The sequence below is a fragment of the Cynocephalus volans genome, chromosome 5 (assembly GCF_027409185.1).
Source record: "Cynocephalus volans isolate mCynVol1 chromosome 5, mCynVol1.pri, whole genome shotgun sequence".
In the NCBI taxonomy this organism is placed as follows: domain Eukaryota; kingdom Metazoa; phylum Chordata; class Mammalia; order Dermoptera; family Cynocephalidae; genus Cynocephalus; species Cynocephalus volans.
Genome location: NC_084464.1, coordinates 124,051,474 through 124,195,652, shown reverse-complemented (window position 1 = coordinate 124,195,652; position 144,179 = coordinate 124,051,474). Strand labels below are relative to the sequence as shown.

At 35.9% G+C, this 144,179-nt stretch overlaps 1 protein-coding gene and 1 pseudogene across 1 annotated transcript; both read right to left on the bottom strand.

Moving 5' to 3' along the window:
• Positions 1 to 40,961: 40,961 nt before the first annotated feature.
• On the bottom strand, positions 40,962 to 118,267 carry CLVS2 (clavesin 2). Its single transcript, XM_063098422.1, has 5 exons — positions 117,879 to 118,267; positions 103,806 to 103,980; positions 56,544 to 56,654; positions 49,956 to 50,176; positions 40,962 to 41,049 (listed from the first exon to the last, which is right to left on the bottom strand). The coding sequence occupies exons 1-5, from the start codon at positions 118,265 to 118,267 to the stop codon at positions 40,962 to 40,964; spliced, it is 984 nt and encodes a 327-aa protein (XP_062954492.1).
• On the bottom strand, positions 62,313 to 62,618 carry LOC134377676 (alpha-ketoglutarate dehydrogenase component 4-like; annotated as a pseudogene).
• Positions 118,268 to 144,179: the final 25,912 nt, after the last annotated feature.

Below are 144,179 nucleotides of genomic sequence, written 5' to 3'. Positions count from 1 at the left end.
TCTGTACCTTGGCTGTTTCACTTAGGATAATTTTCTCCAGGCTCATCCATGTTGTTGCAAATGGTAGGGAATGAAAGTTCAAAATATTTTAAATGCATTATATTTTAGCACAATATTTGCTGAAGTGTGGTATGACATATACTATGGTTTCATAGGAGAACATTTCTTAGTTTACATATTTTAGGTATTTTAATTCTTTCTCTAGCTCTCTCTCACTATGTATATATACACATGCATATATATATATATATACGCATAGATATATGTGTATATATATATACATATGTGTATACATATATATGTGTGTGTGTGTGTGTATATATATATATGAGTGAAAGCCATTATTTATACACACAAGTATATATCCAAGTATATGGCTAATAATTTTATACAAATCACTTAGGTCTTAATTTTTAGGAGAAGAGTATATAAAGAAATTGGGTCAATTTAAAATCAAATATGCAAAAATCGGTAGCATTTTAACACTCCAAAGATGAACTAGCAGAAAAATCAAGAAAGTAAGCCCGTTTACAATAGTCACCAAGAAAATAAAATACCATGGAGTAAATTTAACCAAGGAGGTGAAAGGTCTCTACAATGAGCACTACAAATCCTGCTGAAAGAAATTAAAGAGAACACCAAAAGATGGAAAGACATTCCTTGTTCATGGATTGGAAGAATCAACATAGTGAAAATGTCCATAATACCCAAAGCCATCTACAAATTCAGTGAGATCCCCATGAAAATACCAATGACATTCTTCACAGAAACAGAAAAAACAATCTTAACATTCATATGGAACAATAAAAGACCTGGAATAGCCAAAACAATTCTGAGCAAAAAAAATAAATAAATAAAAAATAAAGCCAGAGGCATTATATTCCCTAACTTCAAATTATATTACAAAGCTATAGCACCCAAAACAGCATGGTACTAACATAAAAACAGACACTTGGACCAATGGAACAGAATAGGGAACCCAGAAATCAACCCGCATATTTATAGCCAACTGATCTTCAACAAGGGCACCAAAAACATGCAATGGGAAAAGGAGAGCCTTTTCAAAAAATGGTGCTGGGAAAACCAGACATCTGTATGTTGAATGAAACTTGATCTGTACCTCTCACCATATACCAAAGTCAAATCAAAATGGATTAAAGACTTAAATATAAGATCCAAAACTTTAAAACTCCTTGAAGAAAACAGAGGAAACATTACAGGATGTAGGGCTGAGCAAAGACTTTATGAATGAAACCTTCAAATCACAGACAACAAAAGAAAAGATAAACAAATGGGATTATATTAAACTGAAAAGCTTCTGCACAGCAAAGAAAATCATCAACAGAGTGAAAAGACAAACTACAGAATAGGAGAAAATATTTTCAAAATACTCACCCAACAAGGGATTAATATCCAGAACATACAAAGAACTCAAACAACTTTACAGTAAATTAAAAAAAAAAAAAATTCCAATTAAAAAATGGCAAAGAAGCTCAATAGACAATTCTCTATTCTCAAAGGAGGACATACAAATGGTCAGCAGGTATATAAAAAAATGTGCAGTATTACTAATCATCAGGGAAATGCAAATCAAAATCACTTTGAGATATCATCTCAATCCAGTTAGACTTGCTATTATCAAAAAGATAGAGAATAACAAACACTGGTGATAATGGGGAGAAAAGGAAACCCTTTTGCACCATTGGTAGGACTGTAGATTAGTACGACCATTATGGAGAACAGTATAGAGTTTCCTTAAACAACTACGAATAGAACTACCGTATGATCCAGCAATCCCCCTACTGGGTATATATCCAGAGGAGTGGAAATCATCGTGTTGAAGGGATACCTGCAGTCCCATGTTTATTGCAGATCTATTTACAATAGCCAGGCTATGGAACCACATAATGCCTATCGATGGATGACTGGATAAGGAAAATGTGGTACGGATACATAATAGAATACTACTCAGCCATAAAAAAAAAAAAAAAAAAAAAAAAAAATTCTTCCATTTGCAGCAACATGGATGAGTCTGGAGAAAATTATAAGTGAAACAATCCAAATGCAGCAAGAGAAATGCCACATGTCCTCACTCGTAAGTGGGAGCTGAATTAATAAATAAACAAGAAAAAAAGAGAGACAGAGAGAAAAACAACAATCACAAAAATACATTGAACTTTTTGAAGAGAACAGAACTTTGGTTACTAGAAGTGGGGAGTGGGAGGGGAAGGGAAGAGGGATGGGGATTAATGAGAAATTAATGAAAAATTGGTTAAAGGACCCAAATAATGAATAAGCTAACTATCCTGATTTGACCATCACATATTGTACACCACTATTGACAGTCAACTTTGTACTCCACAAATATGTAAATTCAATTATGCCACAATAAAAAAAATAAATTTAAAGAAATCAAACCAAAGAAAAAATATTAAGTAAATAATGGTACAGATTGTATTTAATGAATTCAAGAAAAATGTTTACTATCTCGGGTACTTTAATGTAGAAAAAATTATAGCAAGGTTCTTGGCAATATAGTTCCTTACCAGAGAAACATCTTTTATGAAAGCGTGATGAATATGAGAGTCAAAAGGCTTGAAAAGATTGGCTTTAACTCCATACAGAAGGAAGGACAGGTCCTGCCCTCCATCTCTTTTATGTAAACCCAGGAGTCGTGCCTTCTTGGATGTATGACGATCTTCTCTCTAAAACTGTAGTTGAAGGCTGAAGAATTATAGTGTGTTAATAACAAACCATTTTTTCAGAGCCAGCCCTAAGCAAAACTGTGAAATAGATCAAGTTATCTCTGCCACTTTTCCCTTCTTTTCTAATAATTCTACTCTCTACATAAGGCACATTTCTTTCTAGTCCCAGTAGGATATGTACGCTCTCTTAACTGTCACTAATTGAGAAAGCAAGATAATACCCCTTAAAATGTCAACTGTTCAATAGTAACATCTGCCAGGAGTATTGTAAAGATTCTTGCTAACAAAAAGAATCTTTAATTCTTAAAGGAAAACATTTTTCACAGTGCAAGTTGGTCTTATCAGTGCTTATATACATTGCTTATTGACAAAACCTAGTCTAATACTATCATTTTTCCTACATTTGGCTTACTTTCCAACCTGAGCAGACAAAACACACACACACACACACACACACACACACACACACACACACACACACACACACACACGTATAAGTTTCTATGAAAGAAAATAGAATAATGGGCCCATGTCTACAGAAAAGATGTCCTATAGAACAAGCTGCCATTTGCTCTACAAGCCCTGGAGACATCTCTGCACTGTTTCTGAAATAATGCAGTGCAGGAGATTTGTCTTCCTGGGACTGTTCTGGCAGTCATAGGAAGAGAAAACTCTCAGGAGGTTTTCTTTCCTTGGTGTCTTGGGGGGATATAGTGATAGTTCAATTTGGGGTATAAAAGTTATCATCTTCATCTCTAATCTATAAAATTTTCCATAAAAGCTTCTTCTCTCAGTCTTTCCCTTTATGCTCATATCACCACACAATCTTACTTGTTCTCAGGAGAAAACAAACAAAAACCTTTTGATTTAGTACAACTACTTGATTCTCTAGCCAACACTACTCTCTGCTTTCACTGCTGCCTTCTTCAAAGATGGCATTCTTAGTCATTACAGCCAGTCTCAAATTACCATCCTGAAAACATCTTCCACTGACACTCCACTAAATTGTTGAAATAATTTTTTTAATCAAGAGTTTCCTGAGGGGAAAAAAATAAAATGAGGGTTATCAGTAGGGTCACCTGAAGTGAAACACCATCGGAGCAAGGGAAACTAGAAACAGCCCACCCAAAAAACAAAAAGCCCAGAATGTAATCGCTTCTACCTAAGATTGGATTAATGTGAGCTTCTACCCTAACTTTCCACTAGAATTAAAAGAAAATCATCTTTGATCATCCAGAGAATCTGTTTTATTTACATACAATAACTGATAATAAATAAGGTATTATCAGAAAAACCAAGTTAAGAAAAAGAGGAGGAAAAACCTAGGCAATAGAATAAGGACCTCAAGTGATACAAATTTGGAGTTATCACACACAAATTTTAAAATAAATGTGATTAATATATTCAAGTAACTAGATGATAAAATAGAAAATTTTATCAGAAACCTAGAAACTATAAGGATGCAATAAAATTCTAAAACAAAAAAAGTACAACAACATAAATTAAGAATTCAGTAGATGTTTAACAGCTTATTAGTCATGATTTACTAAATTGGAAAACAAGACAGTAGAAAATAGTCAAATGAAAACAATGAAAATGTATAGAAAAGAGCCTAAGTCACATGAGATTTGATGAAAATGTCTAAGATACATGCCAGTGAGTTTCAGGAAGGCAGAGAGAATGGGCAGATAAACCACTTAAAGAGATAATGACCTAACATTTTCTAAAACTGATGGTATTTTTTTGTAAAAAAAAAAAAAAAAGTAAAACTGTCTAAAAGCAAAGGCAAAGAAAAAAAGATCTTTAAAGTAGCCTTAGGATTACTGAACTATAGTCAAGGCAGACAATAAAAATGGCAACCGACCTCTCAATGAACAACGAAATTCAGAAAATAATGGAATCATTAGAGTGCTAAGAGACAATAAAGACAAATCTAAAATTCTACTCACACATACACACGCACACACTCAGTTCAGTGAGTTTGATATTTGTTTTGAGGGGGAAGTTGATAGAGTTGTGAGCGCCCAACAGTTTTTCCACTTTAATTTTGGGGTGGGTAGGGAGAGCATTACTTGAAGCCAAAAAAACAGGAAGAGGGGAACAATGAAGAACTAATTTTTTGGCAACAAAGTGTGTATATTGATTGATATATATATATATATATATATATATATATATATATATATATATATATATATGTCAATTCTTTATTTTAAAGAATTAGCTTAAACAATCGTAGAATCTGGAAAGTCCAAAGCCTTCAAGGTAGGGCAGCAGCCAAGAGACTCAGGGAAGAATTGCAGTTTTAGTCTGAAGACTGAAGTCTGCTGTCAGAATTCTCTTTTTTCCCTGGGAGGTCAGTCTTTTTTCTATTGAAGGCTTCAACTGTTTGAATGAGGTGTCCCATACTATGGAGGCAATCTGCTTTCCTCAGTGTCTACTGATTTAGATATTAATCTCATCTAAAAAAATACCTTCACACAAACATTTAGAATAATGTTTGACCACCTATCTGGGTACCATAGCTTTGTCACGTTGACACATAAAATTAATCTTCTTGGGGACCAAAGCCAGAATGTCTTGGTTTGAGGAGAATTGGGGAAGTAGAACAGGAAGTTTTAACCGTTCCTTTAGAGAGTTTGGCTGTGACAGGAAGAGGAAAGCACACAGGAACCAGAGGGTTATAAGGCAATTGTGTGTAGGGGTGGTGTGTTGTTTGGAATAGGAGAGACTATGCATTTCTATATTTGGAGGGAGTGGCAAGGGGGTTATTCAATAAAGAGAAAGATTGATGATGCAGGAACGAGGGCATGTGTATTGGGACCAGACCTCTAAGGCAGGGATGAGACCCTGAGACTGAGGACTGATCCATTTTGCACAGAAAATCAGCACAATTCTTCATAGCTGAGATATATAGTTTTAATTTTTTAAACATACACACAATATATTTAAGCAGTGATGCAATATGTTAACTTTGTTAGCTATGTAAGAAATTCAATGATATTTTGATACAAAGAAGAATAAACCAGCATATTATTATTATTTTAATGCACGTAGGTAGAGTCTTCTATCAGAATTACATTAGAAAGGTCAGGAAGGCTTCCTGCAGAAAACATTTTAAGTTGTTCTTAAAAACCCATAGATGTTATCCCAGCAGGGAGAGGAGAATGTGAGATATGGGAAAAATAAAATATAAGCAGTTCATAGGATAATGATAACTTTTGAGTCCAGGGAGAAGTTTTGTTTAGCTATGTTAAAAGAAAAACAAATTCCATCAAAATAACAAAGCAAATTTAAATTTTTATAAACAAAACAAGAACTTATATTTTATATGTCTTTATTTTTGAATAAACTTTATTATTTACTTTAGGATAGATAAAATCACATATATTGTAACACTTACTTTAATCATAAATTTATAAGCATTTAGATGGAATTTTGTTTGATAATCACTTGTTGAGCTTTTATTATAGATCTAGGAAAGATGGTATTCAAAAGATATTTTATAAAGTGAACCTTAAGGAACTTATAATACCAATGAAAATGCAAGCTTACACACATTATCTATTGACTATATTAAATCCAAATATGTATTGGTTTTATAAAAGTAATAAAAATTTTAAAAATTACCTTCCTTAAGAATTTGCCCTCTAAGAGGAGATATAAGACAAATCTGTGAATAATTTTAACACTTGGAATACAAGAACATAAAGGAGATACTAACAGAGCTCTATGGTATTTCAGGGGGGAGAAATTGCTTCTCAGGGAAGATAGGGAGGGTTTTATAAGGAAGAATGCCATTTCAAAATTATTCTTGATGGCCTATTTCCAGTGCAGTACTCCCAAGGGGTTAATACTAAATTGTCATGACCTTGAGAAAAATAAAAAGCAGGTATTTATTTGATTCTTTTTTGCAGCTAATTTTTTTTTGCTTACTTCTACACTTAAAATTTCACTTTCAAAAAATACACCAGATAGCACTATAACAATTTTAAAGACTGTAAAGATAATGTCCTATGAGGTGATTTATAAAATAATTTCAAAAGTTTTGTAATAACACAAATTAAGCAACTGTGAAGGTGATTTACCCTTGTAGGTTATAACTGCTTCTGCAGATAGCAGGAGAGATCATCTATGATGATATTAATACATTCAGAGAAGGAAGGAGTTTACTAAATGCATCCTGTTAATTTTGTTACATGGTTCAGCTTCTTTGACTGTATTTCTCCCTTAAGAATAGTTTGTTGAAATGATTCCCTACAGCTATGAAAAATTTAGATTACAAAATCTTATAATGCACTTGCTTGTAATTACAAAGTTAAAGTTTTGACACTCTTGAACCTTTAGAATATACATCACGTATAATGATCTATTTCAGTCCTACTCTTGAATTCATTTTGTGTATTCTTTTCTAAAGGTCAGCAGTGTAATACTAATTGTATTAAATTCCTTTAAGCACATTATCATCTCATTCTGATGTACAACAAAATAAAATAACTTTTATTGTAGACACAATAGAAGCCTAAAAAAGTGAAATAAGGACAATAGCATTGGGTATTTCTAAAATGTTGGAATGATCTTTTTGAAGAAATGCTTCTTGTGGTTCTTTTTATATTTGCACATATGGATTTATTCCATCATTTTAACTAAAGCATTTATTATTTTAAAAGAGGACATAGGTTTTTTTATTTTATACCTCTAGTTTATGACCCTTTAATAATGAATTATAAGCTATCTATAAGTGTCTGCTCATAAATAATGTTTGTATCTATTCCTGGAAAAAGCACAATACTAAAATCCAGAACTTAATTCATCCACCAGGTACAAGAGGAATTTCCCTTCCTGTTACTGTGGGATAAAGCACTTAGGAACACATTTGGGTTTCATTTCCTTTTTAAATATTCATTGTTCATAGAGTGGCTTCTTTTCCATACTTCTTGTTAGGGATGTGGAGAATGGGCTCTGCACATATCATCATCCTGTCTTCATTCTCTGGTGCCTTCACACCTTCCCTGTTTCCTGCTCTTCTTGCCAATGACCCGGGAAATATGCTTGTCCAATTCTCTTCCCTTAACCAAAACTATCAGCCTTTGAGAGACATACAGATTTTATATGCAGTCATGCACTGCATAATGACGTTTTGATCAGCAATGGACCACATATACGACAGTGGTCCCATAAGATTATAATGTCTAATATGACTTCTGTATGTACACTAAAATACATAAGCTTTCAAGTCCATCTACCACTGTCAAACATAGAAATTATACAAAAGTAAATGAATTGAGTATTTAATGTCAAAACTCATCATTCACTTCCATGAGCCATGCCTAAGAAAAGGAAAACATCCTACAATAAGCAGCCACTGTGCTAAGCAATTTAATTTATTATTCAAGTTAGTCCTCACAATCAAACTAGTAGTTATAAATAACCCCATTTTGTAAATGATGAAAGTAAGGCTCAGAAATGTTAAGCAATTTGTCAAAGATCAAGTTGCCTAGCTGGCAAATCAAAATTTTAGCCCTAGTCTACATTACTGAGAGAGTTCACAAAGTTGCCGTTAATTAATCCATTAAACAAATATGTATTGATCATCTATTATGCATCATGCTCTGTGCTAAGCGCTGAAATACATGAATGAGTAAGACAGATATGATCCAGGCCCTCATGGACTTATAAGCTAGAGAGGTAAAAAATATATTTTTAAAAAAATAATAGCATAAATAATCACTTACATCAAAATTTTCAAAGTAATAGCACAAGGGAAAATCCTGCCTGTAAATATATTTATTTGATCTTCACAGTATTGGCCTGGAGAGTGTTTTTATTTAAATTAATTAGCAGCATTTATAAATCAGAAGATTTCATACTCAGACAGTGTCTCAGTCAGTTTGAACTACTGTAACAGAATACCATATACTGGTTGGCTTACACAACAGAAATTTATTTCTCACTGTTCTGGAGGCTAGCAACTCCAAGGTCAAGGTGCCATCAGATCTAGAGTCTGGTGAAGGCCTGCTTTCTGCTTTGCAGATGGCTGTCTTAGGGTTGTATCCTCATATGGCAGAAAGAGAGTGAGAGAGAGCCCACTGAAGTCACTTTTATAAGGGCACTGATCCCATTCATGAGGGCTCCACCCTCATGACCTAATTATCTCCCACAGACCCCACATCTAAATACAATCACATTGGGGATTCAGGCTTCAACATATGAATTTTGGGAAGACGCAAACATTCAGTCCATAGCACACACACACATACACACCCCTACAAAAATCTGAATTCCTGGCTCATCTAAAGTAAATCAGATATGACTAGCTGGGCCAGAATTCCTACAAGGCAATAATTGGGTAGAGCTGAGGAGAGTTCGGTTCTTTAGATAGCCTAAAGGCCCTCTAACTCACCACATTCTCTACTGTAACTTTATTCATTAACAAAACCTTTGAGGTATCGTTGACATTTGAGCTTATGATCCCTAATTTGATTACAGTTTTGGTAAATGTTAGAATCAGGTAAGATTTGTTCAAATGAAATTACATATTCAAGTCAGTTAAGCAAAACTCTAAGATGACCTTCAAAGAGTTATTCCCTTGTAAACCCCACTCTTTAGTTTGGGTGGAACCTGTGAATATGATAAGATGTTATTACCTTAATTAGATTATATTATATGGCAATGATGAAGGTATTTTGCAGATGTAATTAAAGTTATTAATCAGTTGACTTTAAATTACTCAAAAGGGAGTTTTTCTGGGTAGGCCTAGAACTTTTAAAAAGGTCAGCACTTTTAAAAAGGGTCTAGAGTTTAGATACTCAAAGCAGCTTTTGAGGAAGCAATGTGCCATTCTGTGGAGAGGCCATGCCATGTGGAAGGGAAAGATGGGTGACTTCTAGAAGCCGAGGGTTGCAATGCTACGCCCACAAGGAGCTGAATTTTCCCAAAGACCAGTGAGCTTGGAAGTGGACCCAAACCGTAAATGACATCATATCCCAGGCTTACACCTTATTTGCAACCTTCAGAGAACCTGTAGTGGATTGAATTATGTCCCCCCAAAACTCATGGAAGCTTGAATCGTGCCCACCAAGTTTTATGTGACAGAAACTTGGCCCCCACTGTGACTGTTAAGAGAGTGGGATATCTTGTTATGGTAATTGAAAGGTGGAGCCTTGAAGAGGTGATTGGATTGTAGGACCACACCTAATGAATGGATTAAAAATGGTGGTCAGGGTATGGTTCTGAGGGCTTTAAAAGGAGAGGAGAGTCTGTCTTTCTCTCTGCTCTCTCTGCTTTCACCATCTTGCACTGGGTCACTGCCACCCCCACCAGATGGACTTTGGACTTCCTGGCCTCAGAAACTATAAGCAAATAAATTTAATTTTCTTATAAATTATCCAGTTCCAAGAATTTTGTTATAAGTAACAGAAAAGGACTAAAACAAACCTTAAGCAGAGTACTCAGCTAAACTGTGTCCTGACTCCTGACCTTTGCAAACTGTGATGTTTCAAGATACCAAGTGAGTTTGTGGTAATATGTTACATAGCAACAGGAAACCCATGGATATTTTCTAAGCACACAGATGAAGAGAACATTAAGGATGTGAGGGAGAAGTTTATAAAAAGGCACGATGGTGGAGATGTTAGTGGGCTACAGCAAAGATGTGTGCACAATGGGGTTGGGGAACTGCTGGGGCCAGAACAGGCAGGGTCTTAGGACCCATATGTTGTGTCTAATCCCAAAACATTAGAAAGACTCTCTTGGAAGGGTTTTAATTTGGGGATTGGTACACTCAGTCTTGCACTTTAAAAGACTGGTTTAAATACAGGAAACCAAATAAAAAGTTATTGAGGTAGTTCATAAAACTAGGATTAAGGAAGAGGACATAGAAAAATGAATGGATTTGAGAAATATTTAGGAGGCAGAATCAACATGACTTTGTGATTGGATGCAAGGCTGATATAGAAGAGAGGCATAAGAGCTAAAATCCAGGTACTTCAGTCAACCAGTTAAATCCAAATCAATGAGTTTCTGTTTCTGACATAGTGACAATAAACTTGTTCCTGTTCTAATTTGGATAACCTGAAAAGCCTGTTCACTGTTAAAATTTCACTGTTTTGTGTATGTATGGAGTAGACATTGCTTGGAAAGGTTTTGAGTGATGAACAAGGATACAGAGTAACAGTGACATTTATCTTCGGCTCCTTAAGGCACCACTGACACCTAACATTTAAATATTTTCCATTTTTGGAAACAAAATTGAGCCATTGATAGGCTAACGAACTTCTCCCTACAACTGACACCTTTTCCATGCACATGTAAATGTTGTCATGTGTTGCTGACGTACTCTTTACTCTGCTGTTTATTGGTCTTACTCTTCAACTGTCTAACATCTCTACCACGAAGAAAAAAGGAAACTGCTTTCTTCATGCTCTATCTGTATTTACTGTCTTAGAACCATGAGGCCCTGGGTATGGAGTCCCTTATCTTACTTTTCTTTAAGTTCACTTAATTCATTAATTTCTTTTTTAACATTCTGTTTTATTAAATTTAACAAACATTTGGGGACATTCTAATTAAATGACATCAAGAATACAGAAGTAGGACACAGTACTGCCTACCAAAAGCTTGCAGTTTGATGGGAGAAAAAGTCAAGCAACTTCCATACAATGAGAAAAGTGGTATAACCAGGTATATATGGGATAGCATTAGGACACAGATAGGAAGAACTAACCCAGATTCAAAGTAGATTATATCTGACCTGAAAGAATACATAAGAATTATCCAGTGAAAAAGGGGATTAAAGGAAAGAATAAGTAGTGATTGGAATGTAGTGCCAAAGAATGAAGCTTGTCTGGTAAGCAAGACGCAAATTATGAGCGCTGTTGTGTGCTGTGAAAGTTTTGACACCATTATCATCAAGGTTAGAAAAAGTGCCAACTCTGACTCCTTGAGCCTAGATCTGCCAGCCCAAGAGGCAAAGGGCAGAACAATGACCTTCCAACGTTCATTTTAATTCCCAGTGATATAAATTACTATCTTGATTTTCCATTCTTTCATGTTCTGTCTTCTACTTTGATGATACTTCCAGACAAATGCTGTTCTGATTAAAATATAGCCTTATGAAAAGTAGGTTTTATATATGAGGAAAATGCAAAAGAATTTAGTGAAAAAGTTCAATGGATTGAGACAGATTATCTGCATCTGAGTTCAGATACTGTCAGCTTCTGGTTTAAAAGCCTGTGCTTACTTTCCACCTTGCATAGCACAAAAGGCAACACTGGTGCTCCCCACCCCCATCCCACCTACCACCTTCCCTCTTACCCCTCACTGTGCCTTACCAGCTGTAGGGAAAATATAGGAAAATGGTTAGGGCCCCTCAGATGTTCAGAATCTTGCCAAGCATTTGATATAAATATGCACGTGTACCCAGGTGTTCCTCGGTTACTGTATAATGTGATTGTGCATGTGCACCCAGGTGTTCCTGGGTTGTCTGCCTTCCACCCAGGCATCCTGGGTTATCAGACGTAAGTATAAAGGACAAGTGGCTGTGATCCATAGCTCCCCCCCCATCCCTGGGATTTCCCCCAGGGGGTACCACAGGGAGGCCGCTACTGCTGCTGGAGGCTGTTGCTGCAAGCTGTTGCTGCCAGGGTCCCTGGGACCCTCCGGGAGACCACCACCACTGCTGTTGGAGGTTGCTGTAAGCTACTGCTGCTGCTGCTGAGGAGGCTAAGAACTGAGTTCATGTCATCTGCCAATGGCTCCTGGGATTTTTCCCAATTACCTAGCTCGTGGACCTGAGTGTGAGGGGTCTGATGACCCAGCCTGGCATGTGAGGGATCTGTGACCCAGTCTGTACAATGGGCTTGAAGGGTCTGTGAGCCCCCCCCTAGCTCTAACCTGACAATACACCAGCCATCCCCGGTGGTTCACAGTTCCTAAAGTACATCACACACAGGCCCTCTGCTACGACTTTGCCCACGCTCTTCCCTAGGTTTGGAATGTCTTTCTCCACTAGTCTATCTGGAAAATTATTTCTCAGGCTTCAAAAACTAGCACAAACATTACCTCCTACCTGCAGCTTTCTGTAATTCTGTTTTCATTTTCAACTCTACTCTCAGTCAGAAAAAATCGCTCCTTCATCAGTCTTCTGATTGTATTTCCTAATTCTACCACTTTCCATGGTGCATTACTCTCACTTGTGTTTGTGCCTATGTCTTCTTTTCTGGGTTGTAAGATCCTCAAGGGTAAAAACTACTTCTTACTCACATGCCTATCCTGGCAACCAGATGGGGCTCCCCAAATATCAGATGCCCGATACATGCTTGCTGAGCCAAATTGAAACGAAATCTTGTCACAGGAGAAATAGTGAATTGGTTACTCCATGCCCATCAGTTTTATTTATTTAGATACCCTGAAAAGCCACCAATCATGCAATAATTTGTAAGGATCACAATGAAGGCCAAAGGAGTCTAGCTCTATAGTAATCTCTTTATTAGTAAACATGCAAGTTACCTAGATCAGCTTAGTTGTACATATTTAGTATTGTGATTTCATCATATTGGATAATAATATTACTTTTAAAAGAAGGGTACTTATAAGTAAAGAATAAATCTAGAAAGAATAATAATGCAATTATTACTAAAAACTGTTTTTTTATTTAATAATTATCAAGTGCAGACTTACAGTATCTGAGGCAATGGTCTTGATCTCTTTAATTTCTCATGGACCAACTTATTTAGATCATGGCAATAAATTATTCTAAGAAGCAATAGATATCAGAAAAGAATCAATTTTATTATAATGCCATACACAAAAATGTGCTAGAATTATGACAAAATAAAAATAGTTTTCAGTCAAAACTTAGAGTAACATCCTAGATGCCAGAAAAATAAACACTTTCTTAGGTTAGGAGGAATATGTATGTATTCATATATTATTTATATATATTAATATATATTTATATTAATTTATATTAATATATATTTATATTAATTTATATTAATATATATTTAATATAAATATAAAGATAAACATTTTACTAACAAAATTTTCCTTTGTTTCAAGGTTAAGGATCATGAATTCTAAAAATTCATATAGAAAAAGGTAAATCAGAATATCCCTCTGTGAAACTTCTGATAAATATCTATTTGAATAATATAAATGAAAATTGAGCTGAGATTAAATAATGCCCCGGATAAATCTTTAATAAATTTTTATCAAAGTCTGGAGTCTCTCACTCTCTCTATATATATATACACTCAAAAAAAAGTATATGTACACTCAAATATACTTTTACCAAAAATTTGATAAATTTTTAGCAAAGTCTGGAGTCTGTGTGTGTGTGTGTGTGTGTGTGTGTGCATATATATATATATATATATATATATATATATATATATATATATATATATATATGAGCATCCTTACTGGTCAAATATTCTTATTTTTATTTTAAGATGGAAAACCTGAAACAGAAAAGAGTAACTTTCTCAATGTCATTCTCTAGGTGATGCAGCTAGATTTCAAACTCATAAAATGTATGCTCTAGGTTTTACACAAAAATCTCTCCCCAATTTATATTTGGCATATGACAAAAGACCATGTTTGCAGTGTATAAAATTAGTGAGATATTTTATCGCAGTGCTGAGGCTGTGTTTGTTGAAACCTTCCTCGTATGCTGTTGGAGATTCCAGGAGACAATCATCACAGCCAGAGAGGTGGGATTCCTCAGGCTGCCTTAATATTCCAGCTATTTGAAAGTGATGGAGAATTGTAACCAATCTATGGAATCACAGAAATTGCTAAGCCTTGCTTCCAGACTGCAGCTGATTCCCATCTGCTCATAAAATCACCTGCCTCCAAGACACAAGGACCAAGTATGTATGTTTCTTCCTTGTTTGTATTAGTCATTGCCCAGACTCTCTGATCATTTAATCATTTCTTCAACTCTCATCATCACAATGTTCTGAACACATTTTCTCCTCTAATTCAGTTTCTCCTTCTAACCTTTTCCCAATCCTTCCCCAGTGATGACTGATACTCCTCCAAATTATTTTTCTGTTATTCAAATGTTCCTAGAAAACTTGATTTTCCCTTCCCAGGCAAGGTGTGTTTTTGTTTGCTTCTTTGTTTGTTTTCCCTCCCATAACTCCAATGCTTAAGCGCTGGGCTGAGAAGCAGGATTAGTGTCTTCCTGGTTCTCAATAGCTTCATCTAAGCCCTATTCTCTGTCCTGGAAATTTGAGATTTATGTCACCCAGCTTCACTACTCTCCCTTCCTCTACCAATTATCTATCAATGTCCAAGTCCTCCCTGAGGGCTTTAGCAGCTGTTTACAATCTTCATTTTCACCTCAGCAGGTGTTATCATTCCGGGTGAATATAATAGCCACATGGATGAACCATCCAACAATCTTGACTCTGTGTTCCTTGAACTTCACGATGCTCTCCTCTACTTTCCTTAAGCCATCTGCTCTGACAATCACACCATGAATTCCGTCATCTAAAGGAACTGAGCCATGCCCACAGTACCTATTTCAGGTAACCCATTCTGACTATAGTATCTCATTCTTCCAGTCATATTCCAAGTACCTTGCTGTATCCCCTAAAGCAGTTATTCAAATAAATCATTGAGATCATCAGTCTCATTCTACTTGCAATGGTCTAAATAATCGTGTCCCCAAATATTCATACATTGAAATTCTAACCCCCAATGGTATTAGGAGGTGGAACTTTTTGGGAAGTGAATAGTGCCCTTATAAAAGAGGCCCAAGGGAGTTTATTTGCTCCTTCTACCATGAGAGCACATAGCTAGAAGGTACCATGAGGTGCAGGTCCTCACCAGAAACCAAGTCTTCCAGTACCTTGATCTTGGACTTACCAGCCTCCAGAACTGTGAGAAATAAATTTATGGTTTACAAGTTGCCTAGTCTAAGGTATTTTGTTACAGCAGCATGGATAGACTAAGATGCTACTGTTTTTATTATACCTGTAACCCTCTTTTTGTCCTAATGTCTTTCCTCACACAGCTTCAGTTCCGTAGATATTCATTCCTGTCACCATGTAACAGATGTGATTAATTCCCCTGTTCTTTTCACTTTATCACATCCAAATGAGAACATCATGGCCCTAGATAAACCACCTATAACATTTCTCTTAAAATAGCTTTCTCCAATTGTTTTCTTTGGTTCTTCATTTTCACCTCACTCTTCAGTTTACTCCAATCTTGTTGGGTCCGCCGCCGGCTGACCGGAACAGCCCTAGCCTCATTCCTTTCGGTGGGCGAGCGAATGGCCCGGATTCCTCTTTCCCTCCTGTCCCCTTTGGAAGGAGATGGGGGAAGAGGGCCATGAAGAGAGGTGAGCACAGTCGCCGGCCCCAACCAGCCTGGTTAAAGGACACTCAGACGCGGCGGGGGTTCTGTCGAGCAGTTCCATTTATTATCACACAAGCACTTGCTTTTAAAGGCAAATGGGGAAGGGAGGTTTTTTACATAATCCTATCAGCTTAAAGGTCAAGGGCATGCATCCTTTCTCAATGCCTAGCTATTGCAACCATGCAGTGTTCACGAGCACAGAAGCACGTATTTGGCCAATAAGGGCTAAGGCAAGGTTCCCCCAGACACCCCCACCCTACTTCCTCCCGGCGCCATCTTAGGCTGCCACATTAATACGCCCTTGTGGGCCCATAATGGTGCCACTTGTACTGTCACTTAAGGTGGCGTTAGTTTTTAAGGCCCAACACAATCTGGCTCCCTGTCCTACCACTCAAAGTGATCTCTCTTGTAAATGGCCCCAATGGCACCCAAACCGCTAAGTCACAGAAAACCTTGATTGACTTTTCAGCAGGATTCAACAGATTTACTAATGGCTTCCTGTTCATGAAACACCCCTTTTTCTTTTCTTCCTTATCATCACATTCTTGTTTTCCTCCTGTTTCTCTGTCAGTCCCATGTAGTGACCCTTGCCAACTCCTTTTCCTCTACCAGACCTTTACATATCAGAATTTTGCAGGGCTCAGTTCTAGGCCATCTACATATTTGAATTTATCCTCATTCTTTAGATTTTTATATCTCCTCCTATTCCTTTTAAATCATGAATGCAAATCAGACTTATATTTCTATCTCAGTGTCTCTTCTAAGCCTTCAACCCATAGCCACATGCCTAATTGATATACCATTTGGATATTTCACCATTAAATTGTATATGTATTTAAATAACTTATTAATGTTTCACCTTTAATCTGCTTGACACTGTTAGGTAAGGAAAAGAAAATTAGCTTAGGCATTCTCAGTATAATTTCATGTCACAAGTTCTAAAAGTTAAAAACTCCAACAAAATATTTTTAATATTTGTTTCATTTTCCTGACCCACCATCAGCCTCCCTGTAGAGTTATTGAAAGTATTCTACACTTTCTTCTTCTGAACAATATCCTGCTTTTCAACATTTTCAAATGAAATTTACCTCTTTTTAAATGCACATTACCTGTTTTCCCTTTCAAATAGACTTTGCAAGTTTGTTTACCAGGTTCTTTTTCTCCTGTGAATTATAAAGCAATTCTTGAAAGGTGGGGGTAGTGGCAGTGTTGGTGAACTTGGGTTGAACTAGTTGTACTAACATATATAGAGAACCTGTAAAGTAAGCTTGGTGTGTGAATATCTGAAGTGTGGTATTTTCCCTGCATCTACCTGGTGGCTCTGTGCCTAATTTCCTTCTGCATGTAGATCTTGAATAAATGATGTCAGCAATATTTTCAAATTCTGAGTATGTGAACTTTTTTCTTCCCCTGAGGATCTGGGATAAAATGATGACCACATCATTGAGCATTTCCTGCATGGCTGTTAGTGTGAACCCTAAATATGACAGTGGAGCTGTGTTACTATATGAAGTACAAGAAAAATAAAGCTAAAGACCCACTACTCTATAATAAACTGCTAGAATTCCCCCTTGTCTGCATTTCACTGAAGGGAAAAACTGTGCCCCTAGCACCCATCCATCTCCAGCATGGTGGAGGTGTGGGCCCAGGGTTTTCCCTCTATCAGTCTTTCGGCAATGAAGCCCTTCTAGCTGGGAATTGCATCCTGTCTCTCTGACTTTCACTTTGGAAAACAGGTTTAGCAACTCAAAGATGAATCATTGCCACATGGATGCTAAATCGACAATCCAGCCTCTCTCTTCTACCTGAATCTGGATCTCAGCCTACTCCTGTTGAATAGAAAGCCTGGCCTGCTTCCAGACTTCCGAAATGTGATTATGGAGTCCTCTGAGGACAGGTCTGATTGGTGTACCCCGCATCCAAGGCCAACTTCAGCATGGTAAGAGCCCAGCTTCTCTGGTCTGATTGGTGTGCTAGGGAGATGTTAGCCACCCTGAGTCATCAGCTAATGTGAGTTGGAGTACAAGGTGTCCTGAAACGATGCAGGGCACAGCAGAGTCAGTCTTTAGCTTTGTTCTCTTCTAGCTGCTGATAATGCACAAAAGATTTAGATTATAAAACTTCATGCTGACTTTAATAATTCCTTAAAAGAAACTTCTGTCCTTTGTGAAGCAGCATGCTGCAGTGGTTAAAGATTGCTATGGTCTAAATGTATATGTCCCCCCCAAATCATATGTTGAAATTTTTACCCCCAAGGTGTTGTTGCTATTAGAGGTGGTGCCTCTAGGAGGTGGTTAGGTCTTGGGGCAGAGCCATCATAAACAGAATTAGTGCCCTTACAAAAGAGGAAATGGGCCCTCACCAGACACCAGATCTGCTGATGATTTGATCTTGGACTTTCCAGCATCCAGAACCATAAAAAGTACATTTCTATTGTTCGTAGGGTAAACAGTCTATGCTTTTTTGTTATAGCAGCCTGAAGGGACTAAGACAAAGGCCTAGGTTTATGAATCAGAAAGAACTGGATTTGGATCCTGATAGTTACTAGCTATGTGTCCTTGGGCAGATTAATTGATGTCACTAAATGGCATTTTCCTCATCTGAGAATTTTGGCTAATCTTAGTATCTATCCTATAGGGTGGCTTTTAGGATTAAAATGGAATAAAGTATATAAAAGGCAAAGCACAGACCCAGGTGCAAGAAAAGGGCTCAAAACTGGTAAATATTATTATCGGTGCTATATTGCTTGTCTCATTTCCATACTCTCCTATTTCACTGTTCTCATTGATTCTTCTTATTCAGCCATTCCCTTGGCTTGCTAGGGCTTCTATAACAAAATACCACAGCCTGGATGACTTAAACAACAAAAATTTAGTTTCTCACAGATCTTGGGGCCATAAGTCCACAAACAAGGTGTTGGCAGGATTGGTTTCTTCTTCTCTCCTTGACAGCCTTCATCTCACTGTGACTGTTTCTTTGCATGTGCACAGCTGTGGTGTCCCTTCTTCTTGGAAGGACATCAGTCAGATTAGATGAGGGTTTCACCCTTATGACATCATTTAACTTTAATCACCTTTTTAAAGGGCCTATCTCTCACTATAGTCACATTAGAGTTTAGGGATCCAACATATGAATTTTGAGGGAATATAATTCAGTCCATAACCACTGCTTTGCAGACTGTCATTTGATGAGGATCAACCTCTCTGATTCTGTTTAATGGGACATTGAAATAGCTGAACGGTGTTCTGTAGGCAGCTTCCAAGGAGTGTGACATTCTCCTTAGGTAGGGCCTGTGCCTCATAAAAACACGTTATGCATGACCTGGAGACCACAGGCACGTGGGGATCCTTTGGGAAGGCTAATAAAATGGCACTTCTTCACTAAAATTATTTAATTATCAGATCGATATTTACATAGTGAGTGGAGTGAAAAACAAAACTCCAATATTCTTTTTTACAGTGAACTATTTTGAACATACAGAAAAATGTAAAGAATAATAAAATGAATACTCATGTACTCCCCCATGAAACTTGATTTAAACTTAAAAGAAATTAATTCTTTTAAAAGAAATATAATATTACAGATATATTTGAAGCCACTCTAAATCCCTGCTTGATCATACTTTCTTCTCTCCTCCACAGGTAATCATTCTTTTGAGTTAGGTATGATTTTTTATACTTTTGCTTCATATGAATAGTTTTTCTTATTATTAAATTTCACAAAAGTGGCATCAAAATATAGGTATAGCTCCAAAATTTCCTTTTATACATGTAGCACCAGTTATTTCTTTTTAACTCTTTTGTAGCATTCCAGGCTAAAATACATCACAGTGTAACTATTTATTCTTCTCTGGATGTATATTGAGATTGCTTTCAATTTGTTGGCTATTATAAACTATACCACAAGAAGAAATTTTGTGCCTAATCTTATTTTGTTCATGTTCAATAGTTTCTCTGAAGTATTTCCCTAAGAGTGAAAGATTTCCTATTAACAACTTTATTAAATACAGCCAAATTGCTCTCTAAAATGGTGGCACTAAATATAGTCTCCCCGGCAACCTCACCTAACAATAATAAGACTTATTATTACAAAATATTTTCAATTTTCTCAGTCTTTTGGAGTGAAATATCATCATGATGTTATTTTAGCTCACATTTCACATTTTCTTGATCTCTGGTGAGCATCCTTTGTGTACTTTTTGGCAATTCAGATTTTTTTCTCTTAAATCTTTGCCCATTTTCTACCACATTATCTACCTTTTCTTATTGATTTTCAGGAGTTATTTATATATTCCAGATTTAAATCCTTTGTTGGATATATTCATTGCAAATAGGTTTTCTAGTCTCTAACTTACCATAATAATTTCAATACAATCAAATTTATTATCCTTTACAATTATTTGGGAGAAGGAATTAATAAATACTTTCCTGTCCTGGCATCGAGTATTCTTCTATATTTTCTTCTGGAATTTTTAAGTTTTATTTTCACACTCAAGTTCTTACTTCACTGAGTGCAAGCGAAAAATGTGTGTGAACCTACTAAGAATGCTGAATAAATAATTTGGTAGGAATTCTCACTTACTTTATAATCTTTATTTGGTTGTTCTAATATCTGAAATTTTAAGGGAGATGATATCATTTCTATAGTTTATCGTATCTGATGATAATTGTTCATGGTAAATTTGTTCCTCGTGGATGTTAAAACCTTATAATATAAACTTCTCTTCAAGAGGCTCCATATGTGGAAATTCCAGAACCAGGGGTTTAGTATGTCCCTTCAGAATGGTTGTGCTTTTTTTTTTTTTTTTTTTTTTTTGCCTCTGCCAGTCACTCCTGGGTTACTCGTCTTTGAGTCTTCTTTTTTAATGTTATTTCTGATTATGATTTTCTGGACCACTCGTGGTATAAATTAGAACCTCCAATCTACAAGAGAGAGAAGGAAGCCCATGGTTGTGAATTCTCAAAGTACGCTCTTTTTTATCTGTTTACACTAAAACCCAAACTGAGACTTACTAGGTTCTCTATCGGAGTGGGTTTATCTAGGTGAGTAAGTGAACTTTTTCCATTCTACTCTTTTAATGAAAGTATAGCCCTTTGCGGGGCCTAGCTTAGTATAAGATATTTATCATTCACCATGCAGTATAATTCAAGTGCTTTTGTATTTTAATTTTTTATCTTGAATACTTCCCATTGCTTTCTCATCTATGCATTTAAAATGATTTTAAAAATGCCATGCCCAGTCTCGCTGTATGTTGCTTGTATGTGTTGCTATAACTGAATGTCCTGCTTTTTTTGTATATCAAATAGATTCACTTACCGATTTAATTGAGCAAAGTAGGATTTATATTTTTAAAAATCACTAAAAATCCTCTGTTTTATATTTCCTATTTTTTTCTCATCATTTTTAATGTAATTTTTTCTAATCAGAAATCCCTTGGAAGGTATATTAAAGGGTTTAAAATTCAGATTAATTTCCCATAAATGGCACCGCATCATGAATTATTTGTTTCCAGAATCTCAACTAACTGTGACTGGCTGCCAAATTTCTTCTGTCATACAAATTGCAAAAATATCCAAGTGAGATATTGTGCTATCAGAAATGTTCCCCTTTCCCACCACTTAGGAGTGGGAGCAGGGCCAATGTAATTTTTTTTCATTTTATGCCAATAAAGTTTTTAAAGGAAAAAAAAAAAATCTCTGGGCAATTTCCCAGCAATCTACCCCTAATATGACTTTTCTAGCTACAGATAGAATCAATAGATTCAGTCTATCTAATTTCTCACTTCTCATTTCAGAGGGTTCCATGCAGAAATTTTTTTAAAAAACGTATTTTACATATTTGTTCGTCTCTTTCTTTATACTTCTTCAGTCTTTTCAAAATCCTGGTTCCCATTTACTCACCAGAAATTGATAGGAGGCATACGGTTAATCTAATCAACCAAGTAAAGTCTGTTTTAACTGCTACTGTTCCTAGAAATATATTCAACATCTTTTTTACTATGTCATCTTAAAGAATGAGTGATATTGTAGAATCAGACAAACAGAACCACTGTAAGAGACTTTCTAAAACTGAAGGAGATGAGGATAAGGGTTGCCGCGTGCTTTGTCTGTTTCACACAGTAAACCTGTCCTGAAAAGGGAGAACAGAGGCTCTTCCAGTGTTCCCAGGCTCCATGCAATGGAGATCATATGTATCCTGGAAAAAACTCACTTGCTTATGAACAGCAAGTCATTAGAAAACAGTTTTCTCACACTTACCTTCTTTTACAAAGTGCTTTTGCTTAAAAAGTAAATCTTTAAAAAACTTGAACACGTATAATACATGCAAAAAAACATTAGAAGCCATTTCCTGATGATTATTTCCAAGTAGCTTGAATTTAATATATCCTTACAATATGAATCTCTTTTTTGAAAAGTTTCCATCTTAATTTTAAACTCATATTTGTCACTTAGCTTTGCCTTTGACGAATAATGACATTCACACACCAGAATTTTAACAGCACCAGGCACTACATTGCACTAAAAAATCTGCCAACATATGTAGATAGTACTGTTTAATGAGATAGATCTTCTGTGTATTTTAGATCTTGCTTTTACTGACACATTTTGCAAATGTGTCAATGGTGAAAGCCACATTGTGATAACTAAACATAACAGAAGTTTTTTTCATTACTATAAAATGACTTAAAATAAAATCCAATAGAAGTTAAACAACTAATCTAATTTTTTGTATTACATAAAACATATTTTATTTAACATTCCTGATATGCTGCACATTATAACACACATTTCCCTGCAAAATCCCTATTAATTAATTAGAAGACCTTAAAAAGCAGCATATTCTGATTAAATTAATTTTCCCATAATGTCAAGATATTTTTAAGTAGCAGAAAGCTATAATAGAAATAACTCATGGATTAGATTACTAAGTAAATTTTAAAATCTTGCTTCTACCATTTATTATTCTGAACTTATATTCAGAAAATCTTTACTTTCATCAAAGTAAACTATGGGTTAAAAATACCTTCCTTTTATTAAAAAAGTACTTGGCACAAAATATGTTTTCCCTTATTCCATGTTTATTAAAAACATTTAAAAAGTACAATAAACTATGTGTTAAACGATGAATAAAGTAACACAATTCAGAGTTTTTAATGACTTAGTAATTCATCAATAATCATCCATCTCATTGTTTGTACTGCTAACAATAGATAGTGAACGTAATGACCAATATTATTTCAACATTCATTATTATTTTTAGACTTTACCATAATTTTCAATGTTGTTTGATAACACTCATCTGAAACTGAAAAGCCTTGTCTTTCTGGGCTTCTAGTACATGACCATGTTACCATTTTCAAATTCCCCGATCGCCTTTTGTAAGCTGCATTCTTCAGTTGATGGGGCATGAGTTACTTAATGGTAAAAGCAGATAGGTGAATAGACTATAAGGCAGAAGACATTGGCCTGTCTTTTCTTCTGCTTTCACATGAAGTTCTAGGACCTGGGAAAGGCCTACCACACTTGTAAATAAACAAGTAACAGACAAAGAAATTTGGAGCAAAAGAGAAATCAAGTTTATGATCGCCTATTGTAGATGTTCTCCCTTGTATTAGCGACAACACAGTATCATCTTTATATATATATATATAATTTTTAAACTAAATGTAAAAATGTAAAGTTTCTATTATAAAATAATTAATGCACTAATAGTTAACATTTGCTATGTACCAGGCACTATCCTAAGTGGTGTGTATGTGTTTTATCCTCTAATATTTACAACAATCTTAAGAAGTATGAAAGAGAAAAAAACTGGCCTGATGTCTCCAACTGATAAATGACAAAGATAGATGTTATGGGCTGAATTGTGTCCCACTAAAATTCATATGTTGAATCCCTAACCCCAAGTACCTCAAAATGTGACTGTATTTGGACACAGAGACTTTAAAAGGGTAATTAAGTTAAAATGAGGCAGCCCTAAAAAACTAATACAAAGGACTTAACTCAGAGAGGCCAAAGTCCTAACCACCATTCTAGGTGGTTAATTAACATGGTTAATTTTGATGGCCCTAATTTTTAAATAAGTATCAGTTGTTCCAATCTATCTAATTATAAATACCCAATGAGCCTTCTTATCAACACAATTGTAGAGAACAATTTAAGAATCTGAAAATCACCTTAGGATCTGAATAACTTGTGATAGGTTTTGTGTCAGTTCACAGATGACAAATCTTATGAGACCACCATGAATCCTATAAAAGAATCTTGTAACTCTGGACAACTCATTTAAAAGTATAAAGTGATTTTGTTAAGAAACTGCTTTAGAAATAACCTGGGGGTTCTGCACACTAGAAAAATTAGAGACAGAAAACATCCTACCTATTTTGGTTATAACATTGCCTCCTATAACCCCCCCCCAAAAAATCATCTCTGCTATGTGACTGTTGAAAGAGAAGGAATCTGGGGGAGATGACAGACTCCCTGTTGAACTTTTTCTGTGTATCCACACCCTCAGAAAATCCTGCCTAACATTATGGAATAGTGCAAAGACAGCAGGTGAAATACAAGCGATTTTTGCCTAGACCAATATATAAATTACCTGTGAGAGAAAAGTGAATGACTAAGCAATTGTAATTCCAAGAAAACTTATTATTAATTTCAACTAATTTGGAATGTGCACCTACCATATCTACAGCATTAATTCTTAAGTCAGTGGCTATTTAGCTTCCTACATCCATATTTTTTCACTCCTTTAATGTACAATATTGAAACACATTGCATTGAAGCTCAATGTCAAAAGGGCTGGTGAAAAAAAAAAAACATAAAAGGAGTAACAATGTTACCATAATACACATTTCTTAAAAACTAAATTAGACTTATTATTTCAAAGCCTTTATTTTGCTGGAGTTCAAGGTTCTTATAATGGCAATCAATTTGCAAGATTTCTACTATTGATATGTAGATACTATGACAACCCCATGTACAAAACAAGTAGAAATGTTATACTAATAAATAAATAAATAAATAAGGCTAAACTTGAAAGAAAATGATGGAAATCCTCAAACATTAAATATCAGAGGCGTGAGAATCCAAGGAAGTCTATCAAAGACTGATGACACTCATTGACCTGGATTTTGGCTGATCTTGTTTCATCTGAAGTTTCGGCTTGAATAGTTACTGAAGGTACAGGTACAGGATAGTGCCTAGAGCCTTACACATGGTTGGAGCATCTGAAACAGAACAATGAATGAAGTAGGGGTTCTCTAAGGATAAAGCTGTACGCTGGCTACATGCAGGGTTGGGGGGGCAATATTTGATCTCTGTCATTCACTACGTACAGACATTAGTTCCACATAGGTCAAGGATTAAATGTGAGAGGCAAAAGTGTAGAATATTTTGGGAAAAAAAGAAAATCATTTTCTAAAAGAAAATCCACAGCTTTCAAATTGTTTAATATTAGAAAAGAGGACTTAAAATTAAAAATTTAAAACCCAAATTAGGAAGTTATAAAAAATAAGATCTACGCAACTTAGCACAAAGAAAGAAGCAAACAATAAAGACTGTAGTGGAATTAATAAAATAGGAAGCAGAGGTATAAGAGTTTCAACTAAGCTATATAAAGGAGGCTTATGGCAATACTAATAAAAAAGACATTTTAGTAACAAAGGAATAAAAACAGGCAATAAATAGAAATGAAGAGTACGTATTTTAAAAAGTAGAGAATATTATAAAATGCATATGAATAATTTTTAAAACTCTGTGAAAATGGTCAAATTCCTAAAAGAGGAAATACAATAACCAAAACAGACTCAACTAGAAACTGAAAATTGGATTAGTCTTAAAATCATTGAGCATACGGGATTAATGGTTTAAATATTTCCATAGGGAGAATACCATTCCTAGATAATTTAACTGAATTTTGCCATGCATTCAAAGAAGAGATCATTCCAATCTGACATGAACTCTTTCAGATATTCAAATTTACAGGACAGAAAATGTATGACCTTCAATGAAGCAACATGAATGAATCTCAAAAATACACTATTGAGTGAATATAAGAAGTTGTGGAAAAACTCACACAGTATGACAACATTATATAAAATTCAAACATACAAAAGTATTTTTTAGAAATATACATGTAAGTAGTAAACTAGAGGAAATAGAGATAATCAACATAATTTGGGTTAGTTAAATTTAAGCAGAAATCACAGCACATCAGGTAGAGACATGCAGGACGATTGTAAACTATTGGTAATGGTCTGTATCTTGGGCTGTGCAGTGAGTGCATGGGTATTCCTTCTGTTATTCTCTCTATATATATGTATACTACAAACTTCATTAGCAATGTCAAAATGGTGTAAGACAATAAAATATTCTTAACGTTTTTTTCTAAATTTTTAATAGGTAATATATTCACAAAGTTCAGTAATTAAAAAAGAAGTGTAGAAAGGTGAAAAGTGAAAATCCCTTTCCCACACTTGCCCCAATCCACCCAATTTCCAACACCCCCAACAGTCAATGTTATTTGTCCCTTTACATCCTTCTGCATTTCCTTAAGAATATATAAGCAAATATGGATATTTATTTTATTCCCCTCCCCACATTATTACATGAAACATAACATATCCTATATTATATCTGCACCTTGCTTTTTTCTGAACAATATATTAGAGATCTACTTCAGTACATAAAGTGCTTCCTCAGTTTTTTAGATTTCTACAGTATTCTTTTGAATAGCTATATCAATTTAAGCAGATTCTATTAGATTTGTATAATGTCCTTTCTATGGATATGTCATGTATTTTTAACATTTTTGAGTTTCCTCAATTTTTTGTTCTTGCAAACAATTATCCTATGAATATCTTTGCACATATACTTCTCACATGTGCAAATATGTCTGAAGGATGAATTTCCAGAAGTGGAGTGGCTGGGTCAAAGGATACTTTCATTTGTAGTTTTAATAGATATTGCCAAATTATCATCCTTTGAAATTGTATCAATGTACTCTCCTAATAGTAATGTAAGAGAGAGGGGTTTTTTGTTTTGTTTTTTGTTTGTTTTTTTGTTTGTTTGTTTTGCCACAGCTTCCTCGACAGAGTGTGTTATCAAACTACCGCACAGTTTAAATTTCTATTTCTCTCATTTTCTTATTTTTAGAGCTACTATATTTTCTTTTCTGTGAACCATCTGCTCTTATCAGCTGTTTATTTTTCTATTGAGTTTTTCCTTTTCTTACCAATTTCTAAAAGCCTTTCAATATATTAGAGAGCTTAGCATTCTATGTCTGTGATATGAGTTAAAAATTTTTTCCCAGTCTGCCAGTTGACTTTTGACTTGGCTTATAATTTTTTCCATGCCGAAAATTTTTAATTTCATATAATCAGATTTATCCTTTTTCTTAAACTTGGAATTTTAATCATAGGTATAAAGGCTTCTACTTCAAGGTCATAAAGTTATTCTTTCATACTGATACTTTAATGATTTCCTTTTTTTTTAACTTTAACATTTGTAATACATTTGTAATTTATCATAATAAATGGTATTATATATGGAACTATGCTGTTTCTAACTAAAATTAATTTTCTCAGAGAGAAATCATATTTAAAATAGGTTACTCTCAACTTAGAGTAGAATAATATCATAAATACTGTTTTTTAAAAGTGCATTATTTTAAGAGTATGACTGTGTAACATTTATATCTTCAGTATGAACCTAATACAATGTTTTCTCACATTATTTTAAAAACCATAAAAAAGCAGTTAAAAAGTTAGGTATAATGATAGTGGCTAACTCCAAGGCCACCCTTTTCTAGACTCAACAATAACAATGCTGAGGTAATCTCAGGCAACATCTGATGCAGAATTATTTTATTACCTCGTAGTGAGCTGAAATAAATATTTTTGTATGCTTAGATTAAACTAGTCTATTAAGTTCTACAACTTCTCTTCAAATATTTTTTTTAAGATTTGAGAAAATCCAATCTGTTAAAACTCTAATTCATAAAATCCTTACAGTAAATCCTATGAGACAAGCACTTCATAAGTTAGTATAGTAGGGAGAACATTTTTGAATTAACCCATGGGAAGAATTCTCTCCCAAGCAGTACCACAGCTCTTTTACATACTGCATGGTTGCTTTGTAGCCTTACTGATAGCAAAAGTCTCCAACATCCTGGCCTTCTACTTGCCTTAAATCATTGACAAATGTAAAGGGGAAATTCAAAAACTAAGTTCAGTGGCTGTATTGAGCTGCTGCCCCTCCTGCTGTCCAAATGAAGGCTATTTGCAAAGGGGTGTGAAAAGGGCACAGAGAAAACATTTTTCTTGAAGTCAGAGAGCGCTTGCTTCTAAACACAGGATAATTGGCTTCACCGAGTGACAATTATTTGATGTAGACATAGGCCTGATGAAATCTTATCTTCCTGCTGGACTGGGCTCATCCCAAATCCATTGCTAAAATCCTGAAAGGCTGGGATTAGTGGATATGTACAATCTGTTTCTAATGTGAACATTTCCGACTGTTGCCCTCCTTTGCATTAGCAGATGTTTATCTAACATAATACTGATGGAGAATTCTAATCACAAGAAGTGTACAGAGAAAATGAAATGGCTGTACTAATTTACATTCCCACCAACAATGTTTGAGTTCCCTTTTCTCCACATCCTCTCCAGCATTTGTTATTTTCTGTCTTTTTGATAACAACCATTCTAACTGGGATGAGATGATCATGAGGAGTCAGTTAAGAAAAATACATTAAAAAGGGAGAAAAAAAGAGAAACGGAGAGTAGAATAGTGGTCACTAGAGGCAGAGAACGGGCCCGGGGGAGCAGGGAAAGTTTGGTAGACTGGTACAAAGTTACAAAGTTACAGTTAGAGAGGAAGAATAAGTTCTGGTGCCCTAGGGTGACAATAACTAATAACGTTGTACTGTATATTTCAAGATAGCCAGAAAAGAGGATCTTCAATGTTATAACCACAAAGAAATGATAAATGTTTAGGTGACAGATATACTATTTGGATTAGATCATTATACAATATTTGCATGTATTGAAACAACAAACTGTACCCCACAAATATGTTCAATAAAAAAATAAACTTAAAATTAAAAAATGAAATGGGGTCATGTGCAGATAAAACAGAGTTTAATAGAGAAAGGTAAGGAGAGCACTAACATCACTGGACTTGTTAAGACCTTGGTTCTAGGACCAGCATTTCCCTTAACTAGTTGTGTGACTTTTAGCAAGACAGACCTTATAGGTCTCCATTATACACTAACGAGGGATTTGGGTTATTTGATCTAAAGGACCTTCTAGCAGTTGCATCTAGTATTTTCAGAGAAAGAGAGAAAAGAAGTAGCTTTTGGTTGGGGTGAAGAATGATAAGAAAGTTAATTTTTTTATTTACTTAGGTGTTGATAATTACCTGTTACTAATTATCTCCATTAATCAAATATATTAAATAGTTCCCAAATTTCCTCATAATTATTCTAAATTTAAAAATATGTATGCTTAGGTATTTCCAGTTCTTTAAAAATACTGAACTATTTCTATAGTTTGTTTTACTATTTTGTGGGAATTTTTTTTAAAACATTAAATGGCAAAAGAGCAACTGTGGCAAAATAAGGTTTAAAATTCTTTATTCTAAGAAAAATGCTTTCAAATACCTTTCAGTAAATAAGTTGGGTAAAATCACAACTTTTTTAAGAGACTGGCTTAACTCTTCAGTATATAATCAGTGAGGAAAATAAATTTATAAAGAGTTCATTAAAAAACTCAGTTTATAAAAAAGGGAATCTGAAAGGTTGAATAGCTTCCCACTTCCAGAAACAGGACGCTTTGTTATGACCATAATAGATGCCCTGTTTTTTCCTTTGTAAATCTAATGAATCAATTCCTGATGGCCTGAAATATTCTCTTATGAAAATCCATATGTGGATGAAGAATCAATTTTTGTGTTCATTAATTAACATGTCACCCAGCCTGCTCTAACATAGTAACTCTCCTTTAGTAATTTTCTATGTGAACAGAAGTAGAGAAGCTTCATGTTTTTTTAAGTCAGAGATCATTTGCTGGTTTTCTCTTTACTTCATAAGAGAATTTTTTTTTTCTTGTTTTACTTGTGGCTCCTTCTAGATGAGTTACAGTTAATATTCATGGTATTTCTGTATTCTGCCCATACTTTGAGACTTTCCCATTTTGAGCTTCTGAAAGTATTTTATGATATGACCACTTTATAAAAAGCAAAAGTTCTCATGAAATTTCACATACCAGTAAAAATGATCTTTTTAAATGCTACCTGAATTAGCACCACTGAAACCACAATGGTTGGGGCTTCCTTTAACAGTGTTACAAAAGATATACCCAAACCCATCAATGAAAACCATGGGTTTGTGGTTCTGCCTGTGAATAAGGGAAAATAACAGATGAAATGGAAAGCTTAAATTGCACACTCTATCAGAATTTATTTTATCTTTGGCTCTCTTTTTCTTCCTGGTAGAAAATCAATGTTTATTTTTCAGTTACAGTGGATTAAAGCATATAGAATTTACCTTAAGACAGAGAAAATTATGCAGAAGCTGGCACCTCTGAATGCTACTGAAAGCCACTTACTATGAGATGCATTTTCCTGAGCATCTGGTCTGAGCAGAAAGACAGCAACCATAGAACCCTAGTCCCCATCCCAAAAAGGGCATGTAGAAGGGAAGATTATACTAGGGTTTTCCATGAAAAGGAAGGAGTCAGTTTTCAAGAAGATACATAACAAAATCTAGCTCATATTGTTAATATAATTATTACCCCATTTTACAGAGGAGAAAAGTTCCAGAGGTCACACAATTAAATTAGCAAGTTTTTATCACACTTATCTGCTTTCTGTATGTCTTTTCCACTAGGATGTGACTTTCAGAAGATCAGGGGCTTTGTTTTGTTTACTACTGTATCCCTGGTACCTAGAGCAATGCTGGAACATAGTAAGTACTCAATAAAATTTTGTTACTGTAAAAATGAAATAACCTGAAATTATTGTCTGATCCATTCCAGTACTTTAAGGAGATTTTATAACTGACACTGTCTTGTATCTTCATTCTGTCATTCTAGAAGTCAGGAAGTTCTTTCCAGTGATTTAAAGTTCATACCTGGGCCGGCCCGTGGCTCACTCGGGAGAGTGTGGTGCTGATATAGTTCATACCAATTTGATAAAATATATTTGATCAAATCAATGATAAATTCAGAATAACATTACAACACAGCCACATACATTTAAAGTCAGTTTTGGAAGCATTTTATACTTCCAAATACTAACACTAATTTTATATGTCTCCGTATTTTAATGATGGATTTATTCATAGCTATTCAACATGATGTTTTCTGAATTTATAGGAATTTATTTTATGATGGATAAACTGAAAGGGCACATACACACACCCACATTTCTGAATCTTAAATTTCATTTAGTGATATTTTATTTAACAGAGCTTCATTCATCCTCAGAAATCAGCAAAGACATTGAAAAAGTTCCTCTTTAAAAAGAAATGAAACATCATTAATATTATGGTTTTAAGAATATAATAAATAGTGAACTGTTTTATAAAATTTCTAAATCCATTAGAAAGTAACATAATTAATAATATTTACCAAGAAACATATTCTTAGGATTCAATAATAAAAATAATTATGAAAAGGAACAAAATTTAGTAGAAGAAAACATGAACTACAGTGTCTTCCATGTACCATGTATACTTGAACTTGAACTCTTTATTTCTGAAGTGATGCTAAACACATTATTAAAGGTTGGCAAAAAAAAAAAAAAAGATGTCACAGGTGCAAATGGCTTCCCCTGTGCAGACTAAAGGTCAACTAGTAAGAACTACACGAGAAAATGCTGCCTTGTTCTCGAGCAAGAGCCATTAATCACTTCTCTAGAGAAAGTTTTCCAAACGTTCCGTTGACCCTGATTACCATATCCTTGTGTGACTGACAAGAAACATGATCAATATTTATTAACAATTTGCTACATAGTACACAAAGAGAAGCACAAGGCTTACCCATCATAAAACCACTAAAAAACTGGTTGACTTCTGAAAAAACTTTTAAATATCTATCCTTATTCTTCAGATTATAGTTCCTTCATCAACACCACCTGCCAATCCTTTATGTTCAGTGTCTTAATAGAAGGCCTGGCAAGAGGTCACAAGACTGGAAGCTTGAATTATTACCACACGGGGGAAGGCACAACAATGTAGTTGAGGAAAATAACATAAGTGTGGTAAGAATGAAAAGATAAACTTCAAAGGATAAAAATCAGAAACCCATCACACCAAGAACTAATATCTAAGATATCTGGTTACTGAAATTATGTAGAAATCAGTCCAAATAGTAGGAAATACAAATTTGAGAATAGTTAAGGATAACAAATGTGATCATAACATTCTTAAAATGATAGCTGAAATTAAAATAAATAGGAGAAGGGAGAAAGTTGGAAAGCCAGTTAGAAAATATGAGCCTGAGTAATTCCTATCATCTTGTGTCAGAACTATGAATTCTCAAAATAAAAAAAAAAAACCTTAAAGATATCAAATATAAAACCCAGTTGATATAAGTCTTCCGCTAAAGTGGTTTACAGACTAAATGGCTCTAATATATAGATTTCCAGATCATAAAAAAATCTTAGAAACACTAAAATACTTTCTCATCCATTTTAAAATTGTTGCAAAGAAGGAGTGATCAAAATTTCTTTCCCTCCCTCTCTTCTTCTTTCCAATAAAAGTAACTACATAGGCATCTTCTCTTAAACTGGCTTCCAATATTGAAGGAATTGTGGTCTTTTAACTCCCTGCAATTTTTTAATAATTGGAATGCACTAGCATAATCAATGAAGAACAATTCACTATGATTTTAATCTCAAAATGACTTTTCATCTGAGGCATCTTGTGGTCTCACAAAGAGTAACTGTAGGCCACATATATGATAGTTACAGGGTCCAGTGACCTTTGAGTAATTTCCAAAAACAAAGCTGAAACACCGATATATAAAGCAGGCTCTGGGATAGAGATCAGATTTCGGGAGAGGGGAATATAATTTTTGGTTCACGATTCCGTCATCATCAGAGAGGGAAAAAATTCCCCTTTAAAGATAAACAAAAGAGTTTTTTTTTTTAAAGTAAGAAAACAAAGCAAAACAAAAACTCTTCTTAAATGCATACTATTGGCTACTATATAATATAACTTCCTGAAACAAGTTAGATCTTCATGAAATCTTTTTGGATTTGCTACCAAGTTCCAGGCACTGCTCAAGGCATCGGTAATACAACAGTAAACAGACAGACAAAAATCCTTGCCCTTATGGAGTTCATATTTTATTGAGAGAAAATGTAAAACAAAATAAATAACTAAGCTGTAAGATGTATTAGGTGATGAATGCTATGGAGAAGAAATAGAGAAGAGAAGGAGATTATGAAGACTCATAGGGCTCTTTCATTTTAAATAGGGAGAGTCCTCATTCAGAAGGTGACATTTGAGCAAAGACCTGAAGGAGATGAGAAAATAACCCATGTGGATATCTGGGAGAAAGAAGCAAAGGGAACAGAAGTGCAGAAGTCCTGAGGTGGAGGCACACCTGGCAAGTTCCTGGAACAGCAAGGATGACAGTTTGGCAACAGAACGTAAAGGAGAGATTCTTAAGAGAGGGTCTAAGAAAAGTCAAGGTCAGGGGTGAGAAGACTTTAGAAGCAAGAAATTAAAGTATTTAACAACTGCTTTTCCAATGAGCAGGAAAAATTGCCAGCTTAATCAGAAACTATACTATTCTGCTATACTGGTGCCTATTTGACTTCATATACACCATTATGAAGACTTTGGTTTTTACTCTTTCAGATCTGAGTTACATTTTGAGAGACTCCCTCTTGCTAATGTGCTGAAAATGGACTCAAGGAGCTAAGGGCAGATGCAAGGAGACTAGTATTCAGATTATCAAAATATTCCATGTGAAAAAATGTTGAAGACTTGAACCAAGGTAGTGATGATGAAGGTTGGAGAGGTGGTCAGAGTGTGGGTATATTTTGAAGGGGAGCCAACTGTATGAGCTAGTTAATAGGAGGTGGTTTTGAGGGAAACAGAGGAGAGAGAGGATGAATCCAAAGTTTTTAACCCTAGAAACTGGAAGGTTGGAATTGACACAGTGAGACGAAAGGCTAAAAGGAAAGCAGGTTCAGGGTGAAGGTAGAGAAACTCAGCTCTTAAAATGTTAAGTTTGAGATGTCCATTAGACATCCAAGTGAAAATGTTAGATATATAAAATGCAAAGGAAAGGATATTACCAATCTTCTCCATGAATCCCAGATACAAAGAACATTTCATTTTTTTCTAGCACTAAAACCTTACAGTTATATTTTTTTATAATTTTTAAGTAATAACTTATAAATCAGCATGCAAATATTTTAATCATATGCAACTAAATTACATATATATGTATAATATAGCATTTTTTCTCAAAAGGCCACAAAGTGTGTATGGTTTCTATATGACACTTTTATGATACCAATTAGAAAAAAGGAAAGAAGAGAGCATACTTATTTTTATTTTTAGAGGAAGAAGGAATGCTCAGAGGTAGGGGGTTTGGATGATGTTGTTGCTGTGGCAACACACTCCACAACAGAGCCTTGAACTTTATTCCCCACGGCCTTTTTCCATTGGCCAAATATTTAACTTCTGATATCAGAAACCCTCGACAGTTTGAAGTCGTTTTCTGTATTATAATTACAAACATTTTATCTTCGATCCTCCTAAAGTAACACACTTTTTGGTGACAAGAAGTGGAGACCGTATTTCTGGCTTTTTTTGCACTTTCCGGTTGCTCTGGGCTTATTCTCACTCCAGATACTTTTGCAATCACTGCTGGAAACTTGGCTCTTCCTGACATGCCTTTAGGAGGAAGCGGCAATAATGATTCCTGATAACTTCAAAAGCTGTGTGCAGAAATATTACCCGAGTTTGGACCAAAGAAAGTCAATTACATTGCAGAGAGTTCTAGGTCAATGCAATTGAGTCTCTTTTACCTCGTTAGATGACTTTTCATCCGCAGATAAGGTAAATGAAGGAAACTCACAGAAAATACAAATATGTATTTATCGAGTAAGCATTCTTTCTCAAATTAGGCTGAATGTTTTCATTTTACTTAATATTTGGCCTAAAATTATTTCTAACAGGATTTATTTAAATCAATGCTTTTTTGTAATTTAAATTCCTGAATTTAGTCTCTTGTCTAATCCAATCATTTCACGTGGAAATGTGAGAATCTTAGTTATTTTATTTACTGATTGTTCCTTTGCTATATGTAATTTAAGTTAGTTTACTTCATTTGAACTATCCTTTGAAAGTTTGTCTAGAAGTTATAGACTATTGAAAGTGTCATTTTGATGAAATAAATTATGTATTTCCCCTTTAAGCCCCAAACACACAAATATCAGAAAATGTGAAGTAATCTAAACTAAATAGCTAACCACTATTTCTCTCAAAATAAAATTATTGTGGCCAATTTTTAGATTACTTTTCAGAAACTGTCATTTTACAGATGCAGCAGATTTAGTATAACCAAATTCAACATCCACCACATGCAAAATAAATGCTATTTCAAAGCAGAAATGTATATGGATACAAAAATTATATTATACTATTTATAATATTCTATTGAAATAATAACTCCCACATAAGGTCAACTAGTAAACAGTGAGTAATACAAAATAAACAGTTTTTAAATAGTAATAGCTTTTGAGCCAAATGGTAAATAGTGTGCTTAATATTCTTCAGGGACTTGTATAATTTCCTCTTAGACATCTTTTTTTTTTTTTTTTTTTTCTTTTTCTGGACAGCTTTGGAGACAAAAACTATTTGATTCTTAGGTTTTTAAAAAATTTTTTAAACAAATATTAAATCTAAATAACTGGATTAGAAAAAAGAAAATACTTTGAATCTCTGTTACGTGTAAACGAATTACAGCCCATTGCAATTTTTCAAAATAATTGGGGACTGGTTCACTCTTAAAAGTTTTGTTAAAATTTATTTTGACTTTCATCTAGGCCCACCTCATTCACCACAAAAAATAATTTTAACAGAATAAATGAACTAATGTCATTAAGGACAGAAACATTTGCATTGAGACTTAAAACTAACTCAAATACAAAAAATCTTTCAAATTGTAATAATTTCCACTATTTACTATAAAAGTGCATTTACTGGGCTGAGCCTGTGGCACACTCAGGAGAGTGCAGCGCTGGGAGCGCAGCGATGCTCCCGCCGCAGGTTCGGATCCTGTATAGGAATGGCCGGAGCACTCACTGGCTGAGTGCCGGTCACGAAAAAGACAAAAAAAAAAAAAAAAAAAAGTGCATTTATTGTATTTAAGTCCTATAATTATTTGGTCTCTAATTTTTTTTTTTACTTCAACAGTATCATTTGCACTCTTCCCTCCTTGGAAAAAAAAGCCCAAGCTGAGTATTTCAATCCACAAAATTGCTATTTTATATTTTTTTCTACAGTCCAGGGAAATTCATTCCCTATAGTTAGCACATAATAGACTTCATAGCATTATTTTAATGTATTTAATCTCTTGATGTTTATAAAATAAAAACTTGAATTCATGAAAAAAAATTATTTTCTCTAAGCCATTAGTATTGTGATATAATAATGTTACGAAACCAAGCCTCTATATTTTTACGTATTTGCCCCCCCGCCTGTTTCAAATAGTGAATACTGCCAAATAGTTCAAATAGCCTTTGGAAAGCTATTTGTTTTTCAGCTAAAGCAAACAAACAAATCCTTTTCATGACTGAAGATAATTGCATACCCTGGATATTTAGCTAATCTTCTTTTTTTGTTCCAATACATTTGTATATAATCTGCCTATTCTTACATGATGTAATGGCATCACAAATTTAAAACACACTACTCTGTTTTAGGCTATGTATCTATATAGCAGATCTAAAATGAAATATATGCCTATGAGCTTATTGTTGTCAAATTGTAAATACCATATCTAAAAGTTCAAATATCATGCCAGAGCTCTGCTCATTTTATTTTGTGTGTTGAAAATCGTTCTGAAATGTCCTCATGGCTGATGGCAACCTTTCAAATAATTATTAATAAGTGTACAAAAAAAGAAGCAGAGAGACATTATAAACAAGGTAGACCTTTAAATAAAGCAACAGAAGAGTGTACAGACTCTCAGCGGGTTTTCTTAATATAACTTCTTTAAAGGACCACAGACTTGTCCCTAAATGTTAGGTTGTTTGTAGAAGCAAAGGAAGCCTGTCCCTGAACAGTCTGCCACGGCTCTAAAGGTTTCCTTTTGTGAAGAGTCATAAACCCCTTCCCCAAAATCTAAAACAACTCTCCATTTTCTTGATGTAATAGAAGGACTTCCCCCGTAGGAATATTTCAGAAACTTCAAATGTTTAACAATGTGACCTAGTTAACAATATTAAAGAGAACCTAGTTACTTGGCTTACTGATTACGAATGTATGAATTTTTAGTACTGTAAACAAGCATTTTATATGAAAAGTCTTAAGGAATGTCTCTGCCTACACTTATGCAAACTATTATTGAAATAAAGAAATCATACATGCTCACTTCAGAAAATTGATTGCAAAACTCTATTTAATACGTGTATATTGTTTTAGCATAGTGCCAGGTTTGTTATTCACATGTACTAAAGTTGTTGTATTGAACTTACACAATAGAGACTTAATACCATATGAGAGTACTCAAAGCAAGGCCTCAAATATCCTTCTTCAAATGACATCTATGTTTCACCCTTGTAATACAGATGCATGTATTTACCTTTTGGAAGAGAGTACAAGTAATATCTATATGCCAGTATCACTGTTTTATTCTATTTTTTAGAGAGGCACTTCGTCATATTCCTTTGAGTATATTTTCATGATGTCTCTTCCTTTTTAAATAGCAGTCAAAAGTGTGTGCAAATATCACTGACGATATGACAGGAGATGTTATTTATTTTTAAAGCAGCTTTGGAAGCAGCTACCCCAAAACAATGATAAGAAAGAAAAGATATCATAAATAGAAGTTGGAGCAGGCAAGGAGAGAGAAGTAAATAGACTATTGGTCTATTCCAAATCAAATGGGCTAATTCTTGGAAGTACTTGTAAATTTCAACAAACAGGACAACTAAAAAAGCAAAGCATAGCTCTCAAAATGGAGAGGCAAATTCATTAGGGCGAACAGTCTAGTGTGTGTGCGTGTGTGTGTGTGTTTGAGTGGCACTGTACCAGTTTTATTAAAATGAAAGAATGTAGGGGTGCTGATTTACTAGGTTATGCAATAATAACATAGCTATCTGACACAGAAAATCACGAGGGAAAAATTTCCTAAACACTGCTAGTTACCTGGAGCTGAGGGGAAAATTTATAAAGTTCAACAACTATCCCTTGACTAAGCAGCTTCAAAAACATTAATGGAAATGAGTTTATTCACAGACTGAACTAGATACAGAAATTTTGAAAGGCATTACTGTTATAATAAGTGCATTCATTTTTTAGTATTTTACACAATCTAGCCAACTCTCACTGCTCATTTGAAGAAGAGCAGACTAGCAGTAATGCCAATGCAAAGTTTCCAAATGTGGGGTACGGAGATAGTGTGAATGATACTTATAATTAGGTAGGTGTACATATAAAATATGCTTTTCTAGTAATTTTTATATATTACACTAACTTTATGATAGGGGAAAGAAGTCGACTGTGCTGGTTGACACGCGAAGCTAGTAGAATTCTGAAAACTGGCAATAAATGGTGTACAGCAAGAGAAGCTCCTGAGAATGAAAAGCTGACTGCCCTTCTGTACTTACGTTGTTTCTATTTTATTCCAATGGATCATACTGGCTAACACTTGTTTACATAGTTTATAAAGCCCAGGGCAATGTATGTCAGTCAGGTAGGCAAAAATATAAGAACATCAATGGCTAGGGTGTTTATAAAGATATTGAATTCTTACTGAATTATAAAGAATTGTTGTGGCTTTTTGTCCCCAGTTCATCCTAATCTCTGTAATTGTCATGGGTAGAGCACAGTACCTGCCATGATTCTTCTGCTCTAGACCGGAGTTTGGCATTCTTAAGTATCTTCCATTCATGTTAATGTATGTTTTCAAAAACATTAGACAGTCCATTGGTACACTAGAATGTGGTGTACTGATCTTGATTTCAAGATTTTTGACCGTAGATTTATACCTGAAATTTCTGAAGCTTTTGGCTAAGCCACATGCCTTTATTTCTCTTGGTTTTCAAGAGTTCCTGGAGATATTTTTCTTTCCAAAGAATATTTTAGTGGTAAATTCTCAATCTCTAAATTTATCACCCTGAAAAGGTGATAAAAATCTTACTTTTTCCACACTGGAATTTGAATTTTAAAATAAGATTTTTTTAAATTGGCTGTAATTGTAAAATTCTTTAAATAATATATATGAATTCCAAAACTATTATATGTTATCTTAGATGCCCTCAGATGCTTTCTTTATATCTTCTGGATGCAAAGTATTCTTTCAATCTATCCTGAAAAGAGAATGTGTACATATAAGATCACACTAGGATAATTAATTTGAATATGAGAAAAACTATTTTACTCTTTGTCACCTGATACTACCTATATTACATTGAGCCCTGTTGCTTTTTTGAAGAAAAAATATATTTCACCAAAATGGCACATATTCGATTGCATTATAAAATAAATTAGAATTCCCTTAAATAGGTACATTGAAAGTCTATCTCACCATTCCTCATTCTCATTAACTTCTGTGGAGTGGTTTTCCAGAGTTAGCATTTCATGTAATTATCTATAACATCTCTAAGATCACTGAATATGTATAATTTATTTTATAAGCCTGTCACATCAAGGATTTATTAGAGCTCAGTAAAAATATATATGTTGTGTGTATGTGAATATATATATATTTTCAACCAGTGCACAGTAATTATAAATTAGCCCCTTATCTAAGTGGCAAATTTTATGTTCACAATTAGCTGTCAAAACACTACTCACATGTGAGTTATTCTCTTAGCCAAAGAGTTTTGGGGAAAAATATTCTTAAAGTACATTAGACAGAGAGATACAATGGGGTCTTGAATGAAGGGCACCTTGTGAAGACAGCAGTTTGAACAGAATCAACTCTCTTTCAGAAGAATTCCACATCTTAATTGAGAAAACAAATCTTTTCCGAAGACTCCAGGAATTAAACAGCATAGAACAGTTCAAGTATTCAGTTTAGCAGCTCATCTGCCATTCCTTGTCTCCTGAATACAAGGCCGATGATAGTTGCTATGATGCGTTTTCTCTGAAATGAAAACCACTAGACAGGAAATACATTAATCATAATAATTTCCAAGAATCATTTAGTTCCATGTGCCCATTAAAAGTACATTTGACCGCTTACACAGTTTCAGAGAAAAACAATGACACGATCACTATGATAGCTGAAATATGGCTTCATAGGAAACAGGACTACATTTAATTAGCTTTGATCATTTATATGTCTTTTCTGCCTTTTGTTACAGTTCATAACACTGGCATGGACTTTTGAGCCAATCTTTTCCAAATTAAATCACTACCAAAATTTACAAACTTGACATGAAGATTACATTATATTTACAAACAACTTGGCACTTACAGAATAAATTATTGACTTTTTTTTTTTTTAATCCAGCCCAGGGCACCCATGGTTCAGGCAATGGAAAAGCCTGATGCCTTATTATATTATGCTACATTAACGTGAGTAAATTGGTTTTCTGCTCTTAGTAACTCCGTAGTGCTGTCCCTGCTGCTGAAAACCAGTACCTTCCATTTCTAATCCATTGGGGGGTGGAGGTGTGTGTAGAGAAGTTGTTAGTCCAGAGAAAGCAAAGGTTGCATATTTTCTTCCTCATTTTGATCCATGCGTTTCAGTACTGTAGGATCCACTACTGATTGGGATCTGGAAAGCATAAAGCCAATGTCAGTGAGTTATTATGAAATAATCACCTAGAGGACATTCTCTTCTCTGTTTTCTTTGTCATTACTTCTCCCATGGATGTGGATTATCTTCCCCTACATCAAGGAATTTATGAGCTGTGTGGATGTTGCACATTTATGGAGAGAAGAAAACACGATGGTGTTTTGCATCAGAGTGAGAAAACAATCCCCTCTGGCCTCTAAATAGTATAGTGAGCCACAAAGGATGCTAAATAGACAGTAGCCAGCTTAAGTTCTCCTATTCACAACGGAGCAGAATTCTTTTCTTTGAGATACTGAAAATTTCTAATGTAGGATGAATGTTTTCCAATAAAACATCTCCAAATGGAAAAAAAATATTATAGCAAAATGATTGTTATGAGAAATTAAATAGAAACAATAGGATTCTTGGTTCTGTCTTAAAGGAACCTATGAAACAAATTCAACGTGAATGTGCATTTTTCTTTAACCATCATTTCATTTCTAATAATCACATCAACAACAAAAAAAAATCAAAATTTGAATGTGATTTTGTTATGTTTTCCACTAGAATGTTCAAAAAAAATCAACCTTACTCTTGAAAGTGTCATGAAATGGTTAAAGACTTTAAAAAAGTATAAACCCCTCTTGTTTAGGCAGCAACGGCAGCAACGCTTTATGATTAGGAAAGCACATAATCTGAAAATGCCTTAACATGCCTGTGATAGCAGGTGGGCATTATATCTCAACTCATCATTAGGAAACAACATGAAAAGGGTAGGAGGGAAATCAATGAAACATGCTGCTGCTGTGGCAGGAAGCTGCCATCTTAATACCGATGGCATTAAGGAAGCAGCTGCCCTTTTACAATTCTCCTTGGTAATGAATTCCTCCCCTGCTGCGACATTCCAGCCAATTGCCTTTTGCTGTGGCAATATGCCTCTTACAGACCTCATTAACTTTCGAAAAAACTAAAAGAGAAGATACAACTGCACACGCTAGCTAATGAAAAAGAACAGCAACGGAACTAATTATCAAAGAAGAAACAATTATAGGATTAATGAATAAATTGACTCCTTTGTTTAAATAAACTTAAATTTGTTTCTAAAGAGAGAATGAAAATGAAGGTGAGAGCATTAAAAAAAGAGAGAGGTTGTTTCCTAAGACAATTTCACTATTTTATCTCAGTATTAAGTAGGCATTAGATGATTGTCTCAGAAAGGAGACTCATTAAATGTGTGTGAGTGTTTTCAAGAAAGAGAGAAAAAGAGAAAAGAATAAGAAGGATAACAGGCAGGAGGAACACAGATGAAGAGAAGACATTTTTCTATTACTTTTAAATGCAATAATACATAATTGTCTTAGGAAAAAGTACATAAAGATAATACTTTTCAACAAAGTGGACAATTGAACAAAATGCTCAGTAATTAGACCTTTAACGTTGTTTTTAAGTAAGATCCATCTAAGAAAATCGGTTTCCCGAGATGAATCCATGTTACAATATAGAGATTCATTTAATATCCTGCACTAAAACATTAACTTGATAACTGGTGTCCACTAGACTATAAGCTCCACGAGCAAGGACTTTTTCAGTTTCTTTACTCTGAACACAATGTACATCACAGGGTCTGGCACACAGTAACATCTCCATGTCTTAACTTCTATCCAATAAATAATTTCTGTACTGAAAGAACTTTGGTATTAAGTGCTCAAAATGAAGAATAATGGAGAAAGCAATTCTTCACAGAAAATAAATTTTAAAATTCTCATAAAATGAAATCTATATGGTAAGAACACTCAAAATTCTGTTTGAGATGATGAATATACTAGTTACCCTGATTTGATCATTACACAATGTACATGAATGGAAACATCACACTTTACCCTGTATATATGTACAATTGTTTTTGTCAATTAAAAAGAAAATAAACCTTTAAAGAATCTATTTTATAATTTCTTTCAGAAGTGGTTTGTAGTTCTTATTGTAGAGGTCTTTCACCTCAGTTAAACTGATCCCTAGGTAGATAGTAAATGGTAAATGGGCTTACTTTATTTCTCTTTCTGTTAGTTCATTATCTGAGTATATAAATGCAACTGATATGGGGGCATTTATTTTGTATCCTGCAACATTACTGAAGCTATTAACCAGCTCTAGGAGTTTTTTGATACAGTCCTTAGGTTTTTCTGTATATATAGTATTATGTCATTAGCAAATAGAGACATGAAAAAATGGAAAGATATTCCATGCTCCTGGACTGGAAGGATTAACATTGTGAAAATGTCTATACTACCCAAAACAATCTACAGATTCAATGCAATTCCTATCAAAATACCAATGACATTCTTCACCGAAATGGAAAAAAACAATCTTACCTTTCTTATGGAACAGCAAAAGACCCCGAATAGCCAAAGCAAATCTGAGCAAAAAAATAAAGCCAGAGGCATAACACTACCTGACTTCAAATTATACTACAAAGCTATTGTAACCAAAACAGCATGGTACTGGTATAAAAATAGACATTCAGACCAGTGGAGTAGAATTGAGAACCCAGAAATCACCCCTCAGGCTCACAGCCATTTGATATTGAACAAAGGCAACAAAAATCTACACTGGAGAAAAGACTGCCACTTCAACAAGTGGTGCTGGGAAAACTGGACATCCATATGAAGAAGAATGAAACTAGACATGCACCTCTCACCATACACTAAAATCAACTCAAAATGGATTAAAAACTTAAGTATAAGACCTGAAACTGTAAAATTACTAAGGGAAAATATAGGTGAAACACTCCAGCAACTAGATCTGGGCATAGACTTTATGAACAGGAGCCTGAAAGCACAAGCAGGAAAAGAAAAAAATAAACAAATGGGACTATATCAAACTAAAAAGCTTCCACACAGCAAAGGAAAAAATCAACGGAGTGAAACATAAAACTACAGAGTGGGAGAAAATATTTGCTAACTATGCATCTGACAATGGATTAATATCCATAATATACAAGGAACTCAAACAATTATATAGTAAAAAAAAAAAAAAACAATTAAAAAATGAGAAAAGGAGCTAAATAGACATTTTTCAACGGAAGACATACAGATGGCCAGGGAAATGCAAATTAAAACTACATTGAGATATCACCTCCCCTCAGTTAGACTGGGTATAATCAAAAAGATGGTGAATAACAAATGCTGGCGAGGGTGTGGGGAGAAAGGAACACTCCTACACTGTTGGTGGGACTGTAAATTAGTACAATCACTATGGAAAACAGTATGGAGGTTTCTCAAACAACTGCAATTAGATCATCCATATGATCCAGCAATCCCACTTCTGGGTATATACCCAGAGGAATGGAAGTCATCATGTCAAAGAGATACCTGCACTCCCATGTTCACCGCAGCTCTGTTTACAGTAGCCAAGACATGGAACCAAGCTAAATGTCTACCGATGGATGATTGGATAAGGAACCTGTGGTATATATATACCACGGCATACTACTTTGCCATAAAAAAGAATGAAATACTCCTATTTGCAACAACATGGATGATCCTGGAGAAACTTATGTTGAATGAAATAAGCAAAGCACAGAGGGATAAATACCACATATACTCACTCATATGTGGGAGCTAAGAGAGAAAGAAGGAAGGAAAGAAAGACCACAGTAGTGCGTTGGACTTGCAGAGGGAGAGAACATTCTAAGGGCTACAAAGTAGAGTTGGGGGAGGGGGGAGGAGGGAAAGGGAGAGAGGTTGGGGATAATTGGGTGGGGGACACAGGGTACAAATGCAATTTGTGGAAATGGGTATACAGCCAGTATGAATGTGACCCCCACATCATGGGCATGAGGGGTGACAATCAGCTTTGTATCTCATGAATACTCATAACTAATAAAAAAATCTATTTTATAAATGTTAAGGAGTATCCTGATAGTAATAAATAGGTACACACCAAAGTACAGAGGACATACTCAATTTAAGTATTTACATTTTCCATAATATTCTATTAAAACAGATCATACATACACATACACATTTTTTAAAGTCTGTAAATTTAATGACTATTTAAAAATATATTATTAGGGGATATGGCAATTTTAACAAAATATTTTAAATTACAGTATACTGTTCAACCTTGTATTAAGTTCCTAGCTTGCTTTTATCATGCATACAGATATCAGAATTGTTGGATGAAGAATGCTATTTGCATATGTGGAACAATCCCTCAACAACAACAACAAAAAAGCCACACAGAGACAGTCTGTGATTAAGATTTTTTTAGTACTTAGTTGCTCCAAGTGTACCATTATTTTAGTCCAGTTTTTTTTTCACTCATATGAAAGAAGAGAATTCTTTGTGCAGTATCATAACTGTAAATTAATTGACTTACTCCAACTGTAGTAGAAACAGCTGTCTATAATTAACTCATAATACATCTGAGGAGTCTTCACATAGTAGAGACTGTCTTTGCAATGAATAACCTTAATTTCTTTTTTGAAAACCAATCATTTAAATTTAGCTATCCAGCACTTATTTATTCCTTTAGTATCCATCTACAATATTGTGTTATACTGAAGTGAATTCCAATTCCAGTTGCTAGTAAAGGCTATTTAAATTCCCTAAGATTTTGTTCTCTTATTTGTAAAATGGAGAAAACAGCACTCATCATACAGATGGAGTGAGGATCAGATGCGACAAGGCATACATAAACCCCAGCACAAATTTGGACATATGGCAAATGGTAGTGGTTAAGGAAAAGGCTCATGGAATTCTGTTGCCTATGTACAGATATTACCACGGCTACTTTGCAGTGATGCAGCATGTAGGAGTCATAGACCTGCCCTGTGTCTCTGTCTCCTCATCAATAAAATGGGGATAATACTATCGTATTAGTTGCTTTGAGAAACAAATGAGTCAACTTATCCAAGCATTAGAATAAGGTATGGCATGTAATAACAATAAATGCTTTATATTATCCAATAAAATCAGAAGTTCTTATTACCATAATAGTATTAGCATTTTGTCTCATATTGTGTGCCAGGTACTGTTCTAGGTACTGAAGATACAAGGTAAAAAGACACTCCCCAGTTCTAAAATATCCATGGTCTAGAACTTTGTGCCTTTTCACATGACTATGCTCTCCATCTACAAATTTACACAGAAGAACAAAGTTGTCTTTTTACATGTCTAGCAAAATCTATCCAAAGGAAAAATTATCCACAATTCTTTGGTGAAGGAATAGATGTTTTCCTCTCAATCTCAGCACATTATAAAACTGAAAAGGAAAAAGGACCGAAGGGAGGCAAGGTAGAATGTAGGAACTATCTGATCCTGTTCTTGATGGGAAACTACCCTTCCCTGACATACAGAACAAGAGAATCAAGTGAAACATCTTTTTAAATCTCATTGTCAGTGGTTTTCCAAGAGAACCATAAAAGCTTCATATGATACAAAACCTACATCAAACAAAGGATGTCTAAAATTCTAACCGGTTCACATCAGAAGCAAGAAACTAAGAGCTGGGGCCATTGATGTGCTGTAAGCCAAATCTGCAGGCCTAATTAATTGGAGAAGAGAGTCAGAATCCAAAAAAAATCTTCAAAAGGTGGATAAACTAAGCCAAATCTAACAAGATGGTGTCAACCAATTAAAATGTGCTTGGAGGAAAAAGCTGAACACAGAAATAGAGAATTTGGAGGATTTGGATTGGTAAGTAAAGGAACTTTCTAGTTTTAGGGAGCTCAACAAGAGTCAGTGGTGTGCTTTGGCTGCCTAAACAACAGCAACAGTCACAACAGCAGCGACATCCAAAAGAAGCCAATGAGGTCTACAGTGCAAAGCCAGAATTCTGGAACTACATGCAATTAGTGATACTAGGGTCAGATGTCATCTAGTCACTTATGAATACTGCACTTAATGGGGGCCAGTGACAGAAAACAGAGCACTTTTTATTCATTCGGCTGGTATGTAGTGAGCACCCTCTGTGTACCAGGGCCCTCTCTAGGCAAAGGGGATTTAGAGGAGAACAGAACAGACAAAGCCACTATGGTCTCCATGAAGTTTACATTGGGGGAGAGGGGCTATAAAATTAAATAAAACGAGTTATTTCATAGACTAAGTGCTATGAAGAAAATAAAATAAAGGAAGGTGATTGATAGCAAGTGATTAGAATGAGCAGGAAGTAGAGCTGACTAAGACCAGGCGGCTGATAAAGATCAAAAGACTTGTGGAGGTGACCTTTGGTTGGGGCCAGACATTTAAAGATGCGGGAAAAGAGCATTCCAGGCAGTGGGGACAAGTGTAAAGTCCCTTAGATAGGAACAAGCTGGTGAGGCTGAAGGATCAGAAAGAAGGCTATTATGTTTGAAAGGTAAGGGAGAAGGCAGAAGCAGGATAAACCTAGAGGAGAGAGGTAGGCAGAGTCAGATGACGTAGAACCTTGTAAGGCACAATAAGGAGCTGATTATATTCACTGTACATTCAGCAGTCACTTAAAATTAAGAGCAGAGATAGATGTGAAATGATCTGATTTACATTTTTGAAAGATTTTTGGATTGTCACGTGGATAATAACTGTGGAGAGCAAGGTTGTAGAAGGTATGGAGGGAAATGTGCTCACACTATGGGACCCCGTGAGCGAACATGTCACAGGAGGAATGGCAGAAAGAAAAGGGACTTAGTTGGCAAAGGAGAAGACTAGGGGACACTGATAACCACTGTCTCCAAATCCTTATGTAGCTCAGTTCCAGAGTGAGAAGGCTCTTTGTCATGCTATCATGAAAGGGTAGACAGGCTTTGTGTCAACAATATGAAAGAATCTACACCTCAAGGGTCGGAACCCTGATCCACTACACATAGACTATGTAGCATTGAGGACACAATATCTGTTTAACAGGGTTGCTGTGAGGGTTAAATAAATTAATGTACAAAAGGTACCTAGTAAGGGTCTAACTCATGATAACTACATTGTAAGTGATAGACTGTAATGACTATTATTATTAGGATTATTTTATTAGAAGGAAGCTATCTTTTGACAGTAGCTTTTAACCATTTTTGTTTTAGAAAACCACTTGCAAATGTGATAAAATATATGCCTTCTCTGTAGAAAAAGTGCATAAAAACATGTACATTTACACACATACACACAGGATTTTGCATACAACTTTCAGCACCTAACAGAATCTCTTGAGAGCCATGAAGGAGAGCATAGATCTTAAGGAAAGAAATTCTATTCTTTAAAAAAAAAGGGAGTGGAGAAGCCTAACGTTTTAAACATAAGCTTGTTGACTAGTGGAGAAATTACAGCAGGGAAAGTTCCTGGCCTTTCCATTCTCTCAAAGGAACTGTGCAGCAGCCTGGAGAGGTTATCACACACACACACACACTATAACAACAGCAGCAGTGGTGGCAGCATAAAAGAGACCAGCCTTGAGGAACAGGTGTGCCACACTATGAATCAGAACAATGACCACAGGACCATAAGGCTTTCATCAGAAAAGGATGCAGGGCATTGCTTGGCATGATGCATGAGATGTCCTTATGTCCTCCCTGAGCTAGATCAGCAGACACTTGTAGGTGCTGTGGTTCCCATATTTCAGTGGATGGGAAATGAACCAGAGTAGTATTTGTTACCATTATCCATATGAACCCTGGGCTGGTATGGCCTGGGGAAGCCTAAGAACTAGATGTCTTCTTGTTTGCTACAGAATGCAAATCCAAAGCCTGTTATGCATGTGTGCGTGTTTGACAACTCCACCCACTGATTGGAAGAAAACAGGCATAAAAGTACCATGAGAGTCAAAGCCGGGAGTTGGACTCTGACTCAACAATGAGCTTTATAAAGACTAAGACTGTAAGAAAATAAAATGTTTTGCATTAGAAATGGTTAGACTTTTATTTTATTTTTTTATTTTATTTTATTTTATTTATTTATTTATTTTTTTTAAAGATGACCGGTAAGGGGATCTTAACCCTTGACTTGGTGTTGTCAGCACCACGCTCAGCCAGTGAGCAAACCGGCCATCCATATATGGGATCCGAACCCGGGGCCTTGGTGTTATCAGCACCGTACTCTCCCGAGTGAGCCACGGGCCAGCCCAGAAATGGTTAGACTTTTAAACAGAGCCTTGGCAGAGATATTGAAAAGGTTCCACAAGCTTTGAATGTAGTGTTTGAATTGAATTGTGCACGTGTGTGCATCTGTGTGTGTTTGCTTTCTTCAAAGGAAATCTTACACAGAAGACCAATAAATTGCTATGATAGGAGAGCTGTTCTCATCGCAATGAAAATGGGTAATCCCCCCCCCCCCCACACACACACACTTGCCTGGCTTGAGGCAATCCATTAAAACCATTGGTTCCTCAGGGTACAATTTGGAAACCACTAGATTTAGTAATTTCTAAGGGCCCTGATATGTTGTCTGTGAACTTGGAACACTAAACTGAGGTTACCTCGAATGACCTTATCTTTATTTTAATTGAAAAATAATTGCATATATTATGGAGTACAATGCAATGGACAAATATCACATGATCTCACATATATGGAATTTGAAAAAGTTGAAATCATAGAAATTGACATAGAATGGTGGTTACCAGGGGCTGGGAAGGGGAAGGGGAATAGGGAGATATTGGTCAAAGGGTAAAAAGTTTCAGCTAGGAGAAATAAGTTCTGGAGATCTATGACATACCATGGTGACTATAGTTAATAATATATTGTATACTTGAAAACTGCTAAGAAAGTAGATTTTAAATGTTCTTACCACAAAAAATGACTCAAAATTCCTAGACATTCAATCATGGGGGCATAAAAGGCTTTAAAATCCCACCAGAAAAATACATACAGAAAAAATATAAAACTTGGTGTTTGACTCGAGATGCCTGACCTTGCCCAGCCCCGGCCCACTTCCCATCCAGCATACCTCTTCATGGACTTAGGGGAGAGTTCCTTCTCAACTTCCTTCACAGGCATGCTGTAGGAGTCCACATTGTATTCACTGTCATCATCATATTCATGGTCTAGCAGTGTTCTTGCCCATGTTCCCATGTCATACGGGGGTAGCATCCCCCCAAACTCAGAGGGCAGGATCTCGGGATGAATTAGTTGGTGCAGACTGTTCAGGTTGTTACCATGCAAAAATATCTACAAACGCAAAAAGAGGGGTGGGAGGAAAACACAGAGGAAACTAAATACCATCCAAATGCTGGGGAGAGGAGGTGAGGATAGGAAGAATAATATTGAAGCCCCTCATTCACTCTGTGGAACAGGTAGGGCTGGGACTATTATCCTAAAATTTTGTATAAAACTCTGGGGGCTCAGGAACGTTAAGTAATTTCTGGAAGGTCATATTGTCATTGGGTTAAAGAGTTGGAGCTGCAAATTTGGTTTCCTGCTTCATAGTCAAGGGCACGAGCAAAATAAGGTGTGCATGCTGATCTGCACATCATCCTGGGGTTAGCTCTGCAAACCTGATGATATGCATAGTGAATGCTGTTAAAACACACCCTTCTCATAAGTGATTCATCAGTTATAGAGCCTGTCAAGTTATTAAATCCAAAAGCTGTCACCAGTATGGCTTTCTCTTTATCACCAATAAAAAATAAGAATATTGTAGTCACTAAATTACTGCTTTATAATGCAAAGTGGTGATGTAAATAAAAGAAGTAGATTAGCATCATAATAAAAGGCTGAGTGAGGTTTATGTCCCAAAGGACTTATGTTCTGTAATGTTGCCAAAATCTCTCTACTACAGATTTCTATACTAACTGTCTAAATAGAAAAAAAATAATGAATTGAAAATGTAAAACTGTACATAAATATTAATTATTGGGATTATTGTCTACATAGAGTTTATATTTTTTAGATCTGGAGAATTATTCAAGCCACAAAGTAAAGATTTGTTTCTCTGTAAATTGCTACCTCTTTCCTCTTCTTTCAATTTCAAAATTGTAGAGCAGCCTTCTCTGATAAAGCACTTTTGTCGTCTCATGTAAATTCATGTAACATTTATCTAAGGATTATAGTTTATAAGTAACTTAAACATAAGTTCATACTTCAGGTTCGAGATGAACAAGCTAACACATTCATGTTTGCTTTCCATACCTTTAGAATCTGCTGAAGTAAATATATCTAAAAGCAAAGAAAGATTAGTCTACAACATCAAGAAAATTAGAGGGATGGGAGTCACCAATTAACAAGTATTTTCAACAAGTTATGGAAGAGGAAAAGCAGATGACAACTGGTCCCTGACCCAAATAGGCAGAGAAAATGGGTGCCAGTAACACATGCTGTGGGGCCAACAGCGGTGGAAGATGCTGTCTGCCCCATAGCACATTAGGTTAATTGCACACTTTACAACTTCCCACTACTGTTTGAGAGCACAGAAGCCAGGATTCAGGCCCAGGAAAACACACACACACACACACACACACACACACACACACACACACACACACACACACACACACACACACACACACACACACACACATTCCCAGATTCTTCTCATGAGAAATGAAAATAATTTTCCCAGGAAAGTTAAGTTCTGGCAACTTTGAACCTTATTTTATTAGGTATATCACCTTTATTTTATCAGATGTGTTTCTTCATGTAAGAAACCTTCTCCAAATCACGCAAGATTTATGGCAATAAACTCTTAGAGCAGTAAATGTAATCCTAGCACGTGACTTCCTCTCTCTCCTCTAACACTCCGTTACCTCCTCCCTCAGCATCACTTTCAGCTTTGGCCTCACTCCCAATTTCACTGAGAAAATAGGGCAACCAGATGAGAACCACCCACCAGCATCTGTGTCCATGTGCTTTGCCTTCACTGCTAGTACAATGAGAGGATAAACCCTGCAAAGGCCAGCCTCTCCACCTGTGCACTAGAATCATCCTCTTTTCTCAACAATTTTCTCTAGTCTGTCTCGCATCATCAAATTTCCTCTCTCTGCTGGAGCTTTCCCATCAGAGAAAAAACATGCTGACTCCACACCCCCACCCCCACAGGCACCTAAAACCTCTCTTGGCCCTATTTCCACCTCCAGTTGTTAAGCTATTTCTCGCTTTCCCTTTCAAGCAAAACTCACCGAACGTGCTGTCTATATTCATTGTCCAAATACTCTCTTCTTATTTTTCCTAAATCCAGTCCAAACAGGTTTTGTTTCCCATCACCGCATGAAAACAGCTCTTGTCAAGATCTTTTCTCATTCCTCAATTGAGTGTCCAATTCTCTGTCCTTATTTATCTAGAACTCTCAGTAGCATCGGATATAGTAAATGATTTTCTTCGCCTAAACATTTTCTTCTAGTATCTCTTGATTTTCCTCCTACCTTGCTTCTTAACTTATACTTCTTTACAGTCTCTTTTGCTGATCACCCCAACATCTTAACATCAAAGAGCTCCACATCTCAGCTCTTGGATCTATTCTTTTCTTTATGCTCACTCTTTGGTGATTTCACTCAGTTCACTTCATTCATTCAGTGGCTTTAAAATGTTCTCTAAAAATGTATGTATGTCTAGAATCCACACCTCTCTCTTGAATTCCATATTTGTATTTCCACTCTCTACCTGAAATCTCTACTTAAATGTTCAATGGACACCTCAATTTTAACATGTCCAAAATTAAACTCACTATCATCCCCCCTAAATCTGTTCCTCACTATTTCCAACATCAGTTAATTGTATGACTATCCTTCCAGTTTCTCAGACCAAGACCTTCAACTCATCCTTTAACCTTCTCATCATCTAAGTTGTCAGTAAATCCTTTTGGTGATGTCTTCAAAATGTATCCTGAGTTTAATCCCTCTGACAGTTTCCACCCCACAACCCTAATTCAAGCTACTATCATCCTTTAAACTGTATTACTGCACTAGCCTGCTAACTGCTGTCCCTCCTTCCACTCTTCCATCTACACTCTATTCTCAAAAGGGCAACCAGAATGATCATGTCAAATGTAAGTCAGATCATATCATTCTGCTCACAATTCCCCATTGACCTCTTTTACCTTAGAGTAAGCCCTATAAGGCCCAACAGAACTATTTCTTTGAACACATCTCCTACTACTCACTCCCTGCTGAAATACAGGACATTTGCAGTGGAGATTTTTCTTCTGCCTGGAGATTTCTGCCTCCAGATGTCCATATGGCTTGTTGTCCCACTTCCTGCAACTCTTTGGTTTAAAGTCCCTTTGTCAGAAAAGCCTTCTCTGGTAAGCCTATTTAACATGGAAACCCTGCCGAACCTGGAAAGCTCTAGGTACTTTCTCTGCATCATGTTTTTTAGAGCATCTGCCACCTTCTAATATACAGATGGTCACCAACTTACAATGGTTCCACTTAAGGATTTTTCAACTTTACAATGGATTTATCAGGAGGTAACCTCATCATAAGTCGAGGAGCATCTGTGTTACATAATTTACTTAGTTGAGTTATGCATATACTGCTTTGCCAATTCATAAAATATACTGTTGCTTCTCCAAAGCTGAGATTTAGTGAAAAAATATATATTATATGAAGATGCTCTTTTAGAACATTTAGATGTGAATTGCACCTCTCAAATGTGAATTGGGCAATAAAGTTGCATCGCAATTGCCCAATTGTTAAGGTTTTGCTCTTAGATTTTTCTTTGTGTTGACCAGTTATATGTAATTACATCATTTATCAAATTTTACTATTTTTTTCTCTTTATATTTTTTCTCTTCCTCAATTTCATGCAATAAGTCTGGTTTTTGTGGGCTCCTTTTGTCTCTGACTGCTTTACAGTTCTAAGAATTAGCCTGAATAATAGTTTCGTTTTTAAATTTTATTTTCCTACACTGTGCCAGTGAAGAGATTATGCTAGGTGATTTGGAGTGGAAAGGAAGAAGGTGAAATACTTTTGAGAATCAGCAAGGAGTAGAAGAGCCCACCATATGTTCAAAGGAGGAGAAATTTGTGTTAATTACTAGGAAAACCTGCTAACTGATAGCTCTTGGGAAAGTGGCAAGACCGCAACTGTGGACTAATTAAAGAATGCCCTGGGGTAGTGGGTTGAAGTCTTGCCCTTGGGTTCTAGCTTCAGGAAAGATGCCCTTTTTTCACAGACAACTTGGGGATAGACCTTAATTCGAGGTCCCCTTAATTGGCTTGAACAATGAGGATCAAAAGTGGCCATGATACATGGGAAATTTGTGTCTGCATGAAAAATTCCAGACACTGGTGAGATTTTGAGTAGAAGGAGCCCCTGTAATACCTTAAGTTGATATTCTTACCAGCCCAGTGTGCTGGAGACTCACAGTCACTTATTAGTTCTAAAAAAATGAAGAACCAGATGTTTCTCACACCCCTGAGTTTGTAGAAGATTCACAACTGCTTCTTAGGTGTCCTTTCATCAGTTTTTCAGAACATAGATTTTTAGCTTGTGAAGTGTAAGGTGTTTGAGCAAAGTCGTGAGGCTGAGTCACTTCGAAAACCAGTGAGGAAATGTAATAGCTTTACATTGTGCACTGACTATAGAAGTCAAATTTAAAGGTATTTAAACCTATAATTATTTTCTCATAAGAAAATTTCCAAGTCACGTAATTTTAATGAAAATGGTAGAGTTCAGATACCTCCCTTGCATCTAGAATAATGCTAGCAATGCATTCTTCTAAGCATTGACAAAATTGTCAAATTCAATCCCCAAATCCCTAAACCCAGTAATCTTGTTTTCTAGAATTGATCCTCCTCAGTCTTTTCCAACAGAGCAGAATCATGCTAAAATCATGTTGGAAAAAGCCACCCCTGTATTCAAAACCCTTCAAGTGCTGCTCATCTCACTCTAACTGAAAGCCCAAATCCAGGCAGTGCTATACAAAGCCCTATATGATCTGGTGCATCCTAGTCCTCTACTCCCCGCCCCCATAGCTCATTCTGCTCCAGCTTTTCTGGCCTTGCTATTTGTCAAATACACCAGGTGTACATCTACCTAAGGACCTTTGCTATTTCCTCTGCCTGGAACCCTCTTTCCCTTAAATCCACATAACCAGCTCCACTACCTACTAGCTATGATTCAGAGCAAACTGGTTAAACTTCGGTGCCTCATTTTCCCACCTAAAAAGTGAGAAAAATAATAATAGTTACCCTAAAGCATAGTTGTAAGAATTAAATGAATTAACATATGTAAAGTACTGAGAGCAGCATGTGGCATAGAGTGAATACTACATAAGCATGTGCTAGTCTAATTTGTACTACAAGCCCCAGTGGGTTTTTTGGTTCACCTGATCACCCCTCATAAAACAAAGCTTGAATGTGCATTGTGAGGCCTTTCAATACACTTTCTGAATCCTAAAATATGAATTAATTTGATTCTTGGTGGTAAAAACAATTCTTCATATAAATTATAATTATCTCCAAAATTTTTCTTCCTAAACTACTGAAACATATTCAACAAATTTGTATATGGTAAACTCTCTGTTTGCTAATATTTGATATGTACACAAACTAATATCATACTCATAATGAGGCCTCTACAACACAAAAATACCTGAAGTGCCTTCTTGGTCATTGGTAAACATGAAAAATTATCTTCCATATATATTTAGAAATAAATATATTTTACTACAGAACTGATCATTTGAAAATTGGACACCCAGCATGAGAGGGTAAAAATAGCTCTAAATGTGGATCTGGAATATTTGGGTTTGCATATTAGCTCTGCAACTTTGCAGCTGTGTTGATGAGTAAGCAAGTTACTAATCCATCCTAAGATTTACTTTCCTTAGCTGTGAAATAGATTATGCTTACCAAGTTTATTTTTCAGAGCCATGGCAAAAATTAAACGAAATAATGTGCATCAAGATGCATTTTTAAAATCTAAATTTTAATAAAATTATAAATGTTTTCAGTATTTTCCATGTGTCATGCACTGTGCTGAATACTTTACTTAAATGATCTTAATCTCAGAAAAACAATTATTTTGTTCTATACTGATTATCCTCATTATTAGATATACTGAATCTTAGAGAGACTTCAAATAATTTGTATTTTTTAAAAAATTAAAATTTGTACACATTAGTATTTTTCCAAAATGTGTGATTGATCATGATAGTCGTTAAAAAATTGTATTAGATATCACAAAGTTCACTATATTCAGTGCAATACATATTGTGAAATAACACCCATTTATCAGCTTATAAAATAACTTTTGTTTCAACATTATTGAAATTAAGTATACTAACAATAGTTACTAAAAATATAGTAACTTTCACAAAAGACTTGACCTTTAAACTGAGGCTTTAATATATAATGAATGTGCTAAAATGTCCTCCCCTTTTGTGAGAAAGCAGGAGAGCTAGCTTTTAAATGTTTATTTCACAGGTACACTGTTCAGAATTAACCACAAGCTCTCTAAGAATTTTGAAGTCCTTTATGTTGAATATTTATACACAATATAGAAACACATTTTACCACAGCCAATATTATACACGTAGTAGGCATCGTAATTCATTGAAGGAGGGAAGAAAAAGGATTAAAAACAAAGAAACAAATACCCTTTTCCGAGTCTTCTCTTTTAGGAAAGGCCGGATCACGGTGTACAGGGCATGGATATACCATGGCTGATTAACAAAATGAATTCCTCCAAATCGTGCTGGGAAACTATCCTAGAGTAAGGATGGAGAAAAAGAAATACACTGAGAAGAATTAGGTAAAGTCATGTAGTATACAGGTTTGTTATTTCACACATTTAAATGGGATTATCTGTAGTTAGGAAGAAGAAAGAAGGAAAAACCTTACCACGTTAAACATTGTAACCTTCATACTAAAACTGAAACAATGTGTAATAAAGCAAATCCTTCTCAAGAATAGGTTGCTGATAAGAATTTCAACATTTTTAGGAGGGTGCTACTTTAAGTTTGCAAACTAACAGTCATTGCATGTCAAGAAACAAAACTAAAAGTTATTAGAGATTTATCAAATAATGAGCCTATGTTGGACAGAAGTTTCATTTATTTATGTTTAGATTAAAATGTATTTAAAGTGTTTTATTAAATTCAAAACTCATTTTATTCTCCTTATCTTATTATTTTATCAACTTTGTTTTAAACATTCTCCTTTCCTTATTTTAGCTACAAAAAAAAAAAATGCTTAATCAAAATAAAAACCTAGAGTTGTATTGAAAGAAATTTAAGGATGCATTTCACTAGGTCAAATGAAAGTCAAAACCACTGAGCTCAGCTCACAGAAGGAAAATGGAACTATCGTAAAACCAGCCTCCCCTTCAGCAAGAACCAGCCTTATGAAAGGTTTGAATCTGCAGTGGTGCAGAGAAGTGTTTTGCCTACTCATTATTAAACAAGTGCATCCCTAGTCCGCTCCAACGTTTGAAAGGAATCCTTCAGCCAAATGAATTACAATATTTGACACTGCGCTTGAGTGTGCTAAGGATGCCACATAAATGGGTTTGATTCTTATTACTTGTTCAAAGTTACACTCTAAACTGACGACAAAGGTCTGCTTTAGAAACAACGAAACCAGTAGAAGTGTCTCTCAAGAAGCATCATAATAGTTATTCTTCTAGATTCTATTTAGAGCATGAACAGAAACAAAAGAGAAGTAAAGGAAATGAAATAATTATATACATTTTATATAAATAAATGTTTTTTGAACAAGCTTCTGTGGTCAAAAGGATGCATAGCACAGCCCCATTAAAATATTTTGTTTTCATTGGGACACTTTCGAGCATTAGTGAGTTAATTTAGTAGTCTGCATATTGATTTTCAGAACTGATGAACATTATTTTGCAAAGTAATTTTTGTCTCTGAGAATAGCACTCTAAAAAACAGCAGTACTTCAAAATAAATTAATTAGAATTTGCCAAAGGTAAAATGTGTCTCCTTTTATTTCAGTGCCTTTCGTCTTTTATAAATACACAGTTTTCCTTCATCAAGAGGTTATTACAATAACAGAAATGAACCAGATAGAAAACCAGGCATTGTACATTTTTAAGTTACAAAATTTTTATATGTAAAAAGCAGATAAACAGTGTACATATAAACAATAAAGAGAACACTAAGACAAACACGTATATCTCCACACAGCTGGTAACTTTGAAGTCCACTGTATTCATATTCTTTCACCCTCTCCCACATTTTAAAATTTCATATTCCTTTGCTTATATTTTATATTTTATTTTACAAATATTATAAATTTATAAACTTTATTTTTTGTAAATTTTATATTTCATATGTTTTATTTATTATATTTTGTATTTCACTATATATATGTCCTCCTAAAATATACTGTTGTTTCTTAAGTAATTAAGCTTTATAAAAATGTTGTTAAAGTGTATATATTCTTCTGTTGTCATATCATTTTAGAGGTTCATTGTGTATGAGGTTTATACACATGGTGTGTAGCTCTAATTCATTGTCACTGCTGTATAGTACATCATAGTATGGTACACTATAATTAATTTATTTTCTTCTGTCCATGCTTTTTGTTTGTTTTGCCATTACCATTATTGCTGCTCTGAAGACATCATTTTTAGACGCATCTCTTGTGCATGTTCAAGTGTATTGTAGGGTATTTATCTAAAAGTGTTAACGTTGAATCAGAGTGTATCTATTTCAACTGTACAAAATTGTAAGAGCACTTGTACCAATTTATACCACTCCTTCCCCAAGTAATACATGAAAGTTCCAGCTGTTCCATATACCAAAACCGATATTGTCAATCTTTCTAATTTTTGCCAAATTAGTGGGTATAAAACAGATTCTCATGTGACATTAACTGCCAGTTTCTTGATCTTTGCTCATTTTGTTTAATTTTATCAGTAATAACACTGTTTAATAGCATGCACATTTTATACACAGGTATTTTATTTCTAAATCCTGAACAGTTTGAATTTATTGTTTGCTATCTTTACTTTGTTCATGGCATCTTGTATATGGTTAACTCATATTTGGTTAATATTAATTACTGGGAATCCTGAAGGAGCTGGCTCGAGGATGCCTTTCTCTAGCTCCTGTTATGTGCTATCAACCTGGTACAGCTTCAGTTTAATTTCCCATCCTGAGACTTCCCTGACTGCAATGTATTTTCAAATCCTAGACCCATATGAGACAATTATGGCCTCATATTACCAAGAGAGACTATTATCATCAACATCATTGTTAATACTGATATTATTATTACTATTATTACTTTTCCACCTGGATATGGGAGTGACAGAGAGGTTTCCTTAAAGGCTTCCTGGCCAGAAGAGTTTTCCTATCACCACATTTTCCTAAGGGTGTAGCACCTGGAGGAATGTAGGGTTTCACGTCCAGTCCACCACTAGTTCTCAACATGTGCAAGCCTCTTCTGTGCTCATGAGCACCCCACACCCTAGGCAACCATACTCACTAAAGCTCTAAGCTCTTGTGCTTAACAGATTACTTGCCCCCAGAACTTCATAGGCTTCACCTATGTTCCTGTATTTTTCTTGAAGGTTTGTGTGTGTGCTTGGCTTAAGATGACTCGTCTCATGTTCCTGAGAGTTCAGCAATGCACGTGGAAGTATTTTGTTGTGATGGATCCAACATTTTGGTACTTCAAAGCAGGAAGATCTTTAAAACTTTTTAACCTGCTGTATTGCCTGATGTGGATCTACTTAATAAGTTTTAAATATATAATCCTGAATAAGCATTTAATTTCTAGAACAAAACTGAATGAACACCATCTATCAAAGCTATTAAGCCAAAAGTCTGAGCTCAAGTGATTCTTCAACTCTGAGAATCACAGGGAAGCCGTGTTTCCTCTCTCCTGAAAAAAACAGATATGCACACATTTACACACGACTTTCACATGATGGATACATCTTTAGATATACAACAACTTGATCAGTACCAAATCACAGTTGAGGCAAAGTGAAAGAGTAGGGAAATCTGTGACTTTGCAAACAAGTAGATCTAGCTTAAAAGTCTGCCTTGAAGCTACCTCTCAGGCATCAAAGTCCAAAACAAGAAATGAGTGTGATCCTACTCATTTCCAATCATGCCCCCAGTCTTGCAGTATTTACCCATTGCCTCTATGGGGTTTTATATCCTTCTTCCACATGATGCCAGTGTGATCCCACTAAAATCCAAAACCCACTCCCTCCAGCGCAGGTCTCTTCCCTGAATCCCCTTCATGTCTGCTGACACTGTGCTGTCTTACAGCTTGTTGACTTAGCTCTCTCCCATGCACCTACCACGTCCTTCCCTTCTTTACTGTATGATCTATCTTAGTAATCCCTTAAGACTTAGCTCAGGGAACATCATCTCCAAGAAGATCCCTTTTTGATCCCTTCTCTCTCTCTGACCCACTGCTCACCCATAAAAAGCCTGCCCTCTGCCATCACCAGCACAGTGCCTGAGTCCATCACATGCCACATGACCCTGAAATTGTCTCTTTGCCTGCCTCCACTCCTAAATTGTGAGCTCTCTGAGCAGAGAGATTGTGTGTTCTCCATGGTCAATCGGTGCTGGCCTGGAATCCGTTTCCACTCAGGTCATGCCCCACCCTACAGGACAAGGTATGTCCCTACAGGACAAACATGATTCTAAATGGGAGAGTTCTGCCAACACGATGCACTTGAGCAAGATTTAAAAGGCCAAAGGGAGGCAGCAGTCACCTTTTTGCCAAAGCGGTAGCTACTAAGCGGGCTTTTAGCTGAGAGATTGTGTTAGAGTGAGCAGGACTGAAGCCATGCTGGGACCTAAAATCTCCTGGGCTGTAGGAAAATTTCAAAGGACATAGATTTTTGCTTAGCATGCATTTTTCTGAGTTCCCCCTTTTCCCATGGTTATTTGCTATTTTGCAGATGACATTATTTACGTAAATGTGAAGTTGTTTTCCAGTCAGCCTAAAACTACAGACTTGCCATGAGACATATACTGTCCAGACCTGGAGAAACCAAAGAAGACATGAATACAGGTATGCCGATTCCACTCTGAAGCAAATCAAAATCCAGCAGGGCCCTAAGATAATATTAAGGACAAGAACAGAATCCAGAAGGAGACTTAGAGAGAATTTGCACCTGGCCCCTTACCCAATCCCCTCTCCTGTTTTTCATTTTCCACATTCCATCCTCTCAACCCACTCTTTAAAAACCCCTCAGTAAATCTGAGCCTTTGAGATGATTTTAGTCTAGTCATTCTCCTTCAGGTTTAGCAGAGAGATGGGTTAGACTAACATCTCTCCTTAGACCACTGGTATTCTTGAATAAAAGCTAACTTCCATTTTCACCATCAATTTGACTTTTGGGCCATTTGTTTTTGTTTAGGGCAGGCAGCCAGACTCGGGTTCAGTAACAAGATTTTGGTGAGCCTAAGCAGAGAGCTGAATGCCCTGGGGTAACAGATTTTGGCGAGCCAAGCCAGGGTTTTTGCACAGGACAGGCCACGGACTTGGGTTCTGTAACAATTACTTGCAGCAGTCAGTGTCTGGATCTCACCTTCTTCTTTTTAGGTGCCACTTAGGAGGTGAGAGCCCTCTGGGACAGCAGCAACACAGGTGGGCACAGTGGTTTCTTATCTGTTAAATCACATCTGCAGGAGTATGACCTCAAAACCAAGAGTCTAGTAGCAGTCCTCCCTAATGCCCATCGCTCCAGCTCTTCCAATGAGGTTTGAAACACTAGCTGCCTTTATTAGATCCATTTTTCTTTAACTATCCAGAAAGAGTTCTGTTTTATGTACTGACCCCAGAACCAGTCTGTGTCTGGATTCATCTCTGTGCTCCCAGTATTTCAAAAACGTGTGTGTGTGTGTGTGTGTGTGTGTGTGTGTGCGTGTGTGTGTGTGTGTATCACAGCAGAGCTAGAGGAATGTTCATTGAATGGACTAGGCTCTGATAGTTACTGTTTAAGGAAACTATCTTCTCTGAGCCACAATTTCCTTATCTGTAAAATGTGAACAACATTTCATAAAACTGCTAATAGCTGATGATCTCTGTTCATGACTAAGCATACCCCCTAGACACGGGGATACCATATTAACTATCAACCCCACTTTACAAATGTGGAAATGACCAGGGAGGTAATTTTATTTTTTTATTTTTTATTTTTTTAAAAATGTTTACTTTAATAAGTAGAAAGCACATAAACAATTAGGTAAGCTTGTGGAGAAGCTGACCAAGATACATAAATTAGGAGATATAAGTGTCCATCTTAATTTTCTATATTTCATTTTTTTTGGTTTATTAAAGTTGTTTAATATACAATTTCTCATTTGTTATTTTGGATGTCCTTTATCATAAAGTCAATTCTTTTGTTTGATGATAAACAGCAGCCACAGTGATTATTTTGGACCTCTACATTGGATAAATTCAATTTCTTCTTGAGACACAAGTTTCCTTCTGTATTTCTGAGGTAATGATTTTAGTATTTGTGCAGTGTCTGGTGGACCTTGATGCATGAGCAAATCTACTGATTTCCTTCCCTTAGAATGCTGTGAAATTGCAGAATGAGATGGTACCCCTGCTGATCTCAAAGCTTCTGATACATTGGGTTTAGGATTGTCTCTTCTGTCAGGGAACCTTATTAATGGAGTATGTGGCTTGACTACCTACATGACCCCACTGGCAGATGCTATTTTGCTGCCCATCTTGACCTCTGACGAGGTAATTTTATAATGCAGCTTAATGGGCAACTGTTTGGCTCTAAATAGCAGTACATAGTACAAAATAATGATCAAAATAACAACATATAATATGCTGGTCATTGACTCTCCTGGCCACATTGGAGACAATAAAATAAGAGATGCCCCACAGTTAGTGAGAGTGCAACCAAGATGGGATGAGGAAAGGTAACAGAATTTCTACCTCCCCAAGTTTTCACCGATTCACCCGCTACCATTCGTTTTTTAACTTCAGCAGAATCTTCTTGATTCACAGATTGTCTTGCCTGAATGTTTCAGTCAATCAAAAGTTGGCCTGCCAAGGTTCTAGTAGAATTCAGAGTTTCTATGAGCTTCTGTAGAACTTCACACAGAAGTAAATTTCCTTCTTTGGGAGAAGATGGATTTGGAAGTAACTTCAGCATGCAATTGTGAGTTTCTTCAAGAGTATACTGCTATGGGCAACAATTGCAAAATGAGTTGTCAAAGCAAGTTGTCTACTTTCTTCTCATTGGCACTATAAACACTATAAATGGGGAAAATATATTTCTATGTATATATCAGTGAATTGTTCATATATTTCTAGCAAAAATATGTTTGCCTCAAATATTTAGTTATTCAAGAAGAAAAATGAGAGAATCTAAACTATTAGCATATTATTCAAATTTTTAAATTAATTTTGATAAATTATAAAAATTGTGTATTAATACTATTACAAGTAATATTGTTAGATTTGCCAACAAAATATATAGATATAATTTCTGGTACAATCAGGATACAGTTTGCAGGCAGAAATGAAAGCAAAATGCACTTTTCTATGAGAATTAAATTCACAACTTACATCCTGTTTTATAAGGAAGACTGTCTAGGGTTCCTAAACCAATCATTTGTGTTAACAAGTGTCCTCAGTGTAAATATAGGAAGAAATTGTATGTGTAACTCAGCTACTCAGAATTAAATCTATCAGTCTTGTTTAAATGTCATTTTCTTTTCTCTCTTTCTTATACATTTTTGAAACACTTAGCTTCAACTATTAGATGTACCATAGCAAAGGGTATACAGTGATAAATTAGAGCACTCAGCACTTAGAAATTACACCTTTAATTCTATACCTTTACTCATAAAGTTATACTAAAATCCAAAATAGTGCATTATTCCTTTATGATGCTTTTAGTATAAATATAAAACATTTTTAATATAGACATATTGAATACAAAAGAAGTATAATTCTAAAAAGTCACTCATAACCTTACTAGCCAGAAACAAAAGCAATACTCTATACATCATGGTGTATGCTTCTAGTTTTTTTCAGTTAAGTATTACATAAATGACATGAACCTCTATGTAGCCGTCTGGAGTTATGATAGTAGTTATTTATAATGGCTCATAGGTGTACACAATATATAACATAACTCTCTCTGAAAGTATGCCTTGGTATAAAAAATAAGAGTTGTCATTGTAGCAGCTGGTACTTCTGGTTCCTTCAAGAACATCACTATTAGCCTCCTTCGGATGTGTTTAAAGTTCTTAAGTTTGGTCTGTCTTGACATGCTAACTACACCATGTTTTCCTAAACGTGTCTTTGGAGAGTATCTTTTTTAGACCGTATAACGGTATTTGCAAACCTCGTATCATCTTTTAGAATGTTGTATTAGCTAGTTTTCTACATGTCCCACCCATCTTGTAGAAGGTTCAGGTACCTGAAGGAAGTCATGCTTTTTCTAGTTTCAAATCCCTCCTCCCCTGTTCCACCAGGATCTGGAAGTGATAAGAATGGTGCTAGAGTTGTGATCCCACATATTCAGTCTCATCTTTAAGTGAACAGACAGATCCACGAAAGTCACTCACTTGCTTTCACGAGGAAACAAAGATTTTTACCAAAACATTCCCAATAGTGTCTTCTGCCAAACTGAGAAGAGACAGCCAGGAAACTGTTCAAATACTAGCTAATTGGAATGTCTTTTTCTAAGCCTGTCTTATAACTGCTAATGAACCATATTTAAATGAATGCAAATAACAGATTGGAAACAAAGGATCTGACCCTCATGAGGAGATAAGAGTTTAAATTGGGATGGCTCACATGGAGAAGGATGCTTCACCTTCCTTTTCTTAACTTCTAACTCCATTCAAGTCTCATGCTATCCAGGGAGACATATAATAAAGGAGCTTGGTTAGATGCAAAGAATTAGTTAGAAGCAAAATTTTACCAAAAACAAAAATATATAATAATTGCTTGATATGTAGGGAAACAATAATAAATAACATTTTCTACAACCAGTTTGTTTAACACTTAGGAGTTTGTCATTAGAAAAAAGTTGATTGAATGGTTAAAAAAAATGAACAGTCAATTCCTTCAAACAAGTCTAGCTCCAAAGATATATGACATTGTATTTCAAAATAAGCACTTAGCAAGGCTTTCTATTTGATGAACAATCTCTGAAACAAAATATGCGTAAGTCACATATTTAAATTTTCTTGATTTCTCAGAAAACAGTGTCTTACTTTTAACAAGGTTTTAAGAAAGCAGCATGGATTCATCATTATGAATCATCTAAAGTAGTGATTAAAGGAATACATTAATTTACCATTAATATGTGGCTTTATATGTAAAATTCTCTTTAGAATTTTCAAGTTTTGAAATAAGAATACATTTTGAAATAATGGTTTCCTCTCAAATGTTAAAATTCCAAATCCAAATATGCACTAAGATGCAGATAACCTTTTAGGTTAGATTTTTAAATTTGACACTGATGTTCTAGGTTTGCACTTGCATACTTTACAGTATCTGTTTGAAGACCCTTGGCAAAATGTCAGCTATTGTTTAAATTGTCTGTCATGAAAACAAGTGTGTCAACATGTATTTCTCTTAAGGGTTGTCAATGGAATGTGCTCTACCCAAAGGCAAACATATCATTTCTGACATTTCTATTAAAGAAAATAGTCATTTCCCCCATCCTATATGCATAATGTTTGGTTAAAGAAGACTTCATGACACGTGACTCCTAGAAAATCTCTCTTTTGCCCTGTCACTCTCCTTTTACGAAATTCAGTTTCTATTACAGAGATTTACTAGCTTTGCTCTTTTTCAGTTCTGTCTGAGGGTGTCCTCTGACTTGTTGGTTTGCCTTTTTTACATTAATTAGAAATGATGCCCAAGTACAATGTGTTTCCCAATAGTCTCCTCTATAGGTTGCATAAAGAAAAGCTTAGAGGGACATACCCTCTCAATAAGCACTACCAGGAAACCTGCCATAGGTTTTAAAGAATCATGTCCTTAAAATTGTGGGTGGGTATGTGCTGTAGGGAGAGCAGGTCTCACACCAACATTTTGAAGGCAAAGGAATTTGACTACATTGCTTTGATGCTTCTATAATCAGTGCTGTATTTATAGTCTGGAAAAAGAAAGTTTTTCAACTTCCACTCGAGAGGACTAGGAGGAATCTTCTGAGGCCACTCAGAACACAGTGGTGGTCAAGGCTGCTTCAGTTTATGAAGCTATAGGGCCAAACAAAGACACAGAGTTACACTTTCCTTATCCAAGATGGCACACAGTTGTCTTCTGCCCATGTGAAAATAAAAGTTTTGTAATGTTCTTATTGTTGAATCTTAATATAGACTATCATTTCAGAATTTTTAATTTTGTGTTTAAAAATCTAAAACAAAAAAATATTAATATAGTTGGTTTGTTTAAATCTACAACAAATAACCTCATTTCTTCTTTCACCACTAAGTCACCACTTGTAAATAAGGGTTATATATTGTTCTATAAAGAAAAGAAAAAGGGCACCGCACAGGTGAGCCTGCCAGCACCAGCCAGCCAGCTAGCAGAACAACACGGCTCCACACGGTCCCCCCACCCCACCGCCATGGACCCATGCAGGGGGGGAGCTCAAGGCCCCGCCCCACTTCCCCAAACCAGCACCAGACAGCCAGCGGAACTGCATGGCTCCACGTGGCCCCTCATCCTGCCTCAGACCCAGGGGGGAGCAGCAGCCTACAGATCCAACCCACCGAGTTTGGCCCAGCAGAACTCCATGCATTAGGGTCTCATTCTACGACCACAGAGTCTAGAATGGGAACCAAGTTGGTTTAACATAATCACCACCACAACTACTGTCAAGTAAGACCGTTCACCCCCCGCAGTAGCAACGAAGGCCATTCCATAGCCAACTTCAGTGTAATAGAAGAAGCAAACCCCCTAACAAATGACCAAGCATCAGTGAAAAAACACTAGAAGTACAAACAATAAAGAAGAAACGACACCACCGAAAGAATACAGTAATGCCCCAAAGTCAGACTCCATGGAATAGGGAATCCTTGAAATGTCTGAAAAAGAATTTCGAGTAATGATCCTAAGAAAACTTGAAGAAATAAAGGAAGAATCCATTAGAGAACACAATGAAACAAGAAAAAAACATCCAGAATATGAAGGAGTAAATATACAAAAGGATTAATACCATAAAAAAGAGTGTAGTAGAACTTCTAGAAATGAAAGACTCACTCAATGAAATAAAAAAACACAACTGAGATCTTGTGCGGCAGGGTAGAGGAAGCAGAAGAAAGAATATCAGAGCTTGAAGATGATCTTTTTGAAATAACTCAGGCAGACAAAAAATAAAGAAAAAAAGAATTTAAAATAATGAGGAAAACCTAAGAGACATAGCAGGCAATCTCAAGTGCTCTAGCATCTGAATTGTGCTTATTTCTGAAGGGCAGAAGAAGGGAAAAGGTATTGAAAACCTACTCAAGGAAATAGTAACAGAAAACTTCCCAGGTGTAGGGTGAGATACAGACTTTCAAATCCAAGAAGCTCAAAGTCCCCAAACAGATTCAACCCAAAAAGATCCTCCCCAAGACATATTATAATTAAATTTGCAAAGCTCAAAAACAAAGAGAGAATTCTACAATCAGCAAGAGAAAAGCGTCAGGTCACTTATAGGGGAACCCCCATCAAACTAACAACAGACTTCTCAACCAAAACCGGCCAGAAGAAAGTGGAACGATACATTCAAAATACTAAAAGAAAAAAACTGCCAGTCAAGAATTCTTTACCCAGCAAGGCATTTCCTTCAGAAATGAGGGAGAAATAGTATATTTCCCAGACAAACAAATTTGTGGGAATTCACCACCACATGATCAGCCATGCAAGAAATTCTTAAGGGAGTCATTCATCTGGATTCTGAATAATGGTGACCATCAACATGAATACACAAGACAGAGCAAAACCAACAGTTAAAATAAAACAAAATGCAGCAAGAAAGAGAAAGAAGCTAAACCATTCCACCTTAAATCCCCAACTCACATTGGAGAAGAGAAATAAAAGGAGAAATGATGATCAAAAGATATTTAAACCACCTAAGCATGTAGCAATTAAATGACAGGAATTAAACAACACTTCTCAATAACTACTCTAAATGTCAATGGACTAAATTCCCCATTCAAAACACACAGACTAACTGACTGGATTAAAAAGATAGACCCAAATATATGCTGTCTTCAAGAGACCCATCTCACCTGTAAAGAAACTCATAGACTAAAAGTGAAAGGATGGAAAAAGATATATGATGCAAATGGAAACCAAAAACAAGCAGGAGTAGCTATTCTTATATCAGGCAAAATAGACTTTAAACCAAAAAACATTTAAAAAGACAAAGAAGGCCATTATATAATTATAAAGGTAACTATCCAGCTAGAAGACATAACAATCATAAACATGTATGCACCCAATACCGGAGCACCCAGATATATCAAACATTCTTAGACCTAAAGAAGGATATAGGTCCTAATACATTAATAGTGGGTGATCTGAACACCCCTCTCTCAGTATGGGACAGGACTTCCAGGCAACAAATCAACAAAGAGACACAGGATTTAATCTACACCCTAGACCAACTGGACTTGGCAGATATATACAGAACATTTCACCCAACAGCTAAAGAATACACTTTCTTCTCATCAGCTCATGGTACATTTTCCAAGATAGACAAATATTAGGTCACAAATCAGTCTCAGCAAATTTTTAAAAAATTGAAATCATTCCAACAAATTTTTCAGACCATAATGGACTAAAATGACATAAACAATAAGCAAATCAGTGGAAGATATACAAATACATGGAAAATAAATAACAGGCTCCTGAATGACCTATGAGTCTAAGAAGAAATTAACAGGAAATCAAAAAATTTCTAGAAACTAATGAAAATAAAGATACATCATACCAAAACTTGTGGGATACTGCAAAAGCAGTACTAAGAGGAACACTTACTGAAGTAAATGCTTAATCAAAAAATGGAAAGACTCCAAATAAATGACCTAATGCTATGCCTCAAAGAACCTGAAAAACAACAACAATCCAAACCTAAAGGCAGTAGTCAGAAAGAAATGATTAAGATCAGAGCAGAACTAAATGAAATAGAGACCCCCCAAAATAGAAAAGATTAACAAAACTAAAAGCTGTTTTTTCAAGAAGATAAACAAAATAGACACACCATTAGCTAGATTAACAAAAAAAAAAAAAAAAAAAAGAGAGAATACCCAAATAACAAAAATCAGAAATAAAAAGGGAGACATTACAACTGACACCACAGAAATACAAAGATTCATTAGAGACTATTATAAACAACTGTATGACAACAAATTTGAAAATCTGGAAGATATGGATAAGTTTCTAGACACATATAATTTACCACGATTGAACCAAGAAGATATAGAAAACCTGAACCAACCAACAACAAGCAAGGAGATTGAAGCAGTAATTAGCAATCTTCCAACAAAAAAAGCCCAGGTCCAGATGGCTTTTTTTTCTTTTCTTTTCTTTTTTTTTTTTTAGGTCCAGATGGCTTTACAGCTGGATTCTATCAAACTTTTAAAGAGGAGTTAATACCAATTTTCATGAAATTGTTCCAAAAAATTGAAACAGACTCTACTCTCCCAAACTCATTCTATGAGGCCAACATAAATCTGATACCAAAACCAGATAAAGAGACACAACGATAAAAGAAAATTATAGGCCAATACCCTTGATGAACCCAGATGCTAAAATCCTCAACAAAATACTAGCAATCAGAATACAGCAACATATTAAAAAAATTATACACTATGATCAAGTGGGATTCATCTCAGGGATGCAAGGATGGTTCAACATATGAATAAATGTGATACATCACATCAACAAGCTCAAGGAGAAAGACCATATGATTATCTCAATAGATGCTGAAAAGAATTTGACAAAATTCAACATTCCTTCATGATAAAGACTCTCAATAAATTAGGCATAGAAGGAAAATATCCTAACACAATAAAAGCCATTTATGACAAGCCCACCACCAGTATTACTCTGAATGGGGAAAAATTGAAGGCCTTCCCCTTAAGGACAGGAACAAGACAAGGATGTCCACTCTCACCACTTCTATTCAACATAGTGCTGGAGGTCCTAGCTAGAGCAATCAGGCAAGAGAAAGAAATAAAGGGACTCCAGATTGAAGAAGATGAAGTCAAACTTTCCCTATTTGCAGGTGACATGATAATATATATAGAAAAACCTAAAGACTTTATCAAAAAACTTCTAGAGCTGGATAATGACTTCAGTAATGTTGCAGGATACACAATAAGTGCCCAGAAAACAGTAGCATTTATATACTGAGACAATGAATTAACAGACAGAGAAATAAAGAAAGTAAGCCCATTTACAATTGTCACCAAAAAAACACAATACCTAGGGATCAATTTAACCATGGAGGTTAAAGACCTCTACAATGAGAATTTACAAACCACTTCTGAAAGAAATTAAAGAAGACACCAAAAGATGGAAAGATATTCTGTGCTCTTGGATTAGAAGAATTAACATTGTGAAAATGTCTATACTACCCAAAGTGATCTACAGATTCAATGCACTCCCCATCAAAATACCAATGACATTCTTCACAGAGATGAAAAAAGCTATCTTACCTTTCATATGGAAAAAAAGAAGACCCCAAATAGCCAAAGCAATCCTGAGCAAAAAAAAAAAAAAAAAAGCCAGAGGCATACCTCTGCCTGACTTCAAATTATACTACAAAACTATTGTAACCAAAACAGCATGGTACTGGTATAAAAATAGACATTCAGACTAGTGGAGTAGAATAGAGAACCCAGAAATCACTCCTCAGACTTATAGCCATCTGATATTAGACAAAGGCAACAAAAATCTACATTGGGGAAAAGATTGTCTCTTCAACAAGTGGTGCTGGGAAAACTGAATATCCATATGCAGAAGAATGAAACTTGATATGCATCTCTCACCATACACTAAAATCAACTCAAAATGGATTAAAGACCTAGGTATAAGACCTGAAACTGTAAAATTACTAAGGGAAAATATAGGGGAAACACTTCAGCAGTTAGGTCTGGGCACAGGCTTTATGAACATGAGCCCAAAAGCACAAGCAGCAAAAGAAAAAATAAACAAATGGGACTATATCAAACTAAAAAGTTTCTGCACAGCAAAAGAAACAACCAACATAGTGAAAAGACAACATACAGAGTGGGAGAAAATTTTTGCCAACTATGTATCTGACAAGGGACTAATATCCAGAATATACATAGAACTCAAGCAATTATACAGTAAAAAAATAAATGACCCAATTAAAAAATGGGCAAAGCAGCTGAATAGACATTTTTCAAAGGAAGACATACAAATGGCCAACAGATACATGAAAAAATGCTCAACATCACTAGTCATCTGGGAAATGCAAATTAAAACCTAATTGAGATACCACCTCACTCTAGTTAGACTGGCTATGATCAAAAAGAAGCGCAATAACAAATGCTGGCGAGAGTGTAGAGAGAAGGGAACACTACTGCACTGTTGATGGGAATGCAAATTAGTACAACCACTTTGGAAAAAAATTTGGAGGTTTCTTAAACAACTACAGATAGATCTTTCATATGATCCAGCAATCCCTCTTCTGGGTATATATCAAGAGGAATGGAAATCATCATGTCGAAGGGATACCTGCACTCCCATGTTTATTACAGCTCTGTTTACAATAGCCAAGATATGGAACCAATCTAAATGTCCATTAATAGATGATTGGATAAGGAAACTGTGGTATATATACACTATGGAATACTACTCTGCCATAAAAAAGAATGAAATACTCCTATTTGCAACAACATGGACGAACCTGGAGAAACTTAAGTTGAGTGAAACAAGCAAAGCACAGAGGGATAAATATCTCAAGTGCTCACTCATCTGTGGGAGCTAAGAGAGAAAGGAAGGCAGGAAAGAAAGACCACAGTAGTCCCATGATCCAATAGAGGGAGGGAACATTCCTAGGTCTACAAATTGAAGTTAAGGGGAGACAGGGAGGGGGAGGTTGTGGGATAATTGGAAGGGGACAAAGGGTACAAACGCAATTTCTGGTAATGGGTATGTCCCCAATATGAATCTGGCCCCCACATCATGGGCAGGAGGGGGGACAATCAGCTTTGTATCTCATGAATATTCTAAATAAATACATAAATAAAAGAACAGATAGTAAACTTTTATAGGTAAACATGATTGTTAAAGAATAAAGATAGATACAATTTCACATAGCATGGACAAAAATAAAAATTATTACAAATTCTAATTTTTATAAGGATCTGAAAATGAGTTTAGTCATGTACTTTTCAAATTTGGTAGATTATTATTATTCAATCAAATCAATGTAAGAAATAAATAATAATTCTAACTCTTTGTATGTAACAGAAAAAAAAGAACTAGGTGACTTAAAATTACTTTTTTATGAGATAAAAGTAGAAAATACTGGCTTTTGGGGGTTTTTTAAATGTAACCTACTCCAAATAGAGTCATAATATTGAAGTATAGTAGGATTTTATATTTAAAATGTTAATAATTTTATTTGATTTTGAAAGCAGTTGGGATGGCTTTCAGATGTTAATGCAAATATTGGTTTTATTAATAAAAATGTCTACATTAAAAAAATACTTTAAAACTACAAAATATACATGAAAACAATGCTTAGATTATGTAGCAGTTCTAACATATTCTAATCCTTCTTCCATATTATTTTCAAAAGAGATCATCAGAACCTTCCCAGACATAAGAAGTATATTAAGAAGTATCTTTGGATACCAAACTATCCTTAAATCTTACTTGGTCTAAGATGTGGCCAAGCTGAGTTTCACAGTTCTTCGTTTCTTAGATATTCACTAATGACAAAAAATAAAATGTCTCTCTGTTGAAAAAAGAAAAAGAAAAGAAAAAAACACTTTAATCCTTCTTTTTTCCTTCTTTTCCTGCTATGTTTTGAACACATGTACTAAAACAATCTGTAACACTCTTGGCTTCTAGGTTCCAGTGATAAATCCACTTAACTACTAGAAAAATGTGTCTCTGTCAGCAAAAGTACCCCTGTCCTTCCCCTCCAGCCACGTACACATATATAGAGAGAGATTATTATGGAGAGAAAGCTTACTTGAGTACATTATGACCATATGGTAAGGATCTCTAAAATCGTGGGCTAGAACTGATTAGGCTATCTCAAAATCTCAGGTATATCCCAATTCCATACAAACATTATTTTGTTATTGCTTCTGTGTGCCCACAGTTGATCACTTGGTGCTAGCTAACTACTCTTCAAATACACTCAAGAACACAATTACTCTCCAAATACACAAAGGACCCTGGAACACCATGTAGATGCATTTGTATGGATAAATCCTTATACCTGGATAAAGCGCTCAGCTTACATTGGGGACTCGATGGTATCGATTTTGCATATGGAGGAGAAAGTCTGCTCTTTAGGACAGAAAAATACAGACAACTTAAAGTGGAGCATTATATAAAGTATTCTTCTTCAAAAGAGCTTTACCTAGCTAAAACTATTTCCCAAAGTAAAACTAACACTTAGTTTGTAACATCTTTAGTTATCATATACTGAATGGGCAAGAAGATCTTTCGTGAGCAAAACAGATGTGGTATTCTCACCAGCTGCTTTTCCTGTCTGAGAAAGTTGATAACAGATTGAAGCAAATCACAGCCACACAGCCTCAACATGAAGATGGAAAGCTGATTTAAGTCAGTCACTGCTGGCGTGTGCTGATACAATCAGGGAGCAACACAGGATAAAGAACATGACAAGAAGCCATTCTCACACCTTCTCACAATCCATGAAGTACCAACTTCAATTGAGTATAACAGCAGGAGGGAACTCAAAGTAAAAACTCCCACCTCATAAAAATGTGACATGATCACATTCCTAAGTCAGGCTCTTTTATGCTTGCTAGAGCATGGTGCTGACAATACCAAGGTCAAGGATTTAGCTCCCCATACTGGCCAGCCACCAAAATAAAATAAAATAAATGAATAGCAAGGGTAACAAACAATTGTATCATTTCTAATAAAAATAGAATGGGTAGCAATTTTCTATGACCTGTAGTAATGCTTGTAGCTCCAATCAACATGTCAGCTGACAGCAGGAAGGCCTTACTGTTGCTATTCCAGTCAGTATATGAATAATGGATTAAAGGTCTCCCACTTGACTCTTAAACTACTTTAGATAACACACATTCAGAAGTGCTGATGGTCTCATATCCAAAATTGCCAAAGGGGAGTAAATCAGCACAACTTTCGCTAGAGGGACCTAGAAGAACAAATCATGATAGGAATCAGGCAAAAGTCTCTTAAGGGATATTTCAGGACATTCCCACCTACTTCAGGCATGTGCAACTAGCCAAAATCATTTTTAATAATGAAACAATGCTGCAAGGGTTTGCTGAGACAGAAACTGTCATTCTGTTGAGAGAACATAAATTGGTAAAACACTCCTGAAAGAAACTTCAAAACATACTCGTTATATCCCTAATGTTGCTTCTAGACATCAATTATAAGAAAATTATCACTAATTTGGACAAAATTTTATGTGCAAGAATGTCTGTTTCATTTTTGTATTTTATAATTAGGAAAACATTGGAATCAATTTAAAGTTACTTCAACAAAAGAGTGAAAAAATGAATACTATTAAAGAACCATTAAAATAGCATTTTCAAAGAATTCCTATTAACAAAAAAATAATCAAACTAATGTTAGGTTAATAAATCAGGGAAAAAGTTAATTCATTTTAAAAAGGAACATAAAAGAAAAGTCTTGGAAGAATATATCAAAATATTAACCTAATTAATTCTATGTAATAGAAAATAGATGTTTTACTTTTTGTACTTTCTGTATTTCTCAAATATTCTGAAATATGCATGCATGTATGTATACACACTTAAAAATATGTATTCTAGTAAAATATCACATTCTCTTAAAAATTAGCACAAAGACAACAACACATAGCACTCTAAGCATCAATTACATTTCACAAATATTTACCGAAAACTACTCAAGGCTGGGAAATGTAAGGAAAATGTGAATGACACAGTCCCTACCTTGAAGGAGTTTATATTTTGGTAAGAAAAAGAATAAATAATATAAAGCAAGGAAATAAAATTTCCACAAAGTGTTATAAGGTTTAAAGGAGAGAAAGAATGAGAGATTAAAGACAAAAGTTAGAAAGATGAGGAAAGAACTCAAAAAAGGAATAGTAATTGGAATGGATCTTGGGGGTTTCAATGAGAATCAAGTAGAAGAGTGTCCCAGGGAGCAGGAACAGTAGGAACAGTTCAGGAAAGACTGGGCCACCTTTAAGATACAATTGCCAAGACTTTTTGTCTGGAGGTGAGGGTAAATGTGAGAAAGTCTTGGCAGCACGGCTGAGAAGATAGTTTTGAGCCTACCTGAACAGTCCAAATTGTCTTGCAGAAGAGTTTGTGTGCATCTTAGTATTGAGCATTCCTGAAAAGGGCGTGGCATATTGAAGTTGTGCTGTAGGAACATTAATTTAGCAGGGGTGTGTAGCTTTGTATATAGAAACTTGACATATTAATATTTATATTTTGGTGCAACCAATTTAAATGTGAAGACATTCAGTCCCGAGATAAAGAAAAAACAGTAACAACTCGAGGTTTAGTTTGATAATTTTTTAAGGGATCAAGTAACATGTGCAACAGATATCCATATGCCAGGTCCCCCACCCCCACTCCCATCATGGTCACCTGCCACTGGGAAGCAGGGACAAGGCGGTGAGTGTTGGGGATGGATCCTGTCTGGGGTAAAACTTGTGAACTGATGGAAAGAAGAGTGGAATAAGGGTCGCGGATGTCTCTGGTGCACATTTCTCGGAATTAAAAACAATGATTTTCTGTTTTGAACTGTCCAGTTTGTTTTGATGAAGACTTGTACAAGTTTCTACTGCACTTGATTTCAAGTAGGGAGAAAGCAAAGATGGACACATGAGGTCAAAGCTGTTAGCACTATGCAAGAGCCTGAATCTGAGTCACAGCGAAGTGTTAACTCTAAAGGGAAAACGAGGTATACGTGTTAGAAATACGAGGAAAACAGAGGCTATAAAACTTAGCAAATGACTGGATGCAGAGGGGGTGTAGGAGAGGATGGCTGAAAGCAGGCTTCTTTATTTTAATCTGGGATAGTTGAGAGACCACTAATTGTACTAGCAACTGGAATAGGAAAAGGATCAAATTTGAGAAGGAAGTGTGATGTGTTGAATTTCAAGTGTCAGTAGGTCATACATATGAAAATGTCTTCAAGCTGGGATAGCTCAGGCTAGGACAGAGATATAGAAAAGGAGAAACCACAAAAAATGTGAAGATTCATGAATAATGTAAAGGCACTTTAAAATGCTACAGCAATCTGTCTATTTTCAAATAATAATCATACTCACCTCCCTAAGTTCTTGATCGATATAATGGAGCTGGCCCAAGTAAGAATCTGGAAAGAAGAGGTTACTGAAGCCAGAGTGATGATTTTCAATAATTTGCCAGAACAATTTTAGCTCTGCCACCTCCTTCCCGAACTGTGTGGCGTCCATATGGATTGTGAAGCAGTGGATTGTAAAGATAGCTTGAGAGGATCTAAAGATGTTTCGGGCACATGTTCTTCAAAGAAGCTCACACGTACAACAGTAAAATCGAAGATTATGGTGTAGGCAGCCCCCTCTGCCCGACTAATAAGGATCCTCCACTCAGTCTCTAAATGTCTCCTGCAAGGCTGGGGGTAAGGAGGATGATGCCTCAGTTTAGCTAATCTGGGAATATTTACTTTCTTCTTACCTGTGAGTGTTACAGCAAAAAGGAAGCAAAGGTTCGTGTTAGGATCATTACTCTGTTTCCAAAATCCCAGGAACACTTAATGAATGTACCTACGCTTCAAAGATTTTACTGTGCTTTTTTGTGTTTATTAGAAAATCTTATAGAAACATTAATTTTGGTTAATTTAAGAAGATTCTAATTAACCAACAGGAAATTCACATGACCTAAATAGGATTCTTGTGCTTTACCCCCTGTTGACTTTATTGGCAAGTAATAATCACCTGAAATAATTCCCTAGAAGTTTTCTTTCACATTGCTGCAAAATCTTCCTACAAATAAAGCTCCTTAAGGAGTAAAAGCCAACCAGTTGTTGAACCATGATGCATGTCACTGAAGTGGAGACGCAATGATGAGCCCCGACTGTCTGCCCACAGCACTACTGTGCATTCAGGGTCTCCGTTCACTCTTGAATTTTACAATGGAATTAGAGTTCATATCAGTCTTTGGTCTGTCCATTTGCATGAACAAGATATGCAAACATCTCTATTTTTCCAAGCATTCACATGAGGGCAACCACACACATCTGTGGTCTTTCCTTCCATAATCTCAGTCATGGCATGTAAAGGAAAAAAAAATTTTTTCCAGCCCAGTCACATCATTGTTACATAAAATCCTCCAAGAAGCATAGATTTTCTGAATAAGGAAACACTGTTTCCAATGGTTGCTGTGTGTATGGATGTGTTTTTAAGTGATTAAGAGATCTCCCTAGCTTCAACTTCTTCCTCAGATTACACGGGTAGAGGGAAAAGATTACATTTCTTGCCCTTCCACCCACCCTCAATTCCTAATCGAACACACCATTCTGAAATGAGGAACAAAGCTGAGTCCAATTAGCTGTTTTAAATAACATGACAACCTGACTGACACTGGGTCATTTTAAACATGTTAGTGTGTGACATATTTAGGCTATTTTGAGCTGTGTCATTTTTTAAAAACCCACTCTCTACTCTTTAGAATAGATTATGTGGCTCAGCTGTGAGTTACAATTTAGGTGGATTCCAGAGATTTCAACACTCATCCACATAGTTTATCATTGGATCAGGTCTTAATGATATTCCTTTTTTCTACCATACATGTCCCATTCAACATGGGTCATCGTTGTGTTCATGTTTGTGTGCATATGTATGTGTGCATCCAAAGGAAAGCTTCATTTAAGTTTTATGTATTAATTCTGAAAAAAAAATCCCACATTTAAAATGTCATCAAAAAATTCCTTTACATGTAAAAGTTAACTAATAGGTGGATTTTACTTTGAAGAATTTTTCTTTCATCTCTCTAATATTCCCTTCTGCCATGTAGATTTGATCTCAAACAAAACAAAACAGCAACAAAATACCCTACTGCTTTTAATGATGCAAAGTAAAAATTCTTTCTGAATGTAATCCTATGGTGCTCTTTAAAAGAGACAATAAAAGTGGGTTTTTTTCCTCATTCAACAAGTATTTATCATGCCTAATATATATTGGAACAATGCTAGTGGTAATATTTTTATGTTTTTGCCATTCAGAAAGTACCTGCACCTATCTACTATTGATTTTTTTTTTTCATTTTGAAATAATCATATACTCATAGAAAGCTGCAAAAATTGAGCTATGTGGTCTCATGCAACCCTCAGCCAGTTTCCCCAATGGGACACTTTCCTAGAAAGAAACCACCAGAATCAGGAAATTGACACTGGTATAATCCACACAGCCTATTCACATGCCACAAATTCTGCAAGCGTGCAATTTTGTGTGTGTATGTACTCTCATGCAATTTTATCATCTGTGTAGCTTTGTGGAACCATTACCGAATTCAAGATACAGAAATGTTCTAACACCATAGGGCTCCCTCACACTACCCCTCAGAATCACACCCAACCTACCTGACCCCAATTTCTAACCCTTGGTAACCACTGATATGTTCTTCATCTCTATAATTTTGTTTTGAATATTTTATATAAGTAGATGATATAGTATGTAACCTTCTGAGACTGGCTTTTCTTACTTACTATAATGCCCTTGATATCCATCAAAATAGTTGTGTGTATCAATAGTTGTTTTATTTATTTATTTGTTTGTTTGTTTGTTTGTTTAGTAGTATTCTATGTTATGCATGCACCTCAGTTTTAACCATTCACCCATATTAGGACATTTGAGTTGTTTCCAGTTTTTGGCTATTATGAATAAATCTTCTGTGAATATTTCTGCACAGTTTTCATGTGAACATAAGTTTTCATTTCTTTATGACAAATGTCCTAGAGTGCAATTGCTGCATCATATGTTCTCATGTTTAATTTGATAGGAAATGACTGTTTTCCAGGGTGGCTGTACCATTTTACAATTCCACTAGCAATATATGAGAGATCCAGTTTCTCACATCTTTGCTAGCATTTAGTTTCACTATTTTTTTTTAAATTTTAGCCATTCTGAGAGTTATGTAGTGATACCTCATTGTGGTTTTCATTTCATTTTCCTAATGGAAAAGATGTTGAACATTTTTTCATGTGTTTATTTGCCATCTGTATATCCTGCTTGGTAAAATGTCTGTTCATGTGTTTCAAATATCTTCTTAATGGATTCTTTTTATACTCTTGAGTTTTTAAGGTTCTCCTTTACCCTGGATGAAAGTCCTTTCTCAGATATGTGGGTTGCAAATATATTTCCCCAGTTCGTAGCTTGCCTATTCATCCTTTTAACATGGTGTTTCACAGAGCAATTTTTAAAATTTTGAAGAGGTTCAAGTTATCATTTTTTTCTTTTATTCATTGTGCTTTTGACATCAAGTCTAAGAACTCTCTGCCTAGCCCTAAATCACAAAAATTTTCTTCTATTTTTTCCTAAAAGCTATATAGTTTTGTGTTTTACATTTAATTCCGTAATCCATTGAATTAATTTTTGCATAAGGTTTGAGGTTTCAGTTGAGGTTATTTTTTTTTCTTTTGTTTACTTATAAATGTCCAATTACATCCAGCATTATTTATTGAAAAAGCTATACTTCTTCCATGGGATTTCTTTTGCACTTTTATCAAATATCAGTTGGGCATATTTGTGTAGCTCTATTTCTGGGTTCTCTATTTTCTTTCATTGATCTATATGCCTAGACCTCTATCAGTTCCACATTCTAACATTTATGTCTCTAATATTATTGTGACTTTATAGATTTGTCAAAAAATAAGAACAAAGTCTACTTTTAAGCATGTGAATTAAAAATATTTTCCAAATATAATCTTATGTTGTTCTCTGAAAAATAAATAAGTTTATTTTTTACTTTTTAAAAAAAATTTAATTTAATTTTACTTTTCAACATACATTGTACTTGATTTTCATGCCCCTTTACCTGTTCTTCTCAACCCCCTCCCCTCCCCCCCCAACATCGTATCTGTGCACTTGGCTTAAACAATTCAAGGAATTTTTGTGGTTATTCTGTCTTCTTCCCCCCACCCTTTATTTGTTTGTGTGTTTATTTATTTACTAATTTTTAGCTCCCACAAATAAGTGAGAACATGTGATATTTCTCTTTCTGTGCCTGACTTGTTTTGCTTAATATAATTTTCTCTAAGTCCATCCATGTAGTTGCGAATGGTAGTATTTTATTCTTTTTTATAGCAGAGTAGTATTCCATTGTGTAGATGTACCACAGTTTCCTGATCCACTCATCTGATGATGGACATTTGGGCTTGTTCCAGCTCTTGACTATTGTATATAGAGCTTCAATGAACATTGGAGTACACGTATCCCTTTGGCATGATGATTTCCATTCTTCTGGGTATATTCCCAGCAATGGGATCACTGGGTCATATGGTAGATCTATCTGTAATTGTTTGAGGAACCTCTATATCATTTTCCATAAAGGCTGCACCATTTTGCAGCCCCACCAACAGTGGATGAGAGTTCCTTTTTCTCTGCAACCTCTCCAGCACTTATCATTCTCAGTTTTTTGGATGTTAGCCATCCTAACTGGAGTGAGATGGTATCTCAAAGTGGTCTTGATTTGCCTTTCCCAGATGTTGAGTGATATTGAGCACTTTTTCATGTGTCTGTTGGACATTCGTATATCTTCCTTTGAGAAATGTCTGTTCAGTTCCTTTGCCCATTTTTTAAATGGGTTATTTGTTTTTTTGTTGTAAAGTTGTTTGAGTTCCTTGTATATTCTGGATATTAATCATTTGTCAGATGTATATTTTACAAATAACCACTCTGTTGTTTGTTTTTTTTTTACTCTGTTGATTGTTTCTCTTGCTGTGCAGAAGCTTTTTAGTTTGATGTAATCCCATTTGTTTATTTTGTCTTTAGTTGCCTGTGCTTTTTGGGTCCTATTTATGAATTCTGTACCGACTCCTATTTCCTGGAGTGTTTTCCCTATGTTTTCTTTAAGGAGTTTATTGTTTCAGGTTGTACATTTAATTCTTTAATCCCTTTTGAGTTGATTTTGGTATATGGTGAAAGATATGGGTCTAGTTTCATTTTCCTACATATGATTATGCAGTTTTCCTAATACCATTTGCTGAAAAGGCAGTCTCTTCCCCAGTATGTAGACTTACTGCCATTGTCAAAGATCAGATGGCTGTAGAAATATGGGTTAATTTCTGGGTTCTCTATTCTGTTACATTTATCTGTGTGTCTGTTTTGGTTATTATAGCTTTGTAATATAGTTTAAAGTCAGGTACTGTTGTGCCACCAGCCTTATGTATGTATGTATGTATGTATGTATGTATTTATTTATTTATTTAGTTAGTTAGTTAGTTAGTTAGTTCAGGATTGCTTTGGTTATGTGTGATCTATTGTTCTTCCATATAAATGTCTGGATAGCTTTTTCCATCTCAGAGAAAAATGTCATTGGAATTTTGATGGGCATTGCATTGAATTTGTGAATCACTTTGGGTAATATGGACATTTTCACAATGTTAATTCTTCCAATCCAAGGGCATGGGCTATATTTCCATCTTCCTGTGTCCTCTTTAATTTCTCTCAACAGTGGTTTGTATTTTCTTCGTAGAAATTTATCACATCCTTGGTCAGCTTTATTCCTAAACATTTTATTTATTTATTTATTTTTGGGGTAGCTATTATAAATGGCCTAGCTTTCTTGATTTCTTTTTCTGCATGTTCACTGTCGGAGTATAGAAATGCTACTGATTTTTGTGCATTGATTTTGTACCCTGCAACTTTGCTGAAATCATTTATCAACTCTAGGAGTTTTTTTATAGAAGCTTTAGGCTGTTCGATATATAGGATCATATCATCTGCAAAAAGGGACAGCTTGACTTCTCCTTCCCAATCTGGATGCCCTTTATTTTTTTCTCTTCTCTGATTGCTCTGGCTAGTACTTCCAACACTATGTTGAATAGGAGTGGTAAGAATGGGCATCCCTGTCTAATTCCTGTTTTTAAGGGAAAAGCTTTCAGCTTTTCACTGTTCAGGATGATATTGGCGGTGGGCTTATCGTATATGGCTTTAATTATGTTGAGATACTTTCCATCTATGCCTAACTTGTAGAGAGTCTTTATCATGAAAGGATGTTGAATTTTGTCAAATGCTTTTTCAGCATCAATAGAGATGATCATGTGGTTTTTGTTTTTGCTTTTATTAATGTGGTGTATCACATTTATTGATTTGCATATGTCAAACCAACCTTGCATCCCTGGGATGAATCCCACTTGATCATGGTATATAATTTTCCATATGTGTTGCTGTATTCTGTTAGCTAGTATTTTATTGAGGATTTTTGCATCTATATTCATCAAGGATATTGGCCTTTAGTTTTCTATTTCTGATGCTTCTTTGTCTGGTTTTGGTATCAGGGTGATATTTGCCTCATAGAATGAGTTTTGGAGAATGGCCTCTGTTTCAATCTTTTGGAACAGTTTGTAGAGAATTGGTATCAGTTCCTCTTTGAAGATTTGGTAGAACTCTGCAATGAACCCATCTAGTCCTGGGCTTTTCTTTGTTGGGAGTCTTCAGATAACAGCTTCAATCTCTTTTATTGTTATTGATCTGTTCAGATTTTCTAACTGGATCTGGCTTGGATCCTGAAGGGTCTGCTGCTTCTGGACAGCAGAAACTAGTGTGGGCTGGAAGTCCCACCCCACCTGCTTTCACCGGCTGGTCGGGTGTGGGACTCCAAAGCCTCTTAAATTACTCACGGAGACTGATGGCCTGGGCTGAAAGTCCCACCCCACCTACCTTCACCAGCCCTACTGGCTCAGAGCTTGGGAACCCGTGCCTCTCAGGTCACTCACGGAGACGGATGGCCTATGCCAGAAGTCCCGCCTTGCTTGCGTTCGCCAGCTCATCTGGCTCGGGGCTTGGGAACCCAGAGCCTCTCAGGTCGCTCATGGGAACGGGACAGCCTGGGCCGAAAGTTCTGCCCTATCAGCCTTCTCTGGCTTGTCTGGCTTGGGGCTTGGGAACCTGTGCCTCTCAAGTCGTTCACGGAGATGCACGGCCTGCGCCGGAAGTCCTGCCCCAGCCCCACCTGCTTTGTCTGGCCGGCAGGCTCGCGGCATGTGTGCCCCAAAGCTCTAAAGACTCTTAACGAATGGGAAGCAACCTGAGCTGGGGTCCCACAGTGGACACAGCTCCTGTCCGTTCCAGCACAGACCTCGGGTCCTCCATCGCTGCTCCTCAAAAGCTGCAAATTGGTCACTCTGTGGGAGAGAGCAACACCAGGAACAGACAGACTACTCTGCCATCTTGACCCCTCCCAGTAAGTTTTTTTTCTTTTCTTTCTTTTTTTTTTTTTTTTTTTTTTTTTTTTTTTTTGACCGGTAAGGGGATCGCAACCCTCGGCACAGTTTGGCAGCACCACGCTCAGCCAGTGAGCGCACTGGCCATCCCTATATAGGATCCGAACCTGCAGTCTTGGAGCTACCAGCTCCGCACTCTCCCGAGTGAGCCAGGGGGCCGGCCCAGTAAGTTTATTTTTAAGGAAACAATTCCTTCCCCAGAAAAAGCTGACAAATTAGACTGTCATTTTAAATCTTTCAGTTTCCTGAAAAAAGAATATTAGTTTGAAATGTTTCCTTTGAAATAAATGAACAAAAAGATTAATACACCAACGTGAAAAAAATAAGCCATAATCCTGAATCAAAGATACATATCTAAAGATTGAGAAAAATTAGTAATAAAGAAATACAACCTGAGGAAATTGAGGCACAGAAAGTTTAAAGTACTACCTACACAATCCAGTTGTTGTTAGTCAAGGTAAGCACGGATTCTACCACAGTTTCAAATCTGCTCTTATTCCTCTTGGCTATAATTTTTTTATTCATTGGTAAGTGGGACAGAGATCAAAATTGGAATATTATGCCAGAGTAAGTATCATAATATGAATATACTCCACATACTCTCACAGCAATGACACTGCTTCACCCACTCTACAACCAATACCACCTTTATCGTTTTCTTAGTTTAGACCAAAAACAAACATATTTTATCGATGGTATATTAATTTTAAAAATATTTGTTAAAACCCATATTCTGCCATTCCCTTAATGACTATAAGACACCATCCCTACCACTGGTGAATTTTGACATCTGATTGAAATAAAATTTTTATACTGTTTGTTTTATCAGAAAGCCTTTTGGTGGCTTATAATTATACATAAAATTATTTAAAAGTGAGTATTTTCTGATTTAAAATGACACACGTATTTCTCTCCCCTACTCCTGAGACTTGATTAAAAATTATGCGAAAGGAAAGTTTTTAAAGGGAATAAAACCATAAATACTGGGAGAACTGGAGAAAAAAAACATCATCACATAAATTACTTCAAAGCATTTTTAGAATAGGAAAAAAAGACAAAAGTGTACTGGATAAAAAAGAGACTAGAAAGCAGTTAGACAAATTAGAAGAGAAAGTCACTGGGCTAAAAAAAAAGTGTTATTTTTAAAAGAATAATTTCCTAAATAAATATTATGAAAACATAACTTTAAGATATTGGCTGTAAACAATGGGAAAGGTCTTTGTACTTTTTATTATAAACTCTTCAATTTTATATTTGTTGTGAAGAGTTAAATATCTTACTTGATATAAAATCAAGTTAAGTATATAAAAAGGGAAAATAAGACCAAGAGACTCAATAATGAGGCTAATGCAATAAAAAGTGTACTACTAGTAGACTTCAAATATATCCCCGTATATCCCTGGGTGTTTTAGCAGCAGAATTTGAAGTTTTACTTCCTGACAATCTTCTGGAAATAACCACTTAAAAGATCATCACATTCTTTCTCCCTCAGCTTTACTGAGGTATAATTGATAAAAATTATATATATTTGAAGGGTACTACTTAGTGTTTTGATATATGTATACATTGTGGAACAATCACCATAATCAAACTAACTAACATATGCATCACCTCATAGTTACCATTTGTGTGCATGTGTGATGAGAACATGTAAAGCCTACCCTCTTAGCAAATTTCAAGTATAAAATACAGTATTATTAACTATAGTCAACATGCTGTACATTAGATATATGGAACTTATTCATCTTGTGTAAATGAAACTTCGTATCATTTGACGAACATCTCCTTATTTTCCCCTCCTTTAACAGTTATGTAAGCTGGAATTAGAAATGGCATTTGTTTGTGCAAACAGAGGTGGCCTAATAGAGACACCTAACACAACAGAATTCCATCCTTCCTCAGTTCTGTGATGAAATGAATGATAACCTTTCAGACAGGATTAAGATTTTCCTTACAAAATTATTTAGACTTTGCCCTAATGCATAGCAAATACAGTAGCATTTAAGGTCCTAGGATTTACTCCATTTAGTTTGGCTGAGCTAGTTTTGATCTCAGATACTAACATGAAGAAGAATGTACTATCATTTGGATCTGCACAGCCTAGTTCCACTCCAATATTACTTGGACTGGAAAGTCTAGTTTGAAGCTATGAAAAGAGAAAGCAGATCTGGAGAAAATGTTACTGGAGATAGGGGCTGACCTTTATGCTTAGCCAGCAGGGAGTGAGCAATTCCCCAAGTAAGCAATCATATATGAGTCTGAACAACGTATAGTTTTAGGTGACATAAGGCTTGACTTCAAAATGACTCATTCCTGTTTCTCACTGTTCGAACACTGAGAACATTAAAACAAAACATTAGATAAGGTTCTTGAATAACTGGGACTCCACTGAAGATTAAACATTATACCATGAATTCAAGATTCCATCTCTTATCTGTCTCATAATAGCTCCACAGGACCAGAGATGATATGAGATAAGATCAAAGAACAGACACAGAATTGAACAAGAAAAGAACTAAATTTACACACTTTTATTAACAACCCATTTAAAAGTCTATTTCAAAGAAATAAGAAAAAATGATATAAAAGGAGACATTGGAATATTACAAGACAGCACTGTGATAGTTAAACTGTATTTCTCTTTTTGACAGTCGGCATTTGCACAGCTTTTATTCTGTTCTCTCTGTATGACTTGCTAAATGTCCAGTGTGCAGGGGTTAAGAGCATTTCACTAAGTGAGAACAATACATCTTCAGGTCTAACAGCCATTCTCCATGTAGGATAATTCATGAGAGCTAGTCTCACAGTGCTTCTGACAACTGTTTCATCAATCTTTTTTGTAATACACAAGTTCCTTGCTACCTATGAATTCCATCATCAGACAGTTAGAAATACGGTTGATGGCATGCTTAAAGGGAACCAACAGCATGTCACAACTGTTACAATATCTCCCTGTTTAATCCATCCTTTATCACAGGACCATAATGAGTACAAAACTATGCTTTCTACCCCAAGTGAGTCACTGTGCAGTATATGCATGTATTGAAACAACATTCCGTACTCCACAAACATGTACAGATAAATGTTAAAAAACATAAAAAAATTTAATACTCTTGTCCTGTCAAGTCAAAAACTTACCCCTACAGAGAAAATTCAAACTTTTTACAGCAGCATTTATGACCTTCTACTATTTGGTCTCAACTAAATTTTGCAACCTTATTTCCTACTTTACTTCTTCATGAATACTAAGATACAACTTAATTAACTTACTAATACTCAAATGCACCATTTACATAATTATCTCTGCTCCCACCCCCGACTATCCTTTAGCCTATAATGCTTCTAACAGTGTATTTCCTTCTTTCAAAATCCTTACAGGGCCTTCTATGAGTATCTTTCTTCTTTTTCTTAATCCTTTCCCTAAGTAAGATCTAATTGCTCTTTCCTTTCTGCCCCTTTGTTTTGTTGCTTGCACTTTTACAGAGCATTTTGGATTTTAAATTAACATAGCCTTTGGCTACTTAATAATATACTTTTCAAATAGTGGGAGATATTTGCCACACTCACAAAACACATGTGCAGTGATTTTTTTTTTTTTCCTTCAGTGTCTTAGTCAGTTTGGGCAACTATAACAAGAATATAATCAACAGGGTGGCTTAAACAATAAAGATTTATTTTTCACAGATCTGGGGGCTAGGAAGTTCAAAACCAGGGTGCCAGCATGCTTGAGATCTGGGGAGGGCCCTCTTCCTGGTTTCCTCACATGGTGAAGAGAGAGAGAGGAAGCAAGCTCTTTTGTGTGTCTCTTTTTATAATAGCACTAATCCCATCATGAGGACTCCATCCTCATGGCCCAATTACCTCCCAAAGGCTCCATCTCCAAATACCATCATATTGGGGATTAGGGTTTCCACAGGTTAATTTTGAGTGGAAGCAAACATTCAGTTCATAGCACTGCTAATCAACTGACAAAATGTTACAGATTTAGAAGGCAGCAACTAGAATGACACACTATTTAGAAACTATGTCATGAGAGAAAGGGATGGACAATGTATTTGGAGAAAAAAATCATAAAGATGAGAAATATCAGATAGATTTAAGTATTCAAAGGAACGGACCTTCTATGTCTTTGAAAAATTGTTACATACAAGACAGTGCATTAAGTACACTGACATTACTCCTATGTTCCATAGGTGAAAGACTCACAGGCAGATTGTAGCTGAATTTAGCAAAGGGCTTTGTTGCCAAACAAAGATGAAATGAAAAGAGATAAAATGAAAAGAGATAAAAAGGGCTGCTTTGTGCTGTGGTGCATTAGCATGCTCTGAATGTGTACACAAAGAAATTGCTTAAGATTAACGTAGAAGTCATTCTTATACAAGATGGCTTGTGCCATCTTACTTCTAAGTTTCCTTCAGATGCTAAGATTCTAAGATTCTAGACACGTCTGCATGAAGCTTTTCATTACAGAATCTGATGCAGCACATGCTTCTGTGTTGTGTCTCTGCTGAAACTGATTTAGATCTGTATAGCATGGCCAACAGTTCCATACGGAATCACATAAATGACACAAATAGCGTCGCTACTAGATGAGGGTGATCACATGAGGGTGCTCTCTGATATTTTAATTCTCAGTTTTCCATTCATGTGCACTTAGTTATTAGTCTAGAAGTCTACAGGAAAAAGAAATGTCCAATTGTGAATTTCTAGCCCTCACAAATTTTAAGTATACAAATAGTTTATGATTTACCAACATTTGATCAGATTTTAGAAGGAAATGAATGTTTTTATTAAAAAGTCATATAAAACATTATGCCATCAATGTGCTTCTCTGTAAATGCACAGCACATTAATATAAACACAATTTATCATTAGAAGCTGAGCAAATGCAAATATAAACCTTTTCAAGCACATCTTTTCTACAAAAGATTTTAACATGTGTACCAGCTTATTTAATTTTTTTTTAAAGAATCTTTTTAAACAGAATTCCAAATCAGTTCCCAAACTGATTTATTAAATTTAATTGAAGGTAAGCCTGATGAGCTCTGCATACACACACCATGGTGGAGTCCTTATTCCTTGTCTATGCAGAAGAGTACAATGTGAGCAAACGAGGGGTGGGAGAGAGTGTCTGGTTAGAAAAATTATGCTTTAGAAAGACACCTGTGATCACCATGTAGCAGAGGGACTGGACAGGGGCAGGCTGGAGGCAGGGCCTCTGCTTTGTCTTCTGAGATAACCAAGGTCAAACAAAACAAAGATTTAAATGAGGACAGAAAAAGAAAATGTGAGTGGGAAAGGACACAAACAAAAAGTACCTTCCCCTTCCTTTTCCTGCACTAATGTGAACTTTCAGCATCTCTGGGCTGGATTGCTGTAAAAGTCACCAAACTTCCTACTTTTCAAACATCTTTCTTTAAAAGTATTCCACTCACTGAGTATTTGTAGGATAAAAGCATGAACAAAAGAATAATTTCACATTAATTTTTCTATCCATTTTTCATGATTTGTTCTTCTACTTAAAATACTCACTGATTCCACATTCTTTATAAAATACAGTTTAAATTCAAAGTCCATCCTACTATGACCCCAAACTATTGGATGATTTCTTCAGCTTCTCTTGCCTTCCTTAGATCAGGCTTTCACATCAGACTGCCCAGACTCATCACCATATCCATAATGCAATATACACGCCACTTTCCCCTCCACTCCTTAGCTCATGCTGCTTCCCTCGCTGTGCCTCTCCGCATGCCGAAATCACGTCATCCTTGAAGATCTAGCTCAATATTCCACTCTTTTGCAAAGCCTTTCTATCATTTAGTCCACACACCCCTACTCCCTCCTCTGAACTATTTACTAAACAATTTCTGTCTGTAAAATTTATTTTGCCATTTATTGAAGTAATTTTAATAATATAAGGATATAACTGACAGGCAGGAACAACATGTATTCTTCAAAAACATGAGTGTCTTTGTAAGTTGCAATTCATTTCCACTTTTTTGTCTTTAACTTAATTCATCCACTGCTATCTTATTCCAGATTTGCATAAAAATAGTGCTTATTGAGGGCTGTTGGACTGAATTCAACTTCCTTCCTTCCTCCTACCAAAATTGCTTAGTATATGCTGGGTTTAATATTAGCATGATATATGAGATTTTATATCAGTCTCCTGGCTTCATAAAACATGTTTTTTAAAGGATATCTGATCTTTTTCTCCAAGACATATTTACATTTCCACTGACCATGCTTCCCTCGGTCCTGCCGTAAATTTCCTTTGTGGTCCCAAATGTGACCAATCACAGCTATGCATATTAGCACTGCATAATTATCTTAAGACGAGCAGCTGCAGCTGCCTGACTCTATTAATTTACTCATCAAACTATGCTAAAATCATTTTTTAAATAGAACTAACCTTTTAATATGGCACATTGTATTTGTTAAATAGTTTGCTTTATTTCTTAAATAACTTGCTTTATTTTTTACTGTACATTATGACTTTGTAATAAAGTTTTTATCATAAAAATATTACTTTTCAAACTGTAAAGTATGTAAAATGCAGAAAGTAGAGAAAAGAATATTTCATCATAGTCATCCCACTCTTATATGATCATTGCTTCCGTTCCAATGTATTTTATTCTCCTCTTTTTATTGAATATATTAAACATGACAATATTTTACATTCATTTATATCACACATACTCCACTTTACATTATACATAACCATTTCCTATATTATTACAAACTCTTTGCAAACATTACTCCTAACATTGAAAGATCATCCATCACAGAAAGCTGTCTCATCCTACCTATTTCCTTACTGCTTGCCTACTAGGTGGGTCACCATTTTTAGCATTATAATCATTATGATATATTTTATAAATGTATAATAAATATCAAAAATAATGCTATGTGTTTTAAGTTGCATTTCCTGGATAACAGACTGACACCAAGATTTGCTTGCAGAAAGTTCATTAAGTAGTGATCTCAGGAACAAAACTCATAAGGCAGTAAGAGAAGGAACTCTAGGCAGAAGGAGACATCCAACTGTGACACAGTTATGGCAAAGGCCTCAGCTGATCTCCCAGAAGCTCTGAAGTTGGGATGGCTTTTCAGCATTGTCCAGAATGGACAAAAGGGGACACAGCATTCGTACTTCTGCATGGACCCTATCACTTATGTTCACTTATGTTGCCCGGGGGCACAACCTCTGGCAAAGTAGCAAGGGCAATTTCTGGAGAGGGACTTAGCTTAAGCTATCTGCAGCTAGCCCTCCTGGCACCTGGGACAATAACTGCCTTGGTCCGAAATGGTGAGATCTGGGCAGCACAGTGCGTTATCCTTCACAGTTCACCCCTTTTGCCACTCATATCCACCTGCTTCACATAATAAGTCCATCTCACCTACAAATAGCACCTGCAGTTTTCTGGTTGGTTTATTTTCCCTCTGGAAACTTAAAACAGGAAAGTTAGTGGGGCAAACCACAGCTCTCACTGCAGCTACTGGTCTCAAAGCACTTCCTTCTTATAATGGATTTCTTTTCAGCCAGGGGAATGAGCCCAAGATGAGTCTGTGGATCAAGCAGACCCACTGCAAGTGAGATCTCAGCTAGACCTTCACTTCTTCATTTCCTTGTCCCAATATGCCATACTCTTAGGGTGTGGGGAGAACGGCTTAATGATGGTGCTTCAGGTCCCCAGATATCCATGTCAGCTTGGTTCCTGTGTCCAACAGCCCTTGAAATGGCTGGATAACCCCCTTACTCCAGCATACAGTTACCCAAGTAAATGGCTGTGGGTCATTTTCAAAAATAATTTATGAATAATTGTATATTCTTGTTGTTGCAGATATTCTTGTTGTTGCAGGATCCTTCTTCATGGAGATCTTCATTCTTCAGTTCTTGGATTTGGAGTCTGAGAAGAACTGGCGCAGGTTGGTAAACTAGGCATGGTATTTTAACTTTATAGTGGGATAGTTGCCCTCATCCTTTTGATTTCTTTAGGTTGAATATTTTAAGTAATACTTTTATTGTCTTCCCATCTCTCTTTCACAGAGGAACACATAGTTTAATAACGATATCCATAGCTCCCTGAGTACCAGGCCCTTATGGCTGTCACTCCAGCTGTGCCATTCATTACAATAACTGTACCCACCATACTCTTGATGTTTAAATGCCACCACCTGGCCATAATGCTTTTCAAATCCTATCATCCCCATTGCTCAGGAAGTTCTTTCTCCAATATGTTAGCTATTTTTTCCATAATCCTTTTGGTTACTACTTCTCTTGAATCTTCCAAATGCCTGAGATGTTGAACTCCCCAGTGTACGGTCTCTCAAGAGAACTCCATCCTATTGCACATCAGATGAAAGTTTTATAATCATAGTTCTATAATGTGCCTTTAGTCCACCCAGAACCAGTGAGATAATCCTCCTTGCCGGCCATCTGGTGAGTTAGTTAGCTGACCTGAGTGCTGTTCTTGCCAGAGGATCTCATCATGTAATTGAGAACAATGAAGCAAGATATGTATGTTAATCATGTCTGTACAAATTTCTTTATGTGGTTTCGGTAGAAAGTATTTGTGATACTCCCAAGAGTAAAAATCCCAAGTCTTACATTCTAGGCATAAACCAGTGAGTTCCATTTGTGATAAAGAGCCAATACCTATTATAATCATATTTAAACATTGTCCTACAACCTAAAAAACTAGAGACAGGGACTATAAGCTGCTAACTGAGAACTGCCTGCAATTTTTTAAAAAAGGTGCATTACTTGCAGTAAATATGGTGAGGGGGCACTATTTTCTTTCCTTCAAACTTCAGTTAGTGATTTTGGTATGACTTTCCAAGTTTAGCTGACTAAGTACATTACATAACAATCACAATCAGTCTGGGGGGCTAATCTTCTTGTTACACAAGTTTACTTACATTTTCTTCTTCAGCATAGGGCAGGGAAGGAATGCATGGGCAGGACTGATTTAAACATTTTCTGGCTTAGTATCATACCAATAATCTCTTTCATATAAATTATCTTGTTTAATCCTCATAATAATACTAGGTGGAACGTATTAATTCCCTTTTCTTTACATATGATAACAAAGACTGAGATCAGTTAAATGTTCTATCCAAAACTGAAATCTGGATGCAGCAGAAGCAAGACTTAAGCTCGGGAATGCTTGATTCTAAAGTGTGACCTATCCTATCAGTTTTTAGGAGAAAAGACAACTTTGTTTTGACTACATTCTATATAATTTTTCTCCAAACAACTCCTTATTTAAAAATCAAATAATCAAAACATGTTTTTCCCAGCAGCTTGCTTGAGTGACAGAAGAAAATTTCTTCCTTACCTGGCCTCATGATGAAACAAAAATCACTTCTCTCTTCCTATATCCACCTTAAGAATGTTCTGCTTTTGTGTTTGTAAATTAGGTTATAAATAACATTATGGGAAGCTTCCAAGAGGAAAGGAAAGGGAGGGAATAATTCTACCCTCAATGCCAACAGATAAGTTTCCAGTAAACCATTCCACTAACACGCGTCTTGGAGGCAGAAACTTGGCCACTTGACTCAAACACATAAACTGTGAGACTCAGGGATAACAGAGAATGCCCCCACTTCTGCAGCAATCCCAGCCTATTCTAAGAGTTAGAGGGTCCTAGTTTAAAGGCCTTGATGACTAGAGAAAACCAGAACTGCAAAGCAGATAAGGACGACCCAAGAGCTCTCCATGGTGCTGCTCAAGTCAGCCTGAGCCTCCTTTGTTGATCTCTGTGCAGCACTGAAGTCACTTTAACTCTTTGAGCTAAGGTCCTTCCCGGTTACAAATATTTATGAAACTAGAAAAAGAAACCTTCCTGTTATTTGCAGAAGAATGCTTTTACTTCCCTTTCACTGCCTGAATTGCTTCTTTAAGTTTAGCATGTAACAGTAGCCCACTGTGATGCTGATGTTCCGCTCTGTGTTGAGACAGCCCTCAGTAACCACTACATATAGTGTGTTTTCCAGTCCTGCAGAAACCCACCATTGTCCTACATGGGGGAGAATGTGTTCTCCTTTAGCCATCTTAGGAGAAATAATGGACTGACCAGGGACATCTTTCTCAGATCTTCTTTTGAAACCAGGTGACAAAGTTGTCTATCTGCCTGAATCACTACCCAGCCACAAATAAATATGGTTTTCTACACTTTGGGGTCTTAAGTCAGGTCTGCCTATACTTATTTGCCAAGAATTATGGGTAAATTCCTTGGGCTTTTGATATTTGGAAATAAATTAATTCCATATTTCACTTCAGAAAAAAAATTTTTCTAGGGATTTAGATCAAAGAATATCATATCCCCATCATCATCACAATACAGCTATTACCACATAAAAGAGTAATTATTTCTCTCCTAGACCCTTATGCTAAGGTAAAAATGTGGTCATGACCTTCATTTCTAGCGTTTTGTGATTGTAAATAGATAAGGATTGATTTTAAGGCATTAAAAAGCTCCAAGTCAATGTGGCAGACTGAATAAGCACAATTTCCTCAATTCTTTCCACAAATTTAAATAACAGTAAACAGTAAAATGTTAATAAATTTACAACGTCATTAAAAACCAAATGAGGCAGAGTAACATTAATAAATCAAATATTTTGATAAAATTTTGGAAGATGTGATTCTGACTTCCACTTCCAGGAAGATGGGATAGTCATACATTTCCCCATTCCTCACATTGAGTATAACTCAAAATCCTGAATGTTATATATAAAACAAACATAAGAGACTGTGAAAGGTGACAAGAAGACAGACCAACTAGAGACTTTGGTACCCAAATAATAACACAGAGGTAAGTTCTCTGGGTTTGATTTTGCCTCATACATCCCGGACTTAAAGCTAAAAAAACACTGGCAAATAGAAACTCTATGGGCATACCCAGACAAAAGGAGGCCTAACAAAAACTTGCTCTCACTAGCCAAAGGACAAAGAAAGGTACATACTAGTAACATACGAAACATTCAGCCAACAACTGCTCTACTCTAGCCAAATACCACAGGAAAAAAAAATGTGGCTTTATCCTCACTCACACCAGCAAAGGCTGAGAGGGGAGCCCAGAGTTACACCCTCAACAGGCTGTAATGAGGCATACCATGCCCCACCAGTGTAGTGCCAGAGAAGGCTGAGTAGGCATTCAGAACTTTCATCCATGCTGTATCAATGTAACATCATGGTTGGTACTGAACAATAGTTTTGCAGGATGTTACCATTGGGGGAGACATATACAGGATCTCTTTGTATTATTTCTTACAACTTCAGATGAATCTACAATGATTTCAAAATAAAAACAAGAAGCTTAAGAATGATACATATAATAATGAAAGAGAAACATTATGATATACAGAGGATTAAAAACACAAATATGCAATCCATGCTATACAAATACAAAAATAGGAATCAGAGAAAAATTGAGAGAAAAAGATAATAAATGTTTCTTTTTCTAACTGAAGAAGTCATTAAGTGTCTGGTGAACACATAAACATGCATGCTAGTAAGTGCCAAACATCAAGAAAGATCCTAAGATCTTTAACGGAGAAATGGCAGGTACCTACAAAGTAACAAGAATTTGTTGGAAGCCAGGCTTCTTGTCAGAAATAATGATGACTAACAACTATGAAATAATGATTTCAAAGTACTAAGGGAAAATTATTTTGAACTTATGTTTCTATATCTAGCAAAACTATCAAACAAATGTGAAAACAGAATAAACACATTTTAGAGAATGCAAGTACTTTGCAATTTTATCTCTCCTGAACTCTCACAGATAAAAAACAAAGCAAAACAAAATTCTTAAGATTGAGTCTATCAAAACAAACCAAAAAAGAGACAAAAGTTCAAAGACTTGAGGAAATCAAGTCCAAGAAACAGCTAATATAACACAAGATTGAAATTTTTTAATTATATAGGCCTAATAAACAAGAGAAAAAAATCACAACATGAAAGGGCTCCTAGATACCTTCAAGAGGGAAATGGATTTCTTATAGTTCACAGCATGATTGAAAAACTAGATAACGATTATGTATTTTTTAGTTTATTAATTTCTGTACTAATTAAAATTATATTAACTTCTGCATGTTTTCACTATATAGCTAAAGAGTAAGTAAAACTCCAACTACACTTTAAAGCACTTGATAAATATTGGTAATATGTTGGATCCTATATACTCTACATCCTAGAGATTGGCAGGCATTCTATTCTTTGAGGTCATGTAACAAGACTTTGTCATGAAACTCTTTCAGTATTTTAGCAGCTAATAATATTTTCTGGGAGTTTCTCAAATTAGGCCACCTCATTTTTAAAAAGTCTTATTCTCATTTTATAACTAAATTACAAATTCAAAGATTTACTACTTCAATGCAAAGCAACAGCAATACCACTATATCACTAATGTGTCAACTCAACTGGGCCAAACAGTGCCCAGATGATTGGTTAAACATTATTCTGGGTGTCTGTGAGAGTGTTTCTCCCTCTTAATCTACGGAAAACTAGACAAGTACAGAGATAGCAGTCAGTACATAGAATAAATTGTAGGGAAGATGTATTTATTCCATTGTAGCTGAATGTAGGAATTAAAGTTCTTTGAAACACTGTTTAATTATCACCCCTTCCTTTCATAGAACATAAGCAAAACATCCCTTTAAGAGCTGATTGAAGAGTCATCAAAGTTATTTTAGGGAGTCAGCATTGTGAAAGAGAGTACAAGGTGTCCACCCGATTTCTCTTCTTCCTAGGATCAGTCAGATTCCATTTCTCAGCCGCTCTTGTCATAATGAGTGCCCATTAGTTCTAGGGGACAGAATGAAAAAGGCAACAATGTGTACTACTTCCAGGTCTGGCCCATTGAAATCTATCACATGTGATCCTCCATGTTTTTCACCTTATAGGGAAAATAAATGGAATTGAGCCAACCGACCTCGGAAACCACATGGAGAAGATGGCAGGGCAACAAGATGGAAGAAGTATGGGCCACCAAATCAGGAGGAACAGCACCTGATTAAAAACACCTGTGGTAGGTCATATGAGACATGGTTGAGCCAATGTACACATTTTGCTTCATTTGTTACAGCAGCTATCATCACATTAAGTAACTACCTCACACTCACCCACACTGTAAAATCCCAACTGATTGAGGGATTTCAAAATGCAGTTGACTTTAGGCAATAGAAACACATTGTTATTAATTGTGCATCTCGTAGTATCCAGAATAAATCCAAGGTGTTCCTCTTGTGGGTTTATCGTGGCTTCTCCAATTGCAGATGAGAAGAAAACTGAGCCCATTAAAAAACCTTCTCAAAATAGGTATAATAAAGGATAAGGATAGGTATAATAAAGGATAAAGAGTATTTTCATTTCCAGAACAATCTTAAGTGAACAGAACAACAAGAGTGTTATCCGTGGATGAGATCAAAGAATCATTCACCACCAAGATTCTGGCAATATGGTACCAGAATTTTAAAATACAGGAAAAGGAAAATAACACCTTAAATTGAAATTTCAAAAGATTTAAAAGTCCATGAGATACCATTTATGAAGACGAAATGACTAGACATTGGAAAGATAAGCATGTCAATTTTATCAATATTGATAGAAAAACCTGATGTCATTTGGGTCCTAAACTAATTTCTAAAAATAATAAATGGATTCTCATGCTCCCATTTTGTAGCTTTGATTTGAATAAAGCGAAAAAAAATGAGATTCTGCAGGGAGAGAAGGATACATCAAGATGTATTTACACTGTTGCTGAAAAGAATAAGAGAGAACCTGCACTTAGTCATGTTTTTTGTTCCCTAGTTCAGGGCATGGCTAAACACAGCCAATAAAATGAAATGCAGAATAGCTCATATGGTTCCTTCAGTTTTTCATAGATAATTACTTTCTATCCATTCATCATTATCTCAGTGACTCAGACCAAAAAAAAAAAAAATGTTATTTGCTTCTTCCCTTTTTGTTGTTTCAATTATTTGGCTATTTGAAGCAAAATGATAAAAAGTCTCTTTGTCAGTAGTTGAAAGTGCAGAAGTATTAAATTTTACTGAAAATTACTAACACTTTTTTAATTAGTAAATACATGTTAAATAACTCTAGAATATTTGCCTTCATTTTTTGTCGAGGTCGAGACCTACTCCCTACTACTAGACACTTTTAACAGATTCAGCTGATTAACAAAGGAAAAATAGCAATTTTAACACTAGAAAAAATATAGTGATTATATGTACATATATGCACATATATATGTAAAGAATGAATCTAGCCCATTATCAAAGGTTATATGATCCTTAGCCTGCTTGTAGAACTGAATATTATATATATTTTAACATGCCTATTGTCAGCTTTTAAGAAAGACTTATTCTACTTCTGGGGACTAAATCTCTTAGCCAAACCATTCTCGCACCATGAAATAAAGCGACATTAGGTTTTTCGCTCATTTTGTTTTAGGTTAAGTGACAACTGAAAGGAAGCACACTTAGCTCAGACAGTTATGCATGTGATGAGCAAAATGTCACTTTTTATACACACTGCCCTTGTCACTGTTTCTCAATATGGTTCTGCTTGTGCATACAAAATGTGAAAATAAACATTCCCACCTCCAGGCTGTCTGAATGAATACAGTTCATGAGTCTGTGTGTTCATTTTCAAAAATATAGGCACTGTTTCAACCCCCTCCCATCAATGCACCATAATGCTGCCTTAAGTTTAAAAGGGAGCCTGTAAGCAAGAGGTTTCTGCTGTTGTCCAAAGCATTCTAAGCCTGAAAACTATTGGCTTAACAAGAATTGCAAAGAACACTATTGTAGAGCACGGATTCCTTTTGTTTTATTCTAAATTCCTAATTTAGTCAATATCTCACAAATATTCCGTTTTATATTCTCCCTTAACCACCTTACACACACACACACACACACACACACACACACACACACACACACACACACACACACACACACACACAATTTCAAAGCTGCCAAAGGTAAGAGATGGAATTTGGAGGACTGAATAAACTAATGCTAGACTGAAGTTAATGGAGCTCCTCACCTGTTAGCCTTGGACAGTGATGTTCCAAGTCATTAGCATGCCCTCTGTTTTGGGCAAGATTCCCTAGGTAGGACTGGGCTTCCAAACATTCAGAGCCAGAATTTGAAGCAGCAGCACTTTTTGCCTTCCACATGAATGATCAGAGCACTCAGAGTTAGCAGACTGGTGGCTGCTGGTAGCACTGGACCCTTGAGTCAAATGAAAGGGCTGGTAAATTGATTACATTTTCTTTATTCTCTCACAAGTCCTATTTATTAGGGGCTCTTACAATAACTGGCACTATTTTAAGCACTTTGAAATGGCCCTATGTCTGAGTCTTATGTAGCAGTTCAAAGAGCTATTCTATCTCTTGTTACAGCCAAACTCCTTGCCACCAAGCCATGTCTTGGCTACCTTATGTACTTTTCAGCAGATGGAGTTTGGGGATTCCTGTGAAATTGTGAAAGCAAAAGCATGGACATACAGTAGGACAGAGCTAAGGGGGAAAGACAGACAAATATATCCAAACAACACAGGTAGGGTCAGCATAAGTTATTACAAAGTTACAAATTGGAAGATTTTGGCTTCATGAAAGTTTGAGTTTTTTATTACTAAAGAGTTTTAGGGATATTTTACAAGAAAAAAATAGAGAAATAACAACCAAAAATATTAAAAACACATCATTTTAGTATAAATTCAGAGTCTAACCTGTTTCAGGTATTTCCAGACATTTCATGTTTTAATTGACTTCCCAGGCAGATATCTTACAGTCTGTAAGTCACATTCACTTAATCTTGTATTGATTTTCTAAGAAACTTCCTGTTTCTATGACTACCTAATCAATTAACTTCTTGTAAGTAACAAAACAATTTTCTCTTTCTATTTTTTTTCAAATAAAGTCTGAATACTTTCTTTCCAGAAATATATCTGATGCTGCCTCTTTCTTGTCAAGGAACTACATTACGTGGGTAAAAATGGTTGATATCTTTCATATTTTGAAAACATTTGGAGATTCTGCACAGAGAAAGCTTATCGAATTGCCTTGGATCAAAATTATGAATGGCTTATCAATTTGTGGTTGTGTTGATAAAAGTTCTGTTTGGCTGTCAGCAAAGTGGCTTCCCCTTGGTCTCAATTCTCTGTCACAAGAACTGGGCACTGGCGGTCACTAAAGGGGGCAGCTCCCTGGGAAAAAGAAAATGGTTCTGCCACTTGGTGTCAAAAAAAAGTGCAAAGCCACAGGACATCCATTTGTGACTTCTTTAGCTAGAATTGCACTGTCTATCCCAATAAAGAAATTTCATCTCTATTAAAATGTGGAGATTTGGGGACAGGTGGGAAAAGTTACTTTAACCTGAGCCTACCCTTTCCTAGAAACAGGCCTAGAAACAATAGAAACAAGATTCAGGAAAGACATTGGTCTTTGGAGTCAGACAACTTGGATGTAAGCCTTGATGTCAGCTGAGAAAATTTGGTTAAGTATCTTATACTTCCTGAAGTTTTAGTTCCTGTCCAATAAAATGAGAATAATATAATTATCTCAAGGGTAGTTTTGGGGTTCTCTGGATTTAACCTCTCCATTCTTTAATGCAAGTATGTTTTTCTACCCAAAAGGTCTTTCCAAAGTGGAAGAGTGATCAGGACACTTTCCTGTACAAGCCTCCCTATATCTAGAGAGCACACAACAAACTACACAGCATGCAGTCTTTCGTCCCATACAGCTAAACCTCAGTCTGCCTTTCCAGGCTTATCTCAGGTTATCTTCCTGAATTCTTTGCTCATTCTAGCCATTTCGAAACAGATTCATCATGTACTTTCAACCCCCTATAGCTGTGTGTTTGTCCAAAGTACTTTCCCAATGTCCCCCTGCCTGAAATGCCATTCCTGTCTTTGTTCACTCAGAAAAGCTTGCTCAACCCTCAAAGCCAAGGGTATCTCCAGAACTACATTTCCAGCTGTGCCTATAGCTTCTCCCAAAAGAAACAAAGATTAAATTTCACCAGGTGGAACAATATCATTCTTTGTTTGGATTCCAACATGAAAACATATTTTGTTTGGCATCTAATGTGAAAATATCTAGATGCTATTTAACCACAGAGGAGTGATATTTAAAAAATACACAATCTGTGTATCTACAATCTGAACACCAAAAGAAAAATATATTATCCAGATTCCCAAAGCCAATCAAATTTAATTAATCACAGTTTAGGCAGTCATTGAATTGTGAAAAAAGCAGCACACATGCAGAAAAGTTGCCGTGTGAAAACGAGCTAATCCTCATCAATTACTTTAATCATTAATATCAACAGCTAGGTGCAAGATATATTATTTCTAATATAATCACACTTTAAAATTGGTATAAATGAGTAGATTGAGATTCACACAAGTAATTTTCCCAAGTATGTGACAGGTAGCAAGATTGCCATCCAAAATCCAGGTCTGTCTGACTCTTGAGTCCATTCTATTTCCACCCTTCCACATTGTGTCTTAATCGGCTTTGTACTGTGATCATGTATGAACTTATAGTAATACTCCATGAATATTTATATGAGGTATCAGGTATTCTCTTTAGCCAGGTCACTCAAAATACTCTTTTGCTTAAAGAAAAAGGAAGTTAGTGATGTGAATAGACAGGTTATACAGCCAACTCAAGAGGAAGAGAAACAGGGCCTCTTCAAAACACAATTACATCCCTTTCATAATACACATCATTAAAATTAATTTCCTCTCCAGCACTAGACTTTCTGGTAGCTTTTCTTATTTTTGATTCAAATCCCTAGAATATGTTTTATGTTTGCTTAAATAAAAGTAACATAGCAGAATTATGGAATGATACAAGTTATCACTGAGTTATGAAAAATAATCTCATCTCTTAATTTTCCTGACTGGGTTAACTGGAAGAGGTTTATTATTGTTGCAGGGTTGGTGATCTTGGTGATGGTAGCTGTTGTGTTTAGGAACCTAAAATTGTGTACATATCTTTAAATATGTTGTGGTCTTATCTTAATCTTGAAAAAACTGTTTATTCATATTCTGAATGAAACATACAGCAATGCACAATAGTTTCTCACACATAGTAAATGCAAAGTACAGAGACTTGATTTAAAAAGTCATAAAATGTTACTTCGAAATGAGACTAACTCTGAGATCATGCATGTCACAATGGAACATTCTTTACAATCCTATATTCCTATTCAGAATTACCATTGTTTTTAGATACAGATAGGCGCAGACATAAACATAGATATAAATATATAGCATTAAAAAAATCAATTGGAACTAGAGAAAAATTTAAAGGTTTAAAGGTTACAAATATGTCAAATTTATTCTCAGGAAGAGCTCTCTTCTTTTAAGTGGCTTCCCAACTGGCAATCAGGAGGAATCAACTCTGCTTACTCAGTCTGTGTTTTGACAGAAAGGAGAAGGAGACTGAGATATCTATGGGACTAGAGAGATGGCAGTTCCCTATGTGCAGCCAGCACAGGTCCATGCAGGGAAGGGGACCACTTCCCTCTCTGGACACTTAAAGAAGTTCTGATAGTGGCCATGTTTAATGAGGAAATTCCCAAACTTCTCTGAGTTGGCAATCTGTTCTCCTGCAATGACTTATCACATTATTATCAAACAAGTAATTTGCAAAATAGCAAGACACTGAGTCTACCCTTGAGGTGTTTTTAAAAAAAATTTCTTGGGAATAATATGAGTTTTTCAATCCTTCATACACATGAAGGCCTGGCCTACCTCTAGCATGAAGAGAACACACAGGCTTAATAGGGACAACAATTATAAAAGGCTAGGTTACTCTTCTATAAGGAACATAGTTTGTGGTAACCAATTTTTTTTACATGCCAAAGAATAATTTATACATTGCTGGCAACAGGGCAGAATTAGGATTGATTCTACATGATATACACATTTCCTAAATGTATTATCTTGTGCCCTCTTCCAACCCTTATAAACTGTCACTGTGGAGTTAAAAAAAAGGTATTAAGATAAGACAGGAGCAAGGCTGACTCACCAAGAGCAAGTCAGGAAGACTGCAGTGGGAAAAACCTATGCAGTAAAGACATATCAGTGTGTCTTATTCAGTCCAGAGGCAGAAATCAAACTGTGGATTCAATTTGGTTAAGATGTCCTGCCACCTGGAGAAGTGGCCCATTTTTGGAGGGTCAGCAGTCATCAATTTAGGTGCCTATATGTGCAGTCAGAAATTATTGCTGAGCAGAGATCTGAATAATTTTGGCTTACTCAACAAAAAAATGGCTAACATCCTGACCTAATAAATGACAAAAATATAATTTGTTATTTTTAAACGAGTGATATATTCAGTGGCAAAGTTAGAAAAATTAACTAACTTGCAAACTTCTAAAATACATGTTGAAATACAGAGAATAAATACTGAATAATATCACTCAAGAGTTAACTTGGATATATTTTTAAAAGTTTAAAATCAGTTTCATAAACATTACACACAAAGTGGCATGAAGCAAAGTAGAGAGAGAGCAGAAGAAAAATGTCCTAAAAGTTAAAAAGAAATTGACAATAGCAGGTTTATGACACACCACTAAATAATCATTCATTTTCCATTTTAAAATTCCCAATAGTTAAATATCATTCACTGGAAGATGCACAATTCCCATATAAATTCCATATGATAGCCCCTCCCCCCCAAAAAGAACAACAAAAACCTCAATTAAGTCCAAAGAATAATTCAAAACACTGATTTTTATATCTTAGAGACCAAAAAACATTGATTGACTTTAGGTCATGTGAAGATACTGCTGATCATATCCCAAATTCACCAGGTTAAATGAAATAATGAAGCACATGTTTTGTTAATTAAGTAATATACACAGAAAAGGAAAGAGAACCACCCCCCCAAAAAACCCTAAATAGTTAATTATTAAAATCCAAAAAAAAAATGTTGCTTATTCTGGTCATCAAGATAAAAATCTCAGCTCATGACAGATGTTTATGTTTACACATAATGAGCACTTGTGTCACGTATCAGAAACTCTCATCTGTTAAAAGACTGACATACTTCAGCTATTCTTCTGTAAACCTTTGTTCGGTTACTGTTTTAATGTTTGTGCTCAAAAACCATAAAAATTTTTTTGTTTGCTTTTGTTATTCTGGGAGACATTTTGTTATTCTAACTCATTAGGCAAAAGTCAAACAGGAGACACCAAGAAACTGGATAATTTGTATATCCTACCTGAAGACCTTCAATAGCTAATCGCAGCATGCTTGGTGTAAGTTTAGAGGCTTGCTTGAAGGTGAAGTTACTCCAGTCTATGATCAAAACAAACCCATTCACTTGAAGCTCAGGATCTTCGATCATGGCTTCTAAAGAAAGTAAGATGGCACGCAAAATATCCACCAGGGTGTACCTGTCAGCAGAACAGTACTGAATTAAATCTGACAACCTCTTTTGTACAAACGATAGAAAGTTGTGTTAGCACACTAAAAACTCTCTTTAAAATACCTCAGGAATCTTAAGAAAATGATTTTATTTAAAAACCTTTTGTTTAGAAGAGGTTTACTTTACATGCACTCCAGGGACATCATAGAATTTAACAGGTATCTGCACAAACAAATGAGAATGCTTTTGAAAATGCTACAGTTTGTTTCATATTTTATAATCATTTAACTTACCTCCAGGCTTTCCAATGATTTTCTAAAATCTCATTTCAACTACCCCCAAAACTAGGCACATACTTTTAAATAGCTCAAAAATACCCTTTTCATATCTTCCTATTTGAAAAACTTGAGAACAAGATTTGAAGGATAATAAATTTAAAAGATATGGTGCATGATACCTATGGATAAAAGTGTCAACAGACTTTAATTAATTCTATTGAGTTTGTATCATAAAGATAAAAGAAAGGAGGAAATGTGGGAGGAATAGAGAGGAAGATACACATAAACAAAGTCATGGAAATTTACAGCTATTATAACACAAGCCAAAAGTTGAATCTTTTTTTTTTTACTTCCTTCCACCTTAGCACAGTGCCTGGCACATTCTAGAAACCCCATAAGTGCTCTTTCCGTTCCTTTAAAATAGGGCTAGATTAGCGTGCGAAGACACTGGTTATAGATTAATACACTGCCTCAATGAAGGCAATGAAGTAAGAACAAAAATAAGAAGCCAAATTTGAGAGGCATTTCAAATGTAAACTTGTTAAAATTTGATAGTTAATTAGATGTGCGGACTAGGATTGAGGTAAGAATAAAAGAACCTGAGTAAACCGTAAAATCTTTAATCAAAATCAATAATGCAAATAGAGGATACCGTTGGAAATGGCTAGAAATGTGGAGTTTTAAATAGAAACTGTTATATTTGAAAAACAGGCAGTATACTCAGAAAAATATATCAAGTAAACACCTGAAAAAAAAATTGATCCTAAACTCAGGAGAGAGCTCAAAGCTGAAAATTCTGGAATCAAAAGCCTATAGACCCTAAGTTTAAGGAAGGAAAGGAGGTAAAGCAGTCAGAGCAGAGAGAAATATCGGATAACTACACTAAGAAGGCAATCCTTAGAAAATTCCAGCATTTTTAGAGGAATCATATTTACGGAAGACATTAACAATTTCAATTTTCGTATAACCTGCATTTTAAGTTTTTTCTCCAGAAACATTCAGGTGGAGACGTTCAGAAAAAGCTAGAGAAAGGCATCCAGACCTCAGGGAAGAGGTGGGATAGGGACAGGGTGGATCAGGAGTGGAAATCATCACCAGATAGTGGAAGAGGTGGGATCACCAGGAAGAAATATGAGAGAGTGTGCACCTATGAGGACGTAGTTCTACTTTTACTTCCAAATGCATTTGGAGATGAATGGAGAAAGATAGTAGTTCAGAAAACAAAGAAAAATTCACATTAGAACTTCATTGGGGCTTGCTTTCTTGGGGCTTGCTTTCCTCATCTGTAAATTCAGTAGTTTGGAATAGACTCTCCTTTGGGATTCCAGCATTAACCAAATTAAGGACACGGTGTCAGAAAACTTCAAAATGGAATCTCTGCCCTGTCCCTCATTAGCTGTGTGGCCATAGATGTGTCATTGATTTATAATTCTGAGGAACAATTTCCTCATCTGAAAAAAATGAGAGTACCTATAACAATCTCACTATCTCACTGGCAGCAGGAGTTGGGGGTGGAGGGGGGAGGGGTAAGGAGAGTCAAAGAGATGATTCAGGTGAAAGCATTTGCACAGTTCTAGTTATACAGCACATCTTCAGTAAATGTTGGCTGGAATACATACGTAGCATACTTTTTGTTGTAATGGTAACCACAGATGAAGTGTACTAGGCAGGGAATCATCAGAACTGAAGAATGTTTTATTTTAAAAGTTAATGATGATCTTTAAGATAGCCTATTACTATTGTAAAAGGCAAGGATCAAGAGGCCTAGGGATATGGCATCCAAAAATAATCCCTGAATATAGAAGATATTTATAGAGCTCCATTCTTTATTTATTATTGAATCTGTGAAATGATTGTGGCTGGACACCTTTGTCTGTCACTTCATGGCAGGCTTACCTCCATTGTAAACAGAAGGGCCTGACACAGTGTTATGACCTGAAACCTATAAACCTACACAGACTGGAAAGCTGGAGCAGGAAGGCTATATTTCTGTTTTTACTTTCTGAAATTCATAATAGTATCATGGTAAAGAAAATTAATTAGGAAAGTCCAACTTAGAACATTCTCCTCATTAGGAGGTTTATCATTCTTATGTTACCCATAAGAATACCAAATAGCATGAATATCAAAATAGCATTAAATAAAACTTGAATCTGAAATCAATTCCGGGAAAGGTGAAAATAAATCATGGCTCCTGTAAGAGCTAAAACCAAGAGGCAATTTGTTTTAAGTAACAACACATTGAAGTATGGTTTCCCTAAGCTGCGTCAAAACCAAGAGAAAAATGTGTGTACATATCATTATTCCAAAGGAAATAATATAAGGCAAATCCTAGGATTAGCAATGAAGAAAAGCAGGTTTGCAAAGTTTTCAAGAGTAAATCTAACCAATATTTTTAAAATTTCATATCTTGCTACAAGCAGAGAATTATGATCTTTATATAAGTCATACTAATTTATAAGTTTAACAAAAGAAACATGAAAACATCCTCGCTAACTGCATTCAAAGGGCAGGTCAAAACTACTCTTGACTTACTCTGGTCTTCTGTTGTCAAACACGTCAGATTATTATCATTAGCAGCTCAGCAGGTTATTCCTAAGCAGAACATTATTATATGGGATCTTGCCAAAGTCTGTCTGTAAAATATCTTCCAAAGAAATGTAGCGGCTATGAATTTTATCTTTCCAGGACTCCTACCCTCATTCTCCTCTTTTACATTATTTTAAGTGTTATAATTTACAAATTAGAGGTCACTACAATGAAGTATTCCACATGTTCATGTTTGGGATTTGCCCCTAAATTGAAAGAGTACCACCACCGCTATTCTTCCCTGGTGTGTTGGAAGAAAGCCATAAATAATAAACTAGCCCATTATTGCAGCTCTTGACTCCTGATTGTGCTTCCCAAAATAGCATTAAGTAAAACTTGAATTTGTGGAGAGAATGATGCATAACATGTAGTAAGAAGAAATCGTGACACCAATAAGGAACTTTACTATATAGACCATTGCTCTTGAAAGAAATCAAAGCTGCTACAATATGTAAAAAACATGCAGAGAAGACTTTGACATCCATAGCTCCTATTCACCAACTGTGCAATCAGAAGCAAAACATCTAATCTCTTTTGAAATTTTTCAGTTGTAAAATCAGTCTGCTCTGCAGAATAGGATATATGTTCATGAATTAATAATTTGGGTCACTTTTATTTAACGTCAAGCCTTTTTAAAATGTAAAACCTATATCTATAATAAATACAAAATAAAAGTGATTATTATCTTAATTATTTTTCTAATCTCAGCCTGCTGTTGCACCTTTAAGAAGTTACTGAATCTTGCTAAGCCTCCATTTTCTCTTTTAAAAATAATATCTGACTCATAGGGCAGAATGTAAAATACTCATCCCAGTGCCTAGCACACAGCAAGTGCTTAATAAGTGTTAACTTCTATGATTGCTACAATTATATGACTTTTTTCTTTTCTACAATTATATTCTACAATTACATAGTCTACACTTTCTTTTTGTACGTTTCAACCAATTATTTTTTTTTCCTTTTTATTTACTTACTTTTGGCCACAAACAAATTTTAATACATTTAAAAAGACTAAGATCATAGAAAATATGTTCTCTGACCACAATAACAGAAGGAAATTTAGAAAATTCACAAATGTGTGGAAATTAAACAACACTCCTAAATAAACAATGAGTAAAAAGAAAAATCACAGGGAAATTGGAGAGTACTTTGATACAAAAAAATCAAAGCACAGCATATCAAAATTTATAGGATGCAGGGCTCATGCCATGCTTAGAGGAAAATTTATACGTGTAAACACCTGCATTAAAAACAAGAAAAATCTCACATCAGTAATGTAAACTTCTAACTCAAGAAAATAGAAAAAGAAAAGCAAACTAAACCATTTATTCTTAATTTCATAAAGTTGAGGGGATAAAAATGAAATAAAATAATATATGTACAGCTTTTAACAGTACTTGACAGATAATAGAAATAGTAAATCTTTAGTGTAATCAATGCTGTTGAAATACTTTCCTCTATTTGGTTCCATGATGCCACACTGAACTTTTCCTCCTCCCACTTTTTCTGGTCACTCTGTATCTTCCATCTTTGGTTGCACTCCCTCCTCCAATCCTCAAATGCAGAAATAGACTTTGGTCCCCTACTCTTATCATGTAATATCTCACAGAGTTACTGAGTCATGCACTTATCCCTTTGGTCAACACATCCGTGAAGCCCCATATATATCCTCAGAGCCAGTCACTCCTGAGCAACTTCCTCATCTTTCCAGGTGTCATCTGAACATCAGCACCTTAGGGACTTCTTGTTACCTAAAATATTTCATATTAATGTAACATCTTAGTGCCTCCCAAACATACTTCCCCTCTGGGATTGCCGATGTTAATCAATTAATGAAGAATCATCCTTGGATATTTCCCTTTCCTTCTCTCTCTACATTTATTCACCAAGTCCCAACTATTTTTCTTTTCCTTTATCTATTTATACGCCTTTGGCATCTAACTCTTTCTTTCCATGAGAGTCCCAACTTTATTGCCTAATACAATGGCACTTCTGCTCCTTTCTTTTTCCTTCTCTCCCCTCTCTCTCTTCCAGAAATCTTGCCTATCCACTAGTGTGAAATTAATCATCCTAAAACCTGCACACACACTACTCCTCCATGGCTCTTTCAAAACCCCACCACTCCCTTAATAATCATGCTTCTTACCTTGCACTCTCATGCACAAGCTCATTCCAGCCTCCAGATCTTGTCACATCCATTCCCCAAAAAGCCAGTACACTACTATGCCTTACCTTCACTTAAATCTGTTGGGGACACACCTCTTCTTTTTCATTTTACCTGGTCTACACTTCTCTGGGCCCACCTCCAGCTTGTCCTGCTCTGTGAAATTGTCTCTTCCTGCTGCAGACCTCAGTACCCTCTCCCACTCTGAAACTAGTACACTTAACCATCAGTGTTTGTCCTATGGCCCCGGACATATAAGCTTAGTAGGTGCACAGTAATATATGTGACAATCAAATTATTTCCCAAGGGCACAGATCATGCTGCTTTACTTTACCTACAAAGGTCATCAAAGTGGCATTGTTTTTTAATTACACCATTACTTAAGTCTTCCCTTTCATCTCAAAGGGCAATACAAAATACCGTCCTAGGCCAGAAGAGGACAAGAGCCTTGTCATTCGGCATGGCTGAGGGGCAGTACCCTGCCTGCAGCCAGGAGCCCCACAGCTGTTTTTATAATAAAAGTTAATGGTGGGAAGTGGATTCCAAAAATGCTTTCAAAAAATATTTAACAAGCTCAGGGAAGCTTCTTCTTGTGCCTCTGGCCGTGCAGTTTTTTGGTGGCTACCTGGCCTATGCTTCTCCTGTAGGGTTCACGGCTTCTCTACCACAGCTCACAATCAGTGCAAAGATCAACTTAAATCACAAACAAGTCATCTCCTTCGACTTTCCAACCTTTTCGGCATGACAGGGAAAAACTGGCATCTTGGCATCACATTGAGCAGCACAACAGCCAGCAATTTCTCTTTGTCACTAAATCAATCAGCCATTATTAAATTCTTCATTAAGGCTGCCCCTACCCCTCAGTTTTCATTAAGCCACGTTTTCTAATGTCTGAAGCACTCCCATTAGAAAGGTGCTTGGGGGAGAGACAAAGGAGAAGAATTACCTTTATTAATGCCTCAGGGTATCATTATTGCTAAAGCTGATGAACCCATCTTGGTGTTTTATATTACTGAGTGGTAATAATAATAATACCTCTATCTGTGTAATACTTTAAAATTTCCAAAGCAATTTCAAATGCATTATCTTAATCTCAAAACAACTGCAAAGTCTCTGAGCTGGCTTTGCTCCTATTATTTCACAGATGAGGACACAGGGTCTCAGAGAACTCAACCAAAATTACCATGGGAAGAAAGAGGGGAACCTATATTAGAAGCCAAGTCTTTCTGACAACAGTGTTCTTTCCACTCCCTGTGGCGCCTCATACCTAGAACAGAGTGTGATGAATAGCTGTTCTGCTTTTTCATGTCTGGGTAGCAAAACATGCGTCAGAAGACAGGAGATCAGGAAATCAATACTAACGTGGCACCAGGCCAGGCACTCTCCAGCCTGGCCACAGCAGGGGGCTTTGGTGGAGGATAAGCAAGAAGACATTCATAAGAGTCAGGATGGAATGTGGCTAAGTCTACAAACCCTAGAGGAAATATGAACTCTGAAATTTTCATATGTCTGGCTTGTATCACTGAGCACAGATTAGTGGTCTGAGTCTTGCTTTAATTTTACTGCTGCAGAAATGTAGGTGAGTGAGAACAAGAGAATCATTGGAAATGAAACTTTTACAGATAAAAACACCTTTCTTTGAAAAAAGGGTTTAAAATGTTTGCATCTATTGCCACCAAAAGTAAAATAAAATAAAACAGAATTGTGTTGGGAAAGTACAAACACATCAGAGAGGCAGCTGTTTTTTTCAACGCTGAATACTCTATGCAAGCATCTGGTTTGTAAAGTCTTTACCTTTAGAAGACTTAGTGTTCTACCTTAATTTTTTGTTCCTAATTGTCCATATTCTGATATTTAATCAAGACATTTTAAACCATAGATGGAATTTTGTAATTATTAGAGCTTGATTTTTTGATATAATTATATTTAAATGTCTTTCCCTAGATTTAGGTTGGTAACTGTCTACACACACAGACACACACACAAAAGTGACTAATTCAATTACTAGTGTGATCATGGACAAAATACTTAGCTGCTATAAAACACACACTGTAGAAATGTTTTAAAATGAATGAATGAATAAACGAATGAGTGACTGAAAATAGAACAACAAAAGGTTGAATTCAACACTCAGTAGCCTGCAGCTGCCCCTCTGTCCTGATCTTCCAGCACCGGCAACAGTATTCTCATTAAACACTTAAGACTTCTCTGGTAGTTGTTTAGCTTTTCATATTTTTCTTCCCAGAGAGGCTGTATGTCACTCAATGGTACAAAGTATGTGTTATGTGCCTTTATTTGTCCCTAGTTCCTACTAAATTTCTATGTACAATAGAGAAAACATTTCAGGATGTAAGACAGGGCAAAGACTATGAATAAGACCTCAAAAGCACAGCAACAAAAGAAAAAATAAACAAATGGGATTATATCAAACTAAAAAGCTTCTGCACAGCAAAGGAAACAATCAACAGAGTGAATAGGTAACCCACAGAATGGGAGAAAATACTTGCAAACTATACATCCAACAAAGGATTAATATCCAGAATATACAAAGAACTCAAACAACTTCACTGTAAAAAACCAAATAATCCAATTTAAAAATGGGCAAAGGAGATGAATAGACATTTTTCAAAGGAAGATATACAAATGACCAACAGGTACATGAAAAAATGCTCAACATTACTAATCATCAGGGAAATGCAAAGCAAAACCACATTGAGATACCATTTCACCCCCATTAGACTAGCTATTATCAAAAAGACTGAGAATAACAAATGCTGACAAGGATGAGGAGAAAGGGGAACTCTTCTACACTGTTGGTGGGACTGTAAATTAGCACAGCCATTACATAAAACAGTATGGAGATTTCTCAAACAATTACAGATAGAACTACCATACAATCCAGCAATCCCACTTCTGGGTATATACTCAGAGAAATGTAAATCATCATATCGAAGGGATACCTGTACTCCCGTGTTAACTGCAATTCTATTTTTTCAATAGCCGATATATGGAACCAACCTAAATGTCCATCTACAGATGACTGGATAAGGAAAATATGGTATATATACACAATGCAATACTACTCTGCCATAAAAAAGTGAAACTCTGCCATGTGCAGCAACATGGATGAGCTTGGAGAAAATTATGTTAAGTGAAATAAGCAGGCACAGAAAGAGAAATACTGTATGTCCTCATTCATAAGTGGGAGCTAAGAAGAAAGAAAGTAAGAAAGGAAGGGAGGGAGGGAGGAAGCGAGGAAGGAAGGCCGGCTGGCCACAATAAAACATTGAACTTTCAGAAGGAGAGAACAGGCCTACGGTTATTAGAGTTGGGAAACACGGAGGAAGAGGGATGTTAGGGAGTAACTGGTTAAGGAACAAAAAGAGTATTTACAATATGTAATGATGAACATGAATGTTCATTAGATCATCACATAGTGTACACAAACAACGACAGTCAACTCTGTACCCCATAAATATATGTATAATTAAAAATAAAAAATAAATATTTTAGGAAAAATAAATAGATTTTTATGTACATAGCAAATGAAGTGCATTTTTAATTAATCTGAAAGAAATTTTAATTGCTCAGTTTATTTGATGTCCATAAGGATCCCACATAGAGGTGTATCCTTTCCCTCATGGCAATAAACACAGTTTATTGTAATAGTGAAATATATGTACCTGGTTTCAGTGAAGTAAGAGAGCTCAATTTTTTCTCCAGAGTGGAGGACATATATTTATCTCCTAAGGACAACTTGTTAATTTACTCTTAAGTCATGTTTTAAAATATCTTTAAATATTTCTTTTGAGGCATCCTTTCAGGGCACTGTAATAATCCTTTGCTTCTCTTCAACCTTGTTTAAAGTTGCATATTTGAAGCATGAAAATAGCCTGGCTCAGGCCAGACCTAATCAACGTCCTACCGAAGGTTGACACTCCTGGTTTTTGCTGTTATTTCAGGATTATTTTACTAATTACTGCATAATTGCCCCAGTTTTTAGAGTTTGTCCTATTTTTTCAGAGATTTGTCACAATATTCCTCCAACATTTCTCAGGAAAACTTTTTTCTTCTTCCTTATTTTCCATGGCATGTACCAAGAGTATAGCTTGGAATAAGTTGCAGTTTCCAGAGTATTTGATAAAAGAGCCTCCCTATGAGGAAGCAATGTGGAAGCTCTGGGGGGACAGAAATTCCATGGAATCCACACCTGCCACTTCCAGTTTTGCCATAATCAAAATCCACCCATAACACAGCACAGCAATGCCTCCAGGATTTTGAAGGACTCCTGACTGTGCCACCAGGTATGACAATGCAAAACAAAGGCTGAGAAATATTTTAGTACTTTAATTAACTGAGACAAGTATTATTGAAAAATCAGGCCAAAAAATTAAGCTTCTTGTTTTTGTTTTTGATATTACTGTGAATGAGTGTTTCTCCATAATTAGATGGTTAATTGCCCTTGAGTATGTTAATCTATTCTTAGTCATTTTTAATTTATTTTATTTATTTACTTTTTAGTACACTTCCAAAGAAGAATAGAGCTTTGTGGCTGGCATTAAAGCAAGTCTGTATAGTCTATGACTATCAGGATCACAATCTTCTTTCATTATAAACATTGGCCCCATTATTTTAGTAAATGGGAGCATGATGATATTCAAACTGAAGCCACAAATAGCTGACCATTTACATAATATTTTCTTTTTTATGAAAAAGCCACACAGTAGGAACAAACTGATGATAAGTTTTTCGGGCAAATTCCAAGATAAGCTTCTAGAGAATCACAGCAGTGTCTTACCATTCAGTTTTCTCCCCCTTCCAGAGCTTCGATTATGACAAGCCAAAGACCATGCAAGATGGTCACTGTTTTCTGAGTTGCCATTATACTAAGAATCATTTTAGTACAAGCTGTATTTAATTGTATTCTATTGACTATTAACCAGATTCCAAATAAATGGTTGTTTGCTGTACTGCAGTATAGAGAAGTACTTTATAAGTCTTATGAGGTCTAGAGAGGTAACATAGAGTTGCAGGCTAACTGACAATTTACAGGCCAACTCTCAGACTTCATGTCATCATTATGTTTCAGGTGACAACTTTCACTCATCAATATTCCCAATAATTATGTGCTAGTGGATTTCAACTTCTGAGATACCTATTTTCATGTCCTAGGGCATAGTCTGCCATCAACTTTCATTCCAAAATTCCTTTCCTCAAGTAGTGTTATTTCTTCTAGCTTCATGGTACGTTATCCTCGCACCCTGTTGATGACATCAGGTGGACACAAAGAGGGAATCTGCTGAGTCCTGAGCAGGGCACTATCATTTAGGAAGGAAACACAGCTTTGTAATGCCTGGAGGACTACTGCATCCTAGTGATGCAGTGTAACAATCAAATTGTTTCCAATTGTGTGTGTAGAGTTGACTTTTGTTTTCAGAAATTATGTGAGACAATCTGAAAGGAAGGAGATAAAAGTGTATGAATCTTTTCCAAGATACAGCCAGGTCAACAAATGTAACAAATCACCTGAGCTTGTCCTATTCTTTTTTAAAAGAACCGCAGACCACACTGAAAGTCATTCTGACATTACCGTATTTCAAAATTTTTTTTTTTTGAGATTTGTTACAAGGTGGCTGCACTGTCAATATTATGATTTTACCTTAGTCTTTCTGATGACTCCATGTCTCTTACAAAGGCTTTGTAAGTGGTCTAATTCTTTACACTAACCTGAAACTAACCTGCACTATATTGCAGAAGAAAGAGACTTTTTACTTATAGTCACCATCTCACACAAATTTACTATTTCCAGTGACCTGAAGAGCACAGTAAAATGTCCTACAAATTTAATGTAGGATAAAACATATATGAGATAAATTCCTACTGAGAATTATTTTTTAAAAAATGCATAACTCTTAATTCAACTCAAATATTTATTGAGCGTCTACTCTAGATCAGGTGCTATTATAAATATAATAAATAACAGCTTTTATTGTTGTACAGATAAATTCTTTCAGGGCTCTTTAGAAATTTTTTCAAAGTTCATGAAATCTTGTTTTTCCCTTTGTACTTGGAAAGTTGGAAGTAATCTGTCTTCCAGATAAAGAGAAACATTTTCTTCTATCTCATTTCTGGAATTTACCTGTGTAATCATCTACACTTCCCACCCACTGTCTTTTTTTAAAACAAAGCTACTTTTTAAAAAAGTTATTAAAAGCCAGATGATTTGCTTAACAACTTAAGAAATATGTTCAGAATTATGTTCAGATGTGCAGTCTTGAGAGATCCAGGTAGTTTGTGGCTGATAGGATCAGGGCAAGGAAGGTGAGAACACCTGACTCAGAGCAGAGGGATGAGAAGTGAGAAAATTTGGCACATGGCAGGTCCACCTAACAGAGCCATAATAGTAAGGTAAACACATAGGGAAGGTGCCAGAGACTTCTGTAGGAGTCAAGTCAGATAAGCATGGAGGCTTCAAGGTGAAGGAAAGGAATTCAGGCTGAGAAGGGCTAGTAACACCCCCACACTGTCAGAAGGCAGCTGTCCTTAGGATGTTAGGGCAGGGGCAAAGGCATTTCTTACATACATATCCCAATGATAAAGGTTTACAGAGGATTCCAAGATGATAGAATTGTTTATCCAGTATGCCCTGTCATGAGGGGCAGTCAGGGAGAAGAAGAGAATGATTATTTTTTTAATAATATAGAGGGAGAAAACTCAATTAAAATTTAGACAAGCTTTATATCACTCGTATACCTTATTACCTTGATGTATTATAACTTCTTGATTATACCTGTTCATTTCCAACCATAGCAACAGAATTTACAATTACTAGTCTATGGGTCCCGATAGGGTATTTCCATAGGACACAGCTTCTCATTTTTAATTTTTAATGCACAAAACTTTAGTATGTAAGACTTTGTGTAGGTTTAATAAAAATAATTTTATGTACCAATTAATAAATCCCTTCCCATTGTAAATTTCCAGAGAGAGGTTTTGATTACTAGTATTCTGTACTTTACGTGAAAGCATGAGATAGACAACTAAAAAATAGCTTCTTTAGTAAATCCAGAAAAATCACCTTCCCATATAATGTACATGAGAACTTTAAGTGACTTTCACCTTAATTAGACTTATAAATCAATGTGAATATTAGTTCATTTTTAGAAATAAATAAAAATAGCACTGATGTATATAATGTCTCTCTGAATGTAATCTTCCTCCCTAATGATATCTCTAATAAACTTCAAGACATATTAAACATAAAATATCCACAGCTCCCATTACATTATAGCTCAATAAACAAATTTTTTTGTTCTAACTGATACATGGAATATTAGGTTCTTTCTCAAATAAAAATTTTCTGTTTTGATATACACAATCATTGGTTTGTACGATCCTACAATGTACTTCTCAGATTAAAAAAAAAAAAAAAACTTTAAAACAAAATTATGGTCAGTGGATGGAATTTCATAGTCCTTTAAACTTTCCTACCTGCTAAAAAGTGGAGTAAGTAAGATTTCTATAACTAATCGAAGTAAGTAATGAAACCCCTTTCCTTCTCACTGCCTAACTTTCTCCATGAGTTTCTTAGTTTTATTATTCTTCAGACAGTAGTTCGTCTTTATAATTACCTTAAAAAATCAGAGTCGTTCTCAACCTAGAATCACAATGGAAAAGTGACCAGTTAAAGGGGAAAATCTACTTAAAAATATTAATTTACAATATTAAGCTGGGATCTTAAAGTCTAAGATCCCAAGACTCTGAGAAACCTATCCAGGAACCTGTAAGATCCATGAAATCACTCGGTAACTCTAAAAGTCTTTTAGAATTGCTCCAGTGTGATGTTTTAATCTAACCGGATGCATCCAAAGTCACCATTCACAGAACTAAAAACACACCAGGGTTTTAACAACCAGCTTCTTATGATTCATAGCTCTGGTAGCATTTTTAAGTCCCATGAAATACATTTAACTATGAACTTAATTGAAACTACTCTATACAAGAGACTTTTATAATTTCTTATATCTTTCGGTCTGAGAAAATAATTCTGATTGAGGAAGAAGTTGTCTGCATTTTTCTGTAATGCAAATGAAATAAGAATTTTATTTCCCCTCTATTAAATAGCAAGTAAGCTCAAAAAGTCTACCAACTGACATATCTGAACATTTCCACTTCCTTCTGAAAGATGAAAAATCACACCAGACAGAAAACATATTCTTTAGATTAGTGACAGGTGTAGAACAAGACACCAGTCAGCCTTTATTTTCAGTGTCGGTAGGCATGCTCAGTGACAGAGGGTACAACTCTTCCTTTTCATTGAAGTGACACATATCATATTATCCCTTCATCTACACCTCACCAAGCAGAAAAGTTTCCAGGCAATAAAACTACCTGATCTTGGTTGAACACTAGGCTATTTTCAAAAGATTAAATGTCAGTACTGAAGGGAAAGAAAGATGATGATGATGATGGTGATGATGATGGTGATAAAAAATCTAGTTTGAGAATTTCTCTAGAAGGAAAGAGGAAAAGTTGTCTCCATTCTCATATTCATTTCTCCAGACCAGTATGCTTATACAAGAGGTGAAAAATTTCGAAGTTTTATTTAGAAGTTAAGTGATTTAGATCTCAGTGCGATAATATGGTCCATAAAGCACTTGGAGCTGCAGGGAAACTGGGTGTTAGTGAAGCTTACTTCTCTAAAAGTAAAAATAAAAGCCCTTCCCCCTTTTCAGGGTGCCAACCAAAAACTCATTTCTTAGTTCCAGTTTCTCTTTTCTCCCAGCCAAATAAACAACAACATCAAAGCTGCAAAATTATGGCATTGCTCAGAGTACATTCTGGAAAATGGTAGAGTAAAAGGATCCCTAGTACAAGTTTGGATTTAGGATTTACCTGCTCTGATCCCAGTTGGCAGCAAAAAGGACTAGAATCTTCCTGCCATAGTGGTCCAGATTGGCCAGGCCCCCAGGGAAGCCATCCTTCAGTGCCTGCTTGATGCCAGGATCAGTGGCCTTGAAGCTTTTGAACATGTCCAGGTTCTGCTGCCGGTACTCGAAGTATTGGGCCAGGAGGCGGAAGGCCTCAAAGTGATGAAACTTCCTGGCGCGCAAGAAGCGTAAGATGAAGGCATCATCCGTGCGCAGGAAGCCAATGTCCGGCCTGGTGATGACCATGTCCCGCACCTCCTGGATGTCCTGGTGCAGCGTGTCTGGGTTCTCATTGAGCTCCAGGCGAGCTTTCTCCAGGGTCTCAGGGGAGAGACCCGCTTGTAAATGAGTCATTGTTCTGCTCCGCGTTCCTGAGCCTTCCCTCCTGAAGATCTTGTTGACTGGCCCCACACACCTGGCCCTTGCTGCCACCCCACTCTGGCCCCCAGACCAACAGCGGCCTGCTTCCTGTCCTGCACAGGAAATGATTTGTCTTGGTGTCCAGTCAAGGACCCTGTTGCTCCTGCTTTCCCACAGCTTTCCTGCGGGGGATATAAAGTTCTCCCCCCACCACGCGCTAAAAACAATGCCCCACTTTGGTTCTTTCTTCCCTTTCCTTTAGAGACGTGGAGCTCTGGAGGGCCCTGCACCCGTCTTCTTGTTCTTTCTCTGTCCTAACAAAATACCCCTAATCCCACCTAGCACGGGGGGGTGGTTCTGATCTTGGCACTGTCCTCTTCTCTTCTCTTCCAATATGTAACAAAAACACCCCCCACGCACATCTCAGCCCCGGCCCTGTGATGCTTCTGCGGTCTCTACTGAGGGACGCGCCTGCCTGCGGGGTAACGATGGGAATTCTGATAATAATAAGGCGGCTCTTCAGCGCGGAGCTCCAGGGCGGGGAGAGAGCGTCTATGCCGGAAAGAAAAACAGAGAGAGAAAACCAAGGGGAAAAGGAGCTTATGTCTTCATCTGCTTATTCAAAGATGCTATTTTGTACGACGTATTTGTGGGATTTTATTTAAGATCATCATGATCCAATTAGGTGGAGACTCTGCAGAGAGCGCACCTTCCCCCCTCCCTCCTTATACAACGTGATCTCATAAGGTACCAGCAGGGTTTTTGGTGGCGCTGGCACCAGCGTGGGCTCCCCCGCCCCCACCCCCAACTTCTGCCTTCCTCTAGCCCTTCATTTCCACGGACTAGCCGCGGGGGTGTGGTGGGGGGCGGGGAAGGAAGGGGGTCTCTCTGGGAATGTACATTTCAAAAACGGGAGGAAAGGGAGGGAGTTGTAGAGGAAAAAAATAAAATTGTCTCTATCTTTTCTATGAAACCCCAAAGCAAGAAAGAAGAAAGAGCAGCCGGCTCCTACCAGCAAACCCGGAGGCGGGGAGGCTAAGCAATGCGGCACTCTGGCATCCATCGGCGGCGGCGACAGCAGCATCAACTCCTCTCGGTGGGATAGAAGGAGCAGCCAAGAGGGGCGGCAGCGGGGACCCGGGCCGAAGACGCACTCGGGAGCAGCCGCGGCCACATCGTCCGCGGGCAGCCCGCTGCCTCTCCTAGCAGGAAGGGTGGGGACAGCAGAGCTAGGGCCACCGCTGTCCCAGGTGCTCGCCCGGCCCTGCCATTTTTGCCTTCGGGAGAGAAAGGAAGGAGCGGGACCCGATCGCCTGGAAGGAGAAGGCCACGCGAGCGGCCGCAGCCTTTGTGCGCCCGGAGCCGGCGGGGCGGGGGGCGCGGCGTGGGCCTGTCCCCGTGCGCTCCCGAGCGGCCCGAGTCGGGCGCGCCCTCCGGGCTGCTGCTGCGGCTCCGGCGGCTGCTGCTAAAAGAGGACTCGGCTCAGCCCAACTCCTCTCCAATTATCCCAGCACAGATCTCGCTGCGACGTAAGCACTCAGCTCGCGCACGCACTCAGCTCTTCTCTCCCTGCCTTGTTGGGCTGAGACGGCAATTTTGGTGGCATTCAAATATCCCGAGCCCCAGGTTTAGCCTATTCCTTGTCCCTACTCCCCAGCAGGCTGCTGCGGACGGCATCGCCTAGCCAGGCGGGGCAGCGACGCCTTCCAGCCTTCCCACGCCCCTCTGTCACCCTTTGTGTGCAAGACCCTAGAGCGGCTGGACGAGTAGCTGTTGTGCATGGTAATTCACATTGACACACATTTAATAGTTTCTGTAGGAGGTAATTTTGATGTGGTAGGAGTACGGAAACAGTTTGTACTTTCCGCATTTGTTGTTGGCAGAGATGTTTAATTTAGTAAAGAAGACCGAAGTGGTTCCAACGCGTTGTGTTGATGATTAAGCCTCCGGAGGAACTTACATGAACAGTTTTCAGCCATAAACTCTCCCTGCTAAATCCTTTTGAAGAGGATGCAAATGAGCACGGGGTAAAATATAATAATAATAATAATAATAATAATAATGATAATAATAATAATAATACAATGCTCAAAGGAAGAATAAATAGGCACTTCTTGACTCATTTCTCATCTCATAATAACGCAAGTATTTCTGGAGACATATATGATCTTTCCCTCAGTTTGATACATCTGTACACTAGACTCATTATAAATGAACAGGAATCTTTGAGCTTAAGGTGACTGTCTATGCATTTGAGGAAAGGGAATATTTTCTGTTTTCCAAGCACAGTATGTATTACTGAACATGTCACTAAGAACAACTTTTGGCTTACAAACTGTGGGGTGGGGTTCTGAGTTCAAGTCAACTCAACGCAACAAATATTTACTGAACTGCACTATTTGTGGGGCGTTGTTCTACATTCTATAGAGAGAAGGTGATCTTAAAGATAAGAAAATTTTTGTCATGCTTTGATGACTATTAGAATCCTCAAATTGCAGACACACTCTTTTTTGTTGTTCCCGTAGTGATAGTGTTGACAAAAACAAAGAAAGAAGAGGGTTGTATGGCAGATCTATACCATTTTATTAACTAAATTAAGTGACGTACGAACCAAAATAAGAGAACGAATTACACACATGCGCGCACACACACATTCATTATTCTCAAAAAAATATTATGTTTTAAATGGGGGAGGCAGAAAATAAACCGTATAAATATGTGTGTATGTATGTGTGTGTTTTTACATACGTGCTCTATATATTTAAGGTCCTTTTAGGACTTTGTGTGATTATGACTCTTACAAGCATTCTGAATGCAATGTAAACTGTTCAATAATTTGCTTCCCATATCAAAAAATTTTTGGAAAATTCATTTTGGCCCAATATTCTAGAAAGAAGCTTTCTGCCTCATATCAACTGTATGAAGAGGTTTTAGCCATCAGTAATACTGAGAGACAATTCTCCATGGATCTCTCATGTTTCTGCATGTCTTACACACATGACAAAACTGCCCTTTTGTCCAGGATGTTTTTTTCAAGGATGTTTGTGTAGTGAACAGCCTTGGAAGATAGAGATAGTACCTCCATCTGGAAGGAAGAATAGGTTTATTTACAGCCTTGGAAGCTGTAATGTCTCTCTCCTAAGCAAAGCACAGGCATAATGCCACCCATGGAGTGTGCAAGTATCATCTGACCCTCTTTTCTTAGCCTTGTGGGAATTGAGGCTCAGAAACCAGTGCAAAATTTGCTGATACTATTACTGCTTGCTGTGCCTAGGGATAAAATCCTTTATCTCTAACCTAGGAGTTTTGCATTTTCTACCAGCATCCATAAAATTATGGCTGGCTAACTTGTTAGCTTTTAAACAGAGTTAAATCTCAGATCCTTCACAATGCTTTAAAGCCAATTGCTTAATTTTGTTCTCTGAGATGGAAATATTAGACTATATTTTTGAAAATAACTAATAAAACAAAATTAAATTTGTTGGTCTGTAGTATGGCACGACCTATATTTAGTGACAATATCTGTATTATTTACCAATAATAGAATTGCTTCAAGTAGATTTATTTTAATACAGTATATCAACATATGATGTAAGTAGGTTTATTTTAGTACAGTATATCAATATATGATATAAATAGCCTCTATAATGCAGTAGGATTGTTGGAGTAGGTCATTTATGTAGGTATAAGAATATTTTTCGTTATATTTACAAACGGAAATATAGTAAGTCCTTCCTCCAATGATTGCACTGTTATTCTCTCTCCACTTGTACATGTGAAATCAGTTCTGAAACCAAAATAAATACACAAAACCATCGAAAAATTAAGCAAGTTGTTTATTCAAATGGCATCAGAGAATTTGATTCTCATTAAATAATAATTTACCTTGCCAAATTAATGCAAAGTAATGTAGGAACGAGAATAAGAGAATAAATTAACTAAACAAAAGGATTAATTAAATTTTTGCTGGAAAAATAATTTAACCAAGGACTTCGGGTGTTTTCAAGCAACTGGAAAGAAAAGTTTGGTTTACTGGTATATTTAAAATGCATAGAGTAAGTAGTTTACATTTTAAAATATTTTATTTCATTTATTGTTAAATAAAAACACATACATAAAGGGGTACAAAACAAAGATGTATAGCTCAATTGTACAATATAAAGCAAAGACTTGTGTAAATATCCAACCAGGTTAAGAAATAGAACATTGTCAGTAACCAGAAATGCCTCCCCATCCCTTCCTAACTACTGGCCTCTTCTTTCCAGCAGAAGAAGCCACAGTATCTTCATTTTGAAAGTAATTCTTGTTTTCTATAAAATTTTACAAACTAAGTAGCTACAATTTAGCTTTTCCTGTTTTTTAACTTAAATAAATGTAATCATTCATATGTAACTTAGTGATTGGTCTCTTTCATACAAAATTATGTTTGTGAGATTTACCCATGCTGTTGCATGTAGTTACTTTACCCATATTCAGCGATGAGGCATAGAATTGCATTTTATACACATACTACAATGTATTTTTCCATTCTATAACTGATGGAAATTTGGGTTGTTTTCAATTTGGGGCTATTACTAAACATGATGTAGGAGCAATCTAGTACATATGGGCATACCATGTAATACATGTATGGACAAACATGTTATCTTAGTGCGCATGGACATACGTAGGAATAGAAATTGCTCAGTCATATGGGATATGCATCTTCAAACTAATAAATAATGCCAAGCTATTTCCCGAATGGTTGTACCATTTCACCCTCTCCCAGCAGTATGTTAGAGTTCTCACCATGCTATGTTCTCACAAATTCTTATTAGTGTCTATAATTTTAACTTGATCCACTCTGATTTTGAACAGGGCATTGCATTTTGGTTTTGGTACGCATTTCCATGACTACTAAGTGAGGCTGATCAAGTTTTCACATTTTGGAGGGCTGTTTCTTTACACTTCTGTGTAAAATGTAATTTCAAAGATTTTGCCCATTTTATAGCAGGTTGTTTATCATTTGTATTATTGACATGTAGGATTCAGAAACCTTGTCGATCCTGAATATAAGCCCTTTATCAGTTGCATGCGTTGAAAATATCTTCTTCCAGCCTATGGCTTGCCTTTTCACTCTCTTAATAGTGTCTTTTGGTTAACATAATTTAAAATTTTCAAGTAGTTTGATTTTCCCCTGTGAACAGTACTTTTTCGGGCTCCTGTTTCAAATTATTACGTGGTTACTCAGATAGTCTCCAGTTTATCTTCTAGAAGTTTTATTGTTGTTGCCTTTTATATTTGGACTTGCAATCCATCTGGGACTGCATTTAATACACAATGTGGGAAACAGATCAAGTATTTTTTTCTCTGTGAATGTCCAATTGACAGCACCATTTATAGAGACTATTTAGTTTAAAAAACCCTTTTTTTCCCCTGTTGGACAGAAGGATAGCCATTGTCACAAAGTAATTGTTCATATCTACATGGATTTTAATTCAATATAAACTTTAAATCCTACATTACTTTGTACTAATACAAGCAATATTTCTCACTAGTTCTCAAAGTGTGGGCTCCAGATCAGTGGCATTAGCATTACTTGGGAACTTCTTAGACATGTAAATTCTCATGCCTAACATACTGAATAAGAAATCCTTGCAAAGGTGTAGGAACTTGCAAAGTTTTCTGGCCAGCACATTGATTAATTCTAAGCTACACATCTTTGTTTTGTGCCCCTTTATGTATCTATTAAAGCTTGAGAATCATTTGTAGATTTACAAATTTATCCATTGTTATTTACTTTTTCCTGTGTCTCTGAGTGTCCATATAGAATTATTTTTCTTTTACTTGAAGAACACCTTTTAATCTGTCCTTTAGTACAAATCTAAGGATTACAAATTATTCATTTTGCTTGCCTGAAAGTCACCTTATTTTACTTTCACTCAAAAAAATATTTTTTCTAGATAAAGGATTCTAGATTAGCATCTATTTTCTTTCAACACTTTAAAGATTTTATTCCATTTCTTTCTAACTTGTCAGATTTCTGTTATAAAGTTAACTGTCAATCTTTTCATCGTTTATTCAAAAGTAATCTCTATCTTTCTCTAGCTGATTTTATTTTCTCTTCATGTCTTTACTTTTCAGCAATTTTACTCTACTCTTTTTATTACTTGACTTCTTTTCACTCTTTTATTCTTATATTACTTTATACATTTTAAAAATCCCCCTTGGGGTTTATAGGACTTCTTGACTTGATGGCCCTTATCTGCTTTACAATTATTTTCAAATATTGCTTCTGCTTGATAGATCTACCATACGACCCAGCCATCCCACTGTTGGGAATATACCCAGAGGAATGGAAATCATCAAGTCGAAGGTATACCTGTTCCCCAATGTTCATCGCAGCACTCTTTACAATAGCCAAGAGTTGGAACCAGCCCAAATGCCCATCATCAGATGAGTGGATACGGAAAATGTGGTACATCTACACAATGGAATACTACTCAGCTATAAAAACGAATGAAATACTGCCATTTGCAACAACATGGATGGACCTCGAGAGAATTATATTAAGTGAAACAAGTCAGGCACAGAAAGAGAAATACCACATGTTCTCACTTATTGGTGGGAGCTAAAAATTAATATATAAATTCACACACACATATACACACATACACACACAAACCGGGGGGGGGGGGGAAGAAGATATAACAACCACAATTATTTGAAGTTGATACAACAAACAAAAAGAAAGGACATGGTTGGGGGGGAGGGGGGAGGGAGAAGGGAGGGAGGTTTTGGTGATGGGGAACATTAATCAGCTACAATGTATATCGACAAAATAAAATTTAAAAAAAAAAAAAAAATATTGCTTCTGCTTGACTGTTTCTCCTCTGCTTTTGGAATTTCAGTCACCCAGATGTTATATCTCCCCACTCTTTCCTCTATGTCTTTTGCTGTGTCATCTGCATTTTCCATCATTTTTTCTCTTCATCTTTCATTCTGGATATTTTCTGTCTAGCCTGCTTTCAGTTTGTTAAATCGTTCTTCAGCTCTTTCTAATCTACTGTTATCTTTCTTCACTGTTCCTTAATTGGATTCTTAATTTTGATCATTATATTTCCTACTTCTAGGGTTTCTACTGATATATACACAGACATACACACAGAGAGATATGTCAGTTATGTTGTAATTATTAATCTCAGTTTTTATATGTTTGTACATGATAAACAGTACTTTTAAAATCCTCAATAACTCTAATATCTGAATTTCTGGCAGATCTTCTTTATTATTTATTATTTTATTAATTGTTTCTGCTGGTTTTTATTTATACTGTATTATCCTCTTGAGTATCTGGCTATTTTTTTTTAAATTACATGCTTGTCCTCGCACTTGCAAAGTTATTTATAGGAATAAATAGAGGCCTAGGATGATATTACCTTCCTCCAAAGAGTCTTTACATTGGCTTCTGTAGTCACCTGGGAACACTAGCACTTATGGACAATTGGGAAGTAGAACTCTAGATCAAGTTAATCCCATTTGAGGGAATGAAATTATTTGGAACTGAGCCATAGCCTCTGTGAGGGTAAGTGTACTTCTTGCAGTGAACTGAATGTTCATGTTCCTTCAAAATTCATACATTGAAACCTAATCCCTAATGCGATGATATTTGGAGGTGGGGTCTTTAGGAGGTCATTAGGTCATGAGGAATAGAGCCCTTATGAGAATTAATGCCCTTATAAAACAGACCCCAGAGAATTTGTCCATCCATTCAGCCATGTCAGATTACAGCTAAAAGAGAGCTGTCAGTGAACTAGGAAGCAGGCCTTCATCAAGTGCTGGTGCCTTAATCTTGGAATTTCCAGCCTCCAGAACTGTGAGAAATTAATTTCTGTTGTTCAGAAGCCACACAGTTTATGATGTTTTTGTTATAACAGCCCTAATGGACTCATATGTTTCTAATACACTTGTCCTTGGTGGACCCTAGACCCTAAACCTGTCCCCTAGACTCGTGAAGATGTCAAAACTGGTCAGCCTCTCAAACTCTAAGCTGCTCTTTCTTCAGTCATAAAATGTCCCCAAGGAAGAAGTGGTCCCAAATTCTGGACTTAACCTTCTCTGACCTTCCTCTGGTTCTATCTTATTGGCTGTTTGGTATCATCAGGCAGGGTTTGCTCATCTGTTATCACTTCTAGATGTCCTCCGCAGGGGGGTTGATCTCCAAAATAACTAAATTGAGTCTTTTTTTCTTAAGGGACAGTAGAATAATTTAAGCCAGTTTCCAAACTTTCTTATTACTGATAGATATTTTTTTAAATGTCAGAGATCAAAATTCTATATCTATATCCATATCTATGTGTATAATTAGGAGATATACACAAGCTATTTCACCAGAAGAAATTATGTCTGCATTATTAAATAACTGCTAGGAGTTCATGCTCATAACAAAAAAATAAATAATAAAAATTTACTTAAACATTAAAACTTTCCTTTTAGTATTGATTTCTCAAGTGCTATATTTATTTTACTGTCTTCTAGTATCACTAACAGACAAATGATAGCTGTATAAGAAAAGGTTTATAGGTTTAAATTTTAATTAAATTAAAATTTAAAAATGGGGATTGTTCATTTAACTTTTTGTTTAGAGAAAATTGTAGATTCACATGAAGATTTATGAAATAATACAGAGAGATACCATGTGCCTGTAGCCCAGTTTCTCCCAATGGTAACATCTTATGAAGCTATAGTACAGTGTCACAATTAGGATATTGACACTGATACAGTCAAAAGACAGAGCACTTCAGTCAACACAAGGATCCTGCATGTTGCCCTTTTATAGCCATGCCCACTTCCCATAAGCTATATTTAACCCTCAGACCCCAAAAGAACAGAGTTGCTAATATATTTAAATGTACCAAAGACTTTAGAGCCTCCTTCTTTCCACAATTAGAGGGTTCATAACTAGTAATCTCCTAAACATAACGGAGCATTAAGAACATTGAAATAATAACTTGGCAATCTTCATTGTCATAATAATAATTTCTATTTCTTTTTACATCTATGTACTACTACAGAAAAGTTAAAAATTAAAACAAGGGCATTGCATAGAAAAGGCATTGCAGATGTATTTGGCAAATTCTCATTTCATCTTAGTGTTGCGTCACCAGTAATATCACACCCTCACAGAATTGATCTAGATATTCCCCTTGTGATACAAATGCTTTCCAGATACCCAATTAGATGCAGTGGAGATTGTATTGGCCTTTCTTTCTTTCTGAGAAGTAAATGTAAACAAGGGGGTAATTATATTAAATCTTATAGTCTAAAAAGTTTTATTTAAAATTTTAACATATATTATACACAAATATTTTAATAGCATTTTATTTCACAGATCTATATTATCTTAAGTCAATTTTTATTTTGGTTTTTTTTTTTTTTTTTTTTTGCAACATTACACTCTACTTTTAATAAAGCCTTTCCTAAAAGACATAATTTGCCTGAGTCTCTTAATTATATGTGTCAATAGTTCTAACATAATTGAACAGGTAAGACTAGATTAAAATAATCATCAAGGGCCAACTCAAAGAAAAACACTCCCTAAACTGTTTCAGATCGGTGCGTGTGTGTATGTGAGAGTGTAAAAAGAGTGACGAAGGTCTGGATGGGTGTATATGATCCTGAACTATTTTTAACACAATAAGCAGCCATGTGATCACTCCCTGGGCAGCAGCTTGGTATAAGCAACCCCTATAAAGTGAGTCTATCCAGGGTAAAGATACTTCAAAAAAGCATGTAGAAAACTGTTATTTTGCTGAAATTTCCAGAGCTGTTGTTTCTTAAATGTATGCGGTTGTATTCAGGCTTATCAATGGCAGCAAACGTGCCTGTGACTAAATGTCACCGTGTTGGTGATGTCTTGTCAGTACATAAGAACAAATTCAGTTCTGCCTCATTGCTCTTGTTTCGAGGCATGTAATTTCAGTTGTAACATATTTTCATACCAACTGCTCAAACTTGAATCCCTTTCATTTTCTCAGGAATGAGTTTGTTCTCAAAAGTATTGACAATCTTGTTATTGCATCCTGATTACTAATAATCATCTGAGAGGACCAAGATTTGTTTTAGTGGAACATAATTAGCTAAACTTCACAAGCGTTAGAAGTACATTTTCTACCACAAGCACATGGAAACCATTCATATGTTTGCCCTGCCTTACAGCCATAATGCCTACCTTATAACACCAATGAGGGGAGGGGCAGGGGGAGTAAAATAAAGTAAAACAATCCTGATGTGTTTCAGCTATAAGGCCTTTTTAAAAAAAGCAGAAATAGTTTACTTAACATACAAGTGAAATATTTCAGATTCTTGAAAGCAGTTGTCTTTGACATTTGACCCGATGTGTTAGAATTTGGTATGATTCTTTTGCACTTCAGTTAAATCATCCTCTGAAAGTGTTTCCCTTAGACTTCCACTGGTTCACTTCTTCTCTGGCTATGGTTACAGATGTTCATGTGCCTTTCTGAAACTGTTTATCTTCTGGCTTACTAGAAAGGATTATATAGAAGAAAACCTGGAGACTGTCCAGCTGAGGATACATTGATGGATTATTAAAACGACATTCTTAGTAATACAAAGAGCATTTGAAAAAGTCATTCAAACAAGTCATGGATTAAATTATCACATGAAATTTGAAAAAGATGTTGTTTAAAGATGCAAATGGAGTTTCAGTCCTTTACTAATTCATTTGTTCTTTCACCAAATATTTATTAAGAACCAATTATGATATAATACACCCTATCCTAGGCAACTCTCCTCTCTGCTTTATCTTCAGCTCACCACTGTAGAATATACTATAGATAAATTATCTGATCTCTCAGAGGCTTATTTTCCAAAAGCTTTTTGTTCAGTATTATATAGTTATGATCATGTTTCCTAGTTTAAGACAGACACAGATCTAAAAATCCAAACAGAATCCTTTAGGATAATGACCACTCTTGGTGATATTGTGGATTTGCAAATTGATGCTCTAACCAAAAAATGTCCTTTCAGCATCCCTTTAGGAACAGATCAGTTTTTCTCATCCACGCAAAACAAGTTTTCTCAACCTGTTTCAGATAATAACACATATGAGGACATGAACCCAGAGAGGATAGGCTTTCAGGTTTTGTGCAATCCCTGGAAAGCTTGCTTTATCCAGTAGTCCTTTACCCAAAAATGTATATCAGAAAAAGAAGACTGAGTTAAAACACTATAACTGGGGGTGGGGGTGGGGGAGGGAGTAGGGGAGTGGGGGTGAAGAGAGATAGTGAGAAGCTAGTTAATGGACACAAAATTACAGCTAGATAGGAAAATAAGTCCTATTGGTATACGGTTGACCCAGGAATCTATAATTAACAATGACTTACCAGGTGCTTCCAAATGACTAGACGAGAGGAGATCAAACGTTCACATCACAAAGAAATGATTATGTTTTGCAATTATGAATATGCTAATTACCCCAATTAGATCATTACACATTATGTACACATACTGAAATGGAACTCTGTACCCCATAAATATGTACAATCAATGTTCCAATACTTTTTTTTAAAAAAAGGAAGAATATAACCTGGACTCTTCCAGTTGGATGTGTAAAGATAATTTCCAAACATCGGTTCTTTAAGTTCTAGTGGTAACAAATCACATGTGATATACCACAATTGATCATTCACAAGGTGTTTCTGTCAGCTTCCTGCAGTTGGGAACTACTGGCCTCATTGATTTCATAAACGGAAGTGAAACTTAGTTAGTTTCTGTGTCTGAATAATTAGACACCTTTGATAACAGTACTTTTGAGGATAGTTTTCTCTACAGCAGCGATGTCAGCTGCTACCTTATTTTACTGCCTCAGATTGACCCAGCTCCTTATAGTTGAATCCAATGTTGGCTACATTGGAAGATTCTGCCCCTTCTCTGCTTCCAAGATCAATCAAAACAAAAGTGAGGTATAAATCAAAGGTCCCAAATTTAAATTTCATTAAGAACTCAGCAGGATATCTTAAAATTTGAAGCAGACTGTGTAAGGCCACAGGGAGTGTCGGTGACTGTGGCAAACTGGAACTCACACTCAGTCTCCAATATCCTGTTTTATTTTCAGACTGCACAGGCCACTGAAACATCTGCTAGGATGCTAGTTTGCAACCCTTGAAATTAAGATTTTCTTCTCAAGCTATTCCTCTCTCATGCTTTAAGCCTGAGATTTTGTCAACACAACAGCTTCTAGATGCTCAAGTTATGCTGCCACACTGACCTCCACGCACAGCACCTCAGAACATCCTTCTGTCTGACCCACAGGTGAACTCAATCCAGAGCACTGAGCTGTAAAGCATGCCCCTGACCCTTACACACCAACTAGCTATCGGCTATTCTGCTTTGCTCATTCTGGTTTCTCTTCCTGTGGCTGGAATATTGCCTTGTATCTGAAACCAGGTTCCTGTCATCAATAGACAATTTCTCTGGAAGCTGACCATGAGCCCTCTGACTTTGAATGTTCTTCCACCAGTCTGGGGACTGGAGGTTACACCCTGTACTTGAACCTGCAGCCAGATCCCAGAACCTACTGGTACCAGAAACATGGTCAAGGGTATGCCTCTCCTCTAACACTATGCCTGAAAGATGCAGCCCTCTCTGTAAAGCACCTGGAGCCCAGCAGCATCTCAGAGAGATTTTATGGCCCCATCTTTCTTCCTTTATCCAACATTGTTCCTGAGTCCACCAATATTACAATTCATGGAAGAATATACCCTGAATAGGCCAGAATAGGCCTAGTTTTCTACCTGCTGGGTTTTGCAAGTCTGTCTCACCATTTCAAGAAACTATAGTGAGTCTGGTTTTGGCCCCCATGGGGAAAATCATCCATAATATACTGACCAGGACACTCTGCCCTGAAATAGTGGCAGCTGGCTTCGTCAAACTGTTAGCTGTCCATTTTTATACTGCTTGTTTGCAAAGGTAAAGAGAAATATTTACTGTAAATACTTCTCCACACCTCTGCAACTTTGCAGCATTTATGTATCAAGTTACTATGGAAAAAAGTATAAACAGCTCTCATAATGAGGCAAAAAATATATATGAAAATAACTGCATTAAACTGTTAGTAGAAATTTTCTCCAACTAGAGTTTTCAAATTGTCTATTGCTAGAACACTAATCCCTGAAAATCATATCCTTCTTCTATTTTCTAATCTTGTAATCCTCTAGAAGATATGAAAAAAGGCGCTAAAGGTAACTGCAAGTCTTTTGGAATTGAAATACAGGGGAATACTGAAAGAGTTTAATGCATATTTATTATAAGTAGAAGAAACAAAATGCTAATTAAAGAATTAAAGAATTAAATTAATTAAAGAATAAGCAACTTCATACGGCTGTAAGAATTCCTCAAATATAGAAAAAAATTGGAAAAATAATTTCCAACCCAAACCTTCAAAATATCCCCTAATTCATGCAGTTGGATCTACTTACTATCCCCTATAATCAACACATATATTCTCCCAGTGTCACCCATTAATCTGTGCTCACAACCTCAGAAAGAAGCTCTAGTCAAAGATGTGGTCTTGGCTTCCCAGCAGAGGGAGCTACAAACTTGACAGCATGATGAACATCCAGTGGCCAAAAGCTCAGTGATTACTTGGGGTTTGAAAGATCTAATGCCAGTTGAATGCAGAGCTGCATGACTTAGGAGGAAAAAAGATGCTCCAATAAATTTGAATTCCAGATAAACAACAAATAAAAAACTTTAGCATAAGTATGTGCCATGCAATATTGGAGTCATACTTATATTAAAAAAATTTTAATTAAATTCTAATCTAACTGGACAGCCAATATTTCCTCTGGCAACCCTAATTAAAAAGACCATTCGCTACAGAGGAAAAGAAAGAACAGCAACCTTTAAGAGCAAAAGACAGGGTCTACCTTATCAATACCAGAAATGGAAGCAGGAATGAAATGGAGTAAGGTGCTGGTTAGCAAAATTACCCTCATGGTTATGGAATTGAATCTGTCAGGTCGGGTGATCAAATGTCTGCAAGAGAGTGGCCTGCAGGACTCTTGGGTGGTCATGGTGGGGAATGGAAGGAATGGACCCAAGAGGGACTTTGCACAGGAACTCACAAAGGGTGTCTACAGCCTGGGAAGCACAGTCATTTGACTTGTCTGACCTATCTTATATGATTGCCCTGACTTTTAGAGGTATGGCAGAGACTCTAGGACATTTTCCTGCCTTATAAAAGGAAACCCTGCAGTTCAAGAGTTGGAAGTTTAGAGAATCTTGGGAGACATTGGAGTTAAATGTGTTTTTGAGTGTAATTCCAGCCTTTGAAATGTCCTGTGGCTTAAATGAACTGAATACAGCAGGCATGACTGTGTCTGTCCTGCATCCACAAGATCCTTGAGCTTCTTCAGGAAAAGGATGGAGTCTTGTTCATCATTGACTCCCTAGTACCCGATGCAAACCTGTCTCAGAGGAGCTGATGTTGATGTCTATTGATTTGATGATTGTGATTATGAGGCTGAAAATAATGTTTCTCCAAGGAAAAGAAATGGGTTTCTCAGGGCAACAAGAGATGTTATTTGTTTTTAAAATGATCAATAAGTCAAAGTGTGATTAAGATTTTTTTTTAAAAAGGAAAATAAAAGTAATCTAATAAAAATAATTGCATCTCTTTATTCATATAAAATTGAAATATTTCCCTTTGTTTGAACATCAAAAATGAGTGAAGCTGTCTCTGTGGAAGACCAAACATTCCATCCTTATAGGAAATGGTTAGTTGTACTCTAGTGGCAGAGTGAGCTCAATCTGACCAGGATTTAAATTATTGGATGGATGAGGGGTACCCCATGGAGGAACAATGAGCTTAGTATCTGGTGATGTGCCTTTGGAATAATGTCTCCTCCTACACTCCTTCCATCTCATACCACCAGCCTACTGCCCTAAATTGAACTGCCGTAAGACTCAGCATGTCCTTTCCAGGAAATGAACTGCGTAATTCACAAGGGAGACTGGTGCTTCAGCCTAAGAGGCTTAACCTGAAAAATCTTGTTTTGAGCATAAAATATTATATTAGACACCATGAGAATAAGGAAATAGCACAAAATTAGGAGCATCAGCCAAAGCAAAAGTTTTAGCTTATCTTATAAGCTTTACCGTTCACTATAATGCCCAGACTGTCGGGTTTACATGAAAATTCCCTTAGCTGGTGTGGCTTAAATCACCTTCTAAAGTCCATTTTACTACGTGTAGAAAAACATACTTTTAAACTGTTTCAGAACTGAGATTTTTTAAAGTGTCAAATAGTAGAGCAACATTATTCTAATTTTGATTAGCTGTTGTCTTACTTCCATGAAAACAACAAAATGAGAATGTATTCTTAAAAAATAAATTCATTCTTTCAGAGGATTTACCAAATTCATACCATTTGTAACTGTTTAGGTGAAGGCAGAGGGATAAGAAACAAAGAAGGATACCGTGAGGCTTTACATGATTTAGTATTATTTTATTCTTTAGGATGTATGGTGAGTAGAAGGGTTTCCTTGTAATATTCTTTATATCTGTTTCTAAGTCTTGAATGTTTCATAACAAGCTTTTAAGAAAAGAAGAAACCAGTTAATTCAATCATAGACATACTATGGTGACCTTTATACACATGTCAAAGTATGTGGTGCATATTTATTTAGTATGATTTTTGTATCTAGAAACATAATCATCCATCCTTTTTGATGCTTCTATACTCATCTGATTATAAAACAAAGAAAGATATTTTGGTGAGCTATCAAAATGGCTTTAGATTTTAAAAATCTAGCATCCACAAAAAATGATATTGATTAAAGGGTTCTTTAACCCCATAAATCTCTCCAACTACCTACCTACCACCCTATACCTTTTCTGTCTTTGGTTTAAGAAAGCTGTTTAAGGTCACTCTCTCTCTTAGCCATCCTCTATTCACTCTCAACCATGTCCTCTGACTCACTCCATTAAAACTGTACTCACGCATTTGTGGTTGTCACTAACAAATTCTTGTTAAATCTTACTTAATCTTTGTAGCATTTGCACTATTAATCTCCCCATCTCTCCTGTCATATTATCTTGTCATTTTTAGGATTTCATGATATGATATTTATTTGGCTTTCTCTTTTGAGTCTAGTTTCCACCACTTATTAGCCACTTTCCCTTGACAGTTTTACTCTATAAGACTAGTTTTACCTATAATCTTAATTTTGTTCACTGTGAAGATTACTCATTGCAGCATTACTTGGACTGTTGATTCCACTGTATTTATACAATGAAATACCAGACAGCTATTTCAAAATACAATGGAAAACAGTTGTGATCATCTGGAAAAAAGTAAGTTGCACAGAAGTAGCAATCTTTAAAAAAAAAAAAAAGAAAGAAAAGAAAAGAACATTATAAACATATTGAGAGTAACAAAAATTAGAGAAATCTGCACTACACTTTACCAAAAGTTGTTTTGTGGAATGAATTACATAATACATTTACCTTCTAAATTATGTATTTATATCATTGTGAATTTTGTATAAGCATATATTACTTTGATAGCTATAAAATATGAAAGAGAAAGTGAGAAGTAGAGATATAATAGACTCGTATTGTCAGATTGATTAAATGATATAGCACTTGGCTTTGATTTATTGTGGGCTTAACTGTCTATAGGAAATGGGAAGCCAACAATAAATGTTAACTATTATTATTACCTCACTGTACCTTTGTAGTTTCGTTATTCTTCTCCCAATCTTAAATGTCTGTGTTCCTCAGGGTCACCTTCTCTGCTCCTTTCTGTTATTCTATATACTTCCCCTGTCATTACCATGCCAATGACTCACAATTCCAGCCAAATTACTCTGTAAAGCTCCAGACCCACCTACCACAGTTTTAAGCATATTTCTACTTGTATATCCTACAGGCACTCCAAAACATGCATAACACTGAAGTCTTTATCTTGACCCTCCATTAGTACTTGGCCTCTGAGCTCCCTATTTCAAAACTGTACTGCCATCAATTCATTGCATAAGCCAGATACCTGAAGGTCAACTAATATTCTGCCATCATCCCTTACAACTGATACTATATCCTGTCAATTCTTCTCCCTTTATATCCTTCATAGCTCTAAAACCCATCTACTTCCATCCAACCCCACTGCCACTTCCTTTGTCAGATCTTATATCACATCTGTAACTGCCTCCTATTGGTCTCACTGTCCCAGCTTTACCGCATTCCAATTCACTTATTCGACAAGCATTTACTGAGCAGAGTTTATAGCCACTGGGGAGAAATATAAGTAAATCTGCAATCAGAACTTCTGTTTCTACCAGTGTTGGCTTTATTATTCTTATTTAATATAACATTACACACACACATATATGTATATTATTCATGCTTAATTTTTTAAGAACACAAATATTTTTATGGAATCATACCATAGGATGACAATGTTGTCATAGTTATGACACAGGGGCACCTGAAGACACAGAATAGATGAAAAACAGCTTAGAGTGGGACTGGGCTATTTCAGAGAAGGCTTCCTGGGGAAAGTGACATCTGAGCTGAAACGTAAAGTATGAGTAGGTGCAGGTTAGACAAAGACAAAGAGGAGAAGTGTCCCAGGCCAGAAGCACTATTTTCAATGTCCTGGAGTTCAATTTTCTTAGCATAAAACATTCTGTTTTATTTCCCAAAAAAAGAAAATCTCGGGACTGGATGACTTCACAATCGAATTCTACCAAATTCTTAAAGAAGAACTTCTCAAACTATTCCAAAAAATTGAAGAGGAGGGAATTTTTCCAAACTCATTCCATGAGGCCAGCATCACCCTGTTACCCAAAGCAAACAAGGACACAACAAAAAAAGAAAACTACAGGTCAATATCCCTAATGAACAAAAATGCAAAAATTCTCAACAAAATACTAGCAAACTGAATTCGCATCACATTAAAAAGATTATACACCATGATCAACTGAGATTTATCCCAGGGGTAAAAGGATGGTTCAACAAACATAAAGCATTAAATGTGATACACCACATCAACAAGATGAAGGACAAAAACTATATGATCATCACAATAGATGCAGAAAAAGCATTTGATAAAATTAACGTCCCCTCACGATAAAAACTCTCAACAGCAAATTATGTATAGAAGGAACATACTTCAACACAATAAAACTTGTTGATAAACCTATCAACAAATTAGGTATAGAAGGAACATACCCCAACATAATAAAGGCCATATATGACAAACCCACAGTGAACACTATACCAAACAGGGAAAAGTTGAAAGATTTTTCTCTAAGAACAGGAACAAGACAAGGATGCCCACTTTCACCACTTATGTTCAATATAGTACCATAAGTTCTAGCCAGAGCAATTAGTCAAGAGAAAGAAATAAAGGGCATCCAAACTCGAAAAAAATGAACTAAAATTGTCCGATTACAGACTACATGATTTTATATATAGAAAAACCAAAAACCTCCACAAAAAATTCTTAAGATTGATAAAAGAATTTAGTAAAGTTGCAGGATATAAAATCAACATACAAAAAGAAATGGTTTTTCTATAAACCAACAACAAACCAGCTGAAAAAGAAATCAAGAAAGCAATCCCATTTACAATAACTGCAAAAAAATGAAAAAAGTACCCGGGAATAAATTTAATCAAGTAGTGAAAGATTGCTACAATGAAAACTTCAGAATACTGATTAAAAAGAATTGAAGAGAACACATAAAAAAATGGAAAGGCATCTTATGTTCATGGATTGGAAAAATTAACACTGTCAAAATAACTGTACTACTGAAAGCGACCTACAGATTCAATGCAATCTCTATCAGAATTTTTCTTAGAAATAGAAAGAACAATCCTTAAAGTCATATGGAATCACGAAAAGCCCCAAATAGCCAAGGCAATTGTAAGCAAAAAGAACAAAGTTGGAGACATCACACTCCCTGACTTCAAATTGTACTGCAAAGCTAGAGTATCAAAAAAACCATGATATTTGGCATAAAAACAGACACATGAACCACTGAAACAGAAGAGAGCCAAGAAATAAATCCACATATCTACAGGCAACTGATTTTTGACAAAGGCGCCAAGAATATATGTTGGGGAAAGGGCAGCCTCTTCAATAAATGGTGCTGGGAAAACTGAGTGTCCATATACTGAAGAATAATACTAGATCCATATCTCTCACTATATACAAAAATCAACTAAAAGTGGTTTAAAGGCTTAAAGTTAAGACGTGAAACTATAAAACCACTTTAAAAAGTTAAGGAAAATGCTTCAAGACATTTTTCTGGGCAAAAATTTTATGGAAAAGACTTCTAAAGCACAGGAAACAAAAGCAAAAACAGACAAGACTACATCAAGCTAAAAAACTTCTTCACAACAAAGGAAACAGTCAACAGAGTGAAGAGGCAACTTACAGAATGGGAGAAAATATTTGCAACTATCCAACCACAAGGGATTAATATTCATAATACACAAGGTACTCAAACAACTCACCAGCAAAAAAAAAAAACCCCAAAAAACAAAAATACAAATAATCTGATTTAAAAATGGGCAAATGACCTGAACATTTTTCGAAAGAAGGCATACAAATGGCCAACAGGTATATGAAAAATACATACTCAACATCACTAATCATTAGGGAAATACATATCAAAACCAGAATGAGATATTAGTATGGTTGTTATTAAAAAGACAAGAGACAAACGCTGGTGAGGATATGGAGAAAAGGGAACATAAATTGTTGGCGGGAATGTAAATTAGTACAGCCATTATGCAAAACAGTATGGAGGTTCTCAAAAAACTAAAAAAAGGACTGCCACATAATCCAGCAATCTCACTTCTGGGTATTTATCCAAAAAAAAAAAAAAAAGAAATCAGTATATTAAAGAGATTCCCACACCACCATGTTTATTGCAGCACTTTTTACAATAACCAAGATACCAAATCAACCTAAGTGTCCCTGAACAGATAAATGGATAAAGAAAAAGTGGCATATATACACAATTGAACACTACTCAGCCATAAGAAAATAATAAAATTGTGTCATTTGTGACAATATGGATGAATCTGGAAGACATTATGTTAAGGGAAATAAATCAGGCACAAAAAGAAAAATATCACATATGTAGGAGCAAAGAAAAGTGAGTTCATAGAAGTATAGAATAGAATTGGGGTTACTAGAGGCTGAGAAGGGTAGTAGGGACAGGCTGAGGTTGGTTAACTAGCACAGAATTACATCTGGATAGAAAGAATAAGTTCTAGTACTCTAGGGTTCTAGTGCTAGGTGTCTATAATTAACAATAATTTATTCTATATTTTGGCTAGAAGAGAGGAGCTCAAATGTTTCCATCACAAAGAAATGATAAATATTTGTGATGATGAATATGCTAATTAGCCTGATTTTATGATCACACAGTGTATACATGCACCAAAATATTACTCTGTACCCCATAAATATGTACAATTAGTACATAGCAATTAAAAAATGACATTAAAAAATTCTGTTCTACTGTAGCTGTTATTTCTCAGCAGGAAGGAAAAAATAGAGGCAGATCCCCATAAACTTTGTGAGGAGATAAGATTCTTTCCTTAGAAGAATGGAAGCCATTGCATCATTAAAAACAGGAACAGCACTTGGTAGTAAGATGATCACCTTGGCCACAGTGGTGCCAAGCAACAGTTGTCTTCAACAGTTCTCTATTTCCCTCCATCTTAAGTCCAAACATCATTATCTGATCCCTGATCTACAAACTCAGCTTCAGCAAAATCACTCTTCAAACATGTCCTTGAAAACAAAAATACCCCTCAGTCTTACTTCCAAGCCATTGCACACTCTGTTCTAGACTCAGCTCCTTAATCCTGGAGCATACTTGTCCTTCACTATGGTGACAACCACTAACCATTAGGACTCAGTTTGAAATCAACCTTGTTATATGACTCATCCATCTCTGTCCAAGTTTAATCTGTATCTCTGCTCTGCAATCAAAATACTCTATGATGATCCTTGTTTTTTATCGTTTACCATGCTCCATGGATCTTGTTCCTTAAGTTTTGTAATTAGGACTTTGTCTCAGAGGAATGTGATAAATATAAATTGAATTAATGAACAACAGCACTTGGTTTTCTTGTTTAGAGAACATATGAGGTTTCTTAAGGAATGTAGAAGCTCAAATAAATATACAAAATAAAATATTATAATAGCATTAATTTAAAAGAGATTAAGAAATACCTTTATGCATTATATGATGAAAATTGCATTAGTAGGAGTCAAGAGATCAGATATTAGTTATGTCTTTCTTACTTGATGTACTATTAGGTTAGGTTATTCAAGATCTTTTGAGGTTTAATTAACCCAATTTTAAAAATGGGCAAAGTAGATGAATAGGCACTTCTCAAAGGAATTTATACAAATGGCCAACAGACACATAAAAAAGTATTCAACATCACTGAGCAGTCAGGAAATGCAAATCAAAACCACTTTGAAATATCATCTCACTCCAGTCAGGATGGCTAATATTCAAAAGACTGAGAATAATAAATGCCGGTGAGGATACAGAGAAAAGAGAACCCTCCTACATTGCTAGTGGGACTGCAAAATGGTGCAGCCTTTACTGAAAATAGTATGGAGGTTCCTCAAGCAATTACAGATAGATCTACCATATGATCCAGCTATTTCACGGCTGGGTATATACCCAAAGGAATGGAAATCATTGTGTCAAAGAGATACCTGCACTCCTATGTTTATTGCAGCACTATTTATAATAACCAAGAGTTGGAACCAGCCTAAATGCCCATCATTGGATGAGTGGAGAAGGAAAATGTGGTATATCTACACAATGGAATACTACTCTGCTATTGAAAGGAATGAGATAATACCATTCACAGCAACATGGATGGACTTGGAGAAAATACCACATATTCTCACTTATTTGTGGGAGCTAAAAATAAATGAATAAATAAATAAATATACAAACAAATAAATGGTGGGGTGGGGGAAGAATACACAGCGACCACAACAATTCCTTGAACTTGTTAAGACAAGTGAACAGATATGATGTTGATTGGCGGGGGGGGGGGGGGGGGAGGAATGTGAAATTAGTAAAGGGACACAAAAATCCTCTACACAGTATATTGATAATTAAAAAACAAATCTCTTGACCACTTTACTTGTAAAGTAAGGGTATTCGGTTAGATGTTTTTAACATTCTTTTTTCAAATTTAAAATCCTATAATCATATAATAACATTGAATATAGGTAGAATCTATGAAAGGTATGAATGTTTTCCAGACTAACTAGATATATAGCTTATTTATTTCTATTCAGTTGGCTGAAATTGAAGAAAGGGAAAAAATATGTATCTTTGTAAGCTGTCAGTGTTTGACTAAATATCTTTCACACTCTCCCGATAAACTGATTTTTTTGTGATTATGCTATTGAATGGAAAATTTAATTCTTAAATAAAATTGAAGTGGAAAACAATTTGTCTCAACTATAAATGGTGTCTTGAAACTTACATTTAAATCTACTCTTAGTAATTCAATTCTAATCACTATGATTCAACCTTAGGTGGAATCACACTTCTCAAATGAATGGTCTTCTTCCCTGACTCTGTGTTTTATTCGTATCTTTTCGTGCATTACCTTCTTTGATTAGAGCATTACAGAAGCTAGCACATTAGTATAATACTTCTTCAAATGAGTATGACTTAATGTCAGAGCACTGCCATGAGCTATAGAACTAAAATTTCCAGTTTTAGATGAACAAGGTAATATCTTTGAGAATCTATCCACAAACTGCCAGAACAAAATTAAAAGCAATTCATCAAAAGAGCATACTGACTGTCTTAGTAGAATGGACATTGATCATGTACCAATTAAAGCAAACATGACTCACACCGAATGGAAATCAGTTGACCCTATCTGTATAATAAGCAAGATCCTCCTTTCAGTGTCTTGGAGAATGGAGCAATGAAGCAGCTAGGAAAACAGATGTGCTCTATGTCACATAAGAGCTGTACTGGAGTCCAGGAAAGCTGAAGATGAGTCCCAAACAATGTGTGGCCAAGGAAACACCTGCATACATGCCCCACTCCATCCACTTAGCTGCCAGTTGGCCTGAGGAGGTCACTGTAGAGGAGATTCTCTGCACTGCTGGCACTGGTGAGATCCAGGACTTCATGGAGGAAGAAGACTGCAGCAAGACAAGCCACAGGGTGAAAGGCAGAAGAAGCCCCTTCTGCCACTACAGCCAGGCAGTGTGCATTTCTCAGAGCAAACATGTAACATACATGCCTTAATGTGGTAGGTATCAATGTATCCCTCACCGTCCCTTCCCGGCAATGGTAATTTCACAATGTTTCCTCCCAACACTGCTGTGGTATACTCAAAAATTCCCCAACAGCATCTTTTTTAATGGAAAAAACAAAATTCTTAGCTTCCACATATTTTGTTACATAGCATAGAATGGCAAGAGTGAAAGCCTTAAATCTCATCAGCTCCGTTTATGGGATGTTGTAAACCTTTTATGGTTCGTACAGAAAACTGAGCACTGCAGTGCAATGAAACAACCACATGGCGCCTGGAAAAGCTCTTTGGTTGTGTGAATTCAGTAACCCATATACAAATCCTGAGAGCAGCTGCTTTGACTAAAAAGCTTCCTATAATTTGATGCTATTTTTTTTCCACAGAAACTATTTAATCCTATAATGTTATATAGTACATTCAGAAAAACTGCTGATACAACTCTTTTTTCTTATTTTTAGTTTTTTAATTTTTTGTTATTGACTACAAATATCACACATATTATCCACCTTCCTTTGAGCTTGAGGATAAAAAGAAGAAAGGAAAAAATCTATGTTCCTTTCTTTAGACTTCACACGTGTTTCATGCAATTGTTTTGTTTTGTTTTGTTTTGTTGGAAGTGGCCTCTCTGGGCAAGAAAATGTATTATCTTATATTTGATTTTCTCAGGCTCTGGAGACAAATTGCAACCCACAAATTCAACATTTTGCTTCTTTCACAGTCTCCTGTCCCTTGGATTTAATTGCTCTTTCCTCTGTCCTCACATATTGGTACCTGTATTAAAGTAGTTGTTTATTCTGTCTAGCAGGAGACCTTTTTCACATGTTTTGCTTTATGGCAGGATTTACAAGCTCTTAAAGTTTACATGGATTTTTATCTTTGCATGACTTACAGCCTCAAAGAAATGTACTCTTTAAAAGCACAAAATTCAATATGTTTGTGTCTGATTGAACTGAGTTTAACTTAACCAGTTCAAAACAACCTTTCTTTTTTATTCATCATTTAGAGGTAAAAAAAAAATTCTTGCAACCAGTCAATCATGTGGTCACTACGAACAATCTATAATTAACAAGAGTTCATGATAGAAGATTCATTTAGTAACAATATTAGGCAGCAATATGCCCTAAACACACGGGTTGGAAACTAAATGCAAAGATCTGACATTTAATGTAAGCAGTAGTGTGCAAAGCATAGCATTTTTCTTGCTTTCACTGTGTAATAATAAAGCACCCAAATGAAAATGTCTCTCTATTATATAGCAGTTTTATTGACAAAAGATTAAACTAGGAAATGGGCTGAAGGTATACTTTATATACACTCCATACAATTGCTGTTTCTAAATAGCTGCCTGTTCAATGTCAATTGTGCAAAACATTTGTTGGAGTAATTTAACTTTATACTTTTCATACAATTTTGTACAAATAACAACCTTAATTCATTTTTTACATACGTGTTCTTCCATTTAACATATATTTATTCAGTGCTTATGATTCCAAAGCCTCTATAAAAGGTGTTTTAACACTTTGTGTTTGAGGTTTACAAAGTGAATTTGCATCCTTTATATATTTCATCCTTATAACAAGCCAGTATGTGTCTCTAATGAAGAACATTTTTTAATTCCCATTTTAGAGATAAGAACTGAGGACCCAGAGGTACATGACCAAGATGTCACTGGTAGTGTACACCTGAGTGAGGACTTCTAACTCAAGGGAACCAGAAGCTTATCAAGGCTCCTTCTCACTCTACTACATGAACATATCTAGGGGAGTAACTGTGATTGTCATAGTCATTCTTAACCTTAAACAAGAGCTCCATGCAAACAAATTTATTTACAGGCAAAATGACATGACGTCTGGGATTTACTTTAAAATATTGTAGGAAAAAATAAGTGAGGGTAGTGAAAAATTTTAAAACAATTTGGAAAATGTTGACAGTTGTTGAAGTTGAGTTGAGTTATGGATATGAGGCTTTGTTATGTTATTCTCTCAAATTTTGTGTGTGTATGAAAATCCCCATAATAAAAGTTAAAGAAAATACAGAGAATTTTTAAACACTCACTTGGAAGTGTAAATGGTAAATTATTCAATAAATGGTTCCTTTCAATGCTGACGACATAGTAATTCTGGAGGAAATCCAAAATTATAACCCTTAGAGCTTCAGACCTGGAGATTCTACTTCAACTCACCTGCTTTCAGGAAACAAAATATTCATTTTCAAAGATGTTTATTGAGTATTCAAATTCTTCCATGAGCTAACCAAACAAAGCAACTGTCTAAGGGGAAATGATGCATGAAAAACAAAAATTAAAATTCTTTTTTAAAATTATGGGCAAGAAGGGCTACTGGGAAGGAAAAATGATAAGAAAACACGACTTGAATACATTGTTTTCAAATTCTATATAATATGGCTTAGCATGCTTTAATTTGTTTTTTTTTTTTTTTTTTTTTTTTCACCAGCTGGCTGGTACAGGAATCTGAGCCCTTAACCTTGGTGTTACATCACACTCTAACTAACCGAGCTAACCAGCCAGCCCCACAAGCTTGGTACACTTTAACATTTTCAGATGCAATGCAGAGAA

Coding starts and splice junctions, on each gene's coding strand:
- CLVS2 (XM_063098422.1), bottom strand. CDS start 118,267: ATGACTCATTTACAAGCGGGTCTCTCCCCTGAGACCCTGGAGAAAGCT. Junction 103,981..117,878: donor GCCAACTGGGATCAGAGCAG/GTAAATCCTAAA, acceptor TTCTGCTGACAG/GTACACCCTGGTGGATATTT. Junction 50,177..56,543: donor AAGAGAAGACTCGGAAAAGG/GTATTTGTTTCT, acceptor TTGCGTTTGTAG/ATATTTTTGCATGGTAACAA.